This window comes from Zophobas morio, unplaced genomic scaffold (genome assembly GCF_036711695.1).
Source record: "Zophobas morio isolate AGI-343-1 ecotype UQ-CSIRO unplaced genomic scaffold, CSIRO_AGI_Zmor_V1 ptg000005l, whole genome shotgun sequence".
Taxonomy (NCBI): Eukaryota; Metazoa; Arthropoda; class Insecta; order Coleoptera; family Tenebrionidae; genus Zophobas; species Zophobas morio.
In genome coordinates this window covers 1,269,421-1,413,599 of record NW_026972110.1, presented here as the reverse complement: position 1 = coordinate 1,413,599, position 144,179 = coordinate 1,269,421, and the positions used below count along the sequence as shown (strand labels likewise).

At 34.9% G+C, this 144,179-nt stretch overlaps 1 protein-coding gene across 1 annotated transcript; it reads right to left on the bottom strand.

Moving 5' to 3' along the window:
* Nucleotides 1-57,095: 57,095 nt before the first annotated feature.
* LOC135146129 (uncharacterized) lies at nucleotides 57,096-58,299 on the bottom strand. The gene is made up of 2 exons (XM_064078279.1): nucleotides 57,688-58,299; nucleotides 57,096-57,636 (listed from the first exon to the last, which is right to left on the bottom strand). The coding sequence occupies exons 1-2, from the start codon at nucleotides 58,194-58,196 to the stop codon at nucleotides 57,123-57,125; spliced, it is 1,023 nt and encodes a 340-aa protein (XP_063934349.1). The 5' UTR covers nucleotides 58,197-58,299; the 3' UTR covers nucleotides 57,096-57,122.
* Between the last annotated feature and the right edge of the window lie 85,880 nt (nucleotides 58,300-144,179).

The window sequence follows — 144,179 nt, the reverse complement described above, 5'->3', positions numbered from 1 at the left end:
GAGGTTTCTGCAGGTTGCATTATAGTTTGCCGTGGCTATTGCCCTAATGGCTGCCTTTTGTAGGACAAAAGCTTTTTGTAGACATGTAAAGGCTGCGTCACCCCAGATAACGACTCCATAATTAAGAATACTGTGAAAGAGTGCGTAGTAAGTTAGAAGGGCAGCTTTTTCGTTTATTGTTACTTTTTTGCGTATCGCATAAACGGCACAAGATAACTTATTACATATATGTTCAATATGTGCATTCCAGGAGAGTCTATTATCTAAGTAGAGTCCAAGAAATTTTATTTCGTTATCTGATTTCACATTACAATTTTGAAATTCCATGATGTCTGTTTTGTTTTTGTTTAGAACGAATTTATTTGCTGCAAACCAAATTCCCGCCGATTCTATTGTATTTTGAGATACATGGTCGTTATTTTGTTCCTTGTCCACACTGACACAGAACGAAGTGTCATCTGCATACATCACTGTATGATTTGTTTGTGACATATTGATTGCTAGGTCGTTGATGTAGACAAGGAACAAAATAGGACCAAGTATTGATCCCTGAGGGACTCCTCGTAATATTTTGCCTTCTTGACTAGCCTTATCGTTTATAACCACATGCTGAGTGCGTTCTGATAGATATGAAGTAAGCATTTCTATACATTTCCCTTTCACACCATAGTATTCTAGCTTGTATAATAAAATATTATGGTCCACACAATCAAATGCAGACGTTAGGTCAGTAAAAATTGCGCAGCATGCTTGTTTCTGTTCAAAACTTTGTTTCACATAGTTAACGAGAGATAGTACAGCATCAATGGTGCTTAATCCTTTTCGGAAGCCATATTGTTCTGGTGTAAAAAGGCCATGTTTTTCAAAGAATTTAAGGAGTTGATTTGATATAACCGTTTCAAAGACTTTAGAAAAGGCTGGCAGAATAGATATTTGTCTGTAGTTTTTTAGTTCATTAATATTTCCTTTTTTATATATTGGTATTATTTTTGCTGTTTTTAGCTTTGAAGGAAAATGTCCTTGCAATAGACAAGCATTGATAATTTCTGTTAGTGGTTTGACAATTGACGCATTACATATTTTTAGAATTTTAACGCTGATATTAAATATATCTTCGGTGGATTTATTTTTTAGTTTATTTATTATAATACGTACATCGTCTTCTAACATTGGATGGAAGAACATCGATTGGGACGGAACTGATTTTATAGTTTGGATAAAATTCTTATATGTGTTGCCCCCTAGAGTTATCTGACGTCATCAACATTTTTCCAAGGAAACGTACATGTATCAGTGGAATAGGTGCAGTGTAATGCTAATAACGACTGTATGGTTCCTCCAATTTTCTGGAAAATAGAGTGAGCTGTAACGGATTTAATTAATAATAGTACTCTAGACGTCGAGAAAACATTAAAATAGCTAGTCGTCCAATGGACGATTACAATACTTCCTTAGCTTAGGCTCAAGAAGTAAAAATACAGGTAATTTGTGACGCTGAATTTGGGTAAAATATTTGTGTAGTTTTACACATATTTTTACATGCAGGCGATATTCTTGTTACAAGAAAAAGTTTGAAGATGTCAAAGAGCAGTTTGCATTGGTCTTGTAATATAAATCTTTAGAACAAGTGTTTAATCTTTAATGTTCATGGATTAGTGTAGACAGTTTTTTGCATTTATAAATTAACACTTTTAAAAAACCTATCTGAAATCGAAGACATAATCATACATAAGAAAATCAATATCTGGTTGACCGAGCTTCACTCGGCTCGTTTGGTAGTATTAGACCAGATTAGGACAGATAAATATGCGTATAGTATGCATTTTGAAGTACACGTGCTACTTAAAAATACACATTAAAAAAGAAATTCCATAAGCAGTCTTTGTTTTAAATACTGATGAGTGACATGTAGAGATTAAAGAATAGAAAACTGGAATTATTGTTTGACATTTATTAAAATCTCATTTGTTAACCAAGTTCTCTCTCTGTCGTTCTTTTCTTTTGCCTAGTTCTCTCTCTCGACTCTAGAAAAAGGTCACAACCACATTCTTACTGCCAGAAGAGTTTCGCCTCTGGTGTGGTTAACATACTGAGTTACCGTGCTCTTTTGCGTTATTCCTAATTTTTCAATATCAACCCTACTCCCGAAGATGCCACTTACGAAAGTGTGCGAAACGTTGAGCCCAAAAACTCAAATAACACGGTCCCATCCCGGAAAACGATCACATTTTGACTCCGACCGTGGAACCTCTGAAATGAATGCTTGACAATAACCTCAATTCAACGCTCTTTCGTGTGCCTTTTATCCGCCCACTGTTTAGTTTTCCGTAAATTTTCTCACCTCAGAAGGTGAATTTTAACGTCCTCTATGCAGTGGAGTATGTCACCCAAACTTCTCTTATAAAACAGTCTCGTGTTCGTGTAGTGTTATCTGATTTTGCCTAGCAACAAATATAATTCACTGCCTGAAAATTGCTGAAAATGTATGAAGCTGTAATTTTCAGAAGTTAAAACTACGATCAATCGATTTCTTGACCCAAAAAACCCCCAACCTGTAAATTTCATCGAAATCGTTAGAGCCGTTTTCGAGAAACCCATTATATATATAGATATATATTTATTTTTTAGGTTATTTTTTCAGGATGGCAGTCAATAGTAAAAGAAATCAAACCTTTCTTTCTTCTACTATTGACTGCCATCCTGAAAAAATAACCTAAAAAATCAATTTATTACTATCTCAGTCGATAACCTCAATATGATATATATTTATATATATATACAGGGTGTCCCAGAATTCGCGCCATTCCCGTGAATGACATGTCCCCTATCCCAAACTGTGCCGTAATTCGCAAAAAGAATTGTCCAGGCTTTAACCGTGTGAGAACTGGAAGGCGATTAAGTTGACCAATAGAGGGGCTGCTTTTATATCCGAACGTTTCTATGTTCAAAGTTACCTATGCCAAGAACAAAAAATCCGGTAATACTAAAGTTGAATGAATTTTTTCCGAATCCCCCTCCGTCAACAAAAGGAAACAGAAGTGTGGTTATAAATTTAATCATTTTGACAATTGTTTGTCATAAACTGTCACGAAGTTCATCACTGACCTGAACAGACGCTTCTGCCCCCAAAGATGACTGATTAATGTACACAGAGACGTCAAGGTTTACTTTAAGGCAAGTATCATGGGACAGAAGTTATTTCTGCTGCCATTCTAGTTAAATTGTGTTTAACTGGGCTGTACATGTCATAAAAGAAGGTGTTTCATTTCATCGTAGGCAAATAATACATTTATTACTATTCGACATAGTGTAGATACCGAAGAGCAGGTATTAGAAGTCATTTTCTTAGAGCCCCGTGAATAATGTGTTGTTCTTTTTAACGAAAAGTAGTGCATTTTCAGAATTCACTATGCATCATATCCCTGATATTAAGTTTATCGTTATTTTTAAAAAAGAGTACCACATGTTCATTCAAAGAACGTTATTAAGTGTACTAAAACATAAATATCGCTTTTAATTAATCGGTGCTTATGATTTTCAATAAACAGTATTAATTTTTACCGAACAGCTTTGTTGCTGATACCTAATCTAAGCAACGAAAAAAGAGACGAGACTCCGCTTCTCTGGTGTATTGAAATCATAGGTATCTGCTGTGGTGTCAATCATGAGGGGGAGATACTGAAAACGGAGACTTATTCAAGAATAATATTGATGTTGCACACGATGATCTAAAACAGTTTCTTTAAAGTTGTGAGTACTTTCTAGAGATTGAAAAGATACGAATAAAAAATGTGACAAAAATCGTTTAGTTGCATTTTTTTTTTAAGAACAATACAAACTATAAACAAATCAGTACTAAGTTATTGATGTCTTATTCATACTAGTATAAAGAATATTTGGAAATGATGTTAATTTATGGAGAATGTAAACGCTCTGCAGCCACTGCTGTGCGCGAATATACAGGTATTTTCCCCAATCATCGGCTCCTTGACCAGCATGTGTGTTCCGGCTCGAAGACCAATGTTCCGGCTCGAAGACCAATGTTTCGGCTCGAAGACCAATGTTCCGGCTTGAATGCCAATGTTTCGTACAATCCGAATCGTAGTACCAACGTTTTTGTAATCCGGTTGATACGACCATGTATGGTCTTCCGAATTGCACTTTGATATTGCTCGAAGGACCTTTGTTTGCTATAGTTGAAATAATGGACAGTGTTCGGTTTTGATGTTTAATGTAGGACGGTTACAGAAGTACTGAAATTACAGAGCTATTTACAAAAACAGGTAAAGATACCCAAAAGGGTCAGTGGCCGCTTCCGGAAATGTAACAATGTGTTTCGTCGTTTGTTGCATCCAGCAAAAGAAGATGGATCTTTTTAGCCTATTCGGAAAGGCCTTCCTGGGGCTACACGGATTATACGCGTAGACGGTGAAGAACAAGTGGCACAAATGAATGGATGCTCAAGATCGATCATGCATCGTATCCTTACAGACAAAAATCTGCATCCTTACTATTGACGAAAGTGCAGCATCTGCGACGAGCCGACTGCGCGACGAGTGCATGTTGCTCAATGGTTACTGCGACAAAATGAACTAAATCCTGATTTTTCACGGCACATTCTTTTCGCCGACGAATGTTCATTTTCCCGAAAAGGAATATTTAATGCGCACCATTGGCACTTCTGGGCAAACGAAAATCCACATTTCGCTAACGTGAGAGCATATCAAGAGCAATATTATTAATCTATGGGCTGGAATCGGGTAGTCGGTTGGTCCCAGATGCTGCACTCTCGTGTAATGGTAAGGATACAGTCTTCTCTCTTGAAGGATACGATGAGTGGTCGATCTTGAGCATCCACTCATTTGCGCTACGCAGCGGACACTTCTCCTAGGGTCCGCTTCCATCAATATTATTCTTGAATAAGTCTCCGTTTTCAGTATCTCCCCCATATGATTGACACCACAGCAGATACCTATGATTTCAATACACCAGAGAAGTGGAGTCTCGTCTCTTTTTTCGTTGCTTAGATTAGGTATCAGCAACAAAGCTGTTCGGTAAAAATTGATACTGTTTATTGAAAATCATAAGCACCGATTAATCAAAAGCGATATTTATGTTTTAGTACACTTAATAAAGTTCTTTGAATGAACATGTGGTACTCTTTTTTAGAAATAACGATAAACTTAATATCAGGGATATGATGCATAGTGAATTCTGAAAATGCACTACTTTTCGTTAAAAAGAACAACACATTATTCACGGGGCTCTAAGAAAATGACTTCTAATACCTGCTCTTCGGTATCTACACTATGTCGAATAGTAATAAATGTATTATTTGCCTACGATGAAATGAAACACCTTCTTTTATGACATGTACAGCCCAGTTAAACACAATTTAACTAAAATGGCAGCAGAAATAACTTCTGTCCCATGATACTTGCCTTAAAGTAAACCTGGACGTCTTTGTGTACATTAATCAGTCATCTTTGGGGGCAGAAGCGTCTGTTCAGGTCAGTGATGAACTTCGTGACAGTTTATGACAAACAATTGTCAAAATGATTAAATTTATAACCACACTTCTGTTTCCTTTTGTTGACGGAGGGGGATTCGGAAAAAATTCATTCAACTTTAGCATTACCGGGTTTTTTGTTCTTGGCATAGGTAACTTTGAACATAGAAACGTTCGGATATAAAAGCAGCCTCTCTATTGGTCAACTTAATCGCCTTCCAGTTCTCACACGGTTAAAGCCTGGACAATTCTTTTTGCGAATTACGGCACAGTTCGGGACAGGGAGCATGTCATTCACGGGAATGGCGCGAATTCTGGGACACCCTGTATATATACAAACTTTGCTCGTTTAATAGTATAAGATATTTCAGTATCCGTATGAGTAGTCGCTACTGACAAGAACAAAATATTTCTTATTTTTATGATTTACCGCATGGATGTAGAGTATGAATTTATTTTAAATACAGATTATGACATTTGCTTTGTCCAAGGTTTTGTCCTGTCATTACGAACAATTACGCTGTTGCAATTTATCGATTAGTTAAACTCGTGAATAATGGATTATAATAGCGAGGCCGGTGAGTGCTGAATTATTGTCCAACAAATATAGTTAAAATTGATGTTTTTCTCAAAAAAGTAGGAAATAGTAGTTTACTAACTCGAGTCAAATGAAGTTGATTACAGCTTAGCACTAAGGTGCGAAGGTTAGTATACTATTTTATCCACAATCAGTTTTCTTCACAAAAAAAAATTATATTCATATCTAAAAAAATGTTTCACAAAATATTTTGTAAGTGGGTTGTGACTTCATTTGTCACTGGTTTACTCCTTTTTTCGTTTATGTCATTTTGCATTGTTTGTGCGATTTTAATTACATTTAAATCATGTCTAACTACGCCAAAAGGCTAGCGAACTTGCAAAAAATCTTCTTGCCGATAAAAGCAAAACAAAATGTAACAGTGCCTACAAAGTTTATATGGATATGTACTCTAAGAAAGGAGCAACAAACATTGGATTCGAAAGTGTTTTGCTAGCATATTTTACAGAAGAAGAGGAAAGAAAGAAAACTTCAACTTTGTGGGCAACATATTCAAAGCTTAAGTCCACGTTAAATACATATAAATAATAATACTGACATTTCAAAAAACCCAAAACTGCTTGCTTATCTAAAAAAATTAAATGTTGGCTATAAGCCAAAAAAATCACGAGTATTTTGAAAGAGGAAATTGATAAATTTAATAATTATTTGACATAATAAATTTATACAAGGCTGTAAACACAAACTATTTTAAAAATATAGAGAATTTCCTAGCTTCAATACTTCTTATAATTTCTTTCGTTATTTGTTTGATGAGGAGTCGTAGAATTTTGGGGAAGTTAGGCACAAGAAACTGCAAATAGGGCAGGTGCATCTTCGACAACAACACTTTCACAAACGTCTTAAAACTACCCGCAAACTTAAACTTGGAACCGGTTCATAAAATTCATTTATTTTTAACACAACTTTATTAAAAAATCAGAACGTTTTGGTGATGAACCAAAATTCAAAGTATTAAAAAAAGGCAACAGAAACCTGAGAAAATACCATATAGCGTCGATGTTTTTGTTATAAATTAATAGTTTATTTTTCAAAGTCAAGTTAAAAATGCATTAAGCTTATTTAGGAAACAAAAAAGTTATGTTAATCTGCAGTATTTCAAATTATTAGATAGGTTACTTGAAGTATTTTCAGTATTTCAAGTATATGCAAGTACTTGAAGTAATGTATTTGGATTATACTTCAAGTACATGAGGAAAGTACTTGAGACTTGAAGTACTTTTAGTAAAAGTAAGTACTTGGTACTTTACTTGAACACTATTTCAAGAAGTACTTTGTACTTGGTACTTCAAGTACTTTTGTTGAGTACTTTGAACAGCTCTGATGCAAGGACATGTATATCAATACTAATAATAACAGTACTGTATTCCCAAATTTTCGGGAACATGGAGGGAGTCGTTCTTGAATTTTGACTTAATCAGGAACATAACGAAACAATTTAATCACGTCCGTCATGTGTAAAAGCAGAGGTGAAACTTAACAGAAAAGTATTTGTAAGTACCAGTAATTTAAGATAAATAGCGATGACGGTTGTCGAAATTGTACACGTGAGGGTGAAACAGATAAATTAAACTTCACGACATTTTCTACGAATTGCAATAACCGGATCCCAATGCGATAGTCCAGATGTTATTATTTCTTCTACTTCCACTTACTGACTAAACATTTCATTTTATTTTGATTTTTAAAGTTATAACTTACTTTTGGTTCATTATGACGTGTCTAGGACTACGAGAGGTAAAAGTTTTTCTAGGGGTGGTTCAGCCTCCCTGGGTTTCCTGCTAGTTCTGATCCTGTCTAGAACTCATCAAATGTCAAAAAAATATGAAAATACCAAGTCGCCTGAACCATAGTCCCTTAGTTTACACTCATTAAGGAAAAGTGGCTTCTGAGCAATAATTCAATGTGATTATGTTTATACATCGGAAGAATGTCAAGTAGAAATTAGTTTGATTTGAATGAGATTGTTGCTTCAGAACACAGAATTAAAATTATTAATTAAGCCACAATCGAACAAAATGTCCTGAATATTATGTTTTGCGCGAAATAAAATCACCTACTACGTTTCAGGGTTTATTTATAACGCACAAATGTTATAATTGCCGGTCTCTCGGGTCCGCACGTCTTTACCCTCTCGTTACTTCTGGACGACTCTCCGATCAGAATGAAAAATAAAAATAGTTAAACTACCCTCAAACGGGTGGGAGTAGGGTGGACAAATTGGCTACGCCCAAACCCCTGTTCAGGTAAACTGAACATATTATTTTTATAAATAATTGTTATTTAATTTAATTACTCTATTAAATAAAAAACGTACGCATTCTCACATTTTCGAGAAAATGGGGTGGCCCGTCATTCTTAATTTGATCAATCAAAAATTAGACAGCGATTAATTAAAAAAAGCGGGTAGGGTGGTTAGAGATATATATTTTAATTCAAAATTTACTATTCTTGCGATAACCTTCAAAAATCTGCAAGATTTCAAACCATTCGATTTGGCGGTTCCTGATTTAATCCATAAAATAAATTGACTCATTGATTATTATCTTTGTTGAAATACCATTTATATTATAATCTGAAAATATGAATGCAATGCTAAATAGCAAGTATAGTCTTTTACTTTTTTTGGTAGGATTAGGTACTCGGTAAAATTTTGAGATGACATCATCAATGTTTTGGAGGGATAATCCGATACATATTTTGATTAAAAATGTTTCCATGCTTTCTAAAATCTCTGTAAAATTCCATTAGATTTGCTTTTGTAATTCTTAATTCAAGCAATAAAATAAACTGACTCATTCATCATCAATTTTTTGGGGTGATAAGCAAATATGTTTTGCTTAAAAACTTATCATGCATGTGATAACTTTAGAACATCTGCAAGATTTCAGAGCATTCGGTTGAGCAGGTTCAAAATTAAATCGCAAAATGTTGTTATAAAATTGTGATTCTTCTAACACCCATTTACTAAGTATGTACAATTTTGAGGTGATACATTGACCGTAATTTATTGGATTCCAAACATTGGACTAATATTAGAGGTGAAAAATTGTTTGTTTTATAAACTTTTTCGGGTACAGTTTATTGTAAATTATGGTATGATAATGTCACACAGACTGGTTGTTAAATTTTATTTACTAGAAACTTATGTTGGAACAAACCTAGATTTTATTTTGTGTGAAAGCTTTTAAATGTGCCACCTTGGTCCAATTTTGCGTATTTAAAACTCACTACATACGTTAAAAGGAAATAAAGCGGCGAATATCTTCATTCAAATTGAAATACCCATACCTTACATCATACTAGTTGCCGAAAACATATAGGAATTTATTTATTTTTTAGATGGCAAACGTTTTTTTTATTTATTGCAATTAATATATTACCTACGTACCTATAACTAAAACACACTAAATTTCAATTATTAATTTTCGAAGAACTTGCGTATTAATACGAAGACAATTGTTTCTGTTTAGTGTTCATCGCCAAAAGCAAAATGGTTACATAATAATAAGTTTTTTTTTACATTGCTTGGAGATGTTGAATTCCTGTGATAGTTTCTCGCATAGGAAAATTATATTTAACACTAAAATTATAACGACTAATAATAAATCTGCCTCGGGCAGTGATTTCATGTGAAGAGAGTAATAGACGCATCGAACCAAACTAAAAAATAAGCAGCTGCGTTAGCGCAACCCCGCACGCACCCAACTAAATTACCATCACCAGAGGGTAGAGTAACGTGCCAGACGTAGGCTAGCAAGGACGTCGGCTCATCATTCACGATAAAGAGAAGAATATTCGAAATACACGGAAGAGAGAGAAAGAATACATTGCTCGGGGCAGAGGTCATGCAGTACTTCCACCCGCACACTCAGGGTTCTCACGCCTCGCGAGCCATCGGATTCAGACGGACATCAGGTGCTTGTTGTTTCGATTCTTTTCTTGTCGGTTTATTATGCGGCAAAAAATACCTTTGCTCCAAAGATGTTTGTTTTGTTTGATTCTGACATAACACAGACCTTTGCCAAAATCGAACTTTAGTATACCTACTCATATGAAATTAATGTCAGATATCCCTAGGACTAGGAAACTGATGAAACTTGGAACACTTTAATAAAAATTGGTCGAAAGTTGTTTCGACAGAACTTCTCTCGCACCTAAAGTACAATGAAATATATCCAGCATTTTCGAATTGAGTTTTTTTACTGTACACAATTCGACGACTTCTTCAACATTTTTGCAAGGACACGTATATCAACTTTAATCAATAAAATAAATTGACTCATTCATTAATTTTTTTGAGCCACCTGTTTAAGCAAATCTACAAAATATCAATGCAATGATAAATCACAAGTAAAAACTCATCATACTTTGCACATTTTAGGTAGAATTTATTCGGCAAAATTTTGAGATGACGTCATCAATATTTTGGGAGGAATAAATAGATATATTTTGATTAACAGTTTACCATGCCTACAATAACTTTAAAACGTATACAAGATTTCAGAGTATTCAGTTTTGCAACTCTTGATTTAATCAATAAAATGAATTAATTTTTTGAGGCACTTCGTATAAGCAAATCTAAAAAATATTATGGCAGTGATAAATCACAAGTATAGACTCGTCATATTTTGCACATTTAAGGTAGGATTTATTCCAGATCATCAATTTTTTTGGAGACGATAAGCAAATATATTTTGATTAAAAATTTATTTTCTTTATTATTCCATCTTTTAACACTTGGTTAATTTGTGCTAGAATCTCATTATTCTGTGACTGTGGTAGACGATACGGTTTTTCATAACTAAGTAAGTGTTGCATCGTTTTACAACTTAATACTGTGTTTACATAAAGATATTAATTACTGTAAGTGGATCGTTTTCGAGGTAGAAAACATCCGAATATTAAGCACATATTTTCTTTACAGACATTTTCTTTGTTTTGTTTAAATTTTTCGTCGACATAAAATGAATGAAAAGAAGCACTTTTCATAATCAATTTTTGTATTATGCTTAATAAAGACATTTTAAGCGATAACTCCTTCAATTCCATATGCAAGTCTATCAGCAACAATTCTTGATTAGACTGTCTGTCATTTACCTCTAACTTTAAGTCACATGCGCCTTGCAAATTTGTTGAACCAGCAATACCAGTTATTGCAATTTTCCTGTTTCGATCAATGAACTAACCCTCCAATTTAAAATTAGAAAGTTTTGTATCATTTTCAACGAAATGTCAAATCTGAGAATTTTAATTTTGAATTATCGATAATGGCGATTTTTAATTACCGATAATTTGGGCTAGTGCAAAATTATCGTTGAAATTTAATTTTTATTGGTCGTCATGCATAAAAATAAATGATTTGACTGGATCAATTTTTTTTTATTTTTGTTACTATTGTTACCGCTGTATTTAATACCTCTGTAGTTACCATATCTTCTAAAATTATTTAACAGGTTTTGAAAATGTGTTAATGGATTTCTTGTTTGATTGTTTTAAAAATTTTCACGATTGCCATTGCTATGTATTAAATTGATTGAAATTTCTCTAATCCGATTTGATTTTTTTCTGATTTATGATCATTGCCTCTGAATTTGTAATTATAATTGCCTCTATGCAAGCTGAAAATTTGATTTGACTATTCTTCTTCCTGAAACTCGCATTAAAGGATATTATGTTTTTATGTACAGAATACTTTTAATTTGAATAAAGACCATTATTATTATTATTTAGAAGCATTTCATTGCTTCGTTTAACTTGGGATAATTTCTTACTTTTATAGTCGTACGAAACTCAGAATTCTGAAACTGTTCGCAAAAGCATTTATTTTATAGACAACTTCTCATTAGTTTCTTTTAAGATTGACTCATTTTTTCCATCAGCTTGAGCAATCGTTAACTCAACTATAAATTTTCAACTTTTTTGCTAGAATCCTCCACTGATATGTTGATTTGTTTAATCTGTACCTACTAACTGAGTGGATAACGACGCAGTTGACTTTTTAGTTAATAAAAAACATATCCTGGGCCATTTGTGCTTCTGAAGAATATACATTTTACAACTGAATTTTTGTGCTTTCCGTTAACCTAGCTTTACTACTTTTTAATGGGAACAAATATATCACCTCTGTACGTACAATGTAAGAGTAGTATCAGTCATAACAATAATTTCTTCGAGAATTTTGGGGAAGTTAGTTACACATATGATTTTAGGTTTAATCAAGAAAATAATTTGGTTAGACGTATGTGGAAATCTGAAGGAACAAACGCAGACTTTGTTGTCAAGTATCGGGAGTATAAAGAGAACAATGAGAAATATTCCCGCAAAAGGGAACGGCTACCCCGCAACCCCCGTTTCTTTTGAAGATTTAGAAATTCCCGATGATTACGTCAAATGGGAGGAATTTTTTACTCTATGATTCAAAAGATGAAAACCGAATTTTAATATTTGGCACCAACCGGTTGCTGCAGCCCATGACAGAAGCTGAAATGGGTACATGCTAGTTGGCTCCGGCGGACGGTATTTGACCCTCTGCCGAAAAATGGGTATAGGTAAATTGGCTCCGATGGTGCAAGGAAGGTAGATTTTATGGTACCTCCTACGGTGAGGGGATCATCTGCAGATACGTTATTTCCTGCTGTCGGAAGAGATGTGTTGTTTGAATTACAGGAATATATAATTCCATAGTCATCAAATTTCTATGTCTAGAAAGTGGTGGCGGTAAGGTAGTTACAAAGGGGTTTTCTGGTATTTCCCAGATTTGCGGGGTCTTTGAAGTAAGAGGATAACAATCGTTACGGTGAGAGTAAATATTTCTATACTTTTATTACTATCTGCACTAGTCGAAAATGCCCATTCAACACAAATACAAAATTTCCTGCCGAAAAATATCAGTTTTTTCTTAAACTTTCTTGTGCCCAAGCGCTTAAGATAATTGTTACAAAATGGACTGTTTGGACGAAATGATTAGTGAAAAAGGGAAAACAGGTCTGTTAATTAGGTAATAATTATAAATATAATTTTCATAAAGTGTTAGCTCAAAGTGTTATACGTTGGCAGTGTGTAAAACGTGGCTGTAAATCGTACATCAAGACGAATGCTTCGAATAATAGAACAAAGTGATGAACATACTCACGAAGCGACTGAAACTTCAAAATTAAACAGACAGAAGCTCAGAAATTTTGTTTTGGTTTATATTTACCTTATCTTTTGCAGCAAAATACAATACTAACAAAAATAAAAAAATATATATTTACCAAGCAATAGTAAATAAATTGTTAAAATTATTAGGGGTAATAGTTCGAATATATATGTGTTGTTTTTCTTAAATACTTATCGTTGCAATGATGAACGAATAAAATTATAAATAACAACTTTAAATGAAATTTAATTTTTCAGTTGGCATTAGATGTTAGATTTTGTGAAAACAACCACAGTTCTGCGTTACCCGTCATGAGGGAGCAGGAGATGGGAGCCAACTAGTACATGCATCTGGCGGGAGCCAATTTACCTGTTAGTCCGGAGCCAATTTACCTGTTGCTTAAGATTCAAAAGTAGCCGCCGGAGCCAACTAGTATGTTCGCGCTGAAATCTGGTTCGTGGACAGTACATTCCACACGGTCCCTTTGCTATTTTATCAAGTTTATACAGTCCACATTAACATCGTTAGTAGTGTTGTTCCATGCGTCTACGCACTTCTCGCCAATAAAAGAGAACAAACTTATATCAATCTTTTCGAATAAATAAATTCCCTGATGATAAACCACCATGTTAGGATTATTATATCAGATTTCGAACAATTTGTCATTGCTATGTTGTCAAAAAAGCGTATCCAGTGCTGCACAAGGGATGGTTTTTTCACGTTACGCGATGTTTGTATAGAAAAATAGGTGAAGTAGGTTTAAAAAAGAAATATAACACAAATTCTGATCTCTCATGCGCCATAAAAAAACCAACAGCATTGGCATTTGTGCCAGCGAATTAATTAATAAATTCTAATAGAATTAAATGATAGAAACTTCTCTCTCCTGAAGCTCAACCACTTTTGGTATACTTTGAAGATACCTGGATAGGTGATTCTGGAGGATATAGATTGTAGACCACGTGAACTAAGATTTCTACAGTCGGTGTAGTGCTAGATTTGCTGAACGAAGATTTACCAATTACAAACAATGTTACAAAAAGTTAGCACAATTCCTTTCGGTTGCAGGGAAATGCTCAGAAACCAACAATTTGGTTGTTCCCCAAAAGCCTGAAAAGAGAACAAAATCTGACAGAATTAAAAATAAATAAATAACTATTACATGTAGCAGGAATATTATTAGACCTCAACAAATTAGAAGAACACATTCAGAGAGTTTCTCATTTCCTTTAAAAACAAGTTACATAGCCATTATTTTTGGTAAATGTACTGTTCGTAGATATATTGTATTTTCGATTAAACGTAGTTTATATGTTTTGTGTTCGAGTAAATGGATTCTAGATGTATTGTTTGTAGCTACATTGTGTTTTCAAGACCAAATATTTTCACTTACAATCTCCCGAGTGCGCAATGAATGATTACGGAAATTTTTTCGAATGCATCCCAATAATTAATTAGCCCGACCGGAACACGAGGGTTTAATTATATCACTGGAATGCATGAGAAAAAAATTCAGAGAATCAATCATTGCACGACCGATATTTCGCGTCATCTCAAAATTTTGCCGAATAAATTCGACCCAAAATATGCAAAATAGGATGAGATTTTACTCGTCATTTCATTGCATTCATATTTTTTATTGATCAAATTATAAACGAGACACCCCACTTTTCCGAAAATATGAAAATACAAACGTTTCTAGTTAATAAGAATTATGATAAAGATATTCAGATTATTTTGTCAATTGTAGCTTACTACTTAATAGTTTTGATCCTCTGTTTTGAGAGGACGAACTCATTCAAATCAAACTAATTTCTACGTGACATTCTTCCGATGTATATATCATAAACACTTTCAAGTTGTTTTTCTTATCGAGGATAACCTAAGGACGTACAGTAATGGAGTCCGTCGGGCAATTTGGTATTTTCATATTTTCTCGATATTTCATAACCCCTAGACAAGGCTGTAGTTAAGGGGAGGCTAGGGGATGCTTAGCCTCCCCTACATCTAGACAAGTTTTTAATTAACCAGATGTGAATTACTACTTCAAAAATCAAAATAAAGTGTAGTGTTTTATGCAAAAAGCGGAAGGCAGTGAAATAAAAAAGCCGCCATTCTGATTCGGTGATTGTAATTCGTAGAAAACATCTTTTAGTTTAGAGTCTGTTTCACTCTCACGTCTATAGTTTGATAAGTGTTATCGGTATTTGTCTTAAATTACGAGTACCATCAATGATTTTCAGTTCAGTCTTCAGTCGCACGTCTGTTATTACATACGGCAGAGATGATTAAATTGTTTCGTTATTTTATTAATTATAAATGCCTATTCAAAAATAGCAATAATGCAATACTTTTATTATTAGTATTACAATGCATCTACTTATCCAAACTGATATATGCGTCCTTGCAAAAATGTGGATAACATCAACACAAAATTTTGTAATAGAAAAACTCACTTGTAACAAACGATTAGCACGTTTTTTTACGTTTCCTCAAACATTAGACACATATTTTTATTTTAGCTTACAATGGTTGCCATAAAAAAACAATAAAATTCGTAAAATCAAATCTTTTAATTTTTAGAAAGAGCTAGATTGGAGAAGCTTTACTTTATAGGCGAGGGATGTTCTGTCGGAATCTTCGACCAATTTTTTTTTCAACAAATTTAGAAATGGATGTAAACAAAATTTCTCGTTGTGTACTTTTAAGAAGTCGTTAAAATTTTCATTGTAGCAGTTTCAAAATTCATAATCTGTCACGTATACATTTACGCCTTTAGGTTTAAGATGTTCTGATTAAGCTGGATATACTACAGTTCAGGGGTCACGGAATTTCTGTCGAAAAAACCTGAAACAGTTTTATTTTTAAACATCACAAAATCACACTTCGTGTACCTACATTTACATGCATGAATATATGTGTACGAGTATGTTTGTCTGAACAAACAAAATAATAAAACAAATAATTAGAAACTGAATATCTTCAGATTTATCCCGTATTAATAAAATAAAATTATTAATATATGTATTATTCAGAGAATTGCATTTTGATATTTTTGATCCAATAAGAATACTGAATTTTGATCACGTGATACTGAATTATTTGATAATTTTGAGGTACTGGTTGCTTTTTGAGATCGATAAGACGCTTTTAGCTCAAATTAATAAGTGAACATTTTTTGACAACTTCAAAAAATCATCAGTGCTGTCAAAGTTGACATTCAAATTTCAAAAATTAAATTGCAAGTGTTTTAGACAACATTTATTATAATTTTATTAAAAATTTACATTATTACAACTCGTCACTTGAAATGTGCAGTTATTGTAGACAATTTTGCTAGCTGTCTCGTCACTTTCCAATCTTGCACCCTCAGAAGAAAAAGTTCCGCTTGTCACAATAGCATTTTGTGCAGCAGTGCGACCCTGTATATGATCCACAATTTTTTTATTATGTTCCTGGTCCACTTTAAGATGAGGCTTTAGCGAAGTTGTGTTCTTATGACCCGTTATTTTAATGATCTGATGTTCACTAATTCCTGTTTTGACGAGATGTGAAACAACTGTCGATCTGGTACTGTGGTTCGTTATTTTAACTTTCTTCGTGTCTATACCTATTTCTTCTGCAGCACACCTCGTTCACTTGTTAATTTCGTTGCGTCCTATGGGTGTTTTTTTGTACCAAGCAGAGGAACTGGATTCAATATGGATTCACAGTTAGAAACAGTCTCTCGCAGGTTCTCTCGGGGTTCTCTTTGACAACAATAAAGTTAGAACACGTACGGGACACATATGAAGAGCAGCCTTATTTGTTGTTAACCACTTGCTATCTTCAAAACGATGATTACCTCCCTGTGCTGTTTTACTAAAAATCGGATCGTCCTCAATACGTCCTGTTCTTTTTCCATTGTTGTCTGTCTTATATTTAAAATGTTTAATTAAACAATTCGTAGCCTCTCCATCTCGCCATGCTAATTCATAAGAGGCTAAAAAAAAGAATCTTTTTTGCAATCCATCGGGATGTTCTTCTAAATACAAATTCTTGATTTTCATTTATTCTTCTTCTGTTAGTGCTACTGAACTAACTTTCCTCTTATCAGCTTGTGCCTGCAGTTCTCTATGTTTGACGTCTCGAGCATTTCGATTTTTTTGAAACATAAATTAATGAATGGATTAATAGATATTGGACATTCGTTGAAAAACTTTTCCTGGACAAGTTTTGCAGTCACATTCCACATTGTTTTAACATAACTTTCTTTGTAGTCTGATCCATCGACCTTCTTCATGTTATATGCATAATCCATTAAGATATTGCTGATTTCTTCAGGTGTAGTACTTGCTTGCAACAGTAATTTTACATAACTAGCATTTGCGTGAATGCGGGAAGCAGGCTCACGAACGTGTTGTGTACAATATTTTTTGCAACGAATGAACCTTTAAACTGAAGAGATTAACTGTGAGTCATTTATAAACAACGCATTGACAGCGCCGTCAACACGTTACAATGTTGACACTACCCGAGTATTTTAAGGTTATCATGGCAACGGAAAGTTAAAATGCACGTGTGCGGGAAGTTCGAACTCCCGTACCTTGGTGAATGCGCGAAAGCCATCAAAAAAGGTCATGAGTGCAAAATAGTAATTTACGCAACTAGTTCGGGATAGCCTGCTTCCCGCATGAACGCTTGTTTGAGGCACGACCGAAGGGAGTGCCGCATTTGCGTGAATGCGGGAAGCAGGCTCACGAACGTGTTGTGTACAATATTTTTTGCAACGAATAAACCTTTAAACTGAAGAAATTAACTGTGAGTTATTTATAAACAATGGCGCCGTCAACACATCACAATGTTGACACTACGCGAGTATTTTAAGGTTACCATGGCAACGGGAAGTTAAAATGCACGTGTGCGGGAAGTTCGAACTCCCGCACCCTGGTGAATGCACGAAAGCCATCAAAAAAGATCATGAGTGCAAAAAATATAATTACGTTCAGAGCAAAAGTTTTCGAACTGCCTCCACACAGAAGAATGTGATTTTCTTGTATTCTGTGGAACACTGCTTACAATACTATCCCCAATATCTGATACAGATTTATCACTAAATCGCTTATTCATTATTTCTACCGTTGACAATACGGCGAAAAAAACAGGAAAAAAGTAAATAGCATCAGTGCCATGGTAACCGCAGTCAAAACCAACTTTTTAATTTCAATTCAATTACAAAAATATCATCATGCAATTCTCTATCCGAATTACCCTCTTTCTCGAAAAATTATCAAATACTTTTCCTCGCACTTGGGAAATTATATATGATAATATCTGATAAAATTAATTGAAATTTAAAATCAAACAAATACATTTTCATGTGACTTTGCATATTGAGAGAAAAATTTCTGTAATTTCTCACATAATTCTACTAACTAAAAATAAAACTACAGATATAGTCTAAGCTTTATTACGGAGAATAAATCACTACGTGCGTCATATTCGAGCACACAAAATTTTCCAATTAAACTGCAACGCAAAAGCTTTCGTAAATCCATTTGAACCCATTTATCAGCGAATATATTCCTAACTTGTTTGATGTTATTGGACGTTTTAACATTTCCAGCACTTTCACTTTACCTTAGACGTTACTACTGATAATAATTAGCGGCATAACTTTAAACATTACTCCTGTCGTCGTTACAGTTCAGTCTGAATAGAGATGAAAATTAAAGTTTTATCTTGACAATTCTTAGCTGGGATAAGGCGGGTAATTCGTAAACGTATTACTACACTGAAGGTTTGTAGTCAGTGAACGGTTAATTATTTGGCCACAGTAGTAATTTTATGTTTATTTTAATAAATACACCAACAATATAATGCCAACAGAACTTGTTTGAGGAATCTCTAAATTTAAAACCGCACTAATTATTTTAAAAATTTATATTTTACGAAAAAAAGAGTTGGTAGGTATCTATTGAAATATACATACTTGTATTTGTGGTTTAAAAATGTTTCTCCAATATTTTAAGGTAGATACACAAACAGGGGACAGTATTTCCCTCATGCATTTTGTCTGAAGAATCTTGTATTGCATCATAATGACTGGTTATAAGTTCACAGGAGAGAGAAATCACAAATTATTGCCAAAAGACAGACTTCTTCTAATAATATGCGAGTATGCACAAGTTGTACGTTTAGGATAACTCTATTTAAAAATAACTATTTATGTAATACCAGAAGCTGGTTTCAAATATCTCTTTTATTGATGTGAAAGTTCGTAATAGTTCCGCTGCTATATTCACAGTGAGACAGTTGACGTTCCAGAGGCGCTACCAGTTATGCGCGTTTAATGGGTTCGAGGTGGTTTACGATATATATTGCGATAGTATCTAGGGAGTAAATGTATGCAAGTAAACCTTTCAAGCTAAATCCGTTCTACTACATAATGAGTTTTGAAGATTTATGTATATCGTATTTTTTAGTTCAAAGCATAAAATATGCTTTTCAGTATTTCTGAAATATTTCCTATACACCACAAAAGATGAAGATATCAAGAGGACTTTTTACTACTGTCGGTGAAACTGTGCAGAGCTCACAACCGAGTAATGGGTGTGGCTCCAGAAGATAATAAAGAAATGTTTATATAATTATTGCACTGAAATTCTCACTTCGAAAGAAATTTTCGTTGATCATTTGGTTTTCAATCCCTTATTCTAATACCTAGTATTAATATATATAAAGTTATTTTATAAATAATTATAAAATAACTTTAACAACTACATAAGAAATTATACTTAACAATCACTTGCAAGCACCAAGCTTGCTAATAAAAAACATCTTGTGTAAGGGGACTATGAAATTCATAATTCTGTGTTGTGAGAACTTCACTTGACCTCTATTTTGTTAAGTACAACTTCTTAAGTTCTAGTTGTTTAATGTAATTTCTTAAGTAGTTTGAAACACAGCATGGCACAGCAGCATAATTTGTTAATTAAGTATTGTCATAAATAAAATTCTACCGAGTGTTCTAAGTAATATGTACTGTATCCTCTAGTTTAACTAAAAGGTAAGTTATATTGGCAAAATAACATAATGTTACAAGCATAGAACTAACATAAGCTTAAAATACACAATAAAAATAAAAATGTTAAAACATATTGGTATATTTATACGGATCTAATGGTTTAAAATTAAGTACTTAGTTTATTTATGGTGGATTTTTAATACAAGAAACACGTTTAAGTATTGTTACGAAATAAATCCATACGCCGCCCTGGTACGACGCCTAAGGGTTTTCTGGTTGTGCTGCGATGATGGGTGACGCATCATCGGTAACCGCGGCCGGACGGCGTTCTTTAAAGAAAAGTCTGGAAGTGGAAGTTGCGATGAATGCTCCAGAACAAGCCTAGAAGCGGTGACGGAGATCTTTCAAGAAGGACTGCGCGGCTGTTTAAATGGGAACCTCCGACGGGAGCAGTCAGTGTAGTCCAGACAATGGGAGAAGTAGAGTCTAGTCAAATCCATTCCCGTCGAGTCGGAATTATTCTATGCATAATCGCTGTGTGATTAGTCGTGTAAATTTCAGTTACTAAGAAGTAAATTGTTGAGTTTTACCCAAGCCGACTTTAAATTACCGATCAACGTAATACTGTATTACTATATTACTTATAAATGATATGTCATTGTGATTTCTTGATATATTATGTTGTAGGGATAAGAAGTCGAAGCCAGTTACATATTTATACAAATAAAAAATTGGTAGAAGGTTATATAAACAAAACTTCCCTCACCCCTGAAGTGCAATCAAATAAATTCAGGTACTTAGACAAATGTATTATAAAAGTAGGTTTTGAGAATGTCATATTTACTATGATAACCACTGTAAATTAAAAATATATATACAGAGTGTTCATTTTATCTGTTCATGCCTGAATATTTCTGCATAGGCAACCCATTTTACGTTTCATAAACAGCTTTGATTAATTTTTATTTTTAAATACGCATAGACAGTAATGATCAGAATCAAAATTATGACAAATTATTTCTGTCAGCCAAATATTTGCAATTTTCGTTTGGTTTAAAATGTTTTCGAATTCTGAAAAAACAGACATATTAATATTGGAAAAGTGTGACAAAAAATTTGATGCTGCTGTTCCTCTCTACGCCAGGCAATATCCGAATAGAAGAACTCCGTCAAATCAAGCCTTTAGAAAACTTGAAAAAAATTTACGAGAATTTGGACAATTCAAAAAAATTAAAGTTAGAAATCGAACTGTAACAACGCGGGATAATGAAGTTGCTCTAATTGAAATTGAAACAGAAAATCTCCATGTGAGTCAAAAACAGATTGCAAGACAAATGAAGATTAGTTTGGGTTTAGTTTTCAACATCTTAAAGGCAAACCGATTTCATCCATACCATGTGACAATTGTCCAACATTTAACAGAACGTGATTTTATCTGATGGGTAGTGTTTTGCGAATTCGTGAGGGCTCAATTACGAGACAATCAAGATTTTTTATTTAACGTTTTGTTTACGGATGAAGCCGCATTCACCAATAACGGGTGTGTAAACAGACACAACTCACATTACTATGCCCAGCAAAATCCCCATTGATATCAGGAAAAGCATTTCCAAGAATTTTTCGAAGTTAATGCTTGGTGTGGAATTGTTGGTAACCACGTCATTGTTCCACATTTGTTTGAAGGAAATTTAAACGGACTTATGTATCTAAATTTTCTAAAGAATATTTTACCTGAACGTAAACTGTTGGAAAACGTAGAGCTAGACGTACGAAGAATAATTTGGTTTGAAAATGCTGGCGCTCCCGCTTATTATCAGAGAGACGTTAGGAACTACTTATACCGAGAGTTTGCACCAAGACTTATAGCTAGAAAAGAAGTGTACGCTTGGCCTGCACGGAGCCCTGATCTAACGCCTTTAGATTTTTTTCTTCGTGGGAAGGTGAAAAATGACGTTTATAGTGTCCCAATCGAAAATGAAAACCACTTACGGGAAAGGATAATAGCGTCATGCAGATCTATAACTCCCGACGTGTTAGATAGAGTTCGTAGAAATTGTGAACGTAGGATAGGACTTTGTGAAGCTAGTGGAGGCAGGCATTTTGAACATTTATTATAAATTCGTTTTCGTTGTAATCTAATCCATTAATAAATTAAGTATTAATTTTTTCAATTTTGTCATTATTTGGCATTGACATCTTTGACATTTTTTTCTGTGTTGCTATGATTGCTTATTAAAAAAAATTAAATTGGACAAAGTCGTCTCTGGGGTGTATAATATGTTGCCTATCCAACAATTGTCAATCTTGAACAGATAAAATTCACACCCTGTATACTTCCTTTGCCTTTGAAGCTTATACAGGATGTTTTTGAAATGAACGGAAACTTTTTTATGGTAACTGGTCACGAGCTATAGAGACCATATACCAAAAATCATTCTAATAAAAATCCTCTAATTTCTGAGATAAAATTCGATGAAATTTTATGCAAAATTTCCCCTACGCTAGTGATTTTACGAAGATAGAAGTTGACATAAAAAAGTTAAAAAGGTAAAGAATTGGTATATTTGTTGCTTAGTAAAAATGAGGACCGATTTATCGGACGTTTGTCGTGAGTTAAAAATGGCACATTTTTCGAATGCTGAAATGATCGATATGGTCCTCATGTACGGGCAAGCGTTAGGAAATTCACTTGGAAGTAAACGGTTATACTATGAAACGTTTCCTGAATGTAGGTTGCCCAGCCATAAAGCTTTGCTGCCGTTTTACAGGAGGTTACGAGTGTGGGTATCGTTGGTGATTTTGAGAAATAGGGACGGTTACGGTTTTCATATTTTTATTAGATGCTTACCGTTTGAGAGTGCGAGGGAGAAGATGTTGAAGGGTGTTTGAATGGTCGACAGGTAGGCTCGGTTTCGAAGAGGTGGAAGTAGGTAAAGAAAGACTTTAGAAAATTCTAGAAACTGGAAGAGAAAGTAGGAGCATAGGGCAGGTAGACGACAGATAGGATGTATTTACATTTGTACACAGATTAACATAAGTAATGAATGAACATAAGTAATGAATGAGTTTAGATCGATCACCTGATTTTGAACGGTTGTTCCTACACGAGAAAACGGCAAATTTCAACCTTGTTGCAACGATCGTTGTCGTGAGAGAACTGAAGGTGTGCTCGCCGTCGAGGAAGAAATGCTGTTGGAGAAAATCCAGGCATAAGCGTTAGAAGATTGTCCTGTTGAATTGGAGTTTCACCATTTATGGTTTGGAGAACACAACATTTAAATGTCAGCAAAATTGGCACATTTTTTATTTAGGTGACAATTTTTGCGCTGTAAGAAAATGTATTAATTTGCAAAATACCTCACTCTCTGCTAAAATAGATACCCATGCAAAATTTGCATTTAGTCCAAACGAATTGAATGATATCAAAAATATGTACCGGATTTATTTGAGAAACTGTCCCAATATTTAGTTGTTAGGGCTCATAGCACGTTTAGATTACAAGCACTAGCGACGGCATTTGTGTTAAAAGAAAATGAAATTTGATTCATTTTGTCTCCTCAACGCAGAGTAGAGACCCAATTAATTAAGCATACTAGAATTTTTTCAGCAAAAAACTGCATGTCTAGCGTAAACACTCAAAAATGTTATCTAAATTTTAAAAATAATGAGCTCCTCCATGTGTGATTTTTATGAATCTATCTTGCGTTATTACCTTTGACATGCATGCATCCTATTTTCCCGAAAATTTGAGAATATAGTACTGTTATTAATAGCTTCAATTAAATATAATGTTCAGGTGTTTGTAGCTCAAATAATCCTCTCCTATTTTTATTTTGACTTATAGGGTTTAACACAAAAAAAATATTCGCAGAATCAAATTTGTCTACGAAATTGGACTGGTTAAATTAGGAGACGTTAGATTTGTTTACTTCGGAATTTATATCCCTTTTGTTGATACACAAAAAAGCATGTATGTCGCATAGTATAAGAGTACTCTAGAAGTAATGTAATTTTTTAAAATAATTTACGGAGTGACTATTCGTACACACAGTATGTACGAATAGTACAAGAGCTATTGATACACACGGTGTGTACGAATAACTACAGCGCTAATCGTACATACAGTGTGTATGAATAGTACGCGCGCTGTTCATACTCACATGTAGGTACGTCCACATTACAAATGATACAAACATCTGTTCACACCATTTTACTCTCTTTACTGTGAATAATCTGTAGTTCGATTACGTTGAATATTTCATGATCATCAGATCATCAGATGGATAGAGATTTTGTATATAGGTATCACTCAGTAATTAGGCGTACTAACACAAGTTGAAAGGTTTTGGCGCCACAAATCTTCGATTTACCTTCAAACTCCAGTTCAAATTTAATGATTTTTACGACCGTTGTACGTCTTTTCTAAAACTATATGGTATACTTATGCTTTTACAAATCTGTGGCTATAAATCGCAAAATGGGTATAAGTGACAAAGAAGAAAAAGCTGTATTATGTCAAATACAAGCAAACCGTAACAGGCATTAGAAATAAATCCAAGAGACTAAGTGGTAGGTAGGGTGTTATTGAAAGGTACGTACAACAAAATTGACAGTTCTTCACGAAGTCTAAGAAGTCTAAAAAACTTATTTTGTGTTGTCAAAATTATAAGGGGAAAATCAACCCTTATCCAACCTTTTTAGACGCTACTGAAGGATAAATAGGTAAAATTAATTTATTTTAGTAAATCCTAGCAACTGTAACAATAAAACTTTTGTCAAGACTAAATGTTGCTATAGAAACGAGAGATGATCTTTTTATCAGAGGCGTACAACGAATTTGGACATAAATTTTAATAATTTTTATCTCTAAAAGGAGAACACTTTTACCTGAAATTTTTGTAACTTTTAGCACCCATACTTCGAGACCAACTGCCGATTTTATTTTGTACGTACCTTTCAATAACACTCTGTATATTAACATAAGAAACAAAACACAACAAAACAGTGCTAACAGACTTAACTTTTATTTTTTGTACTTTTTTTTTTCAAAAAAACTTTAAAACAAAACAATGGAACCATTTTTAAGAAGATTATAAGAACTAAAAAAAGATAGTTTAATAATAATTAATAGAACATCTCCAAGTGTTCAGTATCATACTAAAGATTCTCGCTTTCACTGTAAACAGTACAAAACCAATCACCTTTCAGTTTTCGCTTGATATTGGCACATTTCTTTTGTACTGATTCCATTCGACATCTTGTTACAAATTCTGCAGTGCAAGTTCTTGATTTTTTTCGCAGTTATCAAAAAACGAAGTAGAGCAGAATAACCGGGTGCTGCAAAATCTTTTTGGACTAAAGATACATGCACTTCATTTTAAAAAAATTCTGATTTGATTAATTTTGGCTCAGTAGGTAAATGGGAAGTAGTATATTTAATAGTGGATTCGTAAGATAAACCAATCCATTCAAAGATCAACTTCTTTTTTTCATAATCTGATTTTAAGCTGTATTTTACTGGAACCCCAAAAGTTTGTTTTTTTCTTTTTACTTCCACAGCCGTTGACATGTGACCTTTAGGGCGCCCACAACGAATCATTTTTTTAGGAAGTTTAGTTGCTTTTAATTCAAACAAAAATTCTTCATTTAGGTTGGTTTTGGATGATGAAACAATAGTTTTTTTGCCGGAGTAGGCTCGTTCATTTTTTGTAAAGAGCAACTAGGTAAAATATGATATTTTTCACTTTGATTCTACGAGATGGTATTACTAGTAGATTTCTGTCTATAGACTTCACTGTTAGCAAATATTTTTGCAAACGTTAATTGAACAGCATTCCCTACAGCATCTTAGATGTGCCAATCACAGCCTTAATTTTGAGGGATTAGTTTTTCTATTCTTTCCTCATTTGTCTTTGTTGCAGTTTCTTGGTGTTCATTATCCTGATGTTTATTATGTACCACTGCATTTTTCATATTGGTTTCGAGTATTTTCTATTAGTTTTTTGTTGTTATTGTTTATTTCTTCCAATGAATTACTTTGATTCAAGTCTTCAACGTAAATAATCTATTCTTCCACATTTTTTCACAGTGTGATTAAACATTTTCCTCTGTGAAATTCATTTCAATTTCTTCAATACCTGTATCAAGCACTTCGTTTTGTTAGTGACTGCATTTTTAGACGAACTTGCCAGTTCACATATAAGTACCTCTATATTCATTTCGTAATAATTGAGAAGCAATTTGGCGTCTTGCATTTTTTGCTTATATTTTTCAGTCCCAAACTCGGATATAACAATAGCAAATCTGGAACATAATTTTGCTGCTTATTCATATTTTTTGTTAGCTCTAACAGCTGTAGGTGTTGGAGATGCGAAATCCAATATTGTTACTTGTTGGCATGCATCATTTGCATACAGATTTTCCATATTGCTTGACGCTCTGTGATAACTTAAATAAAAATTCTTCTTCCAACGATTAAGCATCAACTTTTCGTCAGACGGATTCAAACCCATTTTTTCTCTTAAAGCCAAAATGTGGCAACATAGCAATAGCATTTGGTTAGAAAGCTGCAGTCACATTTGTCATTTTTCGTTTAGTTCTAGGTTTTCCTTAATTTTGTATCTTACCATAAAAGAAAATTGCTGCAGTAAAGATTTCCAAGCAAAAGGAGTAATTAAGTTGTGATATTTCCATTGATAAGTATCCCGTTTAAATTTAATTATTTCCTACTTAAGGAGTAAATCGTGAACTTCTTTCTCTTTCAATTGGTAATGAAGAAAACACCTTCTTGAAGTCAGTGAAAAACTGGTCCAAAGAAGACAGTTTTTCAATACCTGCTTTCAGCATTTGATTAATATTTTCTAATCTACTGGTTGTATTGTTTCCAAATGTTAGGCAGTGATGACGATATGCACAGACCCACTGCTCCTTTATGTCGTGGCAATTTTTCTTATAATATGCCGTAACTTTGGGAAAATTGAAACTTATTCAATTCTAGTTCTATATACTCTCCGTCACTATGGCTGTATGTTATCCTCTGTATCAAATTCAGGCACTGTTCTTTGTGGGCAGACGAAATCTTCATTTTATCCACAGTAATTTTCCTGCGAAACGTCTTTAGAGTGTAGTATAAGCATAATAACAGCCTAGCATCTGGAAATTCCTGATTGAAAATGTGAAGGTCCTTCATATCCTTATCAGTGAAAGTAGTTTTTGTTGCCTCCCAGTTAGCATTTTCTTTTTTGAATAACTGAGTCACTTCGCCTAAAGTAATTTCGTCCTCATCAATCAACAAAAAAGAACATATAATTTCACTATGTCCATTTTCATCAACAGTGAGTACAACGACATTCTCAGGTTATTGAGTTTGTAGGTGCCATCGCATATTAATATTTCCGGAAAGTACTTGAACATTTGTTTCATTGTCTTACTTTGGTAGTAAATTGCTCTTAGATTTTTGTCGCCATTTCGGAAAATTTTTACTGAGTCTCCTTCTTGAATAAGTTTTGGGATAATCTCTTCGAGTTTGTGTTTAATAGTGCTTTAGCAATTGACTTTATATTTCTTTCAGGGTTACGATTTTGTTTGTTTTTGACATAATATAGTTTTGTGCGTCTTTCGAATTGGCTTTCATTTGCATAAGATGCACCATTTCTTCTTTGTCGCTTGGATCCAGTTTGCAATTTCTAGCCATAAATTTGTAAGAGGATTCTTCAAGTCTGTGATTATGCATTTCTGTAATGCATAACTGATGATTATCGTTAATAGGTACTTATTTTTATACTAGCTGGACAATTATCTTGCATCGTTTTGTGTCTTCTTTAATTTACTCTTAAAATGTTTACCTCTTTTGGCACATGCATAATCAATTTTATAATATTGCACGTCATCACTACAGTTAGCGGCCTGTTTCTTCTTTCCTTCGGAAATTGTTACACTAATTCTTTTGTAAAAATATATATAATTCATGTCTTCGTAATTTTTTAAAGTTAGCGCCACTCTTCGTAAGTTTCGAAAGTTTTTCCGACTGTTAACATATTGTAACTTTATTATCTTGTTATAGAAAAGATGTGCAGTACTTGTAAAAATTATTAAACTCGATCTGGAATGTCTGGAGTTTGAAGGTACGTTGGGAACATTTGTGGCGGCAAAAGTTTGAAGTTATGCTTATATCTGCAAAGCTATGATTGGACTTATGTTAGTACACGTAATTACTGAATGATACTGATATACATACACGTACCTTTTATCTATTTGATGATGGTCAGTAAATATTTAACGAAATCAAACTGAAAAATAGGCACAGTCAGAATCATTCGTGTGTGGGCGTACAATTGTGTGTACGAATAGCGCTGTAGTTATTCGTACACACTGGATGTATGAATAGCTCTTGTACTATTCGTACATACTGTGTGTACGAATAGTCACTCCGAATAATTTATCATTAATTTGTGGAACTGTTGGTATTTTAGATAAAAGCTTCCCGATCAGATTTATAACTGTAGTGATAGCGTAAAAACATAATGATGTGGTTAATTGTATTGTACATACTTCATTACTAGTTTTGCGCTATACATTCCATTTGGTAAATTACGTTCACTACTTTATAAGTTGCTAGTACGATCAGTTTTTTAGAGAATTTGTAACACAGAAATAAATATTTCATATCGCTTATACATAATTTACCCTCGAATGAAATAAATCGATAAACTAGACGGAGGAAACACATTCGTTTGGATTTCACTTAAAAAAGATCATGAAATATAACATGTGACCCGGTTCATCTGTGCATATACCCGAATCGAGTAACTACGAGAATCGGACTACTGATGAATGGGTTGCATGGAACGGTAGCCCACCACGACAGGATAAATACACTTGTCAAATTTTCAATTTCCACCGAATCCGTATAAGCGACTCGACATAATAAATGGCAAACCATCATACCAAAGATGTCTGCAATTCTGAGTCAATATTATTTAATTTAACTATTATTTTATACTTTCTGGTTTTTGTCTTTGCAAAGTGTATTTAGTTCAGTGTAAATCTAAATAAATAATATACTTAGAGGTTTTTTCAATTTTAGATAATTCACCACTATTCTTCAGTAGTATTTTGTGTATATGATACAAACTATACAATGAACAAAATTTCTGTTTCATCCAAAATGAAGACCAAGATTATTTTTATTACACCAGACACATTTTAAAAAATATTTTCATAAATGTTACTGATTTTTGAATACAGTAACATTTACAAGTACAACCTTAATTTTTGTTACTGGAAACTGAACATAGGAATTAAATTCATACTTCCTTTCATTGTTCAGAGTTAAAAAAGTGTTTTGATAGTGTTGATATCACTTTTAGTTGAAAATATCTTAACCCATCTGTTCACTATGTCTTTTGAAACCACACGAAAACATTTTTTTATATGTAAGGAAAAATTGTACCTAATTGCAACCGACAATGATCCGGTTATAACTTTAAATATTGAGTATGGACAGATGTTAGTTTTTCTGTCAAAATATAGAAGTCTAAGCACTGATGGAATACGTTGAGACTAGAAATTCTTTGCTGTCTCTGTGATGTACAATAGCCAATGTCACTAATGTAATAAATTTTTGCGAATGTTTTTCTATGCTGAGAGCTCCAGGTTCTCAGTCTCAGATAAGTGAATATTTTGATGGACTTGGTCGCAGAATTGAAAATCACCTCTTCATCTGACCTTTTGATAAACGCCTTATTATCGCCAATTAAGTGTGTAGCAATTCTTCTATAAATGTTTACGGAACTGAAAGATATTTCTTTGCCAATTTGACTTCAAAATAAGGGGTAGGCCGGATATATTTTGATTCTTCTGGGGCCAAGTACACCTATAGAGGAAAACATGACTATGTGGTTTACACTACGTAATAATAAGCCGAACAGATGGAAATGTGTAACACGTGAACACAGTGAAAGCGACCACAGTGTTAGCGTATGGTTTTCTGTCGTTAGAAATAAATTGAGGAAATTTAGTGTAGATTGGTAACCGGCTCGAATTTAACCACAACAAGAATCTATTAACCGCATGTATGCAGCAAATACAAGATATGTATAATGTATAGTCCTGGTAAATAAAACTGGCAGACCTAACTTATAAGGCCGGAATAGGGCAGCTTAAAAGTATCAACTTCTACAAACATGGCTATTACCCTTCTACTCTTTGCTTTTCTACCTGGTCTGGGCATATTTTCAATGCCGATTCGCTTGATTCACCTTCATCTTCTTGTTGTACAAATGTTTATTCATAAATAGAAAAATACTAAACATTATCTGCCACTTCATTTGCCAGGTCTATAGCTCTCGTGCGATTAGTGTGTGATGCGATTGTATTTATGCTTTTATTTTCCATAAGCTCTGTACAAGCCTGTGAATAAACTCTTGAGGAATTGTCTCCCAACTAGAGAAATGGTTCGAGGACAGATGGCTTCGTCCAGAATTGTCTGTGACATTGGGAGGTTCATGATTAAATAAATTTACAACTATATATAAATAACGGAATAGCAGAATCTGATATGGTATTCTAGAGTTCGCAAGCATTCTTCTAACCTAGTCCTGCCGTAACATGAACACGTCTCCCATTGTCCAGAGAACAAAGCTGACATACAATTAGAATGTCCCCAAGCTACAATGGTGTATGACAAAATAACCAAAATAAACAAATTTTAACGTGTTGGTAGACAAACACTAATAGTCGTAAACAACATGACATGTAGGTACATGTTCTATAACTGAAGTCGTACATTTTAAACGAGGTGGTCATAATTTCAACGATGTGTGCAGCAAAAGTTAACTTTTCATCAAAAGTAATGCCAAGGTCTTTAATGCGCGAGGAGCGATTTAGTTTAGTTTAGTAGCGGAGTATCTTCACTTCTGGTGAAGGTCATAATGTAACATTTTAGACAATTTAAGAAAAGACGGTTTGAAATCTATTATACGATTTATATCGACTTGAATGATCTCACAGTCTTATCTTGAAATGATTTCCTTATAGAACTTCAAATCATCCGCAAATAACAACTTTTCTGACGATAGCACATCAGATATTATTATTTCCAAACATTAAAAATAATAATGATCCTAAGTTAGAGCCGAACATATTGTAGCCACAATTGTATGATTGCATTTTAATTAGGAGTAGTAATTATCCACAGCATTATCAGTACCACTCCAGTCTATAAAAAGCTTGGAGAGTTGAATGGATGAGGGCGAAACTAAAAAAAATCTATTTGAGGATTACTGATGAAAATCTAAGCTTCTGGTTGGCGATATTGCAGTGACTTTAAGTTGTCGACCTGTTAATTAAATAGAATTCTGTGGTTAAGTTTGTTAGCATAACCTCAAACATCATTTCTGAAGTCGTTTTCGTTGTTTACAACTGTTCACGTTTATATGTCAACTTAAAAAAAGGTTGTTTACCGTAAAACGCCCAACCCTGGTACATACAAACGAACTGAAGAATAAATGTACCTATTTATATAAAACTGACCCAATTTTTGCGAAGTTAGATAACAAAGAAGAGACGATTACAAGAAAATGTAAGTAGTGTGTGCTTGAAAGATTTTGCACACAGAATATAAAAGGACGTACGTACGTCAGCAATCATAGTGGTCTAGACTTTATTTATTCATGTCGAAAATTAAAAAAATTAAATCCAAAATGTGTAACTGAAGGTATTCCTTTAATAATTATAAGTAAAATATTGCTCAATTATGTTCACAAATTAGTGGAGGCTTTTTCGAAAATTTGAACGATTAAACTTTATAAAGTATTCCTACAGACAAGGTTTTCTCGACGTTTCATGATCCCTGGAGGACAAACAATGTAGTTTCCCTTTTCTGTCTAGAGGTTTTACCCGAGACACCCAGTTTTTGGAAAAAAAAAACAAAATTTTATAACAGTATTTAGCAATTTAATTTTGAATCTTTAAAACCGAATGTTTTGAAATCTTGCAGACGTTTTAAAGTTATCGTAAGCATAGTAAATCTTTAATTAAAATATATCTCTTTATCCTCCCAAAAAATTGATGACGTCACCTCAAAAATTTTGCGGAATAAATCCTTCGTAAAATGTGTAGTATATGATGAGATGTGATTTATCATTGCACATTATTTTTTAAGTCAGGTACTTAAAACTTAAGCATTTCTTAAAACTAACAATGTGTTGCAGCAACGTTTGAATCTTTCTTAGGTTCTATGAAATCTTTGAAAGCCCATTCGCATCAACGTTTAAGTCAGGTACTTAAAATTTAAGCACTTCTTAAAAGTAACAATGTATTGCACCAACCTTTAAGTCTTTCTAAGAAATCCTTAATTTAAGTGCCCATTTACCTGAGGCTTAAATTTGTAAGCAATGCTTAAGGAGACACAAAATACAATGCATGTGCGGTAGCCATGGTAACCGCCCAACACTTCGTTTCTATTGGATAATGATTTTGGTGATTAACACGAAATCGAAAATTTGCCATTTTGCAATCACTTCAGCAGTATCGACGTTGGTGAGTGTTCTGTGATCAGCGCTGTGTATCCAAAGTGTGGAATAAAGTTCTAACAAGACAAAAATTAATAAAAAGAAGGTATGTACCACAGTTACCACGTTTTGTTCTAAAGAATTATGTGTACCTATATGTTTTATTTTAGATGAATAATACAAAGCGCCAGAGGGGAGCAAACTTTACGGCAGATGAAAAGACTTTTGTCTTAACGTTAACAATCATCAAAATGTGAGGACACACACTTGCAGGTAACCTTAGCCACCATGAACGAGACTTCAGTGTATGGACTGCAAACTCCATCAAAAAAACTGGCGTGGATTGATAAACTGCGCGTATAGGACTATATTACTGATTAGACAAGGTTTGGTTAATGTTTCACTATTTACATGATATTTGTACTGCACATTTAAAATTTGACAACAGTCGGCCCGGTAGTTTCGGAGATTATCTGCCTAATGAACATCCACACTGACGGACAGACAAACAAACAGACGAAAACGGTAGACCCATTTATGCGTACTCTTGAAACCATGACTCATCAAGAAAATATAAAAGCAGCCAGTCGCCCAATGGACTCGATTACAATACTTCCTTAGATTACGCTTGGGAAGTAAGAATAAACCTTTCCAACGAGTTCCGAAGATGTATATTTATAAACACTCCCTGTATTTAACGTGACATATAAAAATATGTAAGGGTTAATTTCAGAGTCGAGTTATAATAAAAACCTTTCGTTTTGTAACAGAAGTATATAAAAGTAAGGTAAGAATTTAATAATTCAAATGTACGAATATATCCTATACCTACTACTTATTTGTTTCTTTTTTAGTGTAGATCAGACACCACATTTCTCGTTATGTGCCTGATCTAAATAGACGATTTATAAATAGGTCCTGCTACTGTAATGGGTATAGCAGAGTGAACGTGTAAAGTGGGGTAATGTTTTTTTCTTTTCCTGCAGATGTGGCGCTTCATTTAATAAGTGTGTGAACAGAAGATATGAATTCTTACTATTTTTTTTATATGAACACCAATGTATAAAGTGCATTGTAAAGCTAACAAAGCAATAAACAGTAAGTAAATGAAGACAGGTTTTTTTATACGTACTTCTCTTAACAGTGATAACAAAGTAATACATTTTTTATGAAAAATAATACATTTGTAACAAAAAGTGTCACTAAACTCCAGCAGAACTCATTAATGGCAGTCAAGTTTATATCTTATCAATCTCATCATACCCAAATACTTACATTTAAAAATAAGACAAGATGTTACTAAAGCCAGTTATTTTAACAATTATGTACTTAAAAACGGACAGGACTTATTGTAATTTCATATTTTTCTCCCAACCGGGTATAAAGTACAATAAAATCTTTCATTTTTGGTACATAATATCAATCATTATTCGCTAGGGAATAGAAAAAAGTATTCCCTAAGGAATAATGTAAACACTGAATTCAAATTTTGTTTTTTAAATTTTAATAAATTCGTTTTACATACTCGTCTCTCGATTTATTGATGTTACAGTAACATTACTGGACTTTACAATATTTATTAAAGGACGACCTTTGCCTGTTGCTTCCATGTGTATGCTAACATGAACATTAATTAGTTTGGAACTACTTTTCTGTAATACCCATTGTTTGAAGTTTTCGTACCTTTTTTCATAGTTTTTTAGATTTTGAAGCGGTAGTATTTAAGATTACTAGCATGGTAAAAGGGTTTTTACTGGCGGACAGAAGGATATGACTGGCGAGCTGCAGGCGAACCAGTCACCTTCTGGAGCCAGTGAAAACCCGTTACCTTGCGTGTATTATTCAATATTTTATTTGTTTCTCACTTGTAAATAACTATTATAAATTATTAAAAACTCTAGAAGGTCCAATATTTGAAGAAACATCGTATGAGCTTTAGACGTATTGGCTTGGAAACGCACGTCAGCATGGCACTTGTCATAGCATTTACTGTGTTGTCTAGTTCTGTCATTCAGATTTTTCGATTTATCGTTTTCGATGTATTGAAATGAAGCAGCAATTGTGAGTGAAAATTTACCTGAATCAATTTTGGCTGTCATTTCAACTTATAATAGTTTAAAATGTTTAAAATACACGGCTGTATGAGCACGAGCAGGACTGTAAAAATTTTACTGGCTAGCCAGTAACATTTTTTACAGGTTATAGCCAGTTAAGTGACATTTTCATGTTGAATCACTGACTTGGTAAATTGATGTTTACAAGTGAGAAACAAATAAATACGTTTAAAGTTACTACTTGCACCGCTGCGGCAATCGTCTGATAACAACTGAGCTGTTGAAATGCAAAGCGGCGTAAGTTAGTTTAAAATTCGTCGACTTATGCCACCTTACCTTAGTTTGAAATCCGTTCTTTATTATATAGTGAACATATTTAGTTTTCTTTTTTGGCAAATTTCGTAAAACCACTAAAAATTTGCCTTTCAATATGTATCTTGTTTTTACAGCGTCCACTTGGCATACACGTCTGTAGTTTTCTCACAAACTAACTTACACCACTTTGCGTTTCAACGGCTCAATTATTTTTCATTTTAAACTTATTCACTCACCAATGACGAAAAATTGTGTCCGTGATGACGGAGTCCTTAAATAATCGGATTCAATGCAATGCGGTTTAAATTCAATTAAAGTTATATCATTTTAGTAGGAAAAAAGTTAGGAGAAGCAATTGATATTTTTCTCTCCACCAGGCACGTAACCAGCCTTTTATTTTGGAGGGGCCCAGCCCGGGCACTAATTTCAAAGAAGGGGGCCTTTAAAAAACGTCCTCATTACTATAAATCTATAAATTTTACTTGGATCACAACTAGTATAGGTATACCTAAATTTAATGGGGTGCAAATAGTTGAAATTGGTAGGTTTTACTTTTAATAATAATCAAGATTTTCACGTTAGTGCGTTAGTGACTCTACTGTACGGAAATGTTTGCTTTTTGTATATAGGCATGTATATGTACTAGAAATACATCATATATTATTTATTATGATATGCCAACAATTCAAAAAGCAGTTGAAAAAAAAAAACTTCGCTAGTGGTCAAGATAAAATTATTAAAATCTTACCAGAAATGAGTTGGCATCAGTTGTACCGGCTAATTGCTTAAAAAAGTTACCGACAAAACTGTTCACAGCAGTATCCCTTTACTCAGAGAGTTATATTACAAGATAAGAACATAGGATTACTCATAACTAAAATTCACTGTTGATCTGAAATTTCGAACTTGCTTTACTTTTAAAATTTAAGATTAATTTAAGGGGGCACCAGGGGTGGCACAGGGTTTTGCTGGGGTGGCCTGTGCCCCCCCAGGCCCCCCTTGGTTACGTGCCTGCTGTCCACTGAAGGTACCTTGCTCCCTTGAAAGCTGTTATTAACCTAAATAATTATTGCTTTTCTCAAAATATGTCTAAAGAAAATCTAAAAACAATAATTTAGTCTAAAAGTAAATGACAAAGAATAATTCAATTTAGAAAAACCTTTACAGTACCTAATTTTAAATCTTCTAACAAAAAACAGCAGACAAATTCACGTAAAATCATCATTTTTACTAAAACCCACCAAGGTAATAATGTGAAAACAAATTCATTCATTCATAACAACAAAATAAACGATTTTCTTAGTAATAACAATTCTGAAAAACTATCGAAAGACCCACATAAAAAATTTTAAAATAAAATTAAATCAGCTCAAACGGTGACAAAAAGTGATGATGATGTCTTTACTTCAGATTAGGCATTTCAAAAAGCCGCGCCAAAAAATTTGCTTCTGGAAAAATTAAAAAGTGTATCTGCGGGACTCAACGTTGTAATGCTATTTTCGATGTTATTTAAAAGCAACTCCAAAATTAAGAAACAAACCTATATCGGTAGGTTTGAAGATACAATTAGTAACAACGAAATATTGTTTCATGCGTTAAATCAGTTTGTAGCAGCAATTCTTCTACCTTATAACTTTCATAATTTTAACGAATATGAATACATAGGTATCTAGTAATCATAGCAATACGTCATCAATGTCAACTGAGAATCTTTCTAATAATGTTTGCATCTTTTATAATTGCACGTTAAATATTTCTTGTGATTTCGGTTTCAAACATATTAATAAAAATATTGAATAACATGTAGGTATTTGTATTTTTTTAATTTATTGATCAAGAAAAGGAACAACATTTTATTAATTCCTCATGTTTGAGGGATTAAACGTCAACGATAGAATTCAAAAGAAATGGATTAAAATGGAAAAAATCAAGGCGGTGTGGGAAATACTAACTTTGCTTTTTCAAATTTCAGTAATCTAAAACAATGTGTCATATTGTCAATAATCATCAGAATATCCTTATAAAATTAATTTCCTGAAAATTAAATCAAAGTATTTCTTAAAAATAGTTACCATAAATTGTAGGAAATAGCTTTGCGTTAAATTTTATTCTTGTAAACAAATAAAGATCATCTCACGCAACTTAACGTCGTCGCAGCACTTTTTATAACAACCGAATGTTTATTCCACATTACGGTAAAGTGCACTTCTCGTTTTAGAGAAATTCTCGTGTAATGTGGCGTGGTAACAGCTTCAGACTTTTTAAAATAATGGTGAGGAACTCAATATGGTGCATCCGTCTTTTACATTTTAATGGAACGTGGTATTTATTCTGTCTATACAACCTCTTTAAGAACTAACTTTACTCGTGTAAATTCAGTCATTACTACTGAATTAAAGATTGTTGAAATTATGCATCTAATGTTCATTAAGGTACAGCTGGTTTCACAAAAAACGGAGAAAATGACAGCGACATGAACGTCATATTCCCATTGCTTTTCATTTATCTATGAGAACCTGATTTGCTCATCTTTTCCCGTTTTTTGTGAAACCAGCTGTATATGGAATGTTCTTTTTCAATTAAAAAAATGTATACTCACTTACGTTGAATTTTTCCTTATGAAAATCTAATTTTTTCTTACAAAGAACGCTTTTCTAAAAACTTGACAGATACTGATTAGCGTAAAACCATCATTAATTAAGTAAAAATTATCTGTTCTAGTTATTTTCGCAACAAAATCTCGTAAGCAGCTGCATATACATATATCAAATACTTACTTTTATTTTCTTGCTAGAATACGACAAGATCTATTTTTTACTGCCCTCGTATATTCGTTTGCCCTGGGTGCCACGAATTGGCTCCTTAGTCAGCCGACCAACCATATGTCGATTTGGCTTGAGGTAAAATTCAGTTTTCTCCTTCACTGTCATTATGTAATTACTGGACGTTACTTAAGTCGAATCAGGACACCACATCGAAAATTTGAATTTATTATTTAACATGCTGAATGCTGATGGTGGCTTTAGGCTTAGAGTAGTATTTTGTATCGAAACATACCATGGTTTACAGGATTACAGGTGTTATTTATATTATGGCTACTGAACCATATTTTTTTAAGTTTATGCTTTTGAGTTCTAAATTACGCTTATATTTTTTTGTTTTCAGAATGAGAACTCTCAAGTAATTAATTATAATAATCCTTGAAAAAGCCGGTAAGTCTAGAAAGAACGCTATAAACCACTGTATTGTTTTAAGAGGTAAGATACCGATAATAATAATAAAACAATAAAATACTTCATAATGCTATTGATGTGTTACATTATTATCTATTTAGTTAAACTGATATTAGATAAAAAAGCAGACTTTCGCAAAATTAAAACAACATTTTTATATCAGCAAGAAATAAAAGTGTGCAGCCAAACCCTAATGTAAGGAAGCAAATTTAGAAACCTTGAGGTCAGCGCCTTCAGTCCCTGAGGACACTAATGTCTTCTGAATGTTAATCACTATTTTCTATCTCTCTCGTAAATAAGTACAGGACCGCAGGCACGGCATTTCAACGTAGGATGGAATAATCAGTTTACGAGGGTCAGTCTAAAGTTTTAATATTACATGTTTAAACATCATTGACGATGAGAAAATGACAATTGCAAGAAAAGTTCATTTTCTCTATTCTCGGCATAAAGGATTTTTTAATTATAACATTTATCAAAATAACCGATAGCTTTCGCTCGACGTACCTTAAGAATAGTGTTGTTGTGGTAAACGTTGTTCTATTTATGTAAATAAAAAACGAAAAAATCGTACAAATCTACGCAAAACGAAATATTTACGAATGTATTTTACATATCCCGAAGGTAGAAATTATTGTTTCAACGAGATTTCTAGAATTTAAACACAATTCATAAATGCTGCAGGTGGCAGATAAATAGTATCAAGTAATTTTATCTTTCAAAGCTGAACGGATTGTATCGTATTGATAATACTAACAAGTATATGCATCTACCTACTGCAGTACTACTTAAGCCGACAAAAATTGCAAATAATTTAAGTCAAACACGAAGAACGAAGTGCAAATATACTGTTGAATGGAAAATTAGCATACCTACTGTTATTAACATCAAAATAAGTATATATTTATTGTTCGTCACTTTGTAAAAGATTATTTTTTTTTATTTTATTTTTTATTTTATTTTATTCAATTACGTCCCTCAACAGGCACGGAGGCCCAATTACAGGGGAACGGGACATACACGACACCCAGAGCCAGGGCGGGAATCGAACCCACCCGGGTCCTCAATATATAATAAGTATGTAGTAATTTTGATGACACACAGAAACTGAAGTTTTGGTTGAATTCATTTTATACGTCGATTTTTATTTTACACATTAATTTTTATTAGATCGATTTTTCGATTTAAACAAACTTTTATTTCATATGTTAAATATGTGGGAAATCATTATTTTAAATCAAAAATTATATGGCTGGATATTTTTTTCGGCATAAATAATAATATACCATCTTTAGTTCAGCTATTTAGAAAACAATGGCTTTACACATTAATATTAAAATTTTACTTATTAGATCACGCAAATGTTTTATTTTGTTTTTTAGAATTTACGGTAACGGCAACGTTTACGTTTCAGTAGGAATAGTACCTAGTACCATCTAACGAACTTCACTGAGGGTGTGGTAAACTGGCAACGCCAAGCTAATGAATTTTACTTAAAAGCTAGCACCATGTGTTCTAATTTAGCACCAGTTAGCACCAAATAAATGTCTTTTGTTTGTTTGTTCGTTCGTTCGTTCATTTGTTTGTTGTTTGTTTGTTTGTTTGTTTGTTTGTTTGTTTGTTTGTTTGTTTGTTTGTTTGTTTGTTTGTTTGTTTGTTTGTTTGTTTGTTTGTTTGTTTGTTTGTTTGTTTGTTTGTTTGTTTGTTTGTTTGTTTGTTTGTTTGTTTGTTTGTTTGTTTGTTTGTTTGTTTGTTTGTTTGTTTGTTTGTTTGTTTGTTTGTTTGTTTGTTTGTTTGTGTGTGTGTTTAGGATGCAAGTTAACAGTAGTCCTCCGACATTATTTAATCTCGGTGAAAAGTTTGCTCCAGATAGTTTCGAGCTAGCACACAGCCAGGTCCATTAATCTTATAGGGAGCACTACTATGCGAATAGTATATAAAAGAAACTAATAAAGTAGCCCTTACATAATTTTTTATAGTAGTTAGCAAATTAGTAAATTAGTAGTCTCCATTAACCAAGTTCCACTAGATAACAGCAAAATTTTAACTGAAAACTGGAATTTAATAACTTCAATATAATTAGTACAGTGAACACTGAAAGTGATGTGATGTAATTATGTGTATTTTTCGTAGAGTAATTAATTACCTTTCTTTAATTTATTATCTATCTGCACATTTAATATATTGCGCACGTAGACGGCACATTAATTATTAATTAATGTGCCGTCTACGTACCTTGGGTTGTTAGTATTTTAAAAATCAGTAACAACGTAAAAAAAATGGTTTAAGGTTATTTCGACAGAACTTCAAAACCCCTGCAGAACAGTACCTACAATAAATCCAGATTTTTCGAAAAATTGCAAGATTTGATTTTGAGAATTTTATTTTTTATGATAACTCGTATAAGTTAAAATAAAGATATGTATGCAGTATTAAAGTAAAGGTAAAAAAACATGCTACGCGTTTGTTTCAAGAGTTTTTTTTTCCATTTTTGTGATGACGTCATCAAGATTTTTGCAACGACACGTATATCAATTTGGATAGATGCAGTGCAATAAGAATAATAACAATACTCTACTCCCACATTTTCGGGAAAATGGAGTGAGTCGTTTTCTCGTTTTTGATTTCATCGGTACAATAAATTGCCCCATTCATGAATTCTTTTGAGTCACCCTGTATAAATAATTCTAAAAACTATAAGTGCCTTGACAAACCACAAATATAGAGTCACAATATTTTGTATATTTCAGACAGGATTTATTCTGCAAAATTTTAAGGCGACAGCATCAATTTTTTGGGTGGGAATAAACGAACAAATGTTGATTAATGATTGACCATAATTACCACAACCTTAAAACGTTTGGAAAATTTCAGGGTATGTATTCGATTTCACGTTTCAAAATTAAATTACAAAATGTTATTATACAATTTTGGTCTATTTTTGTAAAAAGCTGGATATCTACGGTGAAAAAAACAAAAAAATAAGAACAAATGTAGTATTGTAAACGTTATCAAATTGTTGGTGAGGAATAGTGAGGATGCTTGGCCAAATTTTGGTTAGTGTTTAAATCTTAAAAATTTAAACAATAATTTTTAAATTTCAACTTCCTATTCATGCAACCAATAACAAAGGCAAGATCAAATGACGCGAATGTAGCACGCGAAAACATCGGTACTGCAAGCATCAGAACTACGAAACCATGACCACCGTAACAGCACCATAGTCAGATTTACAGCGGTAGCAGAACAAAAGAAAACACCAGAAACTGGGACGCAATAGATTTTCAGCACATCTAATATTACGACTAGTTTAGAAGCACTCACATATTGTAAATACCTATGTAGTTTTGTTTAAATAAGCTGGGTTGTTTTGAGTAAACCAGTTTTAAATTTTATAGGTTTTTTACTCACTCCCCACAATTCTACCCCAGAATTGTTTAGTTAGCGTTTTACCGTTTACATGATATTCGTTATCATACACAATTCGAGAACAGTCAGTCCAGTAGTTTCGTAGAGACCATTTTTTCGCACACTAGGGGTCTTGAAACCTCGAGAAAACATAAACTATCAAGTTGCCCGATCGACTCTATTACTGTACTTCCTTAGCTTACGCTTGGGAAGTAATAATCAGAAGCATACTAATTAACAACAGAAACAATGAAATAACATGTCGTTTGAGAGATTACGGTCCAGCAGACAATTAATTTCTAGTACATAATTGTTTATATTCTGACGTATTTAAATATTTCATTTTTCTCTTTGTTTAAATATTAAAAACATTCACCACCTTTTAGATTAACATGTCTTACGTAAAAATCTTCTAGGATAGTGACACAATTAAATATAATTTAGAGCACTTTATTCAGTTGACAGGAAATGGAACGGAAAGTGCGATATGACTTTGTTATCCGCAGGTTCTCATTATAATCTCATCAAAACATAATTTGTCTGCTTTTATACCAGTACATCGACAAGGCTTTTAGTTGTTTCCACATATGGACAGAAAAAATTCAATGAATTAATTGGACTTTTGCATTATAGGTCCATCAGGTGTAAAAATTATTAATCATGCTAGTTACAAAGAAGTTATAATTTTATGGTAACAGCTTGCGACATTATTATTTTAAACTAGTTTTAGATAAATTATAGGAGGAGTACTTTATTGTGTAACATATATATCTCTTTCTTCTTTTCAGGCTACATATTACTTCTGATCATCAGTCATCATTAGTTGTCATTATAGTTAGGTAAACATAATTAAACATATAGTCGTAATTGAGGAAAAATGTAGGTAATGAATCTAAAATCCAGGGTCGTTCCTTTACTGCTATTGTTAGTACAAAATTTGCATTTAAATTTGTTTAGAACTGCGTTGTTTCTATGGAAAAAAAATAAAAGAGCGTTGTTATAACTCATACATAACAGTAATATGTTACAATTATTACAATATTTGTGTAAGCCTCAATCGCAGAAATGTAAGAGTCATTGTGAAGAAGAATAACGTATGGTAATTTCAGGTTTTCTCTTTCACAAGTGTGTTGTCGTCTATCTGTCTGTCTATCCCTAACTGTTGACGGTTTCATTAGACATATAATACTTGAAACGGTGGAAGTTTTTATTATTACTTCATATGGATTTTATGTTGTGATATGTGATTTAATAATAATTGTTAATGTTTTATAAATGGGTTGAGGCAAAAAATTAAATTTGTTACAAAAAAAATTTACAGTTTAGATTAGAAACTACATAGTACATAGGCACTAAATTTTTGCAATGTTGGCAACACGTTAACATAAATTTAATAATTATAGATTTATGCATCGTCTCTAGAAAGTTGATTCTGTCATCTCAAAAATGTATTAAATAAGAGTTTGTTAACTAATATGTACCGAGGTGCAACATTGTTATCTCTCAAAAAAAATTAGTCCAAGGGTTGATTCGACAGAACTTCCCTCACACATAAAGTACAATGAAACATATCCACCATTTTAATAATAATAATATTAATATTAATAATAATAGAGTTTATTGTCCACACACAAAAACCATCAAGTTTAAATGCCATAAATTTTAAAAACTTCGTTGAACTGACGCAGTACATTTGATTTGATATTTAAAGATTGAATACCATATGACACAGCAGTATTCCTCTTTTGATCTTACTAGACAATAATATAAGATTAGTAGACTATTATTGGTATATTCAAAATCTCGACAGTTTCGCCAAATAAAACCTAAAATTGAATGTGCAGCAGACGTAATTTTATTGATGTGCTCTAAGAAGGTTAATTTAACATCAAATGTGACACCTAAATCATCTATCACAAGGCTACGGATTATTGATAGACCACTAATTCTATAATCAAAGTGAGTTATTTTTTTCTTTCTGGTGAAGGACATCATGTAGCATTGGTCTCTATTAAGATATAACTTATTGTTTTTACACCACCTGTTAACTACATTTAAGTCGTGCTGTAGATCTATACTATCGTTAACAACAGATTGTATTGAATTTTTTCAGATCATCAGCAAATAAAGTTTTAACACATTTTAAAAGTGGGGTAGATCATTTATAAATATAAGAAAAAGTAGTGCCCCAAATTAGAACCATGGGAGATTCCTGATGTAACTTTAAAAGATGGAGATGTCCAATTTTTGTACATAATTATTTGTTTATGATCAAAAAAATATGATGAATGAAAAACTATAAAATTTGATGTTGCGTATTACACCCATAATTTGAAATACACAGTTGTATGTAAATGTAAAGAAGTGTACTATGCGTATGTTTCCCAATGAGTTTTTACGTCGTCAACATTTTTGCAGAGACACGTATATCGACTTGGATTGGCGCAGTGTAATACTGATAATAACGGATTATACCCCCAAATTTTCTGGAAATGGACTGAGCCGTTCCTGTTTTGATCAATAAAATAAATTGATTCATTCATTAATTTTGTTGAGTCTTCTGCATAAGCAAATCTAGAAACAGCAATGATAAGTCACAAATAAATATTTATTATATTTTACACATTTTAGATAGGATATATTCGGCAAAATTTTGAGATGGCGTCATCAATTTTTTTGGGAGGATAAACAGATACACTTTGACTAAAAATTTACCGTCCTTACAACTTACAAAACTTCTGAAAACTTTCAAAGCATTCGGTTTTGCAGTGCCTGATTTATTCACTAAAATCAATTGACTCATTGATTAATTTTTTTGAGTAATCCTGTGTAAGCAAATCTAAAAAATATTAATGCATTGATAAATCATAACTATAGACTCATCATATTTTGCACATTTTAGTTATGATTTATTCAGCAAAATTTTAAGATGACGTCCACAATTTTTTTGAGGAGAGATAAGCATACAAATTTTGTTTAAAAATTTACCATGCCTACAACAAGGTCAAAACATCTGCAAGATTTCAAACCATTCGGTTTTGTAGTTCCTGATTTAATAAATAAAATAAATTAATTCATTCATTAATTTTTTTGAGTAATTCCGTATAAGCAGATCTAAAAAATTTAAATGCAATGATAAATCACAAGTACGAGTATAGACTCAACATATGTACATTTTAGATAGAATTTATTCGGCAAAATTTTTAGTTGACGTCATCAATTCAAATCAAACAGTCAGACAGACAGACAGAAACAGGAGACCTATTTTTTCGTACTCTAGAGGTCACCCGATGGATCCTATTACAATACTTTCTTAGCTTATGCTCGGGAATTAATATAATCTATAATGTTGCCATACATTTTGAGTTCCACACGAAGGTGAAAAAAATCTATAAACTCAATTTTAATAAAACAAAACTGATAAATGTTTGGATTAGAAAAATATAATCACAATATATTTAATGCATTTACTGTCGAGATTTAGTATAAAATTATTACAAGAATTAAATTAAATGAAACTATTATTTATAATTTCCAACAGCGCCAATATTTTACCTGTGGAATTGAATGTATAAATGTAAAATAAATTATATACTGGTTCACCATATTAACCGATATTTAAAGTAGATCATCAGTGATTAGAAAAGCTTTAATAATTAGTTTTTTAAAATAATTACTTTGCCATGAATTTTCACCTACACCGTGTCGAAATATGTAAGTTTTGGTGAGACATCGTTACATGAGTAAAATGTTCATTAGGAGATCTTGTCTTTTTTATTGTTTGTTATATTTTTATTCGCTTACGCTCAGGAAGTATTGTAACCAAGTCCCTCGACCGACTTTCTACTTTTACGTTTTCTCAATATTTCATGACCCCTAGAGTACGAAGAAATAGGTCTCCCGTTTCCGTCTGTCTGTCCGTCTGTCCGTCTGTCTGCCGTCCCGGATTTTTATTAGACATATAATCTCCGAAAGTACTGGGCTCATTGTTGTCAAATTTTGTATTTATACATGGTGACTTTGAAATAGAGGTGGAAAAAATACCCACGGCTTCATGAAAATGTGTAGAAGTGTCCGTTTTTTTTTTATTAATTTTAATGCAGAGGTAAAAAATCCAAAATCCTGACCCTACTCGGTGCCATTGACATGCACAAAATTACCTTATCAACAACCTACAGGTACATATTATAAGCATAGCAACCTGATTGTTAAAACTTATTGCTGCAATTATTGCTAATAGTTCATAGAAATAAAACTTCGTAAACAGTTATTTTGGTTGAACTCGAATTTTTAATAAAGTAAAAAAAAAATTGGTCGAAAGTTGTTTCGACAGAACTTCCCTCGCTCCTGACGTACAATGAAACATATCCAGCATTTTCGAGTTGAGTTTTTTCTTGACACAATTTTGTGATAGTGATGACATCATCAACATTTTTGCAAGGACACGTATCAACTTGGATTTTTTTTTGGGTGGCGTCAACAATTTTTTAGGGGAGACGAGCATATACCGGGTGTCCCACGTAACACTTTCAGGCACAATAACTCAGGTATTTTTGAACGGATTGTTATGAAATTTGAAATGTAGTTATTCTGATAGGTGAGGATTAATATGAACTGGTGAGAATACTCTTTATCTTGAAACAGTAAATTTTTCACGCCGTAATTTAATTTTGAATTAATTAAGTTTTGCATCACTTGATTAAACATGAAAAATAAATATTGTATGCAAAAATTCATCTCCGAAATTCGTCTGGTTAGATAAAAAACGATAAATTATTGTGCAAATAATTCCAAAAAGTATTAAAGGATAGGTAGCTATGAAACAAAAAACTGCTATCCTCGCCACTGAGCATGTGGAGAGTGTTGAGAAACATTGTGAATTAGGCATATTTAAAATATTATTTAAGGCAAGGTTGTTGTATATAATAATAGTTTATAGATAGAACACCAGACAGTGATCTCAATGTATTTTTGAACTATTTTGAAAACTTATTTTATGAGGTATATGTGCCCAAAAATTACTATGTCGTTTGTGGTGACATTAATGTAGACCTGTTAAATGATAGTAGAGACAATCACTATTAAACTTTTTCGCGGAATATGACATATGGCCTCATATTCATTCTCCTACCCGTATTACCCCAGTCTCTCAAACATGCATAGATAACATTTTTTCGAACTTAAATGCAATCCATAGTTAATGCACAAAAACGTTTATATCAGATCATCATTACCCAATTTGTCACTTTGCATTTAGTTTTGTAAAGGTAGATAAATTTCACGCCAGACGAATTATTAATTCGAAAAATTTAAAAGTCTTTTCTGAGTTGTATCTAAAATTAATTGAAAATATTTTGTAGAGATGGAAGGAGAGTTTAACTGTAAGTTTGACTTATTTTACCATACGTTTTTGTTTTATTATAGGTTAGCATTTCCCGTTTCAAAGCAGAAGATCAAGACAGATCAAAAATGTTCATTTCCTAAACATATTAGAGATTTACATTCACTTCTTTACGATATGTCGAACATAGATAAACAAATAAAAAACTATTTCTATCATCAAAGATATTTACAACTAAAAACGATGTATCACAGATCAGTATCTCAATTTTTAATCACAAGTAATGACTTTAGAATTTCCAAAGCAAATAATATAATGAAAGAAAGTTGGCAGGTAGTCAACGAGTATGTAGAAAAAAATAAAAAAAATCCTATTACTAAAATTGTTAAAGAGGATCATACAAAAGTAGAAGATACTAAAGAAATCTGTGAAATATTTGCAAATTTTTTTACAACAATCGATGCTTCGCAGCCACATTTCGATGAGGTTATATGCTCGCAATACAGAAATTCGTTTTTTCTAAAACCATTTGTTCCCAGCGAGATGATTTCGTTAATACAAAAAGTAACAAAAAAGTCATCCCCGGGACTCGATTCCATTGATGGGCGGGTTATTCGATTAGTTGCTAATGCCATTGTAGAACTTATCTGTTAGTTTGTGAACGATTCATTTTGTACTGGACAATATCCTGAGAGCTTGAAAAGTCTAAATGTGTTCCTATATATAAAAATAAGGGTTCAAAATATGATGTATCTAATTATAGATCAATAAGTTTACAAAGTCAGTTTGGAAAAATTTTTGAAGCAGCATATTTGGACAGGCTTACTTCATTCTTTGAGAAACATAAAATTATGCATGAGTTCCAGAATAGCTTTAGAAAAAATAAATCTACAGATACCGCTCTCGCAGACGTGATAAATGCTTTCCATAGTACCTTGTTCTATGATTTGAGCCGCGCATTTGACACTGTTAACCATGAATTATTATTACGTAAGTTATATGGAATTAGTATTAGAGGTGTTGCAAATGACTGGCTCAGGTCGTATCTGTAAAATCGAAAGGTTCACTGTTATAATAGAGGAACATACCTCTACTGAAAGGTTGGTGACTGCAGGAGTGCCGCAAGGCTCATTATTGAGCCATACACTGGTTACTTTATTTGTTAACGATTTAGTTGATTGGTGCGGTAAATGTGGCAAACTAGTATGCTATGTAGACGACACCAACTTAATTATATCATACAGAGACATTGAGAGTTTAGTGAACATGTGTAATATCGAATCCACTGTTTGTTTAATTACTGTAATATTAATGGTTTAAGGTTAAATGTAAAGAAAACCTTTCATATGCGTGTCATACCAAAAAATGTCACTTAATTATAGTTTTCTTTTACGGCCATATATATGTACAATTCTTTTTTATTTTCATGTATTTGTGTCTTAATAAATGTATTATTATTATTATACATTTTGATCAAAAATTTACCAAGCCTATGATAACTTTAAAACATCTCAAAGATTTCAAAGCATTCGGTTTTGTAGTTCCTGATTAAATCAATAATAAATTTACGTGTTAATTAATTTTTTGAATCACCCTGTGTATATAAATCCAAAACATATAAATGGAATGATAAATTACACGTACAGGCTCATCGTATTTTGTACATTTTAGATAGGATTTATTCAGCAAACTTTTGAGCTGACGTCATCAGTTTTTATGTGGGGAAAAGTAAATATATTTTGATTAAAAATTTATCATGCTTGTCAAATTCCAAATTAAATTCCAAATTTTGTTGTTCCGTTTTTAATTTTTTTTCCAAAAATCTGGACGTTTCGGGTGAAAACTCAATTCGGATTCATAAACTACATGTGTAGGACTATTTTATTTTATACATTTACTGTATACAATTTTGAAGTGACGTCATCACTTTATTGGTGGGGATGATTAGACAAATTTTGATTAGTGTTTTACTATCTACATGATATTTTTAATATAAATACAAAACTTAACAACAATCGGCCCAGTACTTTCGGAGATTATCTGTCTAATAAAAATCAAAACGGCAGACAGACGGACAGACGGACATACAGACGGACAGACAGACAGACGGACACGGGCGACCTCTCTCTTCGTAGTCTAGGGGTCATGAAACGTCGAGAAAATATAAAAGTAGAAAGTCGGCCGACGGACTCGATTACAATGCTTTCTACGCTTACGCTCGGGAAGGAAAAAGGAAAGGGCCAAGTTCGGCATCGAACCACAATCGCAGTACCGCAGGTCGCGGGTCCCTGTGATATACCCACTTCGCCACGAACGCGTTCAAACTGTGTCGGGAATGAAACGTTATTATATCTTACAAATGTTTTTGCGAAAATTTGACGTTTAGCAAAAAAACTGAAAGTGGATTCGTACACTACAAGTATGTGAGTATATTTTTGTGTAACATTCAAATCCTTTTTGGAACAACCATTCATTGGAATGACGCCATCAAATCGTTGGTGGGGACGATGAGCAAAATTTTGGTTAGCTTTTAACCATTTAAGTGATATCTCTAATATACACATAAAATTTGACAACAGTCAGTCCAGGAGTCTCGTAGATTACGTGGCTAATAAAAATGGATACAGAGAGACAGACAGAAGGAAACGGGAGGCTACTTTTTCATACCGTGGGGGTGATGGAACGTTGAGAAAATATAAAAGTAGCCATTCGTCCGATGGTCTCGATTACTATACTTGTTTAGCTTACGCTCGGAAAGTAATAAAGTGTAGAAAATACCTTAAGAAAATGTTATTTTCCAATAGCAAAGAAAACTTATCAAAAGTGATATATATAAAACATTGCGAAGTATATTTTTCTTAAATTTCTAATAAAATAAAAATTTAAATAAATAATACTATACTGTTACACGAGTGAGATTCTGGATTCTTATTCTGGATTCTTAATTTATGGGGGCTGACCGTAGCCAGCCGGCACTTAGGCCTCGCCTTTGGGCCCATTGTACCTTCCCCAAGTCTATATCAGGGTGTTTTCCCGCTCCTCTACTCGTCAAGCCACCCAACTGCTTGAATGTACTTGAGTAATGCAGAGGGTGGAAACTCCCTGATATTTGCCATACTAGGCCAGATGTCCCCTAGTATGGATTCCCTGTAGGAGGCTAGGGCTGGACACTCACGAAGAATGTGCTCAGCTGTTTCCTCTTCTTCATTGCATCCACGACAGATTGGGTCTGTTACCACCCCTATCGTATATAGATGTTTGTTAAACTGGTAATGTCCCGTAAGGAATCCTACCAGTTTACGCAGTTTGTCCCTTGAAAGTGAGAGATAAAATTTCGTCAACTTACGGTCTGGTGTCGCCATACAAGCTCTACTATGCCGACAGCTGCTCAACTTCACCCATATCTGCTCATGGCGTCTCTGGGTATATTGCTTTACGAGTTCGTTCGAGAGGGCGACCGAAGGCGTGATTGCCGGTTCGGGTCCCCAGAAGGGCATGCGCGCGGCTCGCTTCGCCATCTCATCTGCCCTCTCGTTTCCTTCGTTGCCACTGTGTCCTTTGATCCAACAAAGTTCCACACTATTCCTCTGCGTTACATACTTTAGCGTTTGTCTGCACTCCCAAACCAGCCCGGATCGAACCATACAGCTGTCCAGGGCTAGTAGTGCAGACTTGCTGTCAGTAAGTATGCGTATTGATTTGTTGCCGATTTCACGTTCAGCAATGATTCTAGCTCCCAGCATTATTCCCATCAGTTCTGTTTGTAAGACAGACGTGTGGGTGCCGAGAGGTACACTGATTTGTGCGTTCAGTTGTTCGGAGTAGATGCCGGCTCCTGAACCACTATCTGTTTTGGCACCATCGACATAGATATCTATGTCGGCTCGTCCTTCTGAATTATCATTCATTGATATTCTATATGTCTTCTCATATATTAATTTTGCGCCCATTCGGTCACAACCCATCCTTAACAAGGGTATTCTGTTGAACGCCTCCGTTAAGATCCGAGTGTGCTTCGTTGTGCGGCCTTGTTTGTTCCATACTCCCAGAGAGTGAAGTCTTAGAGACGTCGTCATTGCCGCTTCCTCTATGTAAAGGTTAAGAGGTGCTAAGCAAAGAAGAGTCTCCAGAGCCGCTGTGGGAGTGGTCCTCATTGCTCCTGTAACACTGAGACACGCCATTCTCTGAACGTGTTCAAGTTGCAGGGCTGTTGTTTTTTGTCTGGCTCTGGGCCACCAAACTAAAGCTCCATAGCACAGCATCGGTCTGACTATTGCCGTGTAGATCCAGAGGGCGATCTTGGGATTTAAACCCCACGACCTTCCCACCACCCTACGACATTGCCAAAGAGCCGAGCGTGCCTTTTCTACTTTATCATCTACATGCTTCTTCCAATTCAGTCGCCAGTCCAATACAACTCCCAGGTATTTGACTTCGTCCGAAAGTTGAAGCGTTGTGTTAAATATTTTTGGCATCTGTAGTGTGCCAATTTTCCTTTTCCTGGTGAACAGGATTAGTTTCGTCTTTTCTCCATTAACGGAGAGGGTATGTATGCTGCACCATTCCTCGACTATTTTTACTGCAGCTTGCATTATCTCACATAATGTATCTGCGTTTTTTCCTGTTAGCAGAATGACTAGATCGTCCGCGTATCCAATTGTGTGGTAGCCAAGATCATTGAGGCGTCGTATCAGGCTGTCAACGACAGTATCCCACAGTACAGGAGAGAGAACTCCTCCCTGAGGACATCCCCTGTCTACAACAGCCTCGATCTCAGTGCCACCTACATTAATCATTACTTCCCTGTTCCTCAGCATACCGGCCACCCACCTACTTAGGGTGGGGTCCACGTCGTGCTCTCGTAGGGCTAGCTCTATGCTTTTGAAAGTCGTTTTATCAAACGCTCCTTCAATATCCAAAAACATTCCTAAGGTGAAGAGTTTGTTCTCCATCGCCCACTCTATACGGTTTACAACTGTGTGTAGGGCCGTATCGGTGGATCTTCCTTGGATGTAGGCATGTTGGTTCGGATGTAGAGGTTGCTTGCTCAAAGCAGTCTCCCGAATCTCTTTTTCGCTTAGTCTTTCTAGCGTTTTCAGCAAGAATGATGTTAAGCTAATTGGTCTGTAAGATTTAGCCAAAGTGTAATCTTGTCGTCCTGGCTTAGGTATAAAGATAACCTTTACTTTTCGCCATGCATTCGGTATGTAGCTGAAAGCCAGACACGCCCGAAGCATTGGCAACAAAATAGGGCGTAGTCTGCTCATTCCCCTCTGCAGGAGGGCGGGATAAATACCGTCAACTCCTGGAGATTTGTATGGGGAAAAGCTGTCCACTGCCCACTCCAGTCTTGCCTCCGTGACTACCTTTGCAGCCAGCGCCCAGTCCTTCGGGGAAGGTTGAGTACCGACTACATCCCTTTTGGAATGGGAGGTAGTCCGTGTGCTGCCTGGAAACATGGTCTGCAGCAAAAGTTCTGCGGACTCTTCTAAGGTGGCTGTAAAGGTGCCATCTTCTTTCTTTAGGAAACCTAGTTGATGTGTGTGGTCCTTCGAGAGAACTCTCTTCAGCCTTGCGGCCGAAGCAGTCGACGTTATGTCGCTGCAGAAGGATCTCCACGTTTCCCGTTTCCTCTTTCTTAATTCTTTCTTAAACTCTTTCCGGTGCTCTTTATAGGCTTCCCAGTCTTCAGTTTTCTTAGTGTTTTTTGCTCTATTGAAAAGTTTTCTTAGCCCCGATTGAAGTAGGCTGAGCCTTCGGTTCCACCATGGTGTACCTTTGCCCAGACCTTCCTTCTTTAGGGGGCAACTTTTCTCATACGCTGACATTAGAGAGTCGTTGATAATGGTCAAGGTTTTCTCTATGTCTTCTGTCGAACTGTATTCTGTTGGTATAGACTGCACGGAGGTCCCCAGTCTGTCGTCCAGTTCTTCGTTGTATAAAGCCCAGTTCGTCAGCCTAGGGTTCCTGTACGTCTTTATCTCCATGTCTATACATTTTGATGTATACATGATCCATCTATGGTCTGACACTGACGCCTCTTTAGAGACGTGCCATCCCATTATATATTGTGAGATATCCCATGTAGCCAGTGTAATATCTATTACTGACTGACTACGTGATGTTACGAAAGTTGGTTCGCAGCCTCGGTTGAGAATCTCTAGATTTGTTGATAAAAGATATTCAGCTAGTGTTCTTCCTCTATCATTAGTGTCTTTGCTCCCCCACAACAGACAGTGGGCATTCGCATCGGCACCGATGATGAGGTTTATATTTCCGGTATCACAGTGTTCCACCAAGTTCGCCATTTCCCATGTTGGACATGGTTCCTGTGCTCCCTGTGGTAAGTACACGGATGCTATTACCAGTTGCTCTTCGCCTCTTCCTATGTTACACTTAACATTTACCGCAGTCACATCCCTGGAGCTGACCTGAGGTAGGAGGACGGCTTTAATTTTCCTCGGAATGTAGACGCATGTCCTTGGAGATTCTATTGTGGTACCTGAAACAACAGTGCCATTTAAATTGCTCAACCCTGCGATCCTGGATTTTACAATCCATGGTTCTTGGATTATTGCTATAGTGTTCTGCATCTTGTCTAGACGACGACACAAAACAGTCGTCGCCATGCGACAATGCTGCAGGTTAATCTGAATGAAATTTATCTGCTGCAGCGCCATCTCTGCAACCAAAAATCCCATAATTGTCCTAGGAGACACGAGGCACATGTCTCAGGCGGGCCCGCCCCCACTGGTAGAGGCTTCATCCCCTGGGGTTTCTACCTCTTCCATAGGGGCCTGCCCTTCCTTAGCCGACGCCTCGTTCTCCTTGAGTTTCAGGTTGAAAGAGGACAGCATATAATTGATTCTGCCCTCTCTCTCCCTGATTATCTTGGTCTCTTCCATCCCAAGACCAAACACAAAGAGGTTGCCTGGAGAGGCAGCCTCGGGCTTGGCCTCGCGATGGAAAAGAAGCCATTTTTTGACGTTGGCCCATTGGTTCTGACCCTCCAGGCGGCGAAGTACGACTCCTGCGTCCACCGGTGGTCCCGGTATCCACAGGGTCGCCCTCACCAGCCTTGGTAGGTCAGCCAAGGGGACCACGTTAAGTTGTGCGCCCTCCCACAAGGGTGTTAGGGAGCGCACTGTTTGTTGTAGCCATTTCAGGGACAACTCGTCTTCACAGGTTATCCTTAGGATTTCCCCTGTGTACTTCATGCCCCTGAAAGTGGCTGCTTGTCTACCCGATGCCAAGCACTGGTCAAGTTGCTTGTCCAGCGCTCCCATCAGGCCCTTTTGTACTATCTCCACCTGGTCAGCAGATAGCTTACCAAGTGGATGCTGCACATCAATTACAGCTACACGGAGATGACTTGCAGCCGCCTCCCTGTAGCTCTGTTCTCTAGAGGTAGTCTCCTGCCTCCTCATCCTCTTTTGCTTTTCAGCTGCCGGAGGTGTGGAGGTTGAAGACCTCACTCTCTTCTTTGACCCTGAGGTCTTTTTCCCCGCGGGTTGTTTAGGGTTGGCTATCTTAGCCTGCCCTTTACCCTTGGGGTTTATCCCGGAGGAGGATGGACCCGGTTTCGGCGGGTCGGTATTCGCCGCCTCCGCCTGCAAACGAGCCTTCCTCCGCCTTTTTACCTCAGCCCCGCAGATTCGCTTCCTCCTAGGAGGCTGCGACCCCACGTTGGCCGGGTTTTCTGTTTGAGGTGCACCCGAAGGCACTTCCTCAGTGGTTTTTTATTTTTATTATTTTCCATGATCTGGATTTTGATTTCGTCCTCCTGCGTCCCCACCCACCACGGAGTCCAACAAGGGGACGTCGAACTTCGACGTCAGGGCTAGCAGAAGGATATAGCCCCCAGGGAAGCTCATCCTGCAGTACGCAGCCTCAACTAGTGAGGCTACTCGTGCTCAGACTACACTTCCCCCAAGGACTCACCCTGTCGGCGGTCTGACCCGACGACACAGCCGATTGATCTGAGATGGGTTTGTCTCGACCTCCCGTTTCGGTGGAAATCCAGGCCAAAGAGGCGTGTTGCCCAGCCTTGGTGACACACTGCACCAAGGGGGGCTCAACCTCCAGGATTCCTTCATCCCACCTTACGGGTCTCCACGCACGGCACAAACACGCGGGAGCTTGTCCGCGGGGCTGTTTTGACGACCCCACACCAGGGGTTTAATCCCGGGGGGGCACGTTTATTTCCAGCCCTCCTCTACTGAACCGCCTTCGCGGCCGTCTAAGCCGACAACCACCAAGGCATGTCCAGGCAAGACGAGCCTCAGCCCTAACCTACATATCTGGAGAAGGGAAAAATCCAGGTCGGACTTCCACCACCCCCAGGAATGTTTAGTTCCGGGGGCATATCCGCCCTTCCCAGACCTCCCTTCCCCAGACACACGAGTGAGAAAATTGGTCATTTTTCAAGAGATGAAAACTTGCAAAATGAGCCGAAGGCAAAAATTTAGTAATGTTTTATTTGTTTATTTATTTATTTATAAATTTATTTAAAGTTCCGTGATTAATAATGAAAATGGAGCTGAATTTACATCAAAATTTAAATTTTTACTTGCACTAGTTACCTACTAGAACTGGTGTTCGAAGTAATATTATTTTGTGCAGAATCTACTTTGTTCTTCAAAGAGTCGTCAATGTAGCCCTCTACGACGGTGGTTGACTTCCAACCCCCGTCTGCCAGCCTCGAGCAGCAGGGTGGCGCTGGATCTGCCGAAACTATGACCAGTATACCTTTTCGCTTCTGGTAATTTTAGAAATTTTGCAATTGGTTGGCCCATTCCGGCAATTTTGTTTACTCCAATTCTTTGGCAGGTACATTTACCTTTTTGAAAGTTCACAAAAGAAGTCGTTAGGAACGTTGGCAGAGCGAAGATTCAAATATTTTTTTACAACTTCATAGAAGTCCCCAGTTACCGTAAATGTTCTTGCAGGTTTCATTTTAGAGTTAAGACCTCAAAATTCGATTTTTTGCTTTTATCTTTTCGTTATGGGAGAGGTACAGCATTCGAATTTTGATGTCATTAACAAAACATTTTTTCACACCGTTTGGCAATTTCGTTGTTTTGCATAAACAGGACAAATGTAACCATACATCACTGTTTTAAAAACGTTAATACTTCCAGGTTTTCCAAAGGTAGACTGACATTGCTTTAATACTCTTATTTTTAATAAAAAAAAACCTCATGGAAGTGCCAATAAAATAAGGCCGAGAATTTTGATCACGTCTTAATATAGGAAATAATGTTGATTCTTGCGAGAGAAGGTAAGAAAGAAACTGGCGAAATTGCAGCAATAACGCTGAATTTCTTACCTATAAGTTTGGACATAAACGGGAAGTACCCTAGCTATCAGAATTTCAGAGAAGCAATGTGAGAACAACTTTCTCTGCATAACGTTAAAACTGTCGAGTAACCGATACACTTAGATACTTACACGAAGCTATTTTTAAATTATATTGTATCCGAGAATGGAAACTGTTAAAATTAAGAGGTCTGCTTTATTTCTGAAATTTAACTATCACCTAAACTTAAGAGCTTTAGAATACAAACGATAAGTAATACAAATTTATCCAGGAATTCTTAAGAACGTTAAACATTTGATAAAAAATTCGTCCCCCACATTTGCTTGTAAAATTAAAAATTAGATTTAGGTAACAATCTTATTAGGCTTAGTTTTAATTATCGTATAATTGGATAATAAACACATATTATTGTCATTATTAATAAAATGCAAGTAAACTTGTAGTTTCTGGAAGAGCATTAATATTGATTATTGCACTCACATGTCACATGATGTCAACTGACCAATCAAACGCGTCAATATTTGTAAATTCAACCAATCAGCATACAATTACGTGATAATTGCACACTGTGCAATTACCACTACCGATAATTATCACTAGCCAGATGTGCCAACTATAAGATAAGCAAGTACCAGTTAATTGCAAAAAAAAACAAGAGGTTACTAACCAAATATTTAATTATGAAACTAAGAATTGTAATTAATTATGGTACAGTTGTAGTAATTTACAGGGGTTTGTGTGCTTGGTGAAGTAGTAACTATATTTTTAGACATTTGTACCAAAGCAGACGGTGCGCAATTTGTGGATTTGTTATTAGACTCTTCCATAGCCGTTGAGTTGGCGCGTAATTTGTCAATCATTTGATAATGATGATCTCCATCGAGCTGAAGGTATGGTTTGATGGAGAAAGTATTGGCATGACCGGTAATCTTTATAAGCTGTTCTTCACCGACTCCCGCTTTTGCAAGTTGCGACACTGCAGTTGACCGTAATGAATGATTACTAATCTTCTTTTTCTTTATGTCGATGCCTATTTCTTCTGCGGCGGTTCTTGTCCATTTCCCCATTTCATTCCTTCCAACGGGTGAATTTTTGAACCATCCTACAGAACTAGGTTCTCTCCATGCAGGATTTGGCGTTAAAAATAAACGATCGGTGGTTATATGTTTACCTCTCTTGCTCAGCATTTTTTTGTAGAGCCTTAAATAATAAAATAATTATTATTTTGTATTTGAAACAGTATTTAATTACCTAACAGGGCAAATTCTAGGATCTGTGGTGTTTGTTGCAAGCCATTTGCTGTCTGTTAATTTATGGCTACCTCCTTGAGCTGTTTTGGAAAAAATACAATTGTATTCTATTCGCCCCGTAGGCAAACCACAATTATCACTTTCTTCCTTAAAATGTTTGATAGTAACGTTAACACCTTCACATCCCCTCCAAGCTAATTCTAATCCAGCCACATAAAAAAACATTTTCTGTAAACCATCTGGCGTGTCTTCGTTATAAATCTTTAGAATCTTGTTGTATTCTTCTAGAGTCAAAATTGAGGAACTAGTTTTGCGTTTTTCCGGTTGTATTTGTAGGTTCCGGCGTTTTGCGTCGCGTGCATTTCTACTACCCTTGAATTCCAGGTCAACAAAAGGATCAAACTTTATACCAAATTTATTGAAATACAGTTCTTGCAACTGCTTTGCCGTTACATTCCACATCGTTTTTATTACTGCTTCTTTGTAGTCATTACCATCGACTTTTTTCATATTGTACCCCCAATCTTTGAGGATGAATGCTAGTTTTTCCGTGGAAGTGTTTCCATCAAAAACATATTTGCGTTCACCGCAAAACTTCTCAAATTGCCTCCAGATTGAATTTCGTGAGTTCTTCGTATTTAGCGGCGTAATGTTTGTAATAGAATCATCAATTTCTTTTGGCGTGTTACGACCAAAACGAAAATTGGACATGGTTTTTTAAACCCACACAAATTTTGCAAAATGGCTGTTCTTATTTACTTGCGTCGCCATAGTATCGCACACCAAACTACTTCGTAAATCATTATAAAATTATTTTTAAAATGTTTGTTCTTGCAATAATCTGTTGAATATATTGCGTGCATCACAATGAAATCGATAATTTTGAACAACAATAATCTCTCATGCTTGTTGCCTAAGAAAAATGCACTCGTGCTAAAGCACTCGTGCGTTTTCAATGCAACAAGCATTCGAGTTATTGTTGCTCAAAATTATCGATAACATTGCGATGCACTTAATATATTATAACTGAAAATAGTTAATCATAACTGACAATCTTGTTGCTCATGGAAACGTGATCAAAATAGGAACCGATCCGGACTTTTTGTCTACAAAAGGCTTAAAAATTTTCCGTTGATTCACTCATTGAACTACGGTAACGTAGTCATACACGTAAGAATCAGTTTTATCGTCGAGCCAGATGTAATGTTTTCAGAACAAAATCAATTAACAACTTCATACTTACGAATCTACTTTCAGTGTTATCAGTTATAATATATTAAGTGCATCGCAATGTTATCGATAATTTTGAGCAACAATAACTCGAATGCTTGTTGCATTGAAAACGCACGAGTGCTTTAGCACGAGTGCATTTTTCTTAGGCAACAAGCATGAGAGATTATTGTTGTTCAAAATTATCGATTTCATTGTGATGCACGCAATATATTCAACAGATTATTGCAAGAACAAACATTTTAAAAATAATTTTATAATGATTTACGAAGTAGTTTGGTGTGCGATACTATGGCGACGCAAGTAAATAAGAACAGCCATTTTGCAAAATTTGTGTGGGTTTAAAAAACCATGTCCAATTTTCGTTTTGGTCGTAACACGCCAAAAGAAATTGATGATTCTATTACAAACATTACGCCGCTAAATACGAAGAACTCACGAAATTCAATCTGGAGGCAATTTGAGAAGTTTTGCGGTGAACGCAAATATGTTTTTGATGGAAACACTTCCACGGAAAAACTAGCATTCATCCTCAAAGATTGGGGGTACAATATGAAAAAAGTCGATGGTAATGACTACAAAGAAGCAGTAATAAAAACGATGTGGAATGTAACGGCAAAGCAGTTGCAAGAACTGTATTTCAATAAATTTGGTATAAAGTTTGATCCTTTTGTTGACCTGGAATTCAAGGGTAGTAGAAATGCACGCGACGCAAAACGCCGGAACCTACAAATACAACCGGAAAAACGCAAAACTAGTTCCTCAATTTTGACTCTAGAAGAATACAACAAGATTCTAAAGATTTATAACGAAGACACGCCAGATGGTTTACAGAAAATGTTTTTTTATGTGGCTGGATTAGAATTAGCTTGGAGGGGATGTGAAGGTGTTAACGTTACTATCAAACATTTTAAGGAAGAAAGTGATAATTGTGGTTTGCCTACGGGGCGAATAGAATACAATTGTATTTTTTCCAAAACAGCTCAAGGAGGTAGCCATAAATTAACAGACAGCAAATGGCTTGCAACAAACACCACAGATCCTAGAATTTGCCCTGTTAGGTAATTAAATACTGTTTCAAATACAAAATAATAATTATTTTATTATTTAAGGCTCTACAAAAAAATGCTGAGCAAGAGAGGTAAACATATAACCACCGATCGTTTATTTTTAACGCCAAATCCTGCATGGAGAGAACCTAGTTCTGTAGGATGGTTCAAAAATTCACCCGTTGGAAGGAATGAAATGGGGAAATGGACAAGAACCGCCGCAGAAGAAATAGGCATCGACATAAAGAAAAAGAAGATTAGTAATCATTCATTACGGTCAACTGCAGTGTCGCAACTTGCAAAAGCGGGAGTCGGTGAAGAACAGCTTATAAAGATTACCGGTCATGCCAATACTTTCTCCATCAAACCATACCTTCAGCTCGATGGAGATCATCATTATCAAATGATTGACAAATTACGCGCCAACTCAACGGCTATGGAAGAGTCTAATAACAAATCCACAAATTGCGCACCGTCTGCTTTGGTACAAATGTCTAAAAATATAGTTACTACTTCACCAAGCACACAAACCCCTGTAAATTACTACAACTGTACCATAATTAATTACAATTCTTAGTTTCATAATTAAATATTTGGTTAGTAACCTCTTGTTTTTTTTTGCAATTAACTGGTACTTGCTTATCTTATAGTTGGCACATCTGGCTAGTGATAATTATCGGTAGTGGTAATTGCACAGTGTGCAATTATCACGTAATTGTATGCTGATTGGTTGAATTTACAAATATTGACGCGTTTGATTGGTCAGTTGACATCATGTGACATGTGAGTGCAATAATCAGTATAAAGTTTTGGTCGTTTTAGATTAAACGTTTTTTGAAACATGTAAATAGAAGCAAAAAATTCCCTGCATTTACTGCTCTAACTTCTAAAAACTTTGATCTAGGCGAGCGTATAGGAGGTATTTTTGGCCCACAGGCGATCCTAAGAGTCATTATTGCAGTTCGCATAATTTATATTTTTGCAAAGGAAAAGAGAACTAAAAAATCACTTACCGACTATTTTATTATATTTATTTTATTTATTGCACTCTATACTATTCATCAAAATCAACTTGAACTTGTTTGTCGTCACACTACTTTACGACAGAGGACCCCGGTGGGTTAGGTAGCATCATGCTTGCCCGCTACACCTTGGGCAGTGGCGTGGGTTCGATTCCCGCCCTGCTCTGGGTGTTGTGTATGTCCCACGTTCCCTTGTAATTGGGCCTCGGGCCTGTAGGGGAACGAAATTCAATAAAATAAAATTAAAATTAAAAAAATTGGTCGAAAGTTGTTTCAACAGGACCTCCCGCGCTCCGGAAATACAATGATCGTTTTTTACTTCCCGAGCATAAGCAAAGGAAGTATTGTAATCGAGTCCGTCGGCCGACTCTCTACCCTTTACGTTTTCTCGACCTTTCGTGACCCCTAGAAGACGAAGAAATAGGTCTCCGGTTTCCGTCCTTCTGTCCGTCTGTCCGTCTGTCTGTCTGCCGTCCTGGGTTTTTATTAGACATATAATCTCCGAAAGTACTGGACCGATTGCTGTGAAATTTTGTATTTACATTAGGAATATCATGTAGATGGTAAAACGCTAACCAAAATTTGTCTAATCATCCCCACCAATAATCTGATGACGTCACTGCAAAATTGTTCATAGTAAATGGGTTTTCAATTGTATAAAATAAAATAGTCCTACACATGTAGTTTATGACTCCGAACTGAGTTTTTGAAAAAAAATCAAGATTATGAAACAACATTTTGCAATTAAATTTGGAATCTGCAAAACCGAATGCTTTCAAATCTTGCAGATGATAGGCATGATAATTTTTTGTTCCAAATATATTTAATTGTCCCCTCCAAAAAATTGATGACGCTACCTCAAAAGGTTGCCGAATAAATCTTATCTAAAATGTACAAAATATGATGAGTCTGTACTTGTGATTTATCATTCCATTCATACTTTTTGGTTTTGCGTATACAGGGTGACTCAAAAAAATTAATGAATTTATATAATTGATTTAATCAGGAACTGCAAAAGCGAATGCTTTGAAATTTTGGAGATGCTTTAAAGTTATCATAAACATGGTAAATTTTTGATTAAAATGTATTTGCTTGTCTCTACTAAAAAATTGACGACGTCACCCCAAAATTTTGCTAAATAATTCCTAACTAAAATGTACAAATTATGATGAGTCTGTACTTGTGATTCCATTAATATTATTATTAAGTGACGATATCGCATTAGTGGTGGGGGTGATTAGAGAAATTTTGGTTAGTATATTACCATCTACATTATATTCCTAATATAAATACAAAATTTGACAACAATCGGCCCAGTAATTTCGGAGACTATCTGTCTAATAAAAATCTGTGACGACAGACAGACGCACAGACCGACAGTCGAACAGATGGACAGACCGAAACGGGAGACCTATTTCTTTGTTTACGTTCGGAAAGTAATAAGTAAATAAATACAAATAAAAACTCATTGTAAATCTTTTCAAACAGCTATTACTCTCATCCCGATTTTTGAAAAAATAAATAAATACAATTGTATCACAAACTTTTGCCATTTAACTTTGAAATCTTACAAACGTTTTAAAGTTATCGTAATCATGGTAAAGGGTTGATCAAAATTTATTCGTGTATCCCAAAAATTTGAAGACGTTATCTGAAAATTTTGACGAATAAATCGTGTCTGAAATATGCAAAATATTATGACTCTATACTTGGATTTTAGTGCATTCATAGTTTTTAGAATTAATTGTAGAAAATGACTCAAAAAATGAATGAGGCGGTTGAGTAATATTGATTAAATTATGGAAGGTTCACTCCATTTTCCCAAAAATTTGAGAATGTTTCATTTAAAAAAACTAAATTGTGTGTTATGCGTTAAAAATAGAACATCTGTATAATAGAAAATAATTTTAAAGTATAGTCCTCAGAGAACCCAACAATGTTGATTTTTGGCTTTTTCTCCTATTTCAATAATGAATGAGCTATCAAGGAACTCGCACTTAGTGACTCACCTGCATATTATTACAAAGCATTGCTTTAACCTTATTTAGACAGAACTTCCCTCGCCTCTGAAATACATAAAAATTTTCTGCATTCGATCTCCTAATATAACAGGTGTTCAGTTGAAAAAGTCATCAGGTTCGAGTTGCTATTTTGACAGAAGAAAACGTAGAGAAAACGTATGTGTTATTAATTCATACTGTTGTGTATAATTGATACTTCCGCGTTGTCAGCCGTCGTCGATAAAATTTTAGGATTATTGCCGAAATATGTACTTCGTAATGTTTACAAAAAATCAAGGCCAACATAATGGCATTTTCAACTGAGCACATGATATATGGAGCACTATAACCAATATGAGTGTGTAGAAATAAATATGAAACGTAAGTATAGTCGACTCAACTATGTACGAACAGAAAAATAGCACTTCAGTAAAAGAGTTACCATTAAAAAACTGACTAGACACCCCCGATTCGTGCATTTACATCCTCTTTTGAATTCTTATCACCCTTTCTACCCCATATTGTTCTTCGTTGACATTTAAACAATGAGAGCCCTTTCACGGCTGCTCCATTTCGGTAAATATCGATCAATTTGCCAAAGACATGGTGTGACAAAAACTAATAGGTTCCAACAATGGTGGCGAGAAGGATAGGAGGGTGTTATACTCCCTCTTGAGGATAATCAGTTATGAAGGATTCCCGTACGCGTTCGATATCTTTGTAACGTCTCCCAGGATGGTCGGCAAATGTTGTTTGGTTATGCTTGATTGAATATCGATTCGAAGGCGATGCGTTTACATTATTTTAACAGAAGCTGTGGTACATCTTATTTCATTACTGCAAATGCTACTTCTTCTGAGCTGTTGAATTTCGCCGAAGAGTTTTTAAATTTAAAACAAAACCAATCTACTTTACGTGCCTTCATTAATAAACTCTGTAATAAGGATAAGGGAGGGCGGGTCGGAATAAACATACTCGAATGATACAAATGTAATATTACTAAACTACTTACTACTTTTAACAAAAGATTTCTTAGAAGGATTTCACAGGACACGCAGCCATAACTTTATTTAACTCCACAAAATTCGAGGAATAAAGTTTTCTTTATTTACACAAAATTGATAAATATTAGAAACAAAATGTAAAATTGTAGTAGTAGGTAGTGCAACAGTTTTCCCTAAATCCTAATTCAGTGACTCCGTGGTACCTTGTAGTTATAATATTTTTAAAAATTAGTCGAATCTTTTTTTTCTTGATGTACAGTTATGCTTACTTAAATCCTGCAGAACCTCACTTTTACGTTGTGTCAAAATCAATACAAAATCAATAGCGTGGATATAAATTCAGATTGTGATCTGTACGAGATTTATGTGAGCATGACTGTACAGTATAATAAACCCAGATTTTTCTAAAAATTATAAGATTTGATTTTGCGAATTTTATTATTTCATGATAAACTTCCTAAGTTAATATAAAGATATGGATGTAATGTTAGAGTAAATGTAAAAAATTGGTGTAAAGACTTTAGACAGTACTTCCCTCGCTGTGGGAAACGTGACGCCTGCATGCCTTTTTTTTTTCGCATTACATTTTTGTAGCGGGGCATTTTAAAATAAATTGAATTAATTTTTTCGATTTTGCCATTATTTGGCGTTGACATCTTTGTCATTTTTTTTTCTGTGATTGCTATGCGTATTAAAAAAAATTAAATTGCACGAAGTCGTCTCTGGGGTGTATAATATGTTGCCTATGCAAAAATTGTCTGGTGTGAACAGATAAAATGAACACCCTGTATAGTACTTGTAATTAAGACAAATAGCCATAACACTGATCACAAGATGTGACGTGACGGTGAAACACAAACTAAACTAAAACATGGTTTCTACTAATTGCAATAACCGGATGACGATGCGACGGCCGAGACTTTTTATTGCTCTGACTTTCGTTTATTGAATAAAACACTACGTTTTATTTGGTTTTTGAATGCTGTAATTCACATTTGGTTAATTACAACTTGTTTACATCTAGGGGAACATCCCCTAGCCTCCCCTAGCTACGGCCTTATGAAATATCGAGAAACGAGTACCAAATTGACCAATGGACACCATTGCTATACGTACTTAGATTATTCTTGATAAAAAAAAACGACTTGAAAGTGTTTATGTTTATACATCGGAAGAATGTCACGTAGAAATTAGTTTGATTTGAATACGTTCGACCCCTCAAAACAGAGGAACAAGACAATTAACTAGTAAGCTACAATCGACAAAATGTTTTGAATCTCATTATTATAATTATTATTAAATAAAGATATTTGTATTTTCACATTTTCGAGAAAATGGGATGACTCGTTCTTAATTTGATAAATAAAAAATATCAATGCTATGATGAATCACAAGTAAAAACTCATATTTTGCACATTTTGGGCGGAATTTATTCTGCAAAATTTTGAGATAACGTCATCAATTTTTTGGGGGAAATAAACAGATTTATTTGAATTAACAGTTTACCATGCTTTTAAAACGTCTGCAAGATTTCAAAGTATTCAGTTTTGCAATTCTTGATTTAATCAATATGAATTTATGAATGGAGTGATAAATTACAAATATAGACTCATTATATTTTGTACATTTTAGATAGGATTTCCTAAGCAAAATTTTGGGGTGACGTCATCAATTCTCTATGCGGAATGAGCCCATACATTTTGATAAAAAATTTACCATGCTTATGATAACTTTAAAATATCTCCAAGACTTCAAATCATTTGTTTTTGCACTTCCTGATTAAATCAATAAAATAAATTCACGCATTCATTAATTTTTTTGACTCACCCTGTATATGCAAATTCAAAAAATACGAATGGAATGATAAATGACAAGCACAGACTCCTCATACTTTGTACATTTTAGATAAGATTTATTCAGCAAAATTTTGGGGTGACGTCATCAATTTCTTAGGGGGGATGAGCAAATACATTTTGATCAAAAATTTGCCATGCCTATGATAACTTTAAAACATCTCCAAGATTTCAAAGCATTTGGTTTGAAATTTTACATATATTATATCTTCATCATGTATCTTTAAAAATCAATATATAAGTTATTTATGGAAATTTGGAAATGGGATTTTCACCTTACAACACTCTAGAAATTACAAAAGAAACAGTACTGACTTTTTTTGTCGGTAATGAGTTACAGTAAAATAAGTTGTTTGGACACAAGCTGCTTTTATTGTATGAAAAATTACTCTAATATACTTTAGTGAGTGTACTAACCTATTAAAAGCGAGCGAGGTTTGTGATTATGTCAATAAAATCAATTGTGGCGCCAAAAAATTCTCAATAATAGTTATATAGGTATTCATATGTATTTTAAGATTCCTGCCGGAACGAAGTTATACAAAGTTTAAAACGTTGTTGGTATTAATTTTTCTACAAATTGAAACAATTTTCTGTGGATATATCACGTTATGTAGTGCGCAACACTGCATATCTAGTTAGACACAAAAGTTAGATTTGTGCGTGCTTCTCCTTGATTGAATATATCGATTCGAAAGTGATGGATTTACATTATTTTAACAGAAGCCACGGTACATCACACTTCGTTAAGGTAAATGCCACTTCTTCTACATTGTGAAACTTTGTGGAAGTGTTTTAAAACAAAATTTAATACCTCCTCGTTCAGGGCTGTTCAGTAGCAGGCTAACAGTGTAATGGTCGCATTTGTCTTGAAGATAAGTAGAAATGGCCGGATGAGTTGCTGATATAACGTCGGCACCAGCGGATGATCTTACTGGCCGCTTGCGGTAAGTAGAACGGCACATGCTCCACACTGTTGATGCATTGCGTCCATTAACTCACCTACATAATCACATGTAGAGTGTAATTTCAACAACGCGCACAAGTGATCATGTAGTTTATTGCGATGATGCAATTTTAATGCAATTATTGTATTGTTTCTGACTCTGAGTGTTCTACTCTACAAACCAATACATGCTGTCACATGATCCAAGTGATTTTTTTCATTACAAAACTTTGTAATGACGTCATCAACATTCTAGCAAGGACATGTATATTCATTTGGATAGGTGAAGTATAACAGTAACAATAATAGTCCTATGTTTGGAAATTTTCTGAAAAATTAAGTGAGCGCATTCTTGATTTCATCAATAAAATAAACTACTGCATTCCTTATTTTTTTAAGCAATTCTAAATAAGGTGTCACTCACAACAACCATACACATCTATATATCAAAGGAAAAAGTGGACTGTTAACTGCTGTTCTGGTATGGAAGACTAGATTTTGCACTGATTAAACACATACATTATTCTAAGAAATCATAAACTCAGAACAGGAAGCGGAGACAGCTGACGCAACGGTCACAATTTACGGCTGTTTCTTGTTTGCTTGTTTGAAAACTTGCCTAATTTTTTAAATGCAAAGAATCATTTCGTAGTATTTTGTAACAATTAAAGAAAAAATTGGTCGAAAGTTCTTTCGACAGAACTTCTCTCGCTCCTGAAGTACAATGAAACATATGAGCACCCGGGTGGGTTAGGTAGCATCGTCCTTGCTTGGGTCGTGGGTTCGATTCCCGCCCTGCTGTGAGTGTTGTGTATGTCCCCCGTTACCCTGTAATTGCCCCCCCGGCCTGTTGGGTAACGTTATTCAATTAAAAAAAAAATAATAAAATAAAAAAAAATATCCAGCATTTTCGAGTTGAGTTAATTCTTTACACGATTTTGTGATGACGTTATTAACATTTTTGCAAGGACACGTATATCAACTTGGATTGGTGCAGTGTAATACTAAAAATAACAGTACTGTGCTCCCAAAAATTTCTGGGAAAATGGAGTGAGCCGTTCCTGATTTAATCAATAAAATAAATTGGCTCGTTCATTAAATTTTTTGAGTCATCTGTTTAAGCAAATCTAAAAAATATATATTAATGCAACGATTAGGCACAAGTAAAATCTCATCATATTTTACATATTCTGGGTACAATTATTCCGCAAAATTTTGAGATGACGTCATCAATATTTTGGGGGAATAAACAGATATGTTTTGATTAACAATTTACCATGCTTATAATAATTTTAAAATGTCTACAAGAGTTCAAAGTATTCAGATTTACAATTCTTGATTTAACAATAAAATAAATTAACTTAGTCATTAATTTTTTGATATATCCTGTATACACAAATCTAAAAAGTATGAATGCACTGATAATTCACAAATACATATATAGATTCATAATATTTTGCACATTTAAGATAGGATTTATTCAGCAATATTTTGAGGTGATGTCAACTTTTCAGGGTGAATGAGCAAATAGATTTTGATCAAAAATTTACCATGCTTATGATAACTTCAAAACATCTCCAAGATTTCAAAGCGTTCGGTTTTTCAGTTCCTGATTAAATCAATAAAATAAATTCATGCAACCATTAATTTTCACCCTGTATAAGCAAATTAACAAAATATGAATGGAATGATAAATCACAAATATAGGCTCATCTTATTTTGGACATTTTAGATAGGATTTATTCGGCAAAATTTTGGGCTGACGTCATCAATTTTTTTGGAGGGGATGAGCAAATATACTTTGATTAAAAATTTATCATGCTTATCTTAACCTAAGTAGACTACAATACTTTCTTCGCTTACGCTCGGGAAATAAAAATTGCTGTATGCTATAAACATTCTGAAAGAGACTTAATAAGTAACTCGGCAAAAAAAATTGATTCAGTTAACTAAAGAGAAATGGATGATCTGAGATATCATTGCAAAAGTTCTAAATTTAAAGTTAAAAAGAATAAAATGTTTGGAAAAATTGAAAGACCTTGAAGTAGAGAACAAGAAAAACTCTAAATCTTCAAAATTGTTACGTAGACTTAATAAACTAATATGTGTAGGGCTATGTTATTTTATACAATTTATAATCCATTTACTATGTAGAATTTTGAAGTGACGTCATCACATTACTGGTGGGGATGATTAGACAAATTTTGGTTAGCGTTTTATCATCTAAATGATATTCCTGATATAAATACAAAATTTGACAACAATCGGCTCAGTACATTCGGAGATTATCTGTCTAATAAAAATCCGTGACGGCAGACAGACACGCGGACAGACAGCCGGAAATGGGAGAACTATATCTTTGTACTATAGGGGTCATGAAAAGTCGAGAAAACTTAAAAATAGAGAGTTGGCCGACGGACTCGAGTACAATACTTCGTTCGATTACGGTCGGGAAGTAAAAATAGTGTGATAAAAATTTTACCTACATGGGGCATTTTACAAGCATTTATTTTTGTTTACATTTGTGTTTGAAAAAAAAATCCAATTTCTACTAGTAAAATGCTCATTTTGTACTTTAAATCTCGCTATTAAAATAATAGTTTAATCGAAAGGATGCATAAAATATAGCAGCACATTATTCGCACTGCCATTGATGAAGTTTTGTCAAAATTTCGTCGAACAAAAATTTATTAAATCAGGAACTACTCACTCCGTTTTCCCAGAAAATTTTGGGAATACAATACTGTTATTTTTAGTATTACACTGCACCAATGTAAGCCGATATACGTGTCCTTGCAAAAATGTCGATAACTTCATCACAAAATTGTGTAAAGAAAAAACTCAACTGGGAAATGCTGGATATGTTTCTTTGTACCTCAGGAGCGAGGGAAGTTCTGTCGAAACAACTTTCGACCAATTTTGTATTGTAATATTTTTTTTTTTTTTAATACGATATGACAAATTTAGGCAACCAGTTAGGAAATTTGAAAATTTTCAAGGATTTATATAAATGTTGATTAATTTTACATTGAAAATGTAATGTTTTTTTAAACTTTTTTTTAAGTTTAAGATGCATGTGGTATCTGTCGTGAGTCCTTGGGCATTTAGTAACATTCGCATAAAGTAATAGGCGGCACACGTCAATGACCTATTTCGACTCTGTAATTATTTATAGAAACCAGTGGCGGCTCGTGACTGTCTGATGTGGTGAGGCGATGATAGAAGTTTGACAATAATAGTAATATTACTTGGTCATACTAGTCAGTAATAATCTAATAATAGAAGTCTTGCCTGAATACCGGTCATTCCCGGGTCAGTGGTAGGTCCCAATAATAATAATAATAATAATAACACCCATAACACATTGAATCAACAATGTTTTTACAAGTCAAAATTTTGTTGAAAGTAGCACTTTCTTGGAGGGATTCGGGAATAGTTGCTGTGTTCTTTTCTAAACGTTTTAAGCCCATGAAATTTTTAATGTGTACTTTGGAACTTTCATGTAATTTTGCACTTCGGATGAAATTCTTTAAATTGTTATATCCTGGGATATTGTGTAAATATTACGGCAGAGCCATTTATATGTTTCGTAGGTACCAAGTTGATTTAAAAAACTTGGAGTACTGACGATTCTGTCGCTTATCAATGGAAGTTAAATGAATTAACGGTTTTGACTGCTCGATATTTAGCAAAATTTGACGACGTTCTAGCTCGGTTCGCCGTGAAAACGGCGTTTCAAGAAGCAACATGACGATATCGTACTCCGGATTCATTTTTCACTCACCTATACCTATGAAAGAGACAATAACACAAAACACCGACACGTGAGTTTTTATTCACGTTCATGCTAATTACCCACGCACCCCGCAACCCTACCGTTCTGTAAAATAAATGGAAAAATGATTTCATGAGTACGCCGAAATTGGCCGAGAAGCACCGAAGATATCGCCTCAGTTCCGAGCGAACGCATGTATAGGAGTATGGGAGCTGAGTCATGGAAATCCGTGTCTGTGATTGGGCTTCGCTGGTTCAAGTGAACCGACGTTCTGGCCGCTTCAGTTAAAGAACTAGGAGCATAAATCGTACAGTATTCAACGAAAAATGTCAGCAGGAAGCGTAAAAAATAAAAAATCATGTACAGATTTCCCATTTCAACCTATTTTTGTAACTAAAAATGCATTGAAAACTCTTTTTTAATTATAAATTAAGTCAATCTGTTCTTAAGATATATGCTGTGAAGCGCCGCCTCACTTGCCTCATCTGACGAGCCGCCACTGATAGAAACCCTGTACTGATCTTGTATATTTTATACAGGGTCATTATAAAATATTGTAGTCGAAGAAGGCCATGATTTTGGTGACATTTTGTGCCGCCTTTTTCAGTTTTGTGGAAAGGATTACACTAATATTGGAATTTTTATTTTTAGCGCCACATTAGTTGACATTAGCGGCTGCACTGTTTCAACGCTTCATCAAATTCTGTCAGATGTCAATAATTTTTTCGTTTGTACTGGTACGTTTTCCCTCACTTTGTGCGTTAATTGCCTTGTCTTGTTTTCATTTTTGCTGTCTTCCCCTTTGTTAGAACTTTAATAAGTGTCTCAAAAAACAGTTTTTATCAAAACTACAGATCATTGTGGAATAATCTCAGGTAATGAACAGAGAGGAATAACTATGGTCAGTGTTACAAATGATTTTTTTAGTCCTTTGGCGCAATCATCATGCCTATTACCGTAATGGGGTGTTAAATGAGGATGGGGATGGAGTGTACTCTGTGGAGGCGTCTAAAAACGAGTATCTAGTGAAATGTTCTGTTGTCATTGATGAAGAATCTTTGAAGACGCTATATGGCGAATTATGGCCAGATTTAACGACACTGGTAGCATTTCTAAGTGAAAACCGACGGGGAGACCTCAAGTTAGTGAAGACGTTGTTGAAGATTTAAGGATGAGAATGGAACAAAGTCCGAATAAAGCTTTGTCAAAAATCTTTACTGTCCGGAGTACCATACAGCCCATGTCAGAAAATCGTAAAAGAGAAGTTACATATGCATCCATACAAGATTTTGTTGGTTCAGGAGCTGCAACCAGCTGATTTTCCTTGCCGCGTTGGGTAGTGTAGTTGGTTTCAAGCTGATATGGACGATAACGGGATTCTCGATTTGTCGTTCTTTTCTGATGAAGCCTGGTTTCATCTGTTAGGCTATTATGTCAACTGACAGAACTTCAGAATTTGATGTATAGAAAATACTCACGCTTTTGAAGAAACACCATCACACGCAATGAAGGTTGGTGTGTGGGTAGCAGACGACGATTCATAGGCCTGATACTTTTTCAAGTAAATGAATGTGATCAATAAACAAAATTAGATGTAGAAAGTGTATGTAGGTACTGCAATAAAGTTTTTTATTTTCAGTAACTTTCATTTTTCTTTCGGTGTTAGTTGCATTCTCTTAATTTAAAACTTACTTCAACTTACTGTTTAGTAATAATTGTGATTTTACTATTAGGAAAGTTAAAAATCTTTATTAAACATTCTGTTGTTTCAAGAGATCTCATAATCAGCTACAGAACTCTTAACACTATGCTCCTGAAATTTTATTGGTTTTTTCATCTTTTTTCTTATAGAAATTTTGAAAAATCTTGATATTAGGATGGCCATGTGGGCGTGTTTTGGGTAGAACCTCTTTGACATTCCTGTTATGCAGATCTGGCATGTTTCAGATATCTAGAAACTGCAAAGCTGAAGGTAATGTTTGGACATAGCAATTTTCACCTATTGTAGGGATGAAGATCAAGGATTTCAGTTGTGTTTTTTCAAGAGAAAAGCACCGGTCACAAACCATGTCTGCACCAATATTTTGACGATTCCTTACAATTTACAAACAGAACTTTCGCGGGATCACAACTTTGGCAAAATTATTTACTGCAAAAACTCATTAGGTACTCATAGTGTTCGTTAACTGTGATAAGACTTGCTCTGCCATTGTCCATTACGTGATTTTTCACAATTTTTACCTTCAGGGTACCTATAAAAATGTAATTTTTTAAATAATTACCGTGTTCATTGGTTTCGACAAACTTAACCTCACTTTTTGGATTTCATTATTTGAAAAATTATTGCTTCTTTGCAAAACAGACCAGATGATTTATTCTGTTCAACTCCAATCGACTTTCCAAGGTGTAATTCATGACAAAGCCCTTAAACGTTTTTCTGACAATTTACAATTTTTGAAACTGAAATGTATTGCAGTGGCGTTCACAAATGCTCGATAACACTGCAACCCTTAATGCTCTGGCCTGGCGTCTTTTCGTGTCTTTAAAATGAAATTAAACCGCGAACCGGGCATTTCAATTTTTGACACATCTGACAGATTTGTTTGGACGTTCGTGACATTTCAAAGCAGTTCAAATCATTTTGGTGATTAGCGGCACGAGAAAAATTTCATTTGTTTTTCATAGGTGAGTTGACTACAATATTTTATAATGACCCTGTATATAACTGCAGAAGTGCTGAGTCCACTCGCTATGTTGTCTCTCCACAAAGGCTGGATGATCAAGCGTAAATAACCTAAATAACATCAAAATTTGTTTAGTTTAAATTATCAGATTAAGGAAAATTATAAAATTGGTGTTAACTAAACGCGCTATTGACAGATTTGTTGTCTTTATTTGGATAGAAAAATTTAGTCCTCTGACGAGCGACATTTGACAATCGTGATTCTCTTATAGAGGTAACCTCATTATAAGTATTTGAGGAAAATTTTAGGCGTTCATTACTAAAAAATCCCTCTTAGTGGTCCTGATTTTCGACAATGGAACTTTCCTAGCAAATAGATTTGTCAGAGTTAATTTTTAAGAGCGTAATAGAATTACCATAAAAGTAAGCACTTCGGTCAAATAATGTTTATTACCCTTCTTTTTATAAATAAACATCTGCATAGGAACGAGATGAAGATGAGTCAAGCGAAGCTTCATTGAAAGTAGACCAGGTGGAAAAGAAAACGAACAATAGAAAGGTAAAAAATATTTGACAGAAGTTAATACTGTTACGTTGTACGCATGAATACAGGTGTCCCAGAATTCGCGCCATACCCGTGAAAGACATGTTCCCTGTCCCGAACTGTGCCGTAATTCGCAAAAAGAATTGTCCAGGCTTTAACCGTGTGAGAACTGGAAGGCGATTAAGTTGACCAATAGAGAGGCTGCTTTTATATCCGAACGTTTCTATGTTCAAAGTTACCTATGCCAAGAACAAAAAATCCGGTAATACTAAAGTTGAATGAATTTTTTCCGAATCCCCCTCCGGCAACAAAAGGAAACAGAAGTGTGGTTATAAATTTAATCATTTTGACAATTGTTTGTCATAAACTGTCACGAAGTTCATCACTGACCTGAACAGACGCTTCTGCGCCAAAGATGACTGATTAATGTACACAGAGACGTCAAAGTTTATTTTAAGGCAAGTAGCATGGGACAGAAGTTATTTCTGCTGCCATTCTAGTTAAATTGTGTTTAACTAGGCTGTACATGCCATAAAAGAAGCTGTTTCATTTCATCGTAGGCAAATAATACATTTATTACTATTCTACATTGTGTAGATATCGAAGAGCAGGTATTAGAAGTCATTTTCTTAGAGCCCCGTGAATAATGTGTTGTTCTTTTTAACGAAAAGTAGTGCATTTTCAGAATTCACTATGCATCATATCCGTGATATTAAGTTTATCGTTATTTCTAAAAAAGAGTACCACATGTCCATTTAAAGAACGTTATTAAGTGTACTAAAACATAAATATCGCTTTTGATTAATCGGTGCTTATGATTTTCAATAAACAGTATCAATTTTTACCGAACAGCTTTGTTGCTGATACCTAATCCAAGCAACGAAAAAAGAGACGAGACTCCACTTCTCTGGTGTATTGAAATCATAGGCATCTGCTGTGGTGTCAATCATGTGGGGGAGATACTGAAAACGGAGACTTATTCAAGAATAATATTGATGGAAGCGGATCCTAGGAGAAGTGTCCGCTACGTAGAGCAAATGAGTGGATGCTCAAGATCGACTACTCATCGTATCCTTCCAGAGAGAGAAGACTGCATCCTTACCATTACACGAGAGTGCAGCATCTGGGACCAACCGACTACTCGATTCCAGCCCATAGATTAATAGTATTGCTCTTGATATGCTCTCACGTTAGCGAAATGTGGATAATAATAATAATCCGTGTAGCCCCAGGAAGGCCTTTCCGAATAGGCTAAAAAGATCCATCTTCTTTTGCTGGATGCAACAAACGACGAAACACATGCTGGTCAAGGAGCCGATGCTTGGGGATTGTATATTCGCGCACAGCAGTGGCTGCAGAGCGTTTACATTCTCCATAAATTAACATCATTTCCAAATATTCTTTATAGGTACTAGTATGACTAAGACATCAATAACTTAGTGGTATTGGTACTGATTTGTTTATAGTTTGTATTGTTCTTAAAAAAAAATGCAGCTAAACGATTTTTGTCACATTTTTTATTCGTATCTTTTCAATCTCTAGAAAGTACTCACAACTTTAAAGAAACTGTTTTAAATCATCATGTGCAACATCAATATTATTCTTGAATAAGTCTCCGTTTTCAGTATCTCCCCCACATGATTGACACCACAGCAGATACCTATGATTTCAATACACCAGAGAAGTGAAGTCTCGTCTCTTTTTTCGTTGCTTAGATTAGGTATCAGCAACAAAGCTGTTCGGTAAAAATTGATACTGTTTATTGAAAATCATAAGCACCGATTAACCAAAAGCGATATTTATGTTTTAGTACACTTAATAACGTTCTTTGAATGGACATGTGGTACTCTTTTTTAGAAATAACGATAAACTTAGGGCCGGTTGCATAAACGCAAATCAAATTTAATCTCTGATTAACTCCATAGTAACGATTGTTATTTTCATAGTTACAATTGTTCTTAATCAGAGATTAAATTTGATTTGCGTTTATGCAACCGGCCCTTAATATCAGGGATATGATGCATAGTGAATTCTGAAAATGCACTACTTTTCGTTAAAAAGAACAACACATTATTCACGGGGCTCTAAGAAAATGACTTCTAATACCTGCTGTTCGATATCTACACTATGTAGAATAGTAATAAATGTATTATTTGCTTCTTTTATGGCATGTACAGCCTAGTTAAATACAATTTAACTAGAATGGCAGCAGAAATAACTTCTGTCCCATGCTACTTGCCTTAAAATAAACTTTGACGTCTCTGTGTACATTAATCAGTCATCTTTGGCGCAGAAGCGTCTGTTCAGGTCAGTGATGAACTTCGTGACAGTTTATGACAAACAATTGTCAAAATGATTAAATTTATAATCACACTTCTGTTTCCTTTTGTTGACGGAGGGGGATTCGGAAAAAATTCATTCAACTTTAGTATTACCGGATTTTTTGTCCTTGGCATAGGTAACTTTGAACACAGAAACGTTCGGATATAAAAGCAGCCTCTCTATTGGTCAACTTAATCGCCTTCCAGTTCTCACACGGTTAAAGCCTGGACAATTCTTTTTGCGAATTACGGCACAGTTCGGGACAGGGAACATGTCTTTCACGGGAATGGCGCGAATTCTGGGACACCCTGTATACTACTAACTATTACAGCAATTATGTACAGAATGCATTCGTTCACTCGACTTGCTGACTGGACTCTGAATTTGCTGAATAATCCTCTTTCCCGAAGGTGGACTCTATTTAAACAGCACGCGGTCTTTTTCGAAACGCCTACGTCACCGCTTCTGGACTTCTCCGGAAAACACATTCGCGACTTCCGTTTCCAGACCCATAGGCGTCGTACCGGGGGGCGTATGGATTTCTTTCGTAACAATACTTCTATCGTAATTCTATACTGCGGCCTTCAAATGTAGGTCCACTATTCGCCAAGTATAGGATACTGACATTAAGAATCTTAGAAAATTCTGGCGATAAAAATATCATCAGAACTGGATGAAAGTCGGACCTTTCTGATGCTTTAAGAGTAAATTTAAAAGAAAAAATACTCTTTGTTTTACCACTAAGAGATTAGATAACATAATGAACATCTGTGTACTGCAATTTCGACTTCCTTAGGTCTGATCAGTACACATATTAGCTGTTTCCACTCAGTGGTTGGTCCAAGTATTTGTTACGTGTGCAATGTTTGGGACAAAAATACAAAATGGTAACATATCGGTCACTACCGACCCCTATCGTTCATTACCAATACATTCCACCTCTTTGTTTTGTTTGATAATCCCAGTATATCGACATAACAAAGTGTTTCTCTAGTATCTTTTTATAATTTGAAAAATATGCAAAACAATACTAACGACTGATTTGTCGACGATATGAAAATATTTGAAAATTTTTAAAAATTGGTTTAAGGGATATGTTACCACCTGAAATGATTTGGAATTTATTAACAATAATTATTCATTGCTAATTGTTTTCAATACATTTGTTTTTTTTTTTGGCAAATTCTGAAAATGAAAGCAAATAACTGATATTTAATACGTAATATAATTTCTCAGGTTATCAAGTTCAGCTGTGGTGGGAGAAAATTCTGATTGGTCGAAGGGTTAATGAAGGATTTTTTTAATTAACAACCGAACAGTGCCATGATCCCATTATAATATAAATTTTAATAATCCGTGTAATAATTGTATGGACTTACATGTAGTAAATAGGTACATGTTAATCAAAAATAACAACAATGGAAGGTCAGACGACTTCTTTCATATTTTTGCGCAACTGTAACTCCATGACTGATTCCAATTTCTTTGGTTGGAATAGGGAGTATTCAATTTAAGTGATTGCTTTAAAAGCACGTGGGCATTTCTGCCTTTTTCTCCCTGTAGTCGCTCTGGAACATCGATCATGCATAGAAATAGTGGAGAGAGGGTTCTTTATTTTATTAACCGCAAAATTGACTTATCCTAAGACCCCAACGGCGTGACGCGACCAAATTACTAAACATACAAAGGATCCCGGCGTTGTCAATTCGAATAAACTTCTAATTTCATTATTTGATCCTATCGCCGCAACAACACCCGAATCAGATTATTGAACGCGATAGCCTGAGAAATGTCAGGTTTATAAGAACTACTGCAAAAGACAACTACAAAACGCTTTTTTTTCTGGAAGAAAGAATTCGTTTAGGACACAAAGAACAAGTGTTGCGTGTATTGTGTAGAATGGATGTAACACATGTAAGTGAAATGGGAGAGCTCTTTTCAACTCTCGCATGGAAGTCCAGACATTTTGCAGGGAAATACAGATGGCACACAGTTTAATTGCGAAATAGTTCATAGACATGAAATGGTATTTGGTAAACACGAATATTAAAGGTATCTCAAGTAAGATGGCAATATTACATTCTGATCGTTGTTTCCGGCGTGTTAAGCATTATTTGAATACGATGAAGTTAGAGAATTGAATTATGTGGTAGACTTAATTTTGGTTCCATATGGATCACTATACTGGATGTCTGGAAAATGGCGGATTAACTCTCCGCTACGCTCTTAACAATCAACTAGTGAGCCTGGAAAAAATAATAAAAAAAATCCTTCCCACATTTTGGTGGAGTTATAATGATTTTAAAATTGGTTCTTTTGCTACGTTTAACAACTAAACAACTCATTCATTATCACAATAACTATTAATAAAGCTTTTAGTTAATATTTTTCTCGGCCATGACCATATTTCATTACGATTTCAGTTAGAATGCACAAAGATATGGCTGTGTTGTTTTTGTAATAATTTGATAAAATTCCATTTGACAACAATGTTTGCTTGATATAAAGCGAAGGTGGATTTCAGTCATCATCGTTACTAAGAAACCAGAAAGTAAGCCGGAGGTATTCGCGCATTAGGTGTGTGCTGTGTTGCCAATTTTACTTTTATAAAATCACGTTTTTTTCGTAATCTAAAATCATAAAGAATTTTTTCCCGAAACTCCCGTATATAACGTACTGAAGAGTTAATCCGCCATTTTCCAGACAGGCGGTATAATACTTCAGGAAAAAACTTGGTCTGATTTATTGAAATAAAACTTTCCTCTCCCTGAAGTACAGGATAACAAATGCTGGTCCTTCGAAAAATTAAAAAATTAAACTAGGAGGAATAAGTTAAAATAAAGATGTGTGTGGATTGTTAAAGTACAGGTAAAGAATTATGTCATATACCTATGTGTTTCAAGTGAGTTTTTCTATAATAAAATTTTGTGATGACTTCATCAACGCTGTATCAAGGACACATGTCAGTTTGAATGGGTGCAGTGTAATACCAATAATAACGTATACTCAAATTTTCGATACAACGGGGTGATTTGATAATCAAATAGATTGCCACATTAATTAATTTTTGAGTTACGCCTGTATGAGTAATTCTAAAAAATATTATTACTATGTTCATAAATTAGCGTTTCCGGCACCCTACGTGCCCGAAAATACCAATGCTACACTCGTTGCAAGATTCCAGGACATTCGGTTTTACAGTTTCAAAGTTAAATTGCAAAATGTTGTTATACAATTTTGATATGTGTTGAATCTAGTTGTCTAGGGTAAAAACTCAACAGGGATTCATAAACCACAGATGAAGGATAGATGACGGACAGACGAAAGACAGACAAAAGACAGACGACAGAGAAATAACAAACAGACGGAAACACAACACCTACTTTTTCGAACTCTAGGGATTACGACACACCGAGAATACATAAAAGTAGCCATTTGTTGGATGGACCTTATTACAATACAATACTTCCTTGACTTCGTTCGGGAAGTAAAAATTAGTAAATAAATTTGTACATTTTGAAAAAATACCCCCTAATAAGACGCAGATGTGCTGTTGTATTTTAGCCGTATGCTATTAGTTAGCTAGCTGTGTAGAAAACTTACGCGTCCTGAAATTCTGGAGACAATAATTGCATTGCATATGTTGACAACTTCGTCTCAAGAATTTGTTGATTATATATATATTTTACCAAGTGCGCTTAAAAATGTGATATTGCTGCTGCTCGGATAATCGCTGAATTTTTAAAATTAATAATTTCCCTGAGATTCATAGTTATAGATGGAGAGCTAGCTACATTTGGAAGCACTTGATTTTATCAAGAAAGCGTCTGAGCATATTCCCTCTCTTTTAATGATAAAAGCGGTAGTCTGATTGGCGTGAAAGGTTTTGGTTGTCCAAAGAAGTCAGTGAAATATTTCAAAGACAATTAAATCACCTTATTAGTCAACCGTTCCTCTTTTGTATTATCAACATTAATTTAAATATACTCGCCGTTTTGACTTTATTACCTTTTTCATATAAAGAATCTGTAATCTTCATCAATGCTGTCACTGCTATCATAAATGATATGACGAAGAAAATCATTTTCTGCCGCCATCAAAAAAGTTTACATTTTTTGACGGATTTGGAAGCCGGAAGTACTAGGTTCTTTCATGGTTAAATGTTCATTGACGTGCAAATGCAAAAAAAAGTAAAACATTAAAGCAAAAAAAGCAAAATATTAATTGAAAAATGAGAAGATTACCTTATTGTGGTACAGTATTATACATAGTCACTGTATAACACTAATAACATCAGAAAAAATTATACTGGAAAAGCACAAACACGAAAATTGCACTTGGAAAGTGACAAATGATTTGTTGATCGTGATGCGTTCTCCTTGGTATCCATGACTGTAAGTCTGGTCAAAATTGTAACCTTTAAAATTTTCTTCCAAATTAGGAGTTTAAATTATGTTCTGCAGTTGTAGAGAAAATGTTTTTTATATTTCGTGTACGAATTCTAGCTTATTCGATCGCATTCGAATGTGGTGTGGCCCTCGTGTTTGGATCTCGGGCAAAAAAAGCACGATTTCGCGCACGTAATACAAAATTTCTCTAGACCAGCAACCTCTTACGGTTGGCATAAATTTCCTTATAGTTCTAAGAAGAATAATTTACTTAGAACCTAATAAATACAGACTTTTAAGACAGTCTAGCAATAACAATTAAAATAATTCCAGCAATTGTTCATTATATCAAGAACGAAAAAAAAAAATTTTACGAAAACACTAGACTACGCGAAATAATGCTGATAATCTACATATTGGAAATAAATTTTACAGTTATTTGGTTCTACGTAGCCAGTGTGATAAAGTAAAGGTTGAGACATTAATCTAATTGACTCAGTCTGTTGGAGCTGCAATAAAATACCCTCCGAAGAAATGATTGCAGAGGCGACTAGAAAATGTGATCTTCACGTTGGTCACTACACGCCATAAAATGTGCGAAACATTATAATATAAAATTTAACTTTGGGCATTTTGCCTTTTTTTGGATCCCTATGAACTAAAATGAATATATGTGTGGGTTGTTAAGGTACAGGTAAACAGGTTTTCCATATAAAATTTTTTGATGACGTTATCAATATTTTAGCAAGAACGCATATATCAATTTGAATAGACGCAGTGTGATACTATTAATAACAGTACTGCATTTTCAAATACTCTGGGAAATGGGATGGGCAATAAAAGGTGTTGCCTCAATCATTAATTTTTTAAATCACTGTGTAGCATTTCTAAAAAATATGAATCCCCTGATAAATCACAAGCATCGACTCTTAATATTCCACATAATTTAGATTTATTTGGGAAAATTTTGAGATAACGGCAACAACTTTTTTTGGGGAGAATAAAGGATATAAAATTTAAATAACATTTACAATTGCAAACGTTGGAGATGACGTCAGATCATTGTTGGTGGGAATGATCAAACAAATTTTGGTTTGCGTTTTACCATCTACACCATATTGTTCATATACATACAACATTTGACAACAATCGGTCCGGTAGTTACGGAGATTATTTGCCTAATAAAAATCTACAGAGACAAAGACGGCAAACGGCAGACGACAGACAGACAGACGGAAACGAGAAACCTATTTTTTCGTACTTAATCTCGTAGTCATGAAACGTTGAGACATACGAAAGTGGAACGTCGCCTGATGGACTCGATTACAATACTTCGTTCCTTAGCTTACACTCGGGAAGTAAAAAGCACAAAATTAAAATTTATACAGCGTGTTATTGAAAGGTACGTACAAAATAAAATCCACAATTGGTCTCGAGGTATGGGTGCCAAAAGTTAAAAAAAGTTCAGGTAAAAGTGTTCTCCTTTTAGAGATAAAAATTATGACAATTTATGTCCAAATTTGTTGTACGCCTCTGATAAAAAGATCATCTTTCGTTTCTATGGCAACATTTAGTCTTGACAAAAGTTTTATTGTTACAGTTGCTAGGATTCACTAAAATAAATTAATTTTACCTATTTATCCTTCAGTAGCGTCTAAAAAGGTTGGATAAGGGTTAATTTTCCCCTTATAATTTTGATAACACAAAATAACATTTTCAGACTTCTTAGGCTTCGCGAAGAACTGTCAATTTTGTTGTACGTACCTTTCAATAACACTCTATATGTATAACTATAACTATCGACCAACAATTTTAAATATCCTATGAGATAAATACTGCTAAATATACTCCGTGATCAGAAATGACTGAGTTTATTGGCAATCCTGGAATTTTAGTTGAAATTGGTATCATGATGTTTTCTACAATTTCATACAATTACTTCTGTTATGCCAACATGAACGCAAGAAAAGTTCAGCTTTTTGTTGAAAAAGTATTGGCAACAGACTCACTCATTTCTGATCACGCGGTATTACATCAAATGTCAGAACATTTACTAGAACAATTATAAGTAACTCAGCATAAAAGGTAGTCACGAAAAATATTATTTGAATTGTTTTTGAGAGTAAGAAGGAAAGGCAAAACAGTTTTTCTACTCCTATCATATTAAACTCAACTTAACACACACAGTTCCCAAAACCGTGTGTAACAGTTGCGAAGGCACGGTTTTTAAATCAAGTAAGTAGTACCTAACGCCAATTTTGACGTTTCAATTTGGATTTAGTTCAGTGGTAAATATTATTACAAATGCAATAAATAACAACCTTTCAACGTCGGAAAATAAAAATAAAACAATAACAAACTCGGTATTAAAATCTGTTTGTATGGTTAACACAGAGTCCGGTCCGTCCACCTCCTATAAATTTAATAAAGAGGGACCTACGTCACATTATAGTTAGACTATTAACTATTCAGCACATAGTGATGAACTGATGAAACTAATCTAAATGTACCCATTCTAACTTTTCATAATTGCACTGTACCTGTAAACAACTACTACCACAAAGTTTAAATGTTGTGTTCTATTCACATTTTGTTATATTTTCTACAACATAAATCTGTTTAAAGTTGAAAAAAAAAATGTATTTTTACTTAGAGGGTAAGTGGTCGTAGAAAAAGTATAGTACAAAACTCGAGTGGTAAAGGCATTACATACTCTTTCCAATTACGCCACTCGCTATCGCTTGTGGCTCGAACTTTGAAACTCGTGTGTAATGGGTGCCGTACCACTCTTGTTATGTAATATACTATTACAGGGTTAAAAATATATTACTGCAAAGATGTGTAATTAAGTGTCAGTCAATAATCAACTTTAAGGAACATTTAGACATGGAAACATTGATAGAATCATAATTTGTTAGACTTAAATACCCACTCATGCTACACATTCTTTTAGCAGAAAATTTTTGTTCGGTGAAAGCTTAAAAAATGTTAACGCAAAACAAGGTGCGGGTTTTTAAAAACGATGCACAATTAGCAAATTATTGTTATTAAAATTATCAAATAAAAAGTTACTTATAAACGAAACGCTTAACTCAAGTTGCTTTATTTCTGTGTGTAAAGTTATAAATAACCACTTTAGTTTAGAACCAAATATGTAGCTTCGTTAATATCTTGGCCATAACGTGAGTTTAGGTGAGGAAAACCCATTGCCGGGTACAAATTCTCGAAGGAGCTTGCGTTCAAACAAAATGTCCCATTAAGTTTTCACGTAAGGCCAATGCAAGGATAAACGAGATTTGCTAAAAAGTGTTAAAAGTAATGTGGTTTAGAATGAGTGTCTTCATCTCTTGCAGTTTTTTACTGATAAACAGGTTTTAGAGTGAAGGAAACATTTTATCTTGTTCTCCTTAATTTACGCCCTCATAAAGCGGTATGTATAACCGAGATTGTTAAATTTTATGGAATCGTTCTTGCAACAATCTGCGAGATAATCGCTCCGGAAGTCATGCTTCATAACAATAAAGTGTAATAAAAAACAACCGGTGTTTTTTAAAGCCAAAAACTAAACGAATTTAGATGCGGAGTTCCAGCATAATCTATCATACTAAATACTGGACTATTTTAGGCACAGTTACCGAATGAAAACATATTTAATCATGAGGCAAAAGTTTTGAAAAGTTAAGCAAAGCGAACTGTTATTCATTATTGCGGTGAAATTTTTCGTGATAGTCGTCTTATTTTTACTAGCAAATAATTTACGACATAAAATAATTAATAAAACATTAACTAACATTGTTTCATTGTTTTCATCCTTTAAGACAGATGAAAATCAAATGTCTTCAAAGTTTAATTTTTCTGTTAGGAATTTAACCATATTTTTTCACTGCGGGGTGTTGGGTACATAAAATCGATTAGACTTTCGTTTTTGAAAATAATTTTCAAAGCATCATGTCTTTACCTATAGTTTTCTTCATTTTATAATAAGTATCACAAAAAGACTTAAAAATTGTTTAGAGTGAATCTGCCAACAGTAGCTAATTTTTCACTTTTTTAATCCGTCGATTTACTTAAATCGATATTTTATTTTCGTAAGGGAACGTCATGTTAGTTATATGAGGCACGTGGAACGAAAACACGAACAACAGTGAACACATTTATTATACAAACACAAGTAAATATACATTACAGTGAACTTGGACACACGCGCGCAGACCACCGACCAGCCATTTGTGTGACGTTCGTCTTCGTCATAGCTACGTCATCGCTGGCGCAGTTGCGCAGACTACCGCCGAACACGTGATCCATCTATGTTTCCTAACACGTCAAACGGCCGTAAGGAATTTTTTTATGATTATTCTCGAATTTATACTTAATAATATACCATTTTTTAATCAGCCTGTATTTCAGGCTGATTTTAATAAATAAAAATAAAATAACCCACTTTGCCACCTGGCAAAGTGGGCTATTTTCAAATATTTACATATTTCAAGATTTTTTCTTCAAGGAAATGAATATGAATTTAAAACTACCGTTACATTTTCTATTGTATTGAGTACCAAATCCTCGAAGAAAACTTCTAATGGGTGCCAATGAAGTGAAGCATGTAAAAACATAAATGGCGATGCTTCGTAATGTTACCTAAAATATAATCCAAATCCAAAGAAAAAAATGTTTTCGAATTGGGCGTTTTCATTTAGAACGATCCATATAACATGCCTCTTTACCAGTAGTGTAACAGTCCACATATATCTTTTACTTATGGGTCATAAAATAAGTAAAATTCGGCAAATGAAATTTTATAATATTTACACGAAACTGTATTTGTTGGATTGTACTTCAAGAGCGACGTAAGTTCTGTCAAATAACCTTAGACCACGGTTTTTATTTGTACAAACGTTTGTAAAAGTAACCAGAATATTGCATTAAATGGTGTGGTTTGTTTAATGATATTACATAAATTGACAAGGGATATCACGAAAATTTATGAATGGGAAGAATCTAATTAGAACACACAAACGACTCATTCATGCCACTACAAAGCGTAATATTTGGGGACTTGATCAATGATGACTCTGGAAGATTGGATTATTTTTGATACGATTACTGTCGCGGTTGAGGTCAGCACACCGAGAATCCCGCGGGATCAGAACAATGTATTTACGAGGGCATTTTTATTTGATTTTGTAATTGATTTTGAATTTTTTTTTATTGCTTTACGAATAAATTAAAATTATTCAAGAAATTTAAAACCTGAGGAGTATTAAAACAATGTTGCAGAGTCACAATAAAATAGCACAAATTAATACTACAAAGAATTAAGAATTCTATTCAGATTTAGACTCGACGTGAAAATACGCAATCATTTGAAGTTAAAAAAATCTCTAAAAAGAAAAGAAGGTTCGGTATTTCCTATGACATATTCTTTTAACTGTAATCACTAATCAGGGGTTATCTTAAAAAGATTTTATAGTGTTTTTGAGTAATTATGCACCAGTGGTTAATACAGAACAATTAGGACGTTTATCAAAATCTTTAAATAGTTGTTTAACGTTAATGAGATATTTAATATTTAGATAATGAATGACCGATGAATTCCATTTTATTTCACATATTGGGGAAATGCGGACTTATAACACTGGTCTACAAAATGAAACGTTTCGCAACCCTCAGAAATGAAAACACGTTTCTAATCTATTTTGTTTTTTTATGGTTATTTTGAATCTGGATATTTATGAACCTAGGGCGTTATAAGGATTATCATCTAGTAACGTCCGTGGTGCAAAGAACATTTTATTTTTCACCAGAGATAAGAATTAAAATTACTTTAGAGCGAGTTTTGAAATACATATTTTGAGACTAGTAAGAATGACCATGACGTTCATGCGGTTTGCACATAAAAAAACTACCGGTTGTGTCATACTTTTCTTTATAGAAAACCTCCGTTCATTTGTATCGCTAAAAAATTGGTAATTCAAAAACTGCGCAACTCAATGAAAAGGTGTAGACTGCAGTTTCGACTTCATTTGATTTCATCAGTAGAACATTTTCAATGGTTGTCTAGCATTCGAAAATTTTATTTAACGAAAAATTTTCTCATAAAATATAAACCGGGTTTTTTACTTCTCGAGCGTAAGCTAAGTAACAGTAACCGAGTCCATCGGACGAATGGCCACTTTTATGTTTTCTCGGCGTTTCATGACTCCTACAGTACGAAAAAAGTAATCTCCTGTTTCTGTCTGTCTGTTTGGTGTCTCCATTATCCATTTATATTAGACACGTAATCTCCGAAACTGCTAGACCGATTGTAGTCAAATTTTGTATATGTATATTAGCAATATCATGTAGATAGTTAAATTCTAACTAAAATTTGACTAATCACCCGTGATGACGTCATCTCAAGGTATGAATGTTATACAAAAATATACTCCTGTACTAACTTGAGTGTACCTACGAATCTGCTTTCAATTTTCGCAAAAACATTTGCAAGGTATAACAGCGTCATATTACCAACATCGGATGCTAGTCTTTGTCGCGCAATAAGTTTCTAGAGGAACGGTGACCTGCGGTCGTGGATTCGATGCTGAACCTGGCCCTTTCTTTCTGTTTCTTGCAAATTCGTGGAATTTGTGCTCCCACGCGAAGGGGCTGGGGGGGTGTTACTTATACCGCTGGTTCTTAGTTTAGAGAGGTTATCGCAAAACGAAAATCTTAAAATCAAATTTTTTAATAAAAGTCCACCAAAGCCGCAATTTCTCCGAGTAACATAAGTGGCAACTAGACTATGCATTTTGAGTAGAAAACGAAAATAAAGTTAGGTTAAGTTACTTATTTTGTGACATCTGTAAACGTGGTACATCCTGGCTTGCTTATATTAAAATCTGTGGTTGGAAGACTTTCGTTGATACGAAAACCTTCTTGTTTTTACTATGCATGTTAAAATTTTCAATCTTCTTGGTCCTTGAGTAAAAAGATATTTTGACTTGAAAGAGGTGTCAGCAGTCTGTATTTCTGCCACTGTCACTGTATTATAAATTTTATATTTTTTTTTAAGAGCTGGATTTGTTGGATTATACTTGTAGCCTACGACCAATTTTTTATTGATTAAATTAAGAGAACCTCATGTTCTATAAAATGTGAGAACAGCCACGTCTTTATTTAATTATCATCAAATAAGAATAATAATAATCATATTCAAACATTTTGTTCCATTATAACTTAATTATTACCTACACACTGCAATAAAAATTTTAAGATTTTTAAGTATTATTAATTAATAACTTTATCTTTAAGTGTTTTTTTTTTTAAATAATAAGGCAAATAATCCAAATGAGCAACACAGGTGCATACCAGCGTTGACTGTCAACAGTAAAAAAATATGTTACAATATTTTCAGTTCGTGTGTATATATTTAAGAATACAGCTAGCAATAAACTACTATTATAGTAATAGTTTCGCTGCTATAAGAATTGAATTATTACAAAAAATGAGATAAAACTTTATTAGGAGCACATTTTAAACATTCATTTTAACTGTATACAAAGGTACTTCAATTTTAATTAATACACATAGTTATTGTCCTATTTTTTATTAGATTTTTATCGCAACATCATTTCATTGTAAATATTTTTTAATATACTTATATAATTTTTGCTTTTGCATTCCATAATAAAAGTATATTACCGCGTGAGCAAAAATGACTGAGACTGCTGGCAATTCTGGATTTTTAGGTGAAATTGATCATGATGTTTTCTAAAATTTCCCGTTGTTAGCTGTCAAATGAAAGAACACCACTTTGTCAAAATGGTTGTCACATTCGAACAAGACATTTTTCATCTGCGATCAATGTCGCATGCGACCAGTTGTACTTGCCACAAATTGTGTTCTTACTGCGATCAGTTGTCGTTGCAACCAAATGACGTTGCGAGCAGTTGTTTGCGATCAATTGTCACGCGACCGATTATTTACGACGAATTGACGCGGTACCGAAATATTCAACGATCGAGAAAGAAATATTAGCAATAGTTTGAGCAACAAAACTTTTCACAACCTACCTACACGGAGAAAGCATTAATACCTAACAATGTTTTCTCAATTGGATATATTAGTACCAGCTTAGTGATGTATTCTTCGTACAAAAACTACTTGCAATAATTTCTCCTAAAATTTTAATGACTCGATTTCCAGCCTCCATGGCATTTTACGGTTAAGAGATCTGCTCTAGCGTCTGCAAGCACGAAGTGGAAGAGCGTCTGAAGCAATGCCCAGTGTATTCTTTAGGATCTGATAAATTCAAAAATGTAGAGATACTTTTTGGCATACTCCCCAAACATATTAATGGCTCCATGTTGTATTATACAAAAACCTTTCCTGTATCCAAATAAAAACTTCCATGGTCGGTACGTTGAGGACATAATGCCAAATATTTCCTAATTATTGCCACCATACCAAGTCCTTGTATGCCACCAACTGGTACAAAAAATTCTCTGGAGATTTTGGTGTTCCGGATTTGTATATGGAAAACCAACATCATCATCATTAACACTTTCTTGGGGCAAGTTAGTCAGCTTTTCTTTTCTGCAAGCTCCAGCGATGCGAATTATCAATGCAACCTGGGAAAAATATGAATTAAAATAATCTAAAGACATTTTAGGCACATCTTACCTTAGTAAGCAAAAACTGCTTATCGTCAGCTTCTTTCAGAAACATCCCAATCTCATATTTCGTAAATATTTTTGACTTCTTAGGTATGTGCCCTGCTGACTGCTTATGTCAATATTGTTTTTCGTAGAAATCGTCGCCCTCAGCATTAAAAAGAAGATCCAAACACTGGAGGATTAGTTCTTTTTCGACAGATTGTTGAAGTACGCCAGCAGAACCTTCTCACCGATTACATTTTGCACTTTTTTTCTCGTTACAGCATTTCAGATACCCGCCGTAAGTTTTTTCATACTTGAGTTTTGCTTTTGCTGGTAAAAACGCAGATAGAATACTGGTCGCAGCTTTTTCTATATCTAAGAGAGCACTCTCCTAGTCACTCATGATAAAATTCGTGGCACGAAAACCGTAAAATTAAGCCATGGAATTAAGCGTTGTTGAAAACATCCAACTAGTCTGCCATGGTACCAAAAAATTTAGCGTACTTTGATGCTAAATTTGAATTTTTCGTAAACTCTTTGTTGTTATTACTTACTAGCCGACCCAGCAAACGTTGTTTTGTCATTTCTAGTAATTATTTTGGTAGTTAAATAAAAAATTAAATTAAAATAAATACATATAAATATAATTAAATTAAATTATAAATTATACCTGAAACATTTATCGTACGACAATGATTCAATACTCAATAGCCATCTTGCAACCCTATTGCGCATCTATGGATGAAAGTAAAGATACTCATATCGTTATTAAAAAATGGGGGTTGGTGGTACAGTTTCGGCCACAAAATCTTGGGCAGTTCTGGCATTCCAGTGACATAAGCTCTAAAACCGGCTTTACGTACCTATAACCTCAAATTTGCCATGTTTGTCATTTTGACGTCGACCGGAATGTGGATGATGACGTATGTCAAAATTTATTTTTTTAAAAGTGTCAATCATTATGACTATAGCCCCTAGAAATACATAGTACCGTCATCCATTGTTGTACGAGTGGAGCAAATGCAGTTGGTAACGCAAAAAATTCCCCTGGTTTGGAACCAAATTGTGTCAGTAGAGAGTTGACAGCGCGTAAACCGTTGTTGTCACGTGGTCTTGGCGTGGTATTTTTGTTTAAATTCAATTAATTGTCAATTAATATAACTAATAATTATTAAATAAGATTTTATTGATTAAATTTTATATTTTATTCAAATTAAAACTGCATATTTTGTGTATAAACTACAAACTTTAAATCCAACATAAAACCATTTTAAATTTCGCGGCCTGTCAAATGGTGTTTATGATTTTTGTTTTTATTAAGTTTCCGCTAGGTTTGCTCCACGGTGACGGTACTACGTGTATTCTAGGGGCTATAATTATGACAATAAAACATAGACTACATCGTATTTTCTTTATATGACAGAAAAATACTGCCCAAGATTTTCTGGCCGAAACTGTCGCAGGGTGAAAATTTAGAGTTATATGTATTTTTTGATGCCAAATAATTAAAAAAAAATGTTTGATGGGCCACCCTTATCACTTAGAGGTATAAAAAATAGTTTACGACCTATTCTCAGACCTACCGAATATACCCAAAAAATTTCATAAAAATCGGTCAAGCCATTTCGGAGGAGGTTGGTTACAAACACTGTGACACGAGAATTTTATATTAGATTATTTTAGAACAAATTTCATTATCAAAAAAATGTTATACTGAGTCGACCTTAAAAGATAGACATATGCTGTCGCGGACTTTTTTTTAGAACTTTTAGAGGGGAACAAAACTCAATACTACTTAATAACTACTACTACCTAAGCGACCAACAAAAAAAATAAAAATCTAAATCCATACAAAACACAAACCAACTTTTTACACTAAAATCTAAATTTAAACAAAAGAAAAGAAACATTCTTTAAAAAAAAAATAACCGTTCAAATAAAATATTATGTACTTATAAACTAAACAAACAAAAAGTACCAGCTTATTTCAGGCATATCTGTCTGTCTTGCCTTTGTCGAGGTAAAAGTTTCGATTAATCGACCAGTTTTAATTTTTTGAGCAGTCTCGTTTTCAATTGATAATATAGCTAAAGCACTGAGTCTTTGTAACATTGTGCTTCTTAAGTAGTTTTTTTTTTTATTATTTTTAATTCTAAAAAGGATCTTTCTGCTGAAGGGACGGTAACAGAGGTAACACTAAAAATAAAATTATTGCTGTGGTAACTTCTTGGAAGGAGGTAGCAAAAATATCATAATCTATTAACAATAATTTTAAAATGGAGGAGTTAGGTTGGCTAATTTTTGACAAATTTTCTATAAAGTATGTTTAAATTGCACAATTTCTGTAACAAATTTTTCTGACAGGTCTTTATTATACTGCAATGACAATTGTTCAGCTGCTACTTAAATTTCTTCATCTGAAGATGTAATAAAAAAATTGGGAGTCACAACTTTAAAATGATTAGCAATTTTATGTAAACTGGAAAATCTCTGTGGCAATTGTCCAATTATTATGTCAAACGATGAAATAAATCCTTTTGTCACTGATAAAATTAATTTTGTTTGGAAATCATTATTTTGCCAGACCCAAACGCTATAGTTTGAAAAAAAGTTCTGAATTTTTTTTAATTCTTCAGTTTAAGTGGCCCCCGAATCCTGGTGGGCCCGTGTTCACCGAACACTCTAAACACAGGGTAGTTACGCCACTACAGTGGCACAAATCCGTGAATGCTCCCGATATACATATATATCAAATTGCCAACGATGCCAGCGGATTATTCTGTAAAGCATGTGGCAAACCTGTAACCATGTAATTACGATTTTCATCAATTTGTAGTTGTTTAAGTAATATACTATATTTTAATTTTAATGTTAAGTATTCAAGTTGAAGTGTGCATTTGGAACAGCATGAACGAGGAGACATTCACAAAAAGAACGTAAAGAACCCATTGCGTCAAAACTTTGTTATACCAAGAATCTACTTCTGGGACAGTAAACCGGGAATTTAATTTGGAAATGTGCAACGCGCTAATTACTCCGATTACATCAGTTGATGTAGAAAGGTCTTTTTCATATTTAAAAAATATTTTAGCAGATATATCAATGACATGTGAAGATCTGTACCTAGTTTGTCATGCGAATGCTCGCTTGAATAAATTATTTATTATAGTGTTATTCTGGATTCTGGATTCTGGATTTTTAAATTATGGGGGCTGACCGTAGCCAGCCGGCACTTAGGCCTCGCCTTTGGGCCCATTGTACCTTCCCCAAGTCCATATCAGGGTGTTTTCCCGCTCCTCTACTCGTCAAGCCACCCAACTGCTTGAATGTACCTGAGTAATGCAGAGGGTGGAAACTCCCTGATATTTGCCATACTAGGCCAGATGTCCCCTAGTATGGATTCCCTGTAGGAGGCTAGGGCTGGACACTCACGAAGAATGTGCTCAGCTGTTTCCTCTTCTTCATTGCATCCACGACAGATCGGGTCTGTTACCACCCCTATCGTATGTAGATGTTTGTTAAACTGGTAATGTCCCGTAAGGAATCCTACCAGTTTACGCAGTTTGTCCCTTGAAAGTGAGAGATAAAATTTCGTCAACTTACGGTCTGGTATCGCCATACAAGCTCTACTATGCCGACAGCTGCTCAATTTCACCCATATCTGCTCATGGCGTCCCTGGGTGTATTGCTTTACGAGTTCGTTCGAAAGGGCGACCGAAGGCGTGATTGCCGGTTCGGGTCCCCAGAAGGGCATGCGCGCGGCTCGCTTCGCCATCTCATCTGCCCTCTCATTTCCTTCGTTGCCACTGTGTCCTTTGATCCAACAAAGTTCCACACTATTCCTCTGCGTTACATACTTTAGCGTTTGTCTGCACTCCCAAACCAGCCCGGATCGAACCATACAGCTGTCCAGGGCTAGTAGTGCAGACTTGCTGTCAGTAAGTATGCGTATTGATTTGTTGCCGATTTCACGTTCAGCAATGATTCTAGCTCCCAGCATTATTCCCATCAGTTCTGTTTGTAAGACAGACGTGTGGGTGCCGAGAGGTACACTGATTTGTGCGTTCAGTTGTTCGGAGTAGATGCCGGCTCCTGAACCACTATCTGTTTTGGCACCATCGACATAGATATCTATGTCGGCTCGTCCTTCTGAATTATCATTCATTGATATTCTATATGTCTTCTCATATATTAATTTTGTGCCCATTCGGTCACACCCCATTCTTAACAAAGGTATTCTGTTGAACGCCTCCGTTAAGATCCGAGTGTGCTTCGTTGTGCGGCCTTGCTTGTTCCATACTCCCAGAGAGTGAAGTCTTAGAGACGTCGTCATTGCCGCTTCCTCTATGTAAAGGTTAAGAGGTGCTAAGCAAAGAAGAGTCTCCAGAGCCGCTGTGGGAGTGGTCCTCATTGCTCCTGTAACACTGAGACACGCCATTCTCTGAACGTGTTCAAGTTGCAGGGCTGTTGTTTTTTGTCTGGCTCTGGGCCACCAAACTAAAGCTCCATAGCACAGCATCGGTCTGACTATTGCCGTGTAGATCCAGAGGGCGATCTTGGGATTTAAACCCCACGACCTTCCCACCACCCTACGACATTGCCAAAGAGCCGAGCGTGTCTTTTCTACTTTATCATCTACATGCTTCTTCCAATTCAGTCGCCAGTCCAATACAACTCCCAGGTATTTGACTTCGTCCGAAAGTTGAAGCGTTGTGTTAAATATTTTTGGCATCTGTAGTGTACCAATTTTCCTTTTCCTGGTGAACAGGATTAGTTTCGTCTTTTCTCCATTAACGGAGAGGGTATGTCTGCTGCACCATTCCTCGACTATTTTTACTGCAGCTTGCATTATCTCACATAATGTATCTGCGTTTTTTCCTGTTAGCAGAATGACTAGATCGTCCGTGTATCCAATTGTGTGGTAGCCAAGATCATTGAGGCGTCGTATCAGGCTGTCAACGACAGTATCCCACAGTACAGGAGAGAGAACTCCTCCCTGAGGACATCCCCTGTCTACAACAGCCTCGATCTCAGTGCCACCTACATTAATCATTACTTCCCTGTTTCTCAGCATACCGGCCACCCACCTACTTAGGGTAGGGTCCACGTCGTGCTCTCGTAGGGCTAGCTCTATGCTTTTGAAGGTCGTTTTATCAAACGCTCCTTCAATATCCAAAAACATTCCTAAGGTGAAGAGTTTGTTCTCCATCGCCCACTCTATACGGTTTACAACTGTGTGTAGGGCCGTATCGGTGGATCTTCCTTGGATGTAGGCATGTTGGTTCGGATGTAGAGGTTGCTTGCTCAAAGCAGTCTCCCGAATCTCTTTTTCGCTTAGTCTTTCTAGCGTTTTCAGCAAGAATGATGTTAAGCTAATTGGTCTGTAGGATTTAGCCAAGGTGTAATCTTGTCGTCCTGGCTTAGGTATAAAGATAACCTTTACTTTTCGCCATGCATTCGGTATGTAGCTGAAAGCCAGACACGCCCGAAGCATTGGCAACAAAATAGGGCGTAGTCTGCTCATTCCCCTCTGCAGGAGGGCGGGATAAATACCGTCAACTCCTGGAGATTTGTATGGGGAAAAGCTATCCACTGCCCACTCCAGTCTTGCCTCCGTGACTACCTTTGCAGCCAGCGCCCAGTCCTTCGGGGAAGGTTGAGTACCGACTACATCCCTTTTGGAATGGGAGGTAGTCCTTGTGCTGCCTGGAAACATGGTCTGCAGCAAAAGTTCTGCGGACTCTTCTAAGGTGGCTGTAAAGGTGCCATCTTCTTTCTTTAGGAAACCTAGTTGATGTGTGTGGTCCTTCGAGAGAACTCTCTTCAGCCTTGCGGCCGAAGCAGTCGACGTTATGTCGCTGCAGAAGGATCTCCACGTTTCCCGTTTCCTCTTTCTTAATTCTTTCTTAAACTCTTTCCGGTGCTCTTTATAGGCTTCCCAGTCTTCAGTTTTCTTAGTGTTTTTTGCTCTATTGAAAAGTTTTCTTAGCCCCGATTGAAGTAGGCTGAGCCTTCGGTTCCACCATGGTGTACCTTTGCCCAGACCTTCCTTCTTTAGGGGGCAACTTTTCTCATACGCTGACATTAGAGAGTCGTTGATAATGGTCAAGGTTTTCTCTATGTCTTCTGTCGATCTGTATTCTGTTGGTATAGACTGCACGGAGGTCCCCAGTCTGTCGTCCAGTTCTTCGTTGTATAAAGCCCAGTTCGTCAGCCTAGGGTTCCTGTACGTCTTTGTCGCCATGTCTATACATTTTGATGTATACATGATCCATCTATGGTCTGACACTGACGCCTCTTTAGAGACGTGCCATCCCATTATATATTGTGAGATATCCCATGTAGCCAGTGTAATATCTATTACTGACTGACTACGTGATGTTACGAAAGTTGGTTCGCAGCCTCGGTTGAGAATCTCTAGATTTGTTGATGAAAGATATTCAGCTAGTGTTCTTCCTCTATCATTAGTGTCTTTGCTCCCCCACAACAGACAGTGGGCATTCGCATCGGCACCGATGATGAGGTTTATATTTCCGGTATCACAGTGTTCCACCAAGTTCGCCATTTCCCATGTTGGACATGGTTCCTGTGCTCCCTGTGGTAAGTACACGGATGCTATTACCAGTTGCTCTTCGCCTCTTCCTATGTTACACTTAACATTTACCGCAGTCACATCCCTGGAGCTGACCTGAGGTAGGAGGACGGCTTTAATTTTCCTCGGAATGTAGACGCATGTCCTTGGAGATTCTATTGTGGTACCTGAAACAACAGTGCCATTTAAATTGCTCAACCCTGCGATCCTGGATTTTACTATCCATGGTTCTTGGATTATTGCTATAGTGTTCTGCATCTTGTCTAGACGACGACACAAAACAGTCGTCGCCATGCGACAATGCTGCAGGTTAATCTGAATGAAATTTATCTGCTGCAGCGCCATCTCTGCAACCAAAAATTCCATAATTGTCCTAGGAGACACGAGGCACATGTCTCAGGCGGGCCCGCCCCCACTGGTAGAGGCTTCACCCTCTGGGGTTTCTACCTCTTCCATAGGGGTCCGCCCTTCCTGAGCCGACGCCTCGTTCTCCCTGAGTTTCAGGTTGAAAGAGGACAGCATATAATTGATTCTGCCCTCTCTCTCCCTGATTATCTTGGCCTCTTCCATCCCAAGACCAAACACAAAGAGGTTGCCTGGAGAGGCAGCCTCGGGTTTGGCCTCGCGATGGAAAAGAAGCCATTTTTTGACGTGGGCCCATTGGTTCTGACCCTCCAGGCGGCGAAGTACGACCCCTGCGTCCACCGGTGGTCCCGGTATCCACAGGGTCGCCCTCACCAGCCTTGGTAGCTCAGCCAAGGGGACCACGTTAAGTTGTGCGCCCTCCCACAAGGGTGTAAGGGAGCGCACTGTTTGTTGTAGCCATTTCAGGGACAACTCGTCTTCACAGGTTATCCTTAGGATTTCCCCTGTGTACTTCATGCCCCTGAAAGTGGCTGCTTGTCTACCCGATGCCAAGCACTGGTCAAGTTGCTTGTCCAGCGCTCCCATCAGGCTCTTTTGTACTATCTCCACCTGGTCAGCAGTCAGCTTACCAAGTGGATGCTGCACATCAATCACAGCTACACGGAGATGACTTGCAGCCGCCTCCCTGTAGCTCTGTTCTCTAGAGGTAGTCTCCTGCCTCCTCATCCTCTTTTGCTTTTCAGCTGCCGGAGGTGTGGAGGTTGAAGACCTCACTCTCTTCTTTGACCCTGAGGTCTTTTTCCCCGCAGGTTGTTTAGGGTTGGCTATCTTAGCCTGCCCTTTACCCTTGGGGTTTATCCCGGAGGAGGATGGACCCGGTTTCGGCGGGTCGGTATTCGCCGCCTCCGCCTGCAAACGAGCCTTCCTCCGCCTTTTTACCTCAGCCCCGCAGATTCGCTTCCTCCTAGGAGGCTGCGACCCCACATTGGCCGGGTTTCCTGTTTGAGGTGCACCCGAAGGCACTTCCTCAGTAGTTTTTTTATTATTGTTATTTTCCATGATCTGGATTTTGATTTCGTCCTCCTGCGTCCCCACCCACCACGGAGTCCAACAAGGGGACGTCGAACTTCGACGTCAGGGCTAGCAGAAGGATATAGCCCCCAGGGAAGCTCATCCTGCAGTACGCAGCCTCAACTAGTGAGGTTACTCGTGCTCAGACTACACTTCCCCCAAGGACTCACCCTGTCGGCGGTCTGACCCGACGACACAGCCGATTGATCTGAGATGGGTTAGTCTCGACCTCCCGTTTTGGTGGAAATCCAGGCCAAAGAGGCGTGTTGCCCAGCCTTGGTGACACACTGCACCAAGGGGGGCTCAACCTCCAGGATTCCTTCATCCCACCTTACGGGTCTCCACGCACGGCACAAACACGCGGGAGCTTGTCCGCGGGGCTGTTTTGACGACCCCACACCAGGGGTTTAAACCCGGGGGGGCACGTTTATTTCCAGCCCTCCTCTACTGAACCGCCTTCGCGGCCGTCTAAGCCGACAACCACTAAGGCATGTCCAGGCAAGACGAGCCTCAGCCCTAACCTACACATCTGGAGAAGGGAAAAATCCAGGTTGGACTTCCACCACCCCCAGGAGTGTTTAGTTCCGGGGGGCATATCCGCCCTCCCCAGACCTCCCTTCCCCAGACAATGCCGGTCTCCCCCTATCCGCAACCCTGGGGACGCGCCTGATAGGTAGCTCAACCCACAGGATTATAGTGTTATATTCAAATCTATAAATAATTAAATATATGTATTGTGTTAATTACTATTGTGAATAACTGTTAAACATTAAAAAAACATTGTTTTAGTTGCTTTGAAATTTTGAAGATTTCAGATTGGTATCAACCTATTTGAACCTATTTCAACATTTTAATAACCTAATTTGAAGTTTTTTAAAGCCTGTTTTAGGCACCTTTTACCTCATTTTTTGTGACCTAAAATCCGGGCCCTACGATCAGCGGTATTTTGATTCCATCAAGTAACTCCTACAAATATGTGCTATTTACAGTATGTTAAATGCTTTTATTTTTTATAACCTCACTTCTTTGACGATATTTTCTACTCTGTGATGAGCAACTTGATCAAAAATATGACTGCACTTAATTATAAAATGTTATTGATAGCAAAACTTTCATTGCATTCACCGAATTATAAATGATCTTAGTCATTATCAAACAATTCGTGATTGTGCATGATGATCGGTTAATTTCGATTTAAATTTCAATGGTTGTAGCCTAGGCAGATTTTTTTCTGCCAAGGCAGTAAAGTGGCACTTTGTATATATCAGTTGAGGTTTGCATGTCCCGTGTTTTGATGTTTGAAGAAAAAGTTTAATGCTTAACATTTTTTGTACATATGTCCAAATAAATTTTACTACTTTCATTTCAATTATGTTCGTATATATTTTATTATCTTTTAATTTTTATCAAACTGAACATCACAATGGTAGCTACAATATAATTTATGACTGAAATTTATTGGAACATTGATTTACTTTATGTTGATAAAGTAGTTTTCGGTGTAGTTTTCTTTCCCCTTGGAATTTACTCCTATAGTGTTATAATAAAATATTTCCCCCCTATAATATAGCAGTGAACTGATAACTGATCGTAAATAATATGAACGGCCATTACTATCGAGGATTCAATAGAATATATTCGGACCACTGTTCTAGTCAAAAAAAACATTTGTAAGTTGAAAATCATTTTGTTTGTGCGTGATACTAGAATTACAGAGTAGTATGTATAGAGTGGCAACATCAAGGATTTTTTTTGTGGCGGTATTTAAAAAATTTACGATAAATTTGAAAATTTATTGGTACCCCGGATATCACTAGCATTACCCAAGACATTCATTTACTTATGCATATTAATCAATCACTAATAATAAGGATATATATACCTCATAATTGTAAATGCATAACTACCGTTCTCATTCCTTGAATTCTGTAAAATTACTAACAGGGACATTTCCACATTTCAGAGTGGCAGCTTAAATTTTAAAGTTTCAGTTAAATAATAGAAGTATTGCTTATAATTTACCTGAAATTTTAAATTTTAAATTGTAATTAACCCACATTATAACCCAGAGACACATAATATTAGCATTTTAATAAATATATGTATAGTAAATAATATGGCTGCCATATATAAACATTATCAACAAAATAAATAAAAAATACACTCTTTTCTTTCGTATGTTTCATATTTTTAATTGGTATGCAGCGCGAAATTAATGTGTATTTTTTCTAGGGAACGCCATGTATAGATTATTTTTGCCTGTACAAAAAACTGTGTTGAGTTCGAAACAGATCTGTTCTATTTGTATCGATTCATATTTTATATAACACAATTACAACAGATTGGTAAAATTTTTAAAGATCATGTCCAACAGTTCCTGCAAAAATTCGTAACTACCACAATTGCGAAATATCATGAAATATTAACCAAACATATTTTCCAGATAAACTTCTTTTTTCTTTTCATTCCGTAAAACACGAACTTCATGTGTTATGTCCTTATGTCTTAACAAAATAACTTCCTCGACATTTTAACTGTGTTTAACGATTAACTATGTTATTAACTTATTGCGACCCATATCTGTCACGCAGTCACCTACATCGGTTGAAAGAATCAGTAAAATTATTAAATAACTGGCCGTATGCATTTTTCACTATAAATCAATAGTATATTACATACCGAGGCGGGAAGTGTTTCATTACCGTCGAACGCCAGATTGTTGGACCGAGACGCGTAGCGTCGAGGTCAACAACAGGCGTGAGACGGGGATGAAACACGTCCACGGAGTGTTTGTATACTATTTTATTCACAATCATTATAAATAAAAATAAATGGAAATAAAAATTCACTTCACTCATTTTATAATTAGACAGCAGGCGTTCCATGTCAAACTTGACATTATAATTTGTCGAGTTTTTTATTAAATTATTTGAAACAAATACGCTAAATAAAATGTCTTCAGACTTGTTATGCGCACCTGTAGTTTTATTTAAGTTGTTTTCCAACCAGAAGCTGGGTTAGAAGTGGGTGTTTATCTAAGGAACAATTTATTTGAAAATCAAACAATACTACAGAAATCAAGCCTTCACTGGCGTGGAGGTTCGCAAAAAATTTGCCGACCTCCAACGAGGTTTGTAAAGACGACAAACAATTGCTCACTTTCAAACTTCAAAAAAGTTGGCAAATGACATATTACATACCGATTGTGAATAATAGTTATTTATATATCAAGGGAGCAAAGTGAAACATTTCCTCCCGCGGATTCAGGTTGAGACCCGACGCGTAGCGGAGGGCCTTAAGAATCCGAGGGAGGAAATGGCACTTTGCTCAAGTGATATATATATAATTTTTTCTTCGAACGAATGCTTAAAATCAATTTTATAAAAGTTTAAATGAAAAAACTATTACCGCAATAAACTAAGTCATCTAGATAGTTTCTATGACAATTTTCAAACAAATAAAAAATTAAACGCATTTGAACAAAGCGTCTTGTGAATTGTAGTTTTGTGTTCCTTAAAACGCATTAATTTTGGGAAAAATGGAGGATTTGAATGAAAGTAGTGCTTCAGATAATAATTGTACCCGTCCAGACGTTTCAGAATTAGCAAGTTTATAAATTTATAAACGTCATTTTTGACAAAAATGTACTTTAGCTTCCGGCGGGAGCCAAAATAGTTTACCTCCCGCCGGGAGGTAAAGTGACACTTTGTGCCCTTAAATGAGGGAAGAAAATCACATTTTCTATATAGTGAGTAGAAAAAACATTTTTCATACCTCTAAATTAGGTTTTAAATAAAACTAGAAGTCACGGTAAAACTTGTACGTGACTGATAATTGTCCTAACGAAGTTTCCTTAGCGCCTTTTTGTACCAGTTTCAGCTAAGTAGGTAATAAATACTTGTATAAATATTCGTAAGACAAAGGGTGGTGGTTTATCCGTGGGGTTATTTGTGCATTCGTATGCATATTATACGATTTTACTGAAAAAAAAAAACTGCACAAGATGAGTATATCAGGTTCCCATAGATCAATGAAAATCAATGGGAATAAGATCTTCATGTTACTGTCAGTTGTCCAGTTTTTTTTTTAATAAAATATATAGTAGTATAACATGAGGAAAAACTCAACAATAAAATAATTAGCGGCTCTTTGGGTCAATTATGAATATTGACCTCACACATAGTATTATATACGTTGAGCGGAAGTTGGGAGTGAAATAAACTTATATAGCAAAATTCGCTCAAAGTAGATAGAATCAAACATTAACATAAGAAACGATGGGGTCAATGACCACTTTTCACCGAAGTCCAACGAATTGCGTTCGGCTACGCAACTACCCTACAAGTGCAGCTATGCAGGGCTGCAGACGCATATATGTATATTCCACGATATTTATGACGGACGCCACATTTGACTTCATTTTCATAACTTGCTTTAATTACGAACTCGAAATATCGTTAGTCAAGAAATAGTACGTCTCAAAGCTGAAAAGAAGATAAAACTTTGAGAAACGACTGGAATTTTATAATTATAAATTATGTAATTGTATATGTGAGTATAGTGAGAAACATGTTTTTTTTGTTTTGTCTGCATTTTGCTTTCGGATGATTCAGTGGTGATTTTACAGTTCTTCTTGAACAATAACTTATCAGAAACTTTCTCGGAGTGTGTTAGATTACAAAATATGTATTTTGTGTACAATGCCAGTGATAACTACGGAAAGCGAACGAGATTCTTCAACTTTGAAGAGAATAAAGACATTTGCGGAATACCATGGGACAAGGAAGGACAAATAACAGCTTTAACAAAGTTAAGTATTGAACTACTGCTATGAAAAACTTCGTGGATTTTATAATACAGGAACAGAATATTTTTTCAACATAAAACAATGAAGAATTGAAGCGCCTAGAACATAAACGCTGGATTTGCATTTATATGCAAACAGAGATACGGTGAAACAGGCAATTCAACAATATTGTCTTCAAAGTTTTGAAAATCGACTTACTAGCTGTACAGCAGCTTAGAGCGGCCTTTTTGAGCAGTTCTTGTAAATAGTGCAGTAGTTCTCCAGATTTGTCACTAGAATATTTCATTACTTCATTCGTTACAACCAGTTGTTAAGTTTTGTTATTTGTCGTTATCTAAATGTTTTATTAAAAGGTTCTTTTCAAAACCGTTAGCTGTTGTTTTAATAGTAAATCTTATCATCATATGATACGAACAAGCAGGCCCTCGTTTTCTACTGGGATTAGTCCCAGTAGAATAAGATTTTAGCAAAAAAACTCAGTAAAATCGACTGGCATTAGCAACATAAAATCATGAAATATTTTGTGCAATTGTTACATTTATTTCGATTAATTTGTCATACAACAATTATCACAGTGGACAAAATAATTCAATTTAAGTTGTTCGGTGATTTCTGAGTGAAGTAGCGCGAGTAAATCCCTAGCCTCACGGGCCCCTATGCTGCCGATGGATATGTTGAGGAAGACAAGCTGCTCGAAGGGCTTCATCTTGAGCTTGGATACAGCGAATTACGGCCTGGGGGTAGTCGGAGATGGCTCGTGTGAGGCAGTCGCGCACTGCGACCACGAGTTTCGATGACGGATTTATATGCTGCACCCAGCACCAATAAATGGAGCAATTTGTGCATGTATTCATCACACTGGATAAATTAATTCAATTTGAGTTGATCAGTGATTACTGAGTGAGAATCGAGAAATAATTTCAAAATAATAATAATAATAATAATAATAATGGTTGCAAAGAGCAATTAATCATAGATTCCATCATCTGTGAACAAGCTAGAAAAGAAAACAGAAACATATATACTGCTTTTATTGATTATAAGAAAGCTTAAGATTCTGTCCCTCATTCCTGGCTATGCAAAATTCTGGAATTATACAAAATTGATACTAAAATCTGCACTTTTCTCAAATGTTCCATAGAATTTTGGAAGACCGCCCTCCAAATAACCTTAAATGAACAAATAATTCAGTCAGATCCAATAATAATCCGAAGAGGAATTTTTCAAGGCGATTCTCTTAGCCCGTTATGGTTCTGCTTAGCAATAAATCCCCTCTCCGATATCCTGAACAGCTGCAATTATGGGTTCAATATAAGAATTAACAAACAAAGAGAAAACAGAATAAGTCACTTGCTGTATATGGATGACATAAAAATATATGCAAGTACACAAAAGCAGTTAACAAACCTATTAAATCTGACTGAACAATTTTCCGGTGATATTGGCATGTGTTTTGGTATTGAGAAATGTAAGACCCAAGCAATCAGAAAAGGCGTCCAACACCAAGTACCACATATAACCCAGAATAACGAAATAATCGAAGCCCAAGAAAGAAATGATACAAATATCTGGGTTTCTGTCAATCCTCCCACATCAATCATACCAAAACAAAAACACAGTTGAAAGATCAATACCTAGCGAGATTAAAATTAATATTGAAGACACAGTTAAATGGAAAAAATTTAATGAAAGCAGTAAATACATTCTGCGTTCCACTGCTAACATATTCTTTTGGAGTCATTAAATGGTCCAAAACTGATCTTGAAAATTTAAATATCGCAACAAGGAAAATCTTCACACAGTATAGAAGGCATCATCCAAAATCGTCCATTGAAAGATTCTCATTACCAAGACAGAATGGAGGAAGGGGTTTCCAGAACCTAGAAAACTTATATCAGAGACAAATCTCAGATCTGAAGAAGTATTTCTTGAAACGAGCAGAAAGAAATGAAATGTTTCGCACCATCACAAGAGCAGATTTGAACCACACACCCTTAAATCTGTCGAACATCGAAGAAATCCACACCCCCCACACAATAGACAAAATAATAAATGGGATAAAACAAAAACAACTACATGGAAAATTCTACAAAGACTTAGAAGAAACTCATGTCAACAAGAAGATGTCATTGATTTGGTTAAAAAAATCAAGTTTGTATGCCGAAACAGAAGAATTTGTGTTTGCTATTCAAGACCAAGTAATCAATACCAAGAATTACAGAAAATACATCATCAAAGATCCGAATATAAGAAACGACTGCTGTCGCCTCTGCAAAGCAAAACCTGAAACGATCCAGCACATAATCTCCTCCTGCAGCATCCTGGCACAAACTGACTACAAAGCTAGACACGACAACGCAGCCAAAATCATTCACAAAGAATTAGCAACACTTATGAACTTAATCGAAGATACGACACCCTATTACACTTACATTTCATCTGCGTTCCTTGAAAATAACAAATACAAATTATACTGGGATCGCACAATACTTACAGACTTAAACATTACAGCTAACAGACCAGACATCATACTTATCAAAAAACACACGAACGAAGCCATTCTCATTGACATTGCTATTCCTAACACAAATAACATTATTCAAACATACAACACCAAGATTTCAAAATATCTACAATTATTGATAGAAATGAAATCCATGTTGAATCTTAAAAAATTTCAATTCTACCCTTAGTTATCTCTAATGTAGGTGTAGTCCCAAACAGCTTAGTTGAGAATTTAAAGTCTTTGTATTTGAATGATTCAATTATTGTCAAAATTCAAAAAGCTGTTTTGTTAGGAACATGTCATATTGTTCGTAAGTTTCTCGAACAGTCTGATCATGTCAGTCAGATTAGATTAGCACCAGTAGGTCAGAGTAGTGTAGGTCACTTTCCAAGTGATGCGCGGATAAATGATCGGTAGTAAGTTACGCTAGACTTTTGGGATGGGGTGAGATTAGAGAATAATAGCAGACTAATTTGTATGCTGTAATTCTAGAATCTCGAAAGTTGTTTTGTTAATCTAATCAATGCATATCATTACTTGGTCTTAATACCCGTAATGATAGAAGTCTTGCCTGAATGCCAGTCATTTCCGGGTCAGTGGTGGGTCTTAATAATAAATAATAAATCCAAGAACGCGATCATCGAACTGAGACGGAACGTTTCGCATCAAATTGGACCGTTACATTGTCAAATTTTAGAGTGTGATAGTTTAAGCTGTGTTGAACCAAAAATTGTAATAACATTTTGGGCTTAGATCTATCATAATTGTGTTACTGAGACACACTTGCGTATGGCCTTGTTTGAGAAGCACTGGGCAATTTCATAGCTGGAATGGTTTGGACACTTACTATGTATACACTAGCGACAAGATCTACAAAAATTGTTGCTTCAATGCTCACGCATGCGCTCTAGCTGTACTACTAGCAGCTGACAGCAATGTGATCGACTAACGTTTCTTGTTTCTGTGCGTGCCGATTTAAGTATTCAATTATAATGTGGAGTATTTTAAATTCACAACAGAAAATTATTTGTCTCTAGTCTCTAGTGAACAGTAAATACGAGTCTCAGAGGTAGTTTTACATGTGGATATCATAATTGCACCAACAACACGAGGAAAAGAAAGAATTTAAATTATTTGAATTTCATTTCAGCAGCTTTAACCAACGCTTCTACTTTGAAGGTGATATAAATCGGCACATTAAATAAAGAAATTCGGATCTCTTGTCGTTACTGTATACGTAGTAAATATCTACATATACTGTGCTTTAACCCTGCCCTTTAGCTCATTCCCAAAGATTTGAATTGTTAGAAGACTTTGTAATAATGAGTACTATTTTCTAGTAGACTGCTGCTGATATGTTATTTACAATTTGTGTCATTGTCACAATAATGATTTGATGTGGATAACCACTATATGTATATATTATGTTTGTTAATTGCCCATTTAACGGATAGGTACCCATCTCATTTTTGGGCTAGCACGAAGACGATGTCTTGTTGAAGATCGACCCCAAATACGGGCTGCACTCCAGTGGCGGCTGGTGAGATTTTTGGTAGGTTGCGCAAGTATAGCTAGGTACCTAATCAAAAGTAAGTATGTTTTCTATGACGAGGTTCTTACAGCCTAAAATTTCCCTGATTTAAAGAATCTCTTGATTCATTGTGATTACGGAGTGCTTGTTCTTGGGTTGCTAAATAAATGATCATATCAGTCAGCTTCGTTATCATTTCTCTATTTTCTTTAACCAGTTCATTATATTTTAAAATAGATAGTTACTTTGAACATGGGCTGAGTCTATTGAACTTTAACTATTATTTTTCCCAAACAATTTAAATTTTAAAGACGCATGAGTATGCTGTTCTGAGTCCATGTTTTTGCAATGATTCGAATACGTGTTTAAGTCGTCGTGCCCACCAGTCCAAGGACTTTGCTTAGTCTCAGAAAATAAAAGACAACTTCAGTAGTAAAGTTTGTTTCACTTTTCGCTTGCCGTGGGCGAATTATACTCATCATATCAATTATTATTAAACCCTCTGTTACCTCTGCTGCCTTTATTTTTTATTATTAAATTTTTATTATTATATATACATATATTTAGTCTGCTAATATATTTAGTCTCCAGTAAAAAATTTACGATATCGTCATTATTGTTGATTACCTCCCGAATGATAATACCTACCAGTTTTCTGGTTTTACCCAATGCTGAAGGCGATGACAGGATTATACCTCGTGTTATAACTTGTCAAATTGTAATCATTTGTCATGGCTTTGACGTTATGATTATTGCACTAAGCACTTATTGACTAATTGAGTAATTCCAAAACAATTAAATTAACTCACCATAACCCCTCAGATCCTCAAAACACTAAAAAACAATTTTGCACTTTTTAACGGATCACGATGTGACACGAGAGCACGAGACAACTACGAAACTATCCGATTGGGCTAGCCCAGCTCGTACCGTCAACCCGTCAGCCTGTGCTGGCTGTGTGCATTACCGAGTACGATGTTACGATATTCGAAATACCAGATAAAATAAGAATCTGACATAAAATGGTTTTTCTTTTCAGCCTAGATGCGGATAAATTTTTCACTATGACGACTAGCCGTAATGAAAATAGTCTTATTAGCTCGTGTTTTGTCCGTATCATTTACACTAAATAAAACAAATTGAATTTATTTAAAAAATTATATTACTGAGTATTTGAAAGAAATTATGTCCCTATAATTTTCAATGCCATTTTTCAATTCTCATTATTGCAATAATTATACTTCTGAGCGAAGCTCCAATCCAATATGTAGTATGTACGTTAGGGTGATTCAAAAAAGTTTCTTTTCAACGTAAAAAAATACCAGTTAAAATTTGAGCTCTTAATATTAATATTAAGACCGTCCGCATCGCGTTTTTCTATTTCCCATAAGAATAACATGGGAAAATTTTTGTTTGCACCTTCTGATTTTTATTGCTAGCCCGTCGTGTGTCGTGAAAAAAATTCAATCACATATTTTTATAGAGAATTGAACGCTCTACAAAAAGTGTCTCCTATGATTGTGCGAGAAACCTGATAGTTGAAGAGTTATTTTAGGCTAAAGTTAAATTTATCCAAATTTTGACGTTTTTGATGCATTACAATAAATTTGATGGTCTTATTGGAATAAATCACCACAAAAATTTATACACATTTGAAATTTAGTTTTTTAAACAGTAATTGTTTATAATTTTATGCTATAATAAGGCCAGTAAAACTCTTTCCGAACATTTTCAGCATCAGTGGGTTAAAAAATCATAGTCAGGTTTCTCGCAAAATCATAGGAGACACTTTTTGTAGAGCGTTCAATTCTCTATAAAAATATGTGATTGAATTTTTTTCACGACACACGACGGGCTAGCAATAAAAATCAGAAGGTGCAAACAAAAATTTTCCCATGTTATTCTTATGGGAAATAGAAAAACGCGATGCGGACGGTCTTAATATTAATATTAAGAGCTCAACTTTTAACTGGTATTTTTTTACGTTGAAAAGAAACTTTTGAACCTCTTTGACACGAAAAAAAAAATTATTTTTTTTTTTTAATCACCCTAATGTACGTGTATGCTTCATATTTGAGTTACGGCATAGTCTGGTTACGGGCTAGCCCGAGCTTGGGGACTCGTGGTCCGACCCCACTCCACGCCCGCCAGTGCAACAGGACCTGCGACGATGTAGTCTTCTCTGTTTTTCAGACTAATCTGGGTACGGAACGCACGTGCAGATTAATTCAGGCGTCTCGGGCAAGCCCTTAGATCAATTTTATCCGAAAATTAGGAGTATAATGAGCACGTGGTACGTACGAAAGTTTAATGAACATAATTGCAAGGATTTATTATCGGCTTTATTATTTATAAAATTTGAGAAATTTATATTTTACTAATTAAAACCTCTAAAAAATTATGTTGGGCATTGCCCACCTTGCCCACCCCGACCAGCCGCCACTGCTGCACTCGACCTACGCTATTTTCCTACGCGGGCGGCTTACCAATGCTATGTGTTCCGTATTCACCTGGGGTCGGGAGGAAGTAAAAGAATACTTACTATAAACAGTTTAATTATCTAGGTTCTAGGTAATTATTATTAGATATTAAGGAAATCTACTTAAGAGTGTGTTGAGGATATCACTTCCTCAAGCAACACGACCTACTAGCTAATTACAAGATTAACACTTATCTGACTTCCGATCGTCCGCAGGACGAGGTCTTCTTTGGTGAACCAAGATTTCTTATCGTGCCTATTTGTTTAATTCTCTCCAGTAGGAAATATGGTCTGAAACTATGCTCCGCTGCTCGCACTGGTTTTGGTATTCGGCCTGATGGTATGGCTGATTACAAAATGGCCGTCGCCGCCATCTTGGTGAAATGATCACCAGGAACTCTCCAGCCTTACTCCCGAAGGTGAAATACTCCGTAGTGTTGCCATTACGGGAGGGAGATTACTTTGCTCTGCTTTTTCGTCGAAATCCACCGGAAGGAACCCTGGTCCCCGCCTGTAAGAGACTTTAGCTTCCGATCCCTGACCTTCGTTTTTACTTAGGCTTAATTGGTGTTAAGCCGATTCTACCTTTATCCGTCGCCTTCGACGCTGGTTCCGAAATTGAATCTACAGCTACTTCGCCACTTATCGGTCACTCTGGACCCTGATTTTACCCAAACTCAAAGGGAATTATCGCGGGCGAACGCTGATAAGAATCGACGTGTACTCGCTCGGGGTGTCGAAGGGAGAAAGGGATCGACGAGTCCGTCGAATCGAAGAAATTATCGACGCGCTTAAAGACATGCGTGGTACGCGCTAAAATACTCGCATCGTTTACAGGGTCGCGTTAAGACAGGTGGTATGTGAACATATATTAAAATATGTTACAGTACCCATCTCATTTTTGGGCTAGCACGAAGACGATGTCTTGTTGAAGATCGATTATATCGAAATGTCAATTAATTTGCGACGCCCTGCATGATTCCACATGCCGCATTGGCAAATTTGGAGAACTCTTCGGAAGCAGTTGTTGTTCCCCCATCATGTTCACCTTTGTGTGTTGATGATTATCCATACAGAATTGCATTTTGCACCTAGTTTTTGAAGAAAGTACAACAAAATGCTAAGTTTCCGCACAACATTTTGGCAATGACGAGGAAGGGTTTACACGTGAAAGTATCCGTAATTACTACAATGCTCATGTTTGAGCTGGCGAAAATCCATATGCAATTCGACAAAGACATTCGTGGTAGTAGTTTACCATAAATTTGTGGGCCGGCATTGTGGATGATCGTCTTATAGAACCATTTGAATTAGTCCACAGATTGATGGGTGTTAATTACCTTTAGTTTTTGTCGAGTAATTTAGCACAGTTGGTTTATATTGTCGTGGTTTTTACATATTGGGGCTCCAACCCATTTCAGCCGTGTTGGTTGATTGGACAAAGAAAATCTCAGGCCTTGCTTGCGTTGTCGTTCGACTTAACTCCCTTGGAATTTTAGTTGTGGTGTCACATAAAGGAGTTGGTCTATGCGGAAAAAATAAGGTCCGAAAAGCACTTCCGCCAATGTATCCACGAAGCCGTCAACACAATACAGCCATGAACCCAGGCAATTTTGAACATGTGCACAGAGCAGTCTATGTACTGCACCGTTTCCAATTTTGAAAATCGGCCACTGCGTACGGCACTCAGTTGTTTCGGCGGCGGGTCGCAGGTTCTCTCAAAATTTATGCTCTTTGCAGTCGATTTTATTGAAAGGATGTAAGGGGGAGACTGATTAGTGGGCGCTAGGTAGTTAGTAAATAAAATGTTTTATGAGACTAGCAACTACCAATTTAGTTTCAAACTATTGGAAAAAAATTACATAAGTAAGGGACAACCGATTTATCAAATTAGAGAAAAAAAATGAGATTAAATTATTCACACTACTTATTTCGACACAATTAAAGGCCGCGCTTACGTAAGCTTGGTTTACAGCGAATTAATTAAAACTAAGAATACTTCTTTAGAATAGTGCCTGAAGGGCGATGAAACTATATTTGACGTGTAGGGCGCAAATTCAAAGATTGGAAAAATCTGACCTTGGGCGTTTCCAGAGATGGTGATGTTCCGATTAGCGGTAAATGATTTCTGGTGTACCGGCGAAAATGTTCCAGGCCGTCCTCAAATTCGAGAGCCTCAAAAGTCTACCGAGAAGCCGTCCCTTCAAGATGGCGTCGTCAAAAAATCTTGGCTTCGTTCAACGTCGCACACGGTACCAGACAAGAAAAAGAAAAACCCTGAAATTTCCAAGCGGTTCACTTAGACGGAATAGACAGTTTTAATAATTACCTCAAGTGGCTGCTGAGGGTTTTTGAAGCAACGAAAAATTTGGTGCGCAAAAATTACAGAAGTCTTCACCACCGTGAACACTCTCCGAAAAATGTCGCCGGAAAAGTCTCAAAAATCAAGAATCGTCTCAAAGGTAGGGGTAGATATTAAGGTGACCAATGCGCTGTCGGAGGTGACCACTGCCCAGCGGCGTACACGTAAACCAGAAGGGACTGAGACATGGATTCGTGATTAGCAATTAGAATTCGCCAAGACAAAGCATAGCATCTGGTGGAAAAGTGACCAAGAGACGGCAAGAACATTTTCAGACTGGTGAACCGGGTCTTACTGATTTTTCCAGGAGTGACGGGAGACGACGCTGACCGGAAGTCGCCTTAAAAATGGGGGACCTCGTCACTCTGACGTAGCGAAGGTGTCGTCGATAATTAAAAACGAAATTGATAAAGTGAAAAGTTGAAAAATACTTGATAGAAACGTAGTCGCTCAAAAGAGGGAGCTACGATGATGAAAATAATATTTTGGTTATTAAAACTAAACGCACTACGGCAAAAAGATAAATGCTAGAAAGGGTTGAAACGACAAAAAAAAATGCAAAATTTTCCGGTGAAGCCTGAGGAAGCCAGCACTACCTGGTTGATTATAGCATCAACTACGCTAAAACAACCTGAAGGGTTGAACTACAAGTGGTTGATTACAGCATCAACTACGCTGAAATTTTACCATCGGTAAAAGAAAAACTATGATATGAAGAAAGGGGAAAGGACAGAAGAAACAGGTCCATTAGAGGACTTTTATCTCAAGGAGGACTAGGCTGATGGACTATTCTTTTCCCGGGCCAACACAGGAAAACGTAACGCATGTTACAGTACAATAATGAATATTCATCATTTTGGGCATTTTATGTAAAAGTGCAATTTCTTGTTCCTAAATGTCAACTAATTTTGTCATCTTATTACATCAGAATTTTTTTTAAACCTGTTAGTTGTTATTGGTCTGCAAGAGTGTGCGATGGGGTGATCTTCTGAAACCCCGTACAGATCACAAAGCAATAATTTCCACGATAACGATTAACATACGAGAAAAGAAACAATGGACCTTACGTGTACGCCAAATTAAAAATCGTTTCTCTCAAACAAAGGCACATACAAACGAACTTTCGGCATTATCTACCCGTTATAGTAACTTAATTGTTTGTGGTGATTTCTATTTCCCTGATATTAGTTGGCCGTTATCACATATTCCCGAAGGAAATAATTCCAGTTCTCTTTTTGCTGAAATGTACCATAACACCAATTATTACCAACTGGTGGAAGAATCTACACGTTTCAGACTTGGTGACACTCCTGCTCTCTTAGATTTAGTCTTAATTAATGATGATTTTCTTCTGTCTGAGATTAACGTATCTTTTCCAATTGGCAAGTCTGATCATGCCGTGATAGAAACGAATATTCAAATTACAGCTTCTCAACAAAATATTAACGAACCTATTAAGGTAGTAAACTATAATGAAGTGTCGATTTTCTTAAACAATCTTAAGTGGGACGAGTTTTATTCTACATATTTCCGATGTTCATGTTTTATGGAACATATTCAAAAACACCTTACATAATGTGATTGCCAGTAATAGTAAAGTGCGATACCAACGAATGAATAAAATGAAACTTTGGATCAATGGGGAATTACTGAATCGTATTAAATATAAACGCAAACTATGGCGATTTTAAAACATATCGTGTTTTCTCAAACAAGCTGATGGATGATTTAAATAAATCTAGACAGATATATGAAAAGGCTGTAGTAAATAAAGGGCCAAAAGCGGTTTACAAATATACAAAACGTCAACTCCGCGCCAAAGTCTCTCGACCTGTTGTAAAAAATAGCTGTGGTCAATTCTGCAATTCTAACTTTGAACCTGCTAATGAGTTAGCAAAATTCTTCGAAAACACATATAGTAGTGAAAACCTAAATGATATTTCCAAGTCTTCGTTAAAGGAATGTATTCCTTCTTATTTAGATACCCTCCAAATAAGCGAAGCTGTTGTGTACCAAGAACTCCTTAACCTTTCAGAAAATAGTGCTCTGACCCTGACAATATATCTCCTTCTTTCTTGAAAAGATATGCCCTTCAATTAGCCGCACCACTCGCTCATATAATGTTGCAGTCTCAACTCTCCTCCTCTCTTCCATTCGACTGGTGAATATCATCTGTAACACCTATTTTCAAAAAAGGTGATAAAGTTGACTGCAGTAATTATCGCCCCATAAGTCTGTTGTAAAGTAGTGGAAAGAATCATGTGTAAACAACTAGTTGATTTCACAATGAAAACTGATATAATCCCTACCACACAGCACGGTTTTCTACCTGGTCGCTCCACGGTTACGTGCCTCCTTAGTACTTTAGATAAATGGACCAAAGAAATTGATCGCGGCAATTCAGTTGATGTTATTTACTTTGATTTCCAAAAAGCCTTCGATAAGGTTCCCATCAAAGATTGATACATAAATTGAATGAAGTTGGTATGGGAAGTTATCTGTTAAAATGGATTTTAGCTTTTTTATCAGACCGGCAGTTTTATATCAGAATCGGTGACTCATTTTCTGATACTTACGCCGTAAGGTCTGGTGTCCCTCAGGGATCTGTTCTCGGAAACGTGTTATTTGCTATTTATATATCAGATCTAAATCGCCTCTTAAAATTCGACCACACATTTTACGCTGATGACCTTAAAATCTTTCGTAATCCTAATAGTAATTATGACATCCTCACTTACATAAGACGGTATTGTAGTGGTGCGAAATTTTTTAATACCTGCCAACAGACAAAAGTGTGCTGTCCTTCATCTTAGAGGAAGAAACCCCCGTTTACCTTATCAAATTGAAGGCGAACCCTTAAGAGAGGTCGAAAAATATGTGGATCTGGGTGTTACTATCGAAAATGATCTCAAGAGGTCACAACACATTTCAGTAATTGTAAAAACAGCTAACTCCTTAATATTTTTGTTATCAAAGTGTTTTCAGACTTTAACTAAAGATTCATTCTTAATTCTTTAAAAATCTCACGTCAGACCCTTTTTAGAATACGCTGCCGTCATTTGGTGTCCATACTTTCAAAAAGATATTACCCTACTGGAACGGACTCAACGACGAGCCACTAAGATGGTTAAAAGTATTCGTAACCTCCCATATTCTCAACGGCTTCAAGAACCTTTCAGAAAGACGTTTAAGAAACGATTTAGTATGGACGTTTAAAATATTAAAAGGGTACTAACAAATAATAGTTACTGGTTTGTTTGATGTTGACTAACATAATGAAATACTTATCAATTCAAATCTGCACTAGACTTTAAAAAGAAAAATATACCTAGGTAAATTGCTGCAGAATTGGTTTGAAGTTATTTAAACAGAACTTTCTTCGTTCCTGAAGTACATTCGAACAAAACTTCTTCGAAAAAATATATAATCTGATTTTGCCACATTTTATTTGTGATAACTTCTATACCTAAAGAAAATTAATTTGATAACACCAGAAAGCTGTAAAAAACAAAAGCTATCGCGGGAACCAGTTGTGCCACGCCATCCTGTTCACCGTCGTTTGTAAAAGGTTGTTTCACAGTTGTAATTGTTTGCAAACATTTTGAAGTATAGTGTAAAAAATCAAGACCTATTCGTAAACCACAAATACAAACGTATGTTATTTTATAAAATTTAATTCAGATTGATTGAAAAAAATTTTGGGCGGACTTTATCAAATTGTTGATGGGGGATGATTAGCCGAATTTTAGTTAGCGTTTTATTAAGTATCTACATGATATTCCTAATAAGTACAGGGTTAGTCACGAGAGAATTACTTCTGAAAATTATTTTTACGCAACCCAAAATACTAATACCCTGTACCACTTGATATTATCTAAATTTAAAATGAAATGCCTAATCCACGATTGCTTTGACTTTGGCAGTGTCACTTTGACGTTAATTAATTTTTAACATTTTTTTTCATCGTTGACTCGCTTCTAGGGCCCCATTCGATCGACGACATACAGTCAGATCAATCTGGGCTATACTGAAGCCGTAAGTGCTCTACCAATGTTGTTCGCCGCTAATGTGCATGTGTTAATTCGCCATCTCTGCGTCACCTAGAGCCTCTTCGAAGTGCAAATCTGCAACCTCTGGACTTCTTCGGCCATCCATATACAAAAAAGCCGTAGCATCCCCCCAAAATGCCCAACATTCTCAACAGATTAGTAGTTAAATTATTTACTTACTTGTTTGAGTTTGTGTTGTAACCTTGAATAAAATTCCGTAAAAAGAATTTTTAGAAATAATTTTCTCGTGATTAATCGGTTGCAAAAGATTAAGAGGCACACTGACAAATTTATTAGCGGCGCCGGAGGAGATTTCCGACTGGCTGTGGTACCACCATGGACACTCGCGTAACCTCTTTTTCCACAATTGTCAAAATGAGATTGCCAAACTCAAAGCAATCATGGATTAAGCATTTTATTTTAAATTCAGTTAGTATCAAATGGTACATGGTATTCGTATTTTGGGTTGCGTAAAAATAATTTTCAGAAGTAATTCTCTCGTGACTAACCCTGTATATATAAATAATTTGATAATAATAGGTTCGGTAGTTTAGAAGATTATCTGTCGTAAAAATCAACACGGACAGACAGATGACAGACAGACCGATAGAATCTAGAGACCAATTTTTTGTTCTGCAGGGGGGATCATGAAACATCGAGACAACATGAAAATGGCAAGTCGCCGGATGGATTGGATTACTATACTCACTTCCTTAGCTAACGCTCGGGAACGAAAATAGTTTTCCGAATTCTATACCTTTTTTATGCAACCCCTATAACTTAAAATAAATATGTATATGTGTAGAGTACAAGTACAAGTAAAGAAGCATGCCATGCACTATCCAGTGGCGTAAATAATACTCCCGCATCCCCTGCACCACAGAAAGCGCGTCTGCACAAGCATCAAGTATATTTAAAGCAGAAAACTAAAGAAAAAAGTTAGTCGACAGAACTTCCCGCACCCATGAAGTGTATCGAGAATTTTTAAAACTGTAAATGTTGCGCATTTAATTTTTTTATTACGACCCCTATAAGTTGAAATAAAGATATGTATATGTATATTTTAATAACCAACGTTCACCGCATGAAATAAATTTCTAATCTAAGAAAACGAGCAGTTCGTCATTGATTTGTGTTCTGAAGAGACATGGCGTTTAAAAAAGCTCATCACTAGCGGAAAAATACATCGAAGTATCGATAGAGACAAAACAAAAATTGCATATTACATATAAGATAGAGACAATTTTGCAAGTATTGCAAAAGCAGAAGACCAAGTTTCAGAAATTTCAACTACGTTTAATGCCGTTCTTCAAAATTACATTATTCCTCAAGTCAACGTTATAGGAAATACTAACTATTCAATTAATATTAATATTAATATTTGGTATGTATTTATATTTAAATAATAAATTAACAAAGTGTTTGATCATCACATCGAAGGCTAGACAACCTGTTGAGAAGCTGTAGACTGCAGTTTCGATCTTGTTGGATGTCATCAGTACAGCCCATCCCATCGAGTTGTCTAGCATTCATTGTGTTTCGCTTACGTGCTTAAGCATAGCAACCAGGTGTAGTGAGATGTTAGTGTGGCGACCTATGTGTTTACGCATAGGTCGCCACACATCATTTTCGTGTCAATTTTAGATTTAATAAAAATTATTTTAGGCGAATATTACAAATCTAGTCGTTTTACGTCCTCAGTCACGTCAAAGAAATGTCACTTTTTTTGCTGAAATGTCAAAATAACTGTTTTGGACTCACTTATCACTTTTTTGTTCTCATATGTCGAAAATTTACTTTTGCCTTGTATTTTTGACTAACATTTTCTTAAGCGAAAATGTCAAAAGAACCGTTAGGCATTTGAACTTCACCTTTACTGAATATCGCTGTGAAACATAACGGGACCAATTTTTTTCTTAGTAGAGGAGTAAAGTAACACTCTGCTTTTATCAAATCTGCAAGAATTTTCCTTATGGCCTTGATACACGAATAACTATTTTAATCTAAGACAAATGGCCAACTTTAACTTTTTATCAATATCACGGTATTATGTTAATTGCAACATACACTGAGTAATTACTTTATTTTTCTTATTACTGATATAGCACATCACAACAAAAATCTAGGAGAATGTGATAAACAGGCTTTATTAATTTTTAATAGCTAATTATATAACTAGTTTAAATGTCTAGAGTATCCAGCTATTTATAAACTAAATAATTCAGGCACCTTAATCCATTAACGGTATTATAATTATTGTTAGAAACTGAGCTCAAACTTGCTTTGTAATTACCAACCCAAGTTGCTGAACGTTTGCCTGGGTAAATAGCGACAAACCTACTTGCTTTATGAAACTCTCCTCCATAAATGATCCCCTTTTAAATGTAAGTTGTATTGTTAAATTACAACGTTTTTAATTAAACAATAATGTAAAATAAATTATTAAATTCCATAAGCTTGATACCTTTATGTCTCCCGTATGGAATTTAAGAATCAAGCTCAGAAAACATACCAACGCTCGTTGTTGTTCATATATTTTGTAATGTTTTGATACAAATATTGTGCTACTTTCATGTTTTCGTACGCCTCATGCCTCTTACAGTACGAAAGAAATGAAAATATAGGTTCCTAATCTACTTTTTTCTATTGATTAGAAATCTGCTTTTAGATTTTTTACTTCACGAGCGTACTAAGGAAGTGTAGTAATCGAATCCGTCGGACGAATGGCCACTTTTATGTTTTCCCGACGTTTCATTACCCCTAGAGTACGAAAAAAGTAGTCTCCCGTTTCCTTCTGTCTGTATGTCTGTCTATCTGGTGTGTGTATCCATTTTTATTCGACACGTAATCTGGTGCACCGATTTCTTTCAAATTTTGCATGTATTTATATTAGAAATATCATGTACTTAGATGGTTAAACTCTAAGTGTGGCTGCCAATAATTAGATGACGTCATTTCAATGAATTGTATTCTAAATGATATAAATATTAGGAGTATACAACAATATAATACTCCCATGTAGTGTACGAAACCGCTTTCAGTTTTTTCGCTAAACGTTCAAATTTTCGCAAGAACATTTTTTGGTATAATAGGTAAGGTTGTATGACCAGCTTTAAATATATTTTACATTGTCCGTACTTGTGAACGTAAATTTTAAGAATTCACGCTCGCACGGCGAAGGGACTGCGGAAGTGTTATTTATGCTGCTGGTTTTTACTTTACAGAGGTTATCACAAAACGAGAATCGCAAAATCAAATTTTATAATTTTTTCAAAGAATTTGGATTTGTCGGATTATACTGCAAGGAAGAGGGAAGTTCTATGGAAATAACCTTCCACCAATTTTTTTAAAGCACGTATAGTATTTGCAAAATATTTATTTACAATCAGAAAATCATAAAAAACAACGTATAAGGAATTCACGTTCGGTAGATGTAACTAGATTTGGTAACTTTTTTTTTTAAGCTGTGTAACTGCGGACATAATTGTTCTAGTGTATAATGTATTACTGGAATGTCAGAAAGTAGCTATCAAAAATGTGACATGTAAGTAAGTAAAGGTCAAATATCGAAAATGTGATGGTTTTGTGGTAATCTGGTGAATCTATTTTTGAACCAAGGAGAAAATCGCATCCCTCTAAAAGCCCAAAGAGCAACCCGCATGTAAAATTTTGAATCTTTTCCCTTCACTAGTTTTTTTAGGAGGACAAGCTTTAATGTCATCATCATGGATCCACAATTTCACCATGGATCCGTTCTGGTATATCCATGTCTCATTCAAGAAAATGAAAAGTAAATCTTCACCACAATCACGCAATTGGAGATAGGTACTGCCTTAGAAATTTGATTCTGGCAGCTATAACGTGTTTAAAATGTGAAAAACTTCGCCTTCGGAAACCTAAATTTATACGTGTATTATGTACAATTATTTTCAAAGCCAAGTGTTTTACCTCTTACAAAACAATAACGATAATATAAAACTTAAAAACCAATTGTAGAACGGAACCAACAAAGCATGTAGGTATATAAATCTGCGCAGTCGTCTTTCTGATTCTGATTATAATATTAACGGCACAAGCGCCGCTGTATCTGTATTATTTTAAAATTCGAAAAACACTCGACAACACTAGCGAACTTTACGGAGAATATTTCTGCCACCAGTTTAACTGTTTCCGTTTTACCCAATTTTTTGAAAACCACGAAATATTTATTGTTTCTTTTCCTTTAAAATGAGCTTTGTCGTGGTTACTTTTATGGAAACTGTTTCCACGCTGTATTTAAGGATTTTCTAGAAACGAAGCGTGTTGAAATTAGAAAAACTTCGTTTTTTTCCACACAATTCAGATTTGACATTTGAATTAGAAAATTAGACAGTTGATGCCAATCTTAAATTTCTAGTGATTTTAAGATTGCAACTTAACCACAGAAAAGTTTCTGTCAGTTACTTCTACCGAACGTGAATGCTTATTATTTGCGCGAAATAAATCATTGTCCTCTTCCCAGAGAAATGATTCATTCAATTAGTCAGACAACAAATGTTCATAATTTAAACAGGAAATTTCATGTAAGTCTTTGACATGGTCACGTTTTTTTTTTCCAAAATACACCGAATCGTATATTTTCAAGTCACGAAGGCGTATTACTAGAGACTTGTCGATTATCTCGATGATGTGACATACTAAGTAGAAAAACTAACTGAGATTTAGAACCACCATTTCCAAGTTAGTAAAGTCTACCTATTCTTGTGCTTGATGATTTTTGGTTGTCGATGAGTGTTATTGTCAAAGTGTACCTATAATTCAATAGAATTTCACTTTTTGTGTGTAACATGCAAACTTTTAACTGATTACCTATGTTGTGTACGAGGTTTAGTATAGTAACTAGAATTGTTATCAGAAGATTTCAAATACGAGCAGTTATATTGTAATATGATTTTTTTAGCTTCTTCAAAATGCAGTTGTAGGAACAAAAATGAAGTTATATGTAGTGTTACAGTATTAATATAAATATTGTCTGATGAATTGATGATTTTCATATAATTTTTTTACTAATGGTGTAAAGTTTCTCCGTTGAGTAAAGTAAGTTCACCACAAATGTAACAACATTTGTCAGGATCATTTTTGCACCTTCTTGACATTAATCACGAATCACTTAACTCGGCAAACATAAAACATAGTTACTCTACTGTAAAATAAAACACCCTCAATCGAAGAAGATAAGTCACAACGATAAAATTCAATTTTGGTGATACAAAATGTTGTTGACCAGTGATTATGTGTGTTAGGAGCATCGCGCAGATTGCAAAACGCTAACTAAAATTTGTCTAATCATCCCCACCAAAAATGTGACGACGTCACTTCAAAATTTTTTAGAGTAAATGTCATTTGTATTTAAGATACTTCTGCATGTGTGGTTTATGAATTCGTCGTGAGCTTACGGTTTTTTCTTGTGAGAAGCATACGTAATTGACTTGGGGTCTGTGTAAATGGAGTAAGATGGTGCGTCCACCATGTGCCTAAAATCTTTAACTGAGAGATAACTGACCAATAATTCTCAGCCATAGACCCCGTAATTTGACTTAGTTTAGGTCGATCAAAGGTTCTTGGGTTTATACCTTAGGTAGAAATCTCAAAAAAAGTTCAATATCCCCAGGAATTGGCGTAATGTTTTTACCGTGTTTGGTTACAGGAAGTTGCGAATTGCGTCGACCTTTTCCGGAAATGGGGAAGTACCTGCACCGGAAAAGAGGTTTCCCAAAAACTTAACCTCTGGCTGGCCAAAGACGCATTTTATGGGGTAAATGGCAACACCTCAAACGTTGAAATACAATTTCCAGACGCTGAAAGTGTTCTTCAGGCAATACAGACGCAATGAGGATGTCGTCGATATATGCATAGCAAAAAACGAGACTACTACCTCGTCGATAAATCTCTGGAAAGCCTGTGCTGCGTTGCGTAAGCCAAACATCATAAACTGGAATTCGTATATGCCAAATGGCACCGTAATCGCAGTTTTCAGGGAGTCTTGAATCTGTCTCCCTGGATACCTGTCAGGACAGATTCCCGCGTTTAGGGTACCGTAATCCCCACGTGGTTTCTATTTGTCGCCTTTTTCTCGGCCCTGTAAAGTGGTGATGACTGATGACCACCAACTTTGGAACGGACGCGAAACACACAGCTGGGACAACTACTCTTTCTTTACTGCTTGGAGTCTATCAAGTGAGAGTCGTAAGGGTCGTTGCGCAATGGGAGATTCCAGCGTGATAAGCATGTGATTAGCGTGTGGAGTCTTTTACTGCTTTTGGAGGTCCAACTGGCCAAGTAACTTTGGAAAAGCGTTGTAGTTCCTGGAAAACAGAGGGTTCGGAACAGAAATATTTACAATATGTACATAATGCATAAATATGAGATACACAGTTTCTGTACGTATCTAACCATTGCATTAGTAAAGGAGTAAACATGCCGTTTGTGTCAAATAAAATTCCAACGCCTACTCTGAGTGATTTTTCAATTGAATACCCTCTATTTCAGACGCGCGGGAAGTTCTGCAGAAATAACCTTCGACCAATTGTGTTATCTTATAAGGGTTACTGTAAAAAATAATATTCCCAAAATCAGATTTTGTAATTTCTGCAAGAATTGAAAATAGCATGTGCGCTACTGATTTAATCGTGAATAAAAGATAATGTGGTTACTAAGAAAAATGTACCACTGTAAAAAATTAAAAAAAAAATTTAATCTTCATTGCTTAGTAACTCTAAAAATTCCGTCAAATTTATTGTTGACTTTTAAAACGGCAGCTTTTTTTAATGCCGAAATGACCGATATGGTCTTGATTTACGGAAGAGCGTTTGGAAATGCTCATGAAGCCCAGCGTCTCTACCAGGAGGAATTTCCAGGCCGAAGATTGCCTCATCACACAACATTTAGTGCCGTTGTTCAACGTCTCCGGGAAAACCGAAAATTTGAACCAAGTACGACGGATCGTGGTCGAAATTGTGGAAGAAAACCCAAGCATAAGCATGCGCAGATTATCATACAGATTAGGAGTTTCTCCGAGAAAACGGAAAATTTCAGCCAAGTACGACGGATCGTGGTCGTGAAAGAACCGAACATGTTATAGACGTGGAGACTAGAAATACTAGAAATTGTGGAAGAAAACCCAAACAAGCATTCGCAGATTACCAGACAGATTAGGAGTTTCTCCGTTTGTTGTGTGGCGAACTCTAAAAGAACAAGGGGTTCACCCATACCACGTGAAGCGCGTGAAATCCCTTAAACCAGAAGACCTGCCTCTGCGGTTCTGCGAGTGGTTGCTGCAAAAAAATAGGGAGCAACCAGATTTTGTGCAGAAGTTTTTGACCACCGACGAGGTTATTTTCGCAAGGGAAGGTGTTTTTAATTCTCGTAATACTCATATTTGGTGTGATGAAAATCCGCATGCCATACAGGAAACGCATTTTCAAGACAGATTTTCAGTAAATGTCTGGACAGGCATGGTTGACAACAATTTGATAGGTCCATACGTTCTGCCCCCTCGCTTGACGGCGGTTGCGTATTTAAATTTTTTAAACAACGATTTAGGACCACTTTTGGAAAATTTACCCTTAAATGTTCGTAGGGATCTATGGTACCTTCATGATGGGACCCCTGCACATTGTACCGTAAAAGTGCGGGAATGGTTTGACCGAAACTTTCCTAACAAATGGATTGGGAGGAATGGAGCTGTGTGGTGGCCACCTCGTTCTCTCGATCTCAATCCTTGTGGTTTTTTTATGGGGTTACAAGAAGCAGGTAGTTTATCAAACTCCAGTGAATACGGTGCAAGAGTTGACAAATCGCATTCAAAATGTTGCTGCCCAGATTAGAAATATGGTTAGAAGAACGCAGCAGTCGTTAATTCGGCGAGCAGAAGCATGTGTGCAAAATAGAGACCGTCATTTCGAAAACTTGTTGTAGTAGTTTGTTTAACGTTATGTTAAGTTTATTCTTTATTTTTATTTTGATTAGTAAAGTTTAGTTGGTTATCCTCGTTGAAAAGTCTTATTCTTATTAGTAGTTTCTTTTTGTTAACTAGGGTAAATGTGTACAAGAGTACGCACTTAGTGTAAAACTGTCAATAACTTTTTAATTTTTTTGGATAGACAAATTTTATGATATGGGTTCGGTATATACATGTTTAGAGATCAGATATATTTAATTGTACGTCTCAAGACCACTATATTTTAAGAGTAATTTCAATTTTTGTCAAGATGTGTAAATGCTCACTCTTAGACAGTTCATTGCTCAAGAGTGCGCATTAGAACGCTTATGAGTGCGCATTACATTTTATAAAAAAAATATTTGTTTCTAAGGTGAAAATAAATGGGAATAAGTGACTACAGACTACACATAAAACGGGAAACCTATTTCTTCGTACTCTAGGGGCCTTGAAAAGTCGAGAAAACGTAACAATAGAGAGTCGGTCGACGGACTCGATTACAACACGCTCGGGAAGTAAAAATTAAAAAAAAAATCACCATAACCACCACCACACAACTTGAGAAGCAGTACAAAGTAGTATAGTTAAATAATTCATTATCGTATGATATGTATCTCCAAGACTATTAGACTACGTATTGCAAGCAATGCGCACTCTTATACAATACCTCACTGCGCACTCTTGTACATTTGTACATAACCTAATGTTTTCAAAGTTAAAAGCTTTTGATGGATAGAAAGTATAAAAGTGCTAGTGTATAACGAGACCTTAAAAGTTACAACTAATGAAAATTATTACTGTAAAATAAAAGAACTGGTACGTACCTTACAAAAAACTAAAACTATGAGCGGTAAAAATTACATCCACACAACGTGTGAACATAAAATCGTCAGTACGACCAAACTATAAACTATATTCAGGTCACTTTTGCACCTTTATCTCAGATTTAGCATTAAATTCTGAATGGTATAACTTCATCTTACCCAGATGGCACTAATAAGCAGAAATCATGAGTGCGTACTCTTATACATATTCGCACTCTTGTACACATTTACCCTATGCTCATTTATTAAGAAGTCTGTACATAACTAAAGAAAATGACAAGATCCTGAAAAAGAACACGCAAACGATTACCTATCACATCGGAATTCCAATGGAACCAAGATCGGTGGACCACTGTCCAGAACCGCGTTCTTATAAGAACTGAAAAAACACAGCGGGACGCAAAAAACTGGAAAGGAGACCCGCGATCCTGGACAGTGGTTCACCGGCCCTCGTTCTAATAGGACCTCGACGCAAGGAAAATTAAGTAAAAATGACTTATTACTACCATTTAAAATAATCCTTTACTCCAAAATGTTTAAACATTCAGTTAACATTGTTTCAAATTGATTGTTTCTGAAAAAACACTTTTGACTTTTTACTTGACATTTTTAAAACTTCACCTTTCGTGAAGTTTTGTATGTTTTTACAAAACGTGAATTAATTGAATCTGATAGCACCTCTTACAGTGGCGCGCATAAAACTTGGATAAAGAGTAAATTTACTTTGCAACTTCTGATAATACAACAGGAGTTTTTTTCATTCCTTATGCCCTCAGGAACCCCTCCATTTTTTTTGTCGGTGCATTTCGCAAACACCCCCTATAGTGCAACAATTGCGCAACTTTGTTCTTTTCATTTTTCTTCAATATTTCCGTCGCGACTAAATAGTTTTCGAAGCGTTACCTCCAAAGCCTCGAGTTTTCATTCAGATTTTCGTTGAAACTCATTTGGAATACGCCAAATCCGACCGTGTGCGCCATGTTACGTTTGTTGTGTGTGAGCAGAGCAGGGGTGGAGCATGTATCAGCTACACAACAACTGGGAGTAGACTAGTTTATTAGTTGTAGTACCAACTTAAACATTCCTAATATACTGATACTAATACCAGTTTAAATATATATACAGTGCATCTTTTTTAAAAGTGGCCATAGGGATTCCCATGTTAAATTTTAGACCCCATGTTAACTTTTGTTAGGGTGAAAACCCAGAGATGATTTTTGCGGAGAAAATAAACTTCGGGTTCTACTTTAATTTCCATTACCACTTTTTGCAGTAATTTGCTAATTTGTGCTTTAAAAAATAAAAATTATTTTGATTAAAAAAGTTTGGTACATCATAGACGGTTTTGACTTATGATTTTAACTTGTCATTTTTGACAGCATAATTTTGATTTAATCATTAAATACCTTAATTGCAGTTTTTAGAAAAGAAACAGAATGATGGAATTCAAACATAAATGAAGATAATAACAGATAATTTCACTGAAATTGCGTTTTTAATGTCCAAGAAAAAACCTGTGTTTATAAATCTGCCACAAAATTTTCAAAATGTGCCCTTGCCGGGTATGGAACGATGTGGGAATGCTGCAGCAAAATTTTGCGGAGTTTCTCTGTTGTCGATAAGGTTTTAATGTATCCATCAGTGACCGTTTCTACTTTTTCACTAATTGTGTACTGCGGTATGTTGACGAATTTCGGTCACTAAAAACCAGTAATTGAACGAGTAATCAAAGTTTAGAAACGTCAGGTAAATGTCTGTTTTTACATGGCTGCCTACAATATTAGCGACAAAAATATCCAAATATTTTAATTTTTTTAAAGAAATATACTTTAATTTAAAACATGATTTTTAATAAAATCGACAAAAGATAATGCAAGTTAGATCCAGTAAAAATTTCAGCTCAACTCAAACATAAGTTAACATGGAGTATAAAATTTAACATGGGAATCCCTATGGCCACTTTTAAAAAAGATGCACTGTATATAACAGCATATTTACCTGTTTCCGTTTGTGAAGTTCCCCTTCAAAGGGAACAAAAGTCAGTCGTTCATTTGTCACTGAAATGTATGATAATGAAAATGTTTTTAAAACTGTCAAAGTTTTATTACACATAAAAATATTTGTCTGCAATACAGTGGATAGGTAACACTTCAAGAAGTTTATGATGCTTTTTTAATAGAAATAGTTTCATAGAAATAAAGTAAATCTAAAAACGCACAGTATTTTAGAGCCATCAGGTGAAAAAAAAATTGTTACCTACCAGTTAGTATTATTAAAATAGCATCTAGAATTACTTTTTATTGATTTTTAAACCTTAATTACTAATTAGTTAAAAATAAATGCTATCCCTCTACTGGAAATATAAGATACCACTGGCGTTGGCAATAACAGTTCACAATTTAGTTAGAACAAAGTGCAATCTCACAAGATGTTTAGAAATAAAATAACTGAAACGCACAGCATTGTCAATACAGTAAAAAATATGAAATCTCTTCTGTATGCTACAAGTAATTTGGATTTATTTCAACTTTTTTTTAATTCTAGGAATTAAATTAGTAGTAATTAGTATTTTAATTAAAGTACTTAACTGGATAGCTCAAATGATGTTTAACAATGTTTATAAATTCGCAGTCCATCATGCTTCAAATCATATTGTATTCCGTTTTAAGAGCTGGAACTTTCTATAACATAAAACAACGAAGTCGATCAATTACTCAATAAAAAGTCTTCAAAAATAATTATTAACAATAAATAAATATGTAATAGGTACATCATACCTAAATATGCAGTTCTAAATATTTTGATAACATCAGTATGCATTTTAAGACCAGGAATTTCGATCCGATGCATTTGATTTAAAACAACAGCATCAATTTGCGGCTACACAGCTGTCATAAAAAAAATTCGTTGGTCTTCAATTATTATCGGCTACTGTATCTTCTGCTACGACAGCAACGTCAATTAAAATATTATAGTTCATGCACGACTTTAATGCATCTTAATAACAGTCATTATGTGTATCTTTTTATCAGCACAAGATCTATCATATGTTAGCAGAGAGCTCGACTCTATGCTAATGGACTCTTGGCATTAGATGTTTCACATCTCAACTCCTTGCTCGACTCATTAAGTTAAAAATAAATAACAAGAGCAGCAGATGTTTCACGTGATCAATTAAAATGTAAAGATTAGTGAGAGCAAAAGCTTAAATGTTGCATTATGTTCATTGTTCATATATTTCTTACACTAATAGAAGTTACTTTAAATGTTGTGTACGTAAACAGTCCAGCCTAATACAAACAAAACCTTTGTATGATTCATAAAGACGGAACAAAATGATATGAGAGAGTGACTTTTTCACAGAGCCATTTGATCCCCTTCTGTGGGCTGTTTTGTCATGGCGCGACCATTCCATTATTAAAATGAACATCTGTGAAAATTTTATTAATTTTTTCCCTCTGCGGATGGGCAAGAATTTATTACTCACTCGACACAAAGATTTTTCAGTTGATAAATAAATCGAAAAAACTGCACTTTGGATCTAATTATTATCTTCAATTGAACTATATTTAATCAACAATTATTATTATTGTACTTCTTTGCCAAAGAATTTGTTTTAAACTTGAAATAAAAAATAGGGTAATTAAAATTGACATACCTAATTAATATATGAAAAAGTTTATTACTTAGGTTCTGTTATGCCAAAATCGCAAAGTATAGATAAGTACATTTGTTTCTGTGATTAATTACCGGCAGTGGTGACTCGTAAGTCACTATGCGACAGCTGAATAGCGGAAACTACAGTACTAGTACTGTCTAAAATGAAGTGTGCGATTTGGAAATACATTTTGTCCCAAAATAAGTGATTTCTAAAAAATTCGATTTTTTTATACAAAGAGAAAAATGTAGTTTTACTCCCCGAACGTAAGTTAAGGAAATATTGTAATTGACTGCACCAGGCGACTGGCTACTTTCATATTTTCTCGATGCGTCATGACCCCTAGAGTAGGAAAGCTCTCCCGTTTCCGTCCGTTTGTCTATCTCTCTAGCTGTCTGTCTGTCTGTCTGTCTGTCTGTCCGCGGTCTGTATCGATTTTTGTTGGATAGATAATCGTCTCCGAAACTACCGGATCGATTGTTGTTAAATTTTATGTGTATTATGAATAGTATGTAGATGGTAAAACATAACCAAACTTTGTCTAATCATCCCGACAAACAATGTGATTATCTCACAATTGTACATAGTAATTATATAAAATTACATACACTTGCACTTTATGAATCCGTGTAGAGTTTTTACCCGAAACGTCCAAATTTTTGAAAAAAAAAAAATCAAAATTGTACAACAACATTTTGTAATTTAATTTTGAACTTGCAAAACCGAATGCTTTGAAATCTTGCAGACATTTTCAAGTTATTATAAGTAAGGGAAATTTTTAACCAAAATATATCTGTTTATGCCCCCCAAAAAGTGATGACGTCATCTTAAAATTTTGCCAAATAAATGCTATTTAAAATGTGCAAAATATTAAAAAAACAATGAATGAGGCTATTGTACAGATTTATTTAGCAATTATTTGAGGATACAAAGTTTTCTCAACGTTTCGGTATAACATGTTCCCTTCCTCAGAGATCAGCTGGGTAATGGCAATGGCTTAAAGTTTACATTTTATTATTTAAATAATTGCGAAATAGATCTGTCCAACAGCCCGAATAAAAGACTTAATTAACAAAATTCATTAACTTGTTTTACTTAAAAAAAATAAAATAAAATTAGCAAAAGTAAATTTTATAATTTTTCGAAGAATCTGTATTTGTTTGCCTGTACTTCAAGGGCGAGGGAAGTTCTATTTAAATAACTTTAGACCATTTTTTTTGTAAATTTTGCTGCAATTGTAGACCAAAACTTTGTATGCAACACCTGCGAAATGGGGTCTTATGTACGCGACGTGTGTCCAAACTTCCCCTACGTTGGACAAACTTCAAGTCTAGTGTGTAAAACGCTACCATTTCGCAATTTGTCACAAAAATATCTAGCTATTATGCCACAATTACTTTAGGTATTACACAACATTTATAAATTTTAAATTAATAAATCATAATAAATTGAACTATTAACAAATAATAACGGGTGTTCAATTGAAAAATCATTCAGAGTAGGCGTTGGGATATCATCAGACAGAAACGGGATGTCTTTTCTTATAACATATAACATACAACAGGTTATATTTCTGCCAAATAAATGTTATAAGAACAGACATGTCGTTTGTGCCAAATGAAATTCCAACCCCTATCTTGAGTAATTTTTAAATTGAACACCCTTTAAATTTTTTTAAATAAAGAAAAATTTAAGTGGGTTTTCATAAAATTTAACACTGGCTACGCATGCTAAGGACTTTAATTCAATAATTGAAACTTTCAAAATTCCATTTAGGCTAATCGTCAATTACTAGGTCTGGATTTGAAACAGAGTGAGCTTATGAGAATAAACTAGGTACCGACTTATATATATATATATATATATATATATGTAAACGCTCAAGTTTACCTATTACATAAACATTCGCAAAAATCTGATAGTAAGCAAATGAAATGTATAGATTCCAAAATAATTTTCAACTGAAGTGCGTCTTTACTCATCTTCAGTTATAAAACGCTGGCATTTTTTCATAGTTGTATCAAACAAGTTTAAACGCAATTTTCCAGAATCTAGTTTTGTCGTTATGTTTTATTTAATAGGAGTTTGATTAAAACTATTTTTTTCACTTATGACGGATTTAAATGAAAGTCTATTTGAAGTACACATTGTACAACCGCTCCTTACTGAACATAAACATGACAACAATTACCTACCAGCTGATACTCGAGTTGTATTAGTAATAGTTCTTGAATAATTTTGAAAAGCTATGTTTTGAATATACCTAATAATTCATGTACTTAGTTACATTATCGGATAGAATCAATTTCCACCATTTGAATTACTGTAGTGCGTTTCACATAGAAATTGTTGGATGTTGAATATTTGTGTTTAGTTCATATTTAGCTCACGTCGTTCTATTATACAAGGATGGTGTTGGGGGAGGATTTTATTAGATAATATTCCAGAATTCAACAATAGAAATATATAACCATAACATAACAGCTGATTAGAGATTTACATTTTCATCCTAAAGAGCATTTGATGAAAATGAATGATTATTTAATAGCCTACTTAATATTCCTCTTTTCGTAATACTGATTATTAAAATGAAGTAAAAAACTGTTATTGATCGCTCGTGTCTAATGAGGGTTGGTTAAATTTACGTTTATTTTTTTTTTTTTGTAGTGTAACGAACCACAATTTGTTTGGTACTAAATTGTCATAAAAATTGGTGCGAACTTGTCAAAGTACAGTTCAACACATCCCGCTTTTTGAAAACTTATTTGTTTTTGCAACATTCTATTTGTGATATATTTATACATAAAAAAGATAAAAAACAGTAGTAGCAGTGTAAAAAAAACAAAAAAAAGACGCAAAAAGCTGTCCTTTTAGAATAAATACAAAAACATGACTTTTTAATCCAAAGCCTGCCTAGATTAGAAATTTGGAGAATCGCACAATAACAATTGTGATTGATAAAGAATCGCTTAGCTTAGTTTGTAAAACATACCTAACTAACCACCGTTCAATCAATTCTACTTTTTTTCCTTTAACTGGATATTCAACCACCTTTTCCATTGTGTAACACTATAGGCTTAAATTACTTTTTTTTACAAACTTCTCTCCGGGCACATCAATTTCAGTTAAAACAATTCGCGTGCATTTCTCTCACGACACCATATTTGTTTTGTTTGCCGACTCGATTTCTCTTATGTGGACAATGTCAACAAATTGTCTGCGCAAGCGTACTATATTCGTGAAAAGGCCTATAAGAAGTTGTTATATAGTTTGAATTTTTTGCGAAAATGTTGATGTCTCGGCTAACGAATCAATGCGGATTCAGAAAACACAAGTACAGGAGTATGTTGTTGTATAAAATTTAAATGACGTTTCGTAAACAAAAAATTCGGGGACGTCATTAAACTCGTGGTGGGGATGATTAGCCAAATTTTAGTTTGCGTTTTATACATACAAAATTTGACAACAATCCATCTGATCATCAAACGTCGAGAAAATATCAACGTAGCCATGCTTCGAATGAACCCTATTACCTATTACAATACTTCCTTAGTTTACGCTCAGGAAGTAATACTAATAAATCTAATTTAACTCATAGTATAAAACATTAGGTGTCCCGGTTTCGTCTGTTTATCCTCTGTTATCCAATTTATTAAGCAGATAATTTTTGACACTACTGCACTAAATACTGTAAAATTTTAGACTTATTTTAGGGAAATCATGTAAAACCAATACCAAACTAACCAAAATTTGTCTAATTTTCTCCGCCAAAAATTTGACGGCGTCATATCAAAATTTTCTATAGTAAATCTGCTTAAATTTTATAAAATAACATACTTTTATTCCTGCGATTTGCGAATTCGTTTTTACTTTTATATTTTTGCAAAATAAAGCAAAATTTTTCAACTTCTTTAAAAAAAAATTGTTGGACCCTGTTTATAGACAGCGAATTAAACCTAACTCGTGATTAACTTTTAATTGAGGTCCGTTGCTAGGCAATGTACATGTTTTAACCCGTCACAGGCTCATATTGTACATTTTAATCCTCTGTTAAATTAATCGAGGATTAAATATTTAATTCGATTTCTCTAAACCGGGCTTCAAAATCCAACTTCTTCTAAGAAACTTAGTTTCTTTTTCTTTGTATTTCAGGGGCGAGAGATGTTCTGTCCAAATGGTTGTAGACTAATTGTTTTGTGAGGCATCAATAAAATTTAATACGAAATAATCAGCATTCTATTACTTGTTGAATCCAACTGTAAAATATTTCGTTCAACGTTGAGTCGAAATTCCCAGTTTTCTGTAAGATAACTGGGGGAAAATGGACTAAAGTTATTTAGACAGAACTTACCTCGCCCCTGAAGTACATAAAACACATCCAGCATTTTCGAAAAATTATAAAATTTAATGGTGGGAATTTAATTTTTGTTTTTTTATGAGAACACTTATAATTTAAAATGTACGTAATGTTAAAGTAAATGTAAAGAATCAAAAACACGTATATCTCTCAATTTGGATAGGTGTATTGTTATATCTACTAACGTGTTGTCAAATTTTCGGGAAAATGGAGAGTCACACTGTAAGCGATTCTAAAAAATATGAATGTAATGATAAATCACAAGTATAGATGCATCATATTTTTCACATTTTCGAAAGAATTTATTCAGAAAAAATTTGAGATGACGTTATCAATTAGAGAGGATATACAGATTTATTTTGATTACCATTACAAATTTACCGTTCTTTCGTTACCTTTAAACGTCTGTAAGATTTCAAAGCATTCAGTTTTGCAGTTTCTGATTTAATCAATAAAATATTCATTCATTATTTTTTTCCATATAGCATACCACCCTGTATAAGCAATTCTCAAAGAAAATAAGAGGAATGATAAATCGCAAGTACGGATGGACTCATCATATTTATTTTAGACAGGATTTATTTGGCAAAATTTTTAAATGACATTATCAGTTTTTTTTTTATATTTTCGATATTTGAACGTTTGTAAGGTTTCCCGAGCATTCGGTTTTGCGATTTCATAGATAAATTATAAAATATTGTTATATAGTTCTAATTTTTTTTTACAGAAATCTGGATTCCTAGGGTAAAACCTCGACACGGATTCATTCATTACCTACAAGTGGAGGAGTATGTTAGTTTATAAATTTTAAATTTTTAACATTAAACATTAGCTGTTGTAAAATTTTGAGATGACATCTTATGTCGTTGATGAGAACGATCAGACAAATTTGGTTAGCGTTTTACCATCTACACGATATTCCCAATATATACTTACAAAATTTGATAACAATCGATTCGGTAGTTCAGAAGATTCTATGTCTAATAAAAGCCGACACATATGCGGACAGACGGAAACGGTACACCCATGTTTTCGTATTCTAGGGGTCATGAAACGTCGAAAAAATATAAAAGTAGCGAGTCATCTGATGGACTCGATTACAATACTTCCTTAGCTTACGCTCGGGAAGTGAAATTATAGTTATGTTTTAACTGCTGCAATTTCGGTAGGGAGGTGCGGTGTGGCGTCTAGGAGTCATATCACGCAACAGAAAAAACTGTAACACAAAAAATAAATATCTTCTTGAATTAAACGCATCTATGAGCTAAAGCGAAAACGTATCTTACGTAGTGTTTTGAATCATGACCGGTCTAAAGGGTAACAATACCGATCACATTTGGGGCTGAATATCTTTATGAGGACAGTTCATCACCTATTCGTTGATTCAACGTATAAATGTGCAGTTTCTGTAGCCATTGTTAACGAGTGAATAGACCCGTAATATAAATGTAAACAAACAACGAGAGGAGTTCCCGCCCATTGACGCCCAACTCCTACCAAGTTCCGGAAGGGGGAACCTCATCCGGTGCGGCCGTCAAATTTAATCAGAATGGGAGGCTACGTTATGACAGCTCCTTCAGCAACGGGCCTTATTCGGATGTCAATTTTAAAAAATGTAAAACAAAAAGAAAGGATTGCGTATAAAATAATACTACTCCTAAAAATTCCTCCAAAAATACCAACAAGCAATTTAAAAATGGCGGTATTTTTAACTAAAAAATTGACGGCATTTTTCACAAAAAAAATTGACGGCAATTGAATTATTGGTTTAAAGATACTAACGTTGCTATAGCAACATTTTACGTGGCATTTGGTATAGGTATACAAATAACGAAATACTACTAACTCTAACTCTAAAGGCTAGACGACTCAATGAAAAGCTGTGGACTGCATCGGTTTCGACCTCCTTTGATTTCACACCTTAGCATAATGGTTATCTAATATTCGAGAGTATTTGCCTTCTATGCTATGGGGGAAGCAGACTAACCTTAGTGAGATTGTTATTGTAATGTCTATATCTATACAAACTTTAAACTTAGTCCAACTTTTATTTGATAAAATAAGGTTACACGATCTATGGGTTATAGCGCTGATTAGTTATAGAGTTTTTTAGATTTGATGGATATATATTAGGTTTTTAATTTTTGTATTATATTTATTTTGTTGGGGTGATGTAAAAATTAAATTAACTTTTTATTATTTCTACATTACCCCAACAAAATTAATATAATAATAGAAAATTAAAAACCTGGCTTCGAAACGTAGAACACTGTATTTATCATTAAAATTGGTCAAAGATGATTCGACATAACTTCCTTCGACCTTAAAGTATAGTCCGAGAAATCCCGCTTGTTTAAAAAATTATAAAATTTAAATTAAAGTAAAAAGTGTAGCTAATTAACACCCCCGCAGCCCCTGCGCCGTAGGGACAATGTGAAATGTAAGTATTCAAAGCACATAACTAACGGTATAAAATGTTCGTTGTAGATATTCTCAGTTTCTTAGTATAGGCCTAAATTCAAATATTTATGTTTTACTTCGAAAGAATCCCCATATTAGCACGTTCAGATTACAAGCATCAACGCTTAAAAGAAAAGAAAATTTAACTGATTTTGTCTCCACAACGCAGAAGGGAGGACTGATTAATTAATTAACCACACTCAGTGTTTTTCCCAAAAACAGTGTATACATAGATAAATAAAATGTATTCGTCAAAATTGAGAAATGGCATCATCTCTTTTAGGAAGGCATACACGAAAAAATCAACAAGAATTCATAAACTGTCGTTACTCTATAAAATTTAAAATACATTTACTGTGTACAATTTTGAAGTGACGTCATCACATTGTTGGTGGGTATGGCTAGACAAAGTTTGATCAGCGGTTACCATATTTTTAACACATAGGTAGGTACATAAAATTTGACAACAATCAGTCAGTGATTTCGGAGATAGTTTCCCTTTTCTGTTTCTCTGTCGTCTGTCCGTCTGTCTATTTTCACTTACAAGGCTTGTTATAAGAAAATAAACATGGCAATAAAATTTTTGTTATACAGGTCCACTATTATTAAAGATACGAAATAATTTTCTCGTTGCCAGTCCTACTATTTTCCTCAGTCATCTCAGAATAAGTATGGAATTACATGGCATATTTTACCCTCTTTATCCAATAACTATCTATTTGATTAAACGGTTAACGATGACTAGCATATCCTATATAAAAAAAATTGGTCAAAGGGTATTTCGACAAAACTTCCCTCACCCCTGAAATATAATAGAACATACCCAGGTTTTTCAAGAGATTATAAAATTTGATTTTGCGAATTTTATTTTATTTGCTGAGAACCCCCCCTATATTCGAATAGAAAAATATCTGTATGTAATGTTAAAGCAAATGTAAAAAACCGTGCTACGCGTAAGTGTCAAATGAGTTTGTTTTTACAAAACAACATTTTTGCAAAGACGCGTATATCAATTTGGATAGGCCCAGTGTGATACTAATAATAACAGTATTGTATTCCAAATTTTCCGTTCCATTCATTAATGTTTTTAAGTCACCCAGTATAAGCAATTCTAAAAAATATAAATGGAGTTATAAATTAGAAGAATAGACTCATCATATTTTGCACATTTTTGATAGGATTTACCTGGCAAAACTTTGAGATGACGTCATCAGTTTTTTAGGAGGGTCTTAAAGGAATAAATTTTGATTAGCAATTTACTATGTTTCCAATAATCTTAAAACGTTTGCAGGGTTTCAGAATATTCGGTTTTGCAATTTCAAAGTTAAATTGTAAAATGTTGTTACATAATTTTGATCTTTTTTACAAAAATTTGGATGTCTAGGGTAAAAGCTCTACACGGATTCGTTAACTACAAATGGAGGATTTTGTTTAAGAGTAAATATTTTATAAAATTTAAAAAATATTTAATCTTGTAAAAGTTGGAGATGACGTCAAATCATTATTGGTGGGGATCATCAGACAAATTTTGGTTAGCATTTTACCGTCTATGCGATATTTCTAATATACATACAAAATTTAAGTATCAAGGGGTAGTTGAGACGACAGAAGGCAGACAGACATACAGAAACGAGATACATGTTTTCGTACTCTAGGTATAACGAAATGCCGAGAAAACTTAAAAGTAGCCAGTCGCCCGGAAGACTCGATTACAATACCTTTGGGAATCCGGCACTGTTATTAAGTATTAATATTACAATGCATTTATTCAAATTGATGTATGTCTCCTTACAAGTGTTGATGACGTCACCATAAAATTTTGTAATGAAAAAACTCACTTGAAACAAGTGCGTAGTACGCTTCTTTACTTTTACATTAACATTACCTATACATATTTTTATTTTAACTTATAAAGGTTATCACAAAAAAAATAAATTCTCAAAATCAAATATTATCATTTTTTGAAAAATCTGAATTTCTTGTACTGCACTTCAGAGACGAGGGAAGTTGTGTGGAAATTACGTTTGACCAATTTTTTTTAACAGAATTCAGTTAACATCATACATTGGACAGCTATGAAAAAATATTTAGCGTATAACATTATTTCAGGTAGAGAAGAGACCCTATAGACGTGAAGGGACAGAAACCTTTCCATAATTTATCAACAGATGTTCCTTTCATAAAAACGCAATAATGAGGAATTTTCATGGTTAGTCCCAATCTTTTATTGCATTAAAAAAGGTGGAACCGGAAAATTATGCATAATGAATATAAGCGTTCTTTTTTGTTAGACTCAATTTTATGCTAGCCTGTTTTCGTAGCCAACTTAATTAAATCCTAGCACGTTGAACAGCGAATTATTGAAATAATTTATTTATTTAACGCTTATTTATAACACAATAATCTTCTTGAATATAATTTTACTTATGGGACAAAACCATTATCTTTCCCACATATTGGATTTCACACCACTAGCAAAAGATTCTTGTTACAAATTTACATTATGATAGGGAACATTACGGGAATGACGTCATTAGTTATTCTTTCTAGTCAAAGTAAATTTGCCAGTGGGAGTGGCATTTACGAATTTTATTTTTTGTGAGCACCTGTTCAAGTTAATATAAAGATATGTATCTAATGTTAAAGTAAATGTAAAGAAGCGTATTTCAGATGAGTTCTTCCTTTACCAAATTTTGGACGGACGGACAGACAGACGGACGGAAACAGGAGACCTATATGTTCCTACTTAAGGGATCATGATCCATCGAAAAAATATATACGTAGTCAGTCGCCCCATGAACTCGATTAAAATACTTCCTCAGCTTACGCTCGGGAAGTAGAAATTATTCCTGTAAATCCTTAAAACGAAAAATAATATCTTTCCGTTTTTACTTCCCGAGCTTAAACAACTGGGTAGTTTCACGTTTTCTCAACATTTTATGACCCCTAGTATACGAAAAATGTAGTCTCCCGTTTCCGTCTACTTGTCGTCTGCGTGTGTAGACACAGCAGTAAAACGCTTGCCAAAATTGGCTTGCTTGGTTTAAATATGTTTTACATCGTCCACACTGGTGCGGTTCTTCTTTTGGTCTGTCGTCTGCCTGTGCCGATTTTTATTACACATAAAACCTTCGAAATCACCCGATCGATTGTTGTCAAATTTTGTATAAAGAAAATGTAAGCACTTAGTGTAGATGGTAAAACGCTAACCAAAATTTGTCTCATCATCCCCACCAGCAATGATGTGACGTTATCTCCAACTTTTACAATAGCCAATATTATTTAAATTTTATGAAATAACATACTCCTCCACTTGTGATTTATGAATCCGTGTTGAGTTTTTACTCTAGGCATCCAGTTTTTTGGAAAAAAAGGAAAAGTATATAACGACATTTTACAATGTACTCGTAACTGTGAAATTGCAAAATCGAGTCCTCTGAAATCTTGCAAAAGTTTAAGGTTATTGGAAGCATGATAAACCGATAATCAAAATTTATCCATTTGCGGCCCCCTAAAAACTAATGACGGCATCTTACATAACATACTCCCGCATGTGTGATTTGTGAATACATCATGAGTTGTTGTCCTAGACATGCAGATATTTGGAAAAAAATCAAAATGTTGTAACAACATTTTGCAACTTAACTTTGAAACGGCAAAATCGAATGATCTGATATCTTGCTGTTATTAAAAGCATAGTAAATCGCTAATCAAAATTTACCCGTTTATCAACTCCCAAAAAAGTTGATGTTATCTCAAAATTTTACGGAATATATCTGAAATATGCACAATATAAAGTTTCAATACTTATGGTTTATCAGCCCCTTCATATTTTGTAGAACTGTTTATAAAAGATGGCTTTAAAAATTAACATATAAGGCGACATGTTTTATTGCCCATCCTATTTTCCCAAGATTTGAGGATACAGGACTGTTATTGACAGTATTAGACTGCACCTATTCAAATTGATGTACATGTCCTTGCTAAACTGTATTAATATATGACTGAATAACAGTATGAATGCACCCTACGAGTATACACTCACAATATTTTGTACATTTCAGTCAGAATTATTAGTCTAACAAATTTTTAAGAAAATGCCATAAATTTGACAGGGGGAATAAACGGATAAATTATTATTACCCATTTACCATGTTAACGATAACCGTAAAAGATTTGCAAGATTTCAAAGCTCTCGGTTTTGCAGTTTCAAAATTAAATTCAAAAATATTGTTATACAGCTGTGATTTTGTTTTTATAAATCTAGACGTCTAGGACAAAAAAAATCACGATTTAGACCATCAAATTTTACAGTCTATATTAAAAATAACACAACTGATTTTCTGAAATTTAAACGAAATCGATTTGATCAATAGACCTAAAATATTTAAGCAAATATTCTATTTGCATGAGTCATGTTCGTTATGAATAAGGAATTTTGATAATAGTTTCCGGGTGAATATGTGCTCGCTGTGGATTTTAATATAATAATGCACCCTTTGTATTGAACTCATTGAATTAAAATACCAAAGCAGAGAACCCTTTGCAGCCTTAGTTATTCCCTATTTTTGCTGGGTAGGAAGGTTATTTAGTATTGTAGTAGATTTTAATCAATTATTCGCATTCACGGTTTGACGATTAGTTTTACTAGAATTTTCTTTTTCGGTCATGAGAAAATTGTGACCATCAAAAAAACTACTCCGTGTATTCATGACGCATATTTAAATGCAGGTACAGTGGCGGAAATTTAAAGTCGTGTAGCACTTTTTGTCGAAATAATAAAGAATTAAATAATAGAGGTAACCTAAGTAATAAACGCCTAGTTTACCAAAATTGGTGAAACAGTCATGAAAATGGCAACTTGATGCCCGACTTAAAATTTCCAGCACTGTACTTATTAACATATTTATCTGCAGATACATCGCACACTAGGTTTAGCTCCTTCGATCTAATAAAGGAGTGGATGGAGCCTTGTATACGTTTCCATACGCTAACGAGTGTAATCAACAGAAAGAATTAGCTAGAGCGGTTATGCATCAGTGGACAAAGGACGGCTGACCATGTATCACGTGCTGGGTGGCAAGAAACGCTTCATTTGAACGGGAATTAATACGTTTTCTTACGAATTTTTTCACACAATCAATTATAACAAACGTCTGTTAATGAAAACTATATTTTTACAGTTTACATTAAAATGATGTGTGATGTGAAACAACAAAAATCATGTTAAGTGGTGGAAATAGTCTTTTAATAAAATGCAATGTATAGAGAATCTACAATATATTACGAATTCAGTTAGTACAATAATCTTCCACAAGTTAACTTGTAGTGTATGTTCATTGGTAATTCTGAAATTTTTAGGATAAAAGTAATTAAACATTCGATAAAAGTTACAGGGTGCCTAATTAAATTAAACATATTCAATTGTGTGGAATTTTCTACTAAAATCTATTTTCTAAATCCACGTACAAATAACTAAAACAATAATCAATAGATATAAAATTCCCTCTTTTTGTCGCAATAACCCGTTTTTTTCGTAACTCGGAATGTTTACGGAATCTAACAAATTTTTTAAATTATTTACGAAATCCTTCGTCTGTGTATGTGATTATTACCTATGAAATGAAACAGGATTGCTTTTTTTGCACGTTCTATTCAATTATACGTACAATACGATTTCACGATGTTTAACAAACAGTACAATAAAATCTAACTTAAGAAGACTGTAGACATTTAAATAAGGTAACTTGAGCCTAAAAAACGTAAATTTGCAAAAATAGACTTTCGAACACCATGCGACAGCACGAAAGAAACTTCCAGAAACACAGTGCTCTGCAGTTTCGCGTCAATGTTTTGCCACCCAGAGAGCCCTATCTCTGTCCCACTGTGTTGACAACACGCGTCTCTCTCTAAGTTACTTCCATATAATATTATTTCTATGTCATGTATGAATGCAGATAGAGACGAAGGACTCGAACGTGTGTGATATTCATAAGGAGAATATTTAACGTTCCAGCCATGTATCAGACGTTTTTTAATTGGAGCCGCGGACTGAAGTGAGACGCTTTGAACGCTTCTGAAGGGTGGAGGCTGGCTGCCGTCGCGTCTAATCTTATGGTGTTAATAAATCTATTCTATAGCCTCAAGAGTTTCAGCTAGTCGAAATCAGCCCTGGTGCATTCTTTGTTGTTTGCCGAATTTTGAAACTGATGTTTTCCAATAGGCTCGCCATTCCGTAATCCTCGATTTGTGTTCTGGACCATATGTGTTAGGTTATCTCTGTAAACTAGGAGTAAAATAAAATTACTCGAATAAATATTCTAAATCAATGACGAAGGAATATTAGAAGGATTTAGGAAAAAAAATTCTCACTAGAATTTTAAGTATACACTGTTGAAAAAAAAAAAGCAATGATACGTATCTAATTAGCAATAGGTTTTGAAATATTGGTTACATTTGACCCATCGAATTAAATAAATACGAGTTTGAAAAAATTGGTCTAAAGAGTTTAGACAGTACTTCCCTCGCTGTCGGAAACTTGACGACTGCATGCCTATTGTTTTTTTTTCTCATTACATTTTTGTAGTGGGAATTTAAAAAAAAAATATGGATGGAATGATAAATCACAAGTACAAACTCATCATATTTTTTGCATTTTAGATAGGATTTACAAAAAATTTGGGGTGACGTCATCAATTTTTTAGGGGTAATGAGCAAATACATTTTGATAAAAAATTTACCATGCTTATGATAATTTTAAAACATCTTCAAGATTTCAAAGCATTCGGTTTTGTAGTTCCTGAGTAAATCAGTAAAATAAATTTTGCGCATTCATTAATTTTTTTGAGTCACCCTGTATATGCAAATCCAAAAAATATGAATGGAGTGATATATCACAAGTACAGACGCATCATATTTTATACATTTTAGATAGGATTTATTCGGCAAACTTTTGAGCTGACGTCATCAAGTTTTTGGAGGGGACAACCAAATATATTTTGACTAAAGATTTATGATGCTCTTTAGAGCCTTAAAACATCTGCAACATTTCAAAACATTCGGGTTAGCAGATTCAAAATTAAATTGCAAAATGTTGTTTTATAATTTTGATTTTTTTTCCAAAAATCTGGACGTTTCGGGTAAAAACTCAATTCGGAGTCGTAATCTACATGTGTAGGACTATGTTATTTTATACAATTTAAGACCCATTTACTATGTACAATTTTGAAGTGACGTCATCGCATTAGTGGTGGGGATGATTAGACAAATTTTGGTTAGCGTTATACCACCTACATGATATTCCTAATATAAGTATAAAATTTCACAACAATCGGTCCAGTACTTAGTAAAGATTGATAAAACGTAAAAGTAGAGAGTCGGCCGACGGACTCGATTACAATACTTCCTTTGCTTACGCTCGGGAAGTAAAAATAAATCACCGGAAGACATATTTAGTATTAGCGTTAAAATTCTAAAAACATGCAGTGCGTCAGTTCGTCAGTTGTCAAACCACTAACAGAAAGTATTAACACTTGTCTTCTGCAAGGACATTAAATAAAAGCTAAAAACAGCGAAAGTAATACCGATATATAAAAAGGGAAATATTAATGAATTCAACAACTATAGACAAATATCTATTCTACCAGCCTTTTTTAAAGTCCTTGAAATGGTTTTATTGAATCAACTCCTAAGTTTTTTTGAAAAACATAATATTTTTAGAAAACAACAATATGGCTTTCGAAAAGGACTAAGCACTATTGATGCTGTATTATCCCTTGTTAATTATGTAAAACAAAGTTTTGAACAGAAGCAAGCATGCTATGCAATTTTTACAGAGTTGACGTCTGCATTTGACTGCGTCGATCATTATATTTTATTAAATAAGCTAGAGCACTATGGTGTTAAAGGGAAATGTTTAGAAATGTTTATATCATATTTGTCAGAACGTAATCAACATGTGGATTATAAATGATCAGGTTAGTCAAGAAGGCAAAATATCACGAGGGGTCCCACAGGGATCAATACGTGCTCCTATCTTGTTTCTTGTCTATATAAACGACTTAGCAATTAATATGCCACAAACAAATCTTACCGTGATGTACCCAGATGACACTTCGTTCTATGTGAATGTAGACAAGGAGCAAAATAACGACCAAGTATCTCAAAATACAATAGAATTGGTTTGCAGCTAATAAACTAGTTTTAAACAAAAAAAAAACAGAGGTCCCGAAATTTCAAAATTGTAATATTATGAAAACAGATAACGAAATAAAATTTTTAGGCCTTTATTTAGATAATGGACTCTCTTGGAATGTACACATCGAACATATCTGTAATAAACTAGCATGTGCTGTTTATGCAATACGCAAAATTAAAATAACAATAAATGAAAAAGCTGCCCTTATGACTTACTATGCACTGTTTCACAGTATTCTAAATTACGGTGTCGTTATCTGGGGTGACGCAGCCTTTACACATCTACAAAAAGCTTTTATCCTACAAAAGGCAGCCATTAGGGCAATAGCCTCGGCAAATTACAATGACAGTTGTTGTAGAAATATTTTTATAAAATAGAAAATAATGACTTTACTCTCCATGATAGTATTTGAAAAATTAATCTGCGTGAAGAAAAACATTTCTGCACATCTAATGTTCTTCGAAGTGCAGACATATTGCACGCGCTACGACCAAGATATTGTAGTACTGAGAATGAGACTCAAAAAGACCCAAAATTACGGCATACATTTTTGTAATGCGCTCCCCCTGAATATAAGAGCTGCGGATATTCGGGTGTTCAAAAATATAGTAAAAAATATTCTTAAAAAAAATAGTTTGTACAATCTCGACGCATTTTATAGTATCGATTTTAAAATGTACGTATGATTTATTATATTGTTCTGTGTAATATGTTTAATTGTATTGATGTTAATTTATTGTGACATGTTGAAATTTTGTAATGAAATCTCCAACAAAATAAAGTTATTATTATTATCGTTAGACAAATTTTGGTTAGCGTTTTATCATCTACATGATATTCCTAATATAAGTACAAAATTTGACAACAATCGGCCCAGGACTTTCTGAGATTATCTGTCTAATAAAAATGGGGACGGTAGACAGACGGACAGCACTTTTGGGGGGCCGCAACTGTACATACAACACTTATTCTTATTAGATATTTATTTCATCTTCATTTGATAAAAAATTTACAATTTATAAACATCTGTTTCACAAGTAGTTATTTTAACGTATGTTCGAACTGCCGTAAAACGATAGTAGTACTTTGTTACACTCAACTATTTTTTTACTTCCCGAGCGTAAGCAAAGGAAGTATTGTAATCGAGTCCGTCGGCCGACTCCCTACTTTTACGTTTTCTCGATCTTTCATGACCCCTAGAAGACGAAGAAATAGGTCTCCCATTTCCGTCTGTCTGTCCGTCTGTCCGTCTGTCCGTCCGTCTGTCCGTCCGTCTGTCCGTCCGTCTGTCCGTCTGTCCGTCTGTTGTCCCGGATTTTTATTAGACAGATAATCTCCGAAAGTACTCGACCGATTGTTGTGAAATTTTGTACTTATATTAAGAATATCATGTAGACGGTAAAACGCTAACCAAAATTTGTCTAATCATCCCCACCACTAATGCGATGACGTCACTTCAAAATTGTACATAGTAAATGGGTTTTCAATTGTATAAAATAACATAGTCCTACACATGTAGTTTACAACTCTGAATCGACTTTTCACCCGAAACGTCCAGATTTTTGGAAAAAAAATCAAAATTATAAAACAACATTTTGAAATTTAATTTTTAATCTGCTAACCAGAATGCTTTGAAATGTTGCAGATGTTTTAAGGCTATAAAGAGCATCATAAATCTTTAGTCAAAAAATATTTGCTTATCCCCTCCAAAAACTTGACGACGTCAGCTCAAAAGTTTGTGGAATAAATCATATCTAAAATGTACAAAATATGATGAGTCTGTACTTGTGATCTATCACTCCAT

Bases quoted from the DNA above. Each gene is read 5' to 3' on its own strand.
- LOC135146129 (XM_064078279.1), bottom strand. From the start codon at position 58,196: ATGAAAAAAGTCGATGGTAATGACTACAAAGAAGCAGTAATAAAAACG. The intron at 57,637-57,687 runs GTAATTAAATAC...TTATTATTTAAG, and splicing joins CCTAGAATTTGCCCTGTTAG to GCTCTACAAAAAAATGCTGA.